The sequence below is a fragment of the Crinia signifera genome, chromosome 2 (genome assembly GCF_055691185.1).
Source record: "Crinia signifera chromosome 2, ASM5569118v1, whole genome shotgun sequence".
NCBI lineage: Eukaryota > Metazoa > Chordata > Amphibia > Anura > Myobatrachidae > Crinia > Crinia signifera.
This window is the reverse complement of record NC_139218.1, coordinates 190,282,954-190,427,132: the sequence shown is the minus strand read 5'-3', so window position 1 is coordinate 190,427,132 and position 144,179 is coordinate 190,282,954.

Sequence of the window (144,179 nt, the reverse complement as noted above, 5' to 3'; positions counted from 1 at the left end):
AAGAATCGTTTAGCATCCTTGCCGTTTGAAGGGTCCTTCTTGTTTGGACAGAAGCTGGACACCATGATACACAAGATATCAGGGGGCAAGTCTGTTTGTCTGCCTCAAGACAAGAGTAACAGATTCCCATTACCCATGTTCTCTAGACAACAGTTTAAGGAGGCCAGAAGTTACAGACCGGGGCGTCAGTATGGCAGGAGAGGGGCGTCAGGAGACGCAGGAGAGGTCAGGAGGCAAGTCCTTTCGCCAATCAGCCAGAGGTTACCCGAGACCATGACTATGCTGAAGGTGCTCCGGTGGGAGCAAGACTGTTGGCTATTGCGGAAGTGTGGCAAGAGTCAAGAGGACAGATGGGTGATGTCTATTGTAAGGAACAGTTAAAGACTTTCCATCAATGTCCTGGAAGAGACAGTTTTATGATATCTCTGAGAGAGAGGCCTTAAAAAACATTTTAGAACAGCTTCTTGCCTCAAAAGCAGTAGAGAAAGTGCCAAAATCCCAATGGAAAACAGAGTTTTACTCAAACCTGCTTTTGGTGCCAAAATATACAGGCGTTTTCAGATCAATTCTAGAGGTACTTGTGTAGTTTCACGGCGGCAGCTTACGCTATGTTTGAAGCTACGCTAATAGCGTAGCCCAACGGTTGCCTTACTTGTGTAGTTTCACGGCGGCAGCCTAAGCTACGTTATCAGCATAGAAACTACACAATTATCTACCGTACGGTTGTCAGGAACTGTCCCCGGCGTCTCTGGCAAGCCTAATCAGCGCCTCTCTCACACCGCCGGCGCCAGCATGATCCCCTCTCTTTGGCGGAGAGGGGATCATGGTGGCACCAGCGGAGAGGCTCTCCATCTTTTTGAGACGCAGGAGCATCACAGACGCATGGCGAGCGCAGCGTATTACATGTAAAGTAATCCACGTCCCCTTGCGGGGCTCGCTGGCTCACCGCGCTTGCCACACTTTGTAAAACCAACTCCTTGCCAACGTGGATAGTGGGGGTATGAAAAGGTCGGGAGGGCACGTAACACATCCCCTCGCGGGGCTCGTCATGCTACGGGCTGCCATGGATAGTGGCAGTGTTTCAGGAACACATTCACTCCTGCCATATCATACATCTGAGACAGTAATGACGACATGTGTTAACTTGTAACTGGATTTTAATTAATAATAAGAAGAAGACGAAGAATTAAAGCAACTTAACACATTACAGAACAATCAGTACTTCTGAATGACTATGCTTGATCTGACAGGGAAACTTAATCGGCCGCGGGAACACTACGCTACTTCTGACTGACTACACTAACTACGCTGGCCGTGGGAACACTATGCTACGCTACTTCTGACTGCATACACTACTTCTGACTGACTAAGCTAACCACGCTGTCCGCGGGAACTACGCTGATTCTGACAGGGACGCTACGCTGTCGGCGTAACTGCCGCCGTGAAACTACACAAGTACCATTCTAGATCTCAGAAGACTGAACTGGTTTCTGGAAAAGAAAAAGTTCAGGATGGAAACGCTAACATCGATACTGACAGGGATCAGGGCCAACGTTTTCCTGGCCGCACTGGATTTGAAGGATGTATATTATCACGTGCCAATATATCAGCAGGACAGGAGGTTCCTGAGATTCTGTCTATTCAAATAACACTTCCAGTGAACATGCCTACCTTTCGGGCTGACGTCATCGCCGAGAGTCTTTTCAAAGGTGCTGGTAACTTTGATATCAAGATTACGAGAGGAAGGTGTTCAGATATGGCCCTATCTGGACGATTTGTTGATTGCAGGCGACACAGAAGCAGAGACAAGATGGAGTCTGAAGATGGTAATGGATTACTTGAAAAGACATGGTTGGGTAATCAACAGAAAGAAAAGCAAGCTTCTACCGTCTCAAGTGATACAGTTTCTGGGTGTGTTGATAGACACTTCAAGATTCCAGGTGGCTTTGTAAAATAGAAAGATGTACGAAGATTCAGGATCTTGTATTAGCTGTTTGAAGTGTTGACACATGCCGTTAGAGATGGGAGTACAACGTGTCAGCTATCAACATTGTTTCCTGGGCACAATGGAGAATGAGGAGTCTACAGTGGGAACTCCTTCCATACGTAAGGTGCAAGAAACACAAGCTAACAAGAATTCAGTTGCATTCGAGATTGAGAGAGTCCCTGATGTGGTGGTCGCAGCAAGGGCTTCAGGAGAGTTTTACATTGTTGCATCTACCGCAGTTTGTGAGTTTGACTATGGATACAAGTCAGACATGATGTGGTGCCCATCTTCAAGCGCTGTCAGCTCAAGGCAACTGGATGCGGAAAGAGAGCTCTCTGTCCTCCAATATGAGGGAGATGATGGCCTTATGGTGAGCGATAAGTCACTTTCGGGACCGAGTGAGTCGTAGCCATTTAAGGGTTTTTTCGGACAACATGACGGTGGTGGCCCATCTGAATCACAAAGGGGGCATGAGAAGCAGATCTCTGATGGCTGTGGCCGGCGATATTCTGTCTTGGGCAGAGAAGAATTTACAGTCCCTATCAGCAGTGTATGTGCCAGGAAAAGAGAATGTTCTTGCAGATTACCTAAGCAGGAGAGACATCCAACAGGGAGATTGGGAGCTGAATCAGGCTGTCTTTCAGATGGTGACACAAAGGTTTGGGTCATGGCGACCCAAACCAATTGCAAGGTGAAAGCATTCTTTGCCAGATTTTAACATCCGGCAGCATTGGCAGTCTATGACTTGTCAGTCCCATGGAAGTGCCAGCTGGGGTATGTCTTTCCTCCTATTCAGCTCATAGGTCGGGTCTTGAAGAAGATTCATGAGGAACAAGTTACGATAATAGCCATACTTCCATTCTGGCCAAGAAGACCATGGTTTCCGATGATACTGAGACTGACGGTTTAAGATTCCATGATATTACCAACTGTACCAGATCTTCTGAGGCAAGTCCCAGTTTCCCACTCCAATCCAGGAATATTTTGTATCAGGGTCTGGAAATTGAGAGACGATCCTTGGAAGCCAGGAATTGTCAGATCAAGTGATTGAGGTTTTGCTACATGCAAGGAAACAGGTGTCATATTTGGCATATTATAGGATATGGAAGAGATTCCTGACCAGGTTGAGAGATCTAGTGGTCCTGGTGGAGGTTTCGGTGGCACAGGTGCTACAATTTTTATGTCAAGGATACCATCTGGGGTTAACCATTTCCACTTTGAAATGTCAGTTCTCAGCCTTAAGCGTCTTGCTGGATCGCAAGCTGGATAAGGATAATCTAATTGTCAGATTCTGTAGAGCAGTGAAGAGGCTAAGACCGCAAAGAAAATAACTGGTAGCGCCTTGGGATCTCAATTTGGTTCTGATTGCTTTGATCAAAGGGCAATTTGAGCCATTAGAAAAAGTTGAAATTTCTTACGTGGAAGGTCACCTTTTTTTTATTATTTTATTGTCTGTTTATTGTATTTTGAAAATCTATAATGTACAACATTTGGCATTGTAGACAGTAAATCAGAAAATTTGGAACAGATGTCGCAGAAGCAGATTATGAAGCATTGTACCTAACAGATCCGTAAATTCCATATAAACCTGTCAGAAACAGATCGTACATTTGAAAAATAAAAAGAACATAAAAACAGGCGAAAATCAACTAGCTAAAACTGACAAAAACATAAAAAACATACAGGGGAAGGGAAGGGGTAAGAGGAAAATGGGGGAAGGAAGTATAGGGAGGGAGTGTGTGGTGCCTCATCGAATTTGCGAACCTGTCATTTAATTGTTGTCTGAAAACAATCGGGAAGACTTAAATTCCAGCCACGGGTGCCACGTAGCTGTGAACTCCTGGATGCGCTCCAGAGCCACTCTCAAATCCTCCATTGACATATACATATCAATTCTGGCAAACCAGTCTTTTGTTGTGGGAGGGCAGGTAGATCGCCAGCGTACTGGGATCACCGCTTTAGCAGCTCTATTGAGGAATTTCAATAAAGATTTTTTTATAGGCCTGTACTGGGCCAGGGTACTGATTAAGGAGCCAGAACGAGGGAGTAGTAGGTACCCTGTTACCAACAAAAGACAGTAATAGATATCACTTGATCCCAGAAGGGGCGTAATAGCTGGCATTCCCACCAAATGTGTAAAGGGGAGCCAATCTCTTCATTACACCTCCAACAAGTGTCGGGTACTTCAGGGAACATCTTTGCTATGGTAAGTTGGCATCTATACCAATGTGAAAGTACCTTGAACTGAGTCTCAATCACAGAGTAACTGGAAGAACTGGCAAATGTGGTCTGGAATATTTTCGTCCAAGTCTCGTCTTCTATAACAATGGAAAGGTCATTTCCCCGGAAGGTCATCTTTTTAGTGGCTATCACTTCGGCCAGGAGGGTCAGGGCGATCCAGGCACTGTAGACTGAAGAACCTTATTTGTTACTGTTGCCGGACAAGGTGATACTTAGAACTCATCCTGATTTTCTACTTAAAGTGGTGTCCAGATTTCATGAGTCAAGAAATCATTCTCCCAGCCTTCTATGTGGAGCCTAGTAATGATGAGGAAAGAAGTTGGCATTTACTGGACCTTGTCAGAGCTATTACAATCTACCTGGATAGAGTTAAAGAGATTAGGAAGACTGGACACTTGTTCGTAGTCCCTGCAGGTCCCAGAAAGGGTTTGGCTCCTTCCAAGCAGACTTTGGCTAGATGGATCGTCCAATGAGCGTTCCAAAATGGCCAGCCTGCCTGCCTTCATCAATCAATTGTTCTAAATTTTTAATCAATCAATGAGCTGAGGTGGAGTCTTAGCCAGTGGTATCATCAGGGGTATGTAATGCAGTTTAGGCTAGACAGCCAATCGGCTGCCAGATTTAATCTGTCAATCAAACACAGCAGCCAATCAGACAGCTGGCCATTGATCAGCAGGCCCTTTATGACATCACAGACAGACTAATGGAACTCTCTGTGCTTGTCTGCTGCTCTCAGTTGGGTGGGTGAGCGGCAGAGGGGGAGGATGTACGTCTTGTTTCTCCCGAAAATTGTGGTTTTTCTGCGTTTCCGGAAAAAGTCGAGGTACGACGCGCAAAAGTGGGGTATCGTAGAAATCACCTTTTAAAGACGCACATTTCTCGCCCCACAAAAATGGGCATTTCAAATTATAAATTAATCAAATGAACAAAATAGTGTGAATAAGTAAGTATTTCAGGGGTGAGTTAGCAGGTTATTGGGGAAGTAAGTCCTGATACTTTTAGAGGTTGCAGGGGCCACTACGCCATTCAAAATAGGGAGTCTTTAGCATATGCAGTTAGGCCCGTAGGATGATTTTAGCTAAAAAGTGCCCCAAACAATCAAACGGGCTTGTATCTTGCACGGGAAAATATGGGAAACATGGTTTAGACACCAAATGATACACTGTATGCCATGTTTCCAAATTTTTATGCACAGTGGTTACAGCATGAGGCGAATGCATGTGAATATACAAAGGTGCCTTGCATTAAACAAGTCCAATGAGCATTCCAAAATGCCCGGCCTGCCTGCCTTCATCAATCAATTGTTCTAAATTTATAATCAATCAATGAGCTGAGGTGGAGTCTTAGCAAGTGGTACCATCAGGGGTATGTAATGCAGTTTAGGCTAGACAGCCAATCAGCTGCCAGATTCAATCTGTCAATCAAATACAGCAGCCAATCAGACAGCTGGCCATTGATCAGCAGGCCCTTTAAGACATCACCGACAGACCAATGGAACTCTCTGTGCATTTCTGCTGCTCTAAGTTGGGTGGCTGGGCGGCAGAGGGGTAGGATGTACGTCTTGTTTCTTCTGAGAATTGCATTTTTTCTGTTTCCGGAAAAAGTCGAGGTCCGACGCGCAAAAGTGGGGTATCGTAGAAATCACCATTTAAAGATGCACATTTCTCGCCCCACAAAAATGGGCTTTTCAAATTAGAAATGAATCAAATGAACAACATAGAGTGAATAAGTAAGTATTTCAGGGGTGAGTTAGCAGGTTTTTGGGAAAGTAAGTCCTGATATTTTTGGAGGTTGCAGGGGCCACTACACCATTCAAAATAGGCAGGCTTTAGCATATGCAGTTAGGCCCGTAGGATGATTTTAGCGAAAAGTGCCCCAAACAATCAAACGGGCTTGTATCTTGCAAGGGAAAATATGGGAAACATGACTTAGACATCAAATGATACACTGTATGCCATGTTTCCAAATATTTATGCACAGTGGTTACAGCATGAGGCGAATGCATGTGAATATACAAAGGTGCATTGCATTAAACAAGTCCAATGAGCATTCTAAAGTGGCCGGCCTGCCTGCCTTCATCAATCAATTGTTCTAAATTTATAATCAATCAATGAGCTGAGGTGGAGTCTTAGCAAGTGATACCATCAGGGGTATGTAATGCAGTTTAGGCTAGACAGCCAATCAGCTGCCAGATTCAATCTGTCAATCAAATACAGCAGCCAATCAGACAGCTTGCCATTGATCAGCAGGCCCTTTATGACATCACAGACCGACCAATGGAACTCTCTGTGCTTGTCTGCTTCTGTCAGTTGGGTGGGTGGGCGGCAGAGGGGGAGGATGTACGTTTTGTTTCTCCTGAAAATTGCATTTTTTCTGCGTTTCCGGAAAAAGTCGAGGTCCGACGCGCAAAAGTGGGGTATCGTAGAAATCACCATTTAAAGACGCACATTTCTCGCCCCACAAAAATGGGCTTTTCAAATTAGAAATGAATCAAATGAACAAAATAGCGTGAATAAGTAAGTATTTCAGGGGTGAGTTAACAGGTTATTGGGGAAGTAAGTCCTGATACTTTTAGAGGTTGCAGGGGCCACTACGCCATTCAAAATAGGGAGGCTTTAGCATATGCAGTTAGGCCCGTAGGATGATTTTAGCTAAAAAGTGCCCCAAACAATCAAACGGGCTTGTATCTTGCAAGGGAAAATATGGCAAATTGTTATGCACAGTGGTTACAGCATGAGGCGAATGCATGTGAAGTTACACAGATGCATTGCATTAAACAAGTCCAATCAGAGCCGGAATAACAATGGGCCTGATGGAGCTATAGCTTCAGGTCCACTCTCCAAATAGGCCCATTTTGTAGCTGAGGGTCAGGGCTTTCCAACGAGACCAGCCCTGTGTCGCTATACCCCCGGGAACCAGAGATACCACCAGGCAAACCTGCAACGTTTTCCCCTTAGGATAACATAGGACCCACTAATTCCGACCTCCACCCGGTTCCAATGGCTGCCAGTTCCCCCTACAGCATCACAGAAACTCGAGGTTGATCTCAGTCGAACCCAAATCGCTGGGCCTTCAATATGGCAATGAGCATGGAACCCATGGCAATGAACATGTAGGTAAGCAACACTTATGTAGCATAATTTTTAATAGGCATTATGGTGTTTGGCATAATACGTAATGGAGATTATGGTGTGAGGCTTAACATGTAATGGGCATTATGGTGTACTTTTTTAATGTGCGCCTTTGGCGCGCAATGCCCCTATTTATTAAGCATATTGTGCATTATTGCTCAATCTGTTTGGTATAGTACAGGCATGTCCAAACTATGGCCCTCCAGCTGTGAAACTACAAGTCCCATCATGCATTGCCACAGTTTTGCAATTAGGGAATGCTAAAACTATGTCAAGGCATGCTGGGACGTGTAGTTTCACAACAGCTGGAGGGCCACTGTTTGGACATGCCTGGTATTTTGGCTCAATCCATGTGGCAAAATGTGAATTTTGCCTTAATCTGTGTGGCATAACGTGAATTTTGACTCAATCTGTGTGCCATAGTGTGAATTTTTGCTCAATCGGTGTGAATTTTGTGTCAATCCATGTGGCATAATGTGTAAGAAGCAAGTATAGTATAAGGGGTTACTATTGTGTTGCATGATTTGTAGAAGGAGGATATGGTGTGGTAAACTTAGGTTACCACATAAAAGGTGCTGACATATTGTCTACCAAGTTTCGGCTTTCAGTATTTTTTTATGACTGGAGTGCCGCCTCACCCCGCAAGTATCTTAGGACACCTTTGGAGTGCACCAGCCAATATATCTCCCTGCATTTTTCGGTACTTATCTGGGTTCCCATGTTAAATGCACCCCATTTTTTCATACCCCTACTATCCAACTACGCATGGAGTTGATTTTATATAGTGTGGCGAGCGCAGCGAGCCACCGTGCTCGAAGCGTGGCGAGCGCAGCGAGCCCCGCAAGGGAACGCGGTCTGATAAGAAAAACGGGAGCCCAGATATTACATAAGTACCCATTTTTCTTATGCCAGCCCCCTGCCTTTTCCAGGCATATATAATTAGTTGAAAGTATTTACACAAATAGAGACACACCCATGAGCAGACCACCCAAACAGAACACTGGTCACGCTTCCCACATTATTAGGTGCTGGCCACAACCCCTATTATTGCGCATAATAGGCCCCATTTTCAGCTCCAGGCCCATTTAGACCTTAATCTGGCTCTGAGTCCAATGAGCGTTCCAAAATGGCCAGCCTGTCTGCCTTCATCAATCAATTGTTCTAAATTTTTAATCAATCAATGAGCTGAGTTGGAGTCTTAGCCAGTGGTATCATCAGGGGTATGTAATGCAGTTTAGGCTAGACAGCCAATCAGCTGCCAGATTCAATCTGTCAATCAAATACAGCAGCCAATCAGACAGCTGGCCATTGATCAGCAGGCCCTTTATGACATCACAGACAGACCAATGGAACTCTCTGTGCTTGTCTGCTGCTCTAAGTTGGGTGGGTGAGCGGCAGAGGGGGAGGATGTACGTCTTGTTTCTCCTGAAATATTTGGTTTTTCTGCGTTTCCGGAAAAAGTCTAGGTACGACGCGCAAAAATAGGGTATCGTAGAAATCACCTTTTAAAGACGCACATTTCTCGCCCCACAAAAATGGGCATTTCAAATTATAAATTAATCAAATGAACAAAATAGTGTGAATAAGTAAGTATTTCAAGGGTGAGTTAGCAGGTTATTGGGGAAGTAAGTCCTGATACTTTTAGAGGTTGCAGGGGCCACTTCCCCATTCAAAATAGGGAGGCTTTAGCATATGCAGATAGGATCGTAGGATGATTTTAGCTAAAAAGTGCCCCAAACAATCAAACAGGCTTGTATCTTGCAAGGGAAAATATGGGAAACATGACTTAGACACCAAATGATACACTGTATGCCATGTTTCCAAATTTTTATGCACAGTGGTTACAGCATGAGGCGAATGCATGTGAATATACAAAGGTGCATTGCATTAAACAAGTTCAATTAGCATTCCAAAGTGGCCGGCCTGCCTGCCTGCCTTCATCAATCAATTGTTCTAAATTTATAATCAATCAATGAGCTGAGTTGGAGTCTGAGCCAGTGGTACCATCAGGGGTATGTAATGCAGTTTAGGCTAGACAGCCAATCAGCTGCCAGATTCAATCTGTCAATCAAATACAGCAGCCAATCAGAAAGCTGGCCATTGATCAGCAGGCCCTTTATGACATCACAGACAGACCAATGGAACTCTCTGTGCTTGTCTGCTTCTGTCAGTTGGGTGGGTGGGCGGCAGAGGGGGAGGATGTACGTCTTGTTTCTCCTGAAAATTGCATTTTTTTCTGCATTTCCGGAAAAAGTCAAGGTCCGACATGCAAAAGTGGGGTATCGTAGAAATCACCATTTAAAGACGCACATTTCTCGCCCCACAAAAATGGGCTTTTCAAATTAGAAATGAATCAAATGAACAACATAGAGTGAATAAGTAAGTATTTCAGGGGTGAGTTAGCAGGTTATTGGGAAAGTAAGTCCTGATATTTCTGGAGGTTGCAGGGGCCACTACGCCATTCAAAATATGCAGGCTTTAGCATATGCAGTTAGGCCCGTAGGATGATTTTAGCGAAAAGTGCCCCAAACAATCAAACGGGCTTGTATCTTGCAAGGGAAAATATGGGAAACATGACTTAGACATCAAATGATACACTGTATGCCATGTTTCCAAATATTTATGCACAGTGGTTACAGCATGAGGCGAATGCATGTGAATATACAAAGGTGCATTGCATTAAACAAGTCCAATGAGCATTCTAAAGTGGCCGGCCTGCCTGCCTTCATCAATCAATTGTTCTAAATTTATAATCAATCAATGAGCTGAGGTGGAGTCTTAGCAAGTGGTACCATAAGGGGTATGTAATGCAGTTTAGGCTAGACAGCCAATCAGCTGCCAGATTCAATCTGTCAATCAAATACAGCAGCCAATCAGACAGCTGGCCATTGATCAGCAGGCCCTTTATGACATCACCGACAGACCAATGGAACTCTCTGTGCTTGTCTGCTTCTGTCAGTTGGGTGGGCAGCAGAGGGGGAGGATGTACGTTTTGTTTCTCCTGAAAATTGCATTTTTTCTGCGTTTCCGGAAAAAGTCGAGGACCGACGCGCAAAAGTGGGGTATCGTAGAAATCACCATTTAAAGACGCACATTTCTCGCCCCACAAAAACGGGCTTTTCAAATTAGAAATGAATCAAATGAACAAAATAGCCTGAATTAGTAAGTATTTCAGGGGTGAGCTAACAGGTTATTGGGGAAGTAAGTCCTGCTACTTTTAGAGGTTGCAGGGGCCACTACGCCATTCAAAATAGGGAGGCTTTAGCATATGCAGTTAGGCCCGTAGGATGATTTTAGCTAAAAAGTGCCCCAAACAATCAAACGGGCTTGTATCTTGCAAGGGAAAATATGGGAAACATGGCTTAGACAACAAATGATAGATACACTGTATGCCATGTTTCCAAATTGTTATGCACAGTGGTTACAGCATGAGGCGAATGCATGTGAAGTTACACAGATGCATTGCATTAAACAAGTACAATCAGAGCCGGAATAACAATGGGCCTGATGGAGCTATAGCTCCAGGCCCACTCTCCAAATAAGTCCATTTTGTAGCTGAGGGTCAGGGCTTTCCAACGAGACCAGCCCTGTGTCGCTATCCCCCCGGGAACCAGAGATACCGCCAGGCAAACCTGCAACGTTTTCCCCTTAGGATAACATAGGACCCGCTAATTCCGACCTCCACCCGGTTCCAACGGCTTCCAGTTCCCCCTACAGCATCACAGAAACTCAAGGTTGTTCTCAGTCGAACCCAAATCGCTGGGCCTTCAATATGGCAATGAGCATGGAACCCCTGGCAATGAACATGTAGGTAAGCAACACTTATGTAGCATAATTTTTAATAGGCATTATGGTGTTTGGCATAATACGTAATGGAGATTATGGTGTGAGGCTTAACATGTAATGGGCATTATGGTGTACTTTTTTAATGTGCGCCTTTGGCACGCAATGCCCCTATTTATTAAGCATATTGTGCATTATTGCTCAATCTGTTTGGTATAGTGCAGGCATGTCCAAACTATGGCCCTCCAGCTGTGAAACTACAAGTCCCATCATGCATTGCCACAGTTTTGCAATTAGGGAATGCTAAAACTATGTCAAGGCATGCTGGGACGTGTAGTTTCACAACAGCTGGAGGGCCACTGTTTGGACATGCCTGGTATTTTGGCTCAATCCATGTGGCAAAATGTGAATTTTGCCTTAATCTGTGTGGCATAACGTGAATTTTGACTCAATCTGTGTGCCATAGTGTGAATTTTTGCTCAATCGGTGTGAATTTTGTGTCAATCCATGTGGCATAATGTGTAAGAAGCAAGTATAGTATAAGGGGTTACTATTGTGTTGCATGATTTGTAGAAGGAGTTAATGGTGTGGTAAACTTAGGTTACCACATAAAAGGTGCTGACATATTGTCTACCAAGTTTCGGCTTTCAGTATTTTTTTATGACTGGAGTGCCGCCTCACCCCGCAAGTATCTTAGGACACCTTTGGAGTGCACCAGCCAATATATCTCCCTGCATTTTTCTTATGCCAGCCCCCTGCCTTTTCCAGGCATATATAATTAGTTGAAAGTATTTACACAAATAGAGACACACCCATGAGCAGACCACCCAAACAGAACACTGGTCACGCTTCCCACATTATTAGGTGCTGGCCACAACCCCTATTATTGCGCATAATAGGCCCCATTTTCAGTTCCAGGCCCATTTAGACCTTAATCTGTCTCTGAGTCCAATGAGAGTTCCAAAATGGCCAGCCTGCCTGCCTTCATCAATCAATTGTTCTACATTTTTAATCAATCAATGAGCTGAGTTGGAGTCTTAGCCAGTGGTATCATCAGGGGTATGTAATGCAGTTTAGGCTAGACAGCCAATCAGCTGCCAGATTTAATCTGTCAATCAAATACAGCAGCCAATCAGACAGCTGGCCATTGATCAGCAGGCCCTTTATGACATCACAGACAGACCAATGGAACTCTCTGTGCTTGTCTGCTGCTCTAAGTTGGGTGGGTGAGCGGCAGAGGGGGAGGATGTACGTCTTGTTTCTCCTGAAAATTTTGGTTTTTCTGCGTTTCCGGAAAAAGTCTAGGTACGACGCGCAAAAATAGGGTATCGTAGAAATCACCTTTTAAAGACGCACATTTCTCGCCCCACAAAAATGGGCATTTCAAATTATAAATTAATCAAATGAACAAAATAGTGTGAATAAGTAAGTATTTCAGGGGTGAGTTAGCAGGTTATTGGGGAAGTAAGTCCTGATACTTTTAGAGGTTGCAGGGGCCACTACCCCATTCAAAATAGGGAGGCTTTAGCATATGCAGATAGGATCGTAGGATGATTTTAGCTAAAAAGTGCCCCAAACAATCAAACAGGCTTGTATCTTGCAAGGGAAAATATGGGAAACATGACTTAGACATCAAATGATACACTGTATGCCATGTTTCCAAATATTTATGCACAGTGGTTACAGCATGAGGCGAATGCATGTGAATATACAAAGGTGCATTGCATTAAACAAGTCCAATGAGCATTCCAAAGTGGCCGGCCTGCCTGCCTTCATCAATCAATTGTTCTAAATTTATAATCAATCAATGAGCTGAGTTGGAGTCTTGTCTGCTTCTGTCAGTTGGGTGGGTGGGCAGCTGAGGGGTAGGATGTACGTTTTGTTTCTCCTGAAAATTGCATTTTTTCTGCGTTTCCGGAAAAAGTCGAGGTCCGACGCGCAAAAGTGGGGTATCGTAGAAATCACCATTTAAAGACGCACATTTCTCGCCCCACAAAAATGGGCTTTTCAAATTAGAAATGAATCAAATGAACAAAATAGCGTGAATAAGTAAGTATTTCAGGGGTGAGCTAACAGGTTATTGGGGAAGTAAGTCCTGATACTTTTAGAGGTTGCAGGGGCCACTACGCCATTCAAAATAGGGAGGCTTTAGCATATGCAGTTAGGCCCGTAGGATGATTTTAGCTAAAAAGTGCCCCAAACAATCAAACGGGCTTGTATCTTGCAAGGGAAAGTATTGCAAATTGTTATGCACAGTGGTTACAGCATGAGGCGAATGCATGTGAAGTTACACAGATGTATTGCATTAAACAAGTCCAATCAGAGCCGGAATAACAATGGGCCTGATGGAGCTATAGCTCCAGGCCCACTCTCCAAATAAGCCCATTTTGTAGCTGAGGGTCAGGGCTTTCCAACGAGACCAGCCCTGTGTCGCTATCCCCCTGGGAACCAGATATACCGCCAGGCAAACCTGCAACGTTTTCCCCTTAGGATAACATAGGACCCGCTAATTCCGACCTCCACCCGGTTCCAACGGCTTCCAGTTCCCCATACAGCATCACAGAAACTCGAGGTTGATCTCATTCGAACCCAAATCGCTGGGCCTTCAATATGGCAATGAGCATGGAACCCCTGGCAATGAACATGTAGGTAAGCAACACTTATGTAGCATAATTTTTAATAGGCATTATGGTGTTTGGCATAATACGTAATGGAGATTATGGTGTGAGGCTTAACATGTAATGGGCATTATGGTGTAAATTTTTAAACATAGAAACATAGAATTTGACGGCAGATAAGAACCACTTGGCCCATCTAGTCTGCCCCTTTTTTTAAACATGTTACCTCAAACCATATTTGATCCTTATTTTTATGTAAGGATATCAATATGCTTATCCCAAGCATGTTTAAATTGTACTACTGTATTTGCGTCTACCACCTCTGTTGGGAGGCTATTCCACTTATCTACCACTCTTTCTGTGAAAAAATTCTTCCTCACATTTCCCCTGAATCTTCCTCCCTCTAGTTTCAGTGCATGTCCTCGTGTTCTGTTGCTCCTCTTCCTGTGAAGAATGTCTCCCACCTGTACCTTGTTAAAGCCCTTGATATATTTGAAAGTTTCTATCATGTCCCCCCTTTCCCTTCTCTGCTCTAAAGTATACATATTAAGATCTTTTAGTCTTTCCTGGTACGTTTTGTGATGAAGGCCATGCACCGTTTTAGTTGCTCTTCTTTGTACAGTCTCTAATGTATTTATATCCTTCTGGAAATATGGCCTCCAGAACTGAACACAATACTCTAGGTGAGGTCGTACCAATGACCTATACAGTGGCATTATTACTTCTTTCTTTCTACTGCTGATACCTCTCCCTATGCAACCAAGCATCTGACTTGCCTTTTTCAGTGCTTTGTTACATTGCCTACCTGCTTTTAAGTCCCCTGAAATAGTGACACCTAGATCCCTCTCTTCCTCTGTAGTTTCCATTATAGTGCCATTTATACTATTTTGAGTCTTTGGATTTCTGAGACCCAAGTGCATGATTTTGCATTTTTTGGCATTAAACTGTAGTTGCCATTCTCTTGACCATTTCTCTAATCTGCCTAGATCCTCAATCATTTGTTTTACCCCTCCTGGTGTGTCTACCCTGTTGCATATCTTTGTGTCATCTGCAAAAAGGCACATTTTACCCTCAATTCCATTTGCAATATCACCAATAAAGATATTAAAAAGCACTGGTCCAAGTACAGATCCCTGGGGTACTCCACTTGTAACCTTTCCCTCCTTTGACTGTACTCCGTTTACTACAACTCTCTGTTTTCTGTCCTGCAACCACGCTCTTATCCATTCAACTATCTTAGAATCCAATCCCAAGCTTTCAAGTTTATTTAACAGTCTGCGATGTGGGACAGTGTCAAAAGCTTTACTAAAGTCTAGATAAGCTACATCTACAGCCCCACCTTGATCTATTACTTTAGTCACCCAGTCAAAAAAGTCAATAAGATTTGTTTGACATGATCTTCCCCCAGTAAACCCATGCTGTTTTGGATCCTGTAAATTGCTGGTTTTGAGATATTCTACAACTCTTTGTTTTAAGAGTGTTTCCATCAATTTCCCTACTACTGATGTAAGGCTTACTGGTCGATAGTTGCTTACCATTTCCTTGCTTCCACTTTTGTGCAGTGGGACTACATTCGCTGTTTTCCAGTCCTCTGGGATTACTCCAGTAGCTAGTGACTGGTTGAATAATTCTGTTATTGGTTTTACCAGCTCCCCTTTAAGCTCTTTTAGTATCCTTGGATGTATCCCATCTGGCCCCATTGATTTATCCACTTTCAGTTTCGAGAGTTCTGTGAGGACCTTCTCCTCTGTAAATGTATTTGTCTCTCCCTCAGTTTTCTGACTATACTTGCAACTTAACTGTGGCCCCTTCCCCTCTCTTTCAGCAGTGAATACTGAGCAGAAATAATTATTAATATTATCTGCTATTACATTGTCCCCCTCAAGAAAACTTCCACTCTCTGTCTTCAGTCTAATTATTCCACTTTTTGTTTTTCTCCTTTCACTTATATACCTAAAAAAAGTTTTCCCCCCTTTACCCACTGACTGGGCCATTTTCTCTTCAGCCTGTGCTTTTGCACATCTGATTACCTTCTTAGCCTCCTTCTGTTTAACAAGATACACCTCTTTGTCCTCATTCTTCTGCGTCTGCTTAAATTTCTTAAAGGCCAACTTTTTTGCTTTCACAATACTTGCTACTTCTTTTGCAAACCACAATGGCTTTCTTTTTCTTGTGTTTTTCCTAACTCTTTTGACACAAAGTTCTGTTGCTTTTAGAATTGCACTTTTTAATTTTTCCCACTTATCCTGCACTCCTTCCAAGTTCTTCCACTCTGCCAAAGAATCCCTTACAGAGTTTCCCATCTCTACAAAATCAGCCTTCCTAAAATCTAACACCTTTGTTTTTGTGTGCGATGAGTCAGTCTCTGTCTTTATTTTGAACCATACTGCTTGATGGTCACTGGATCCCAGATTTTCACCCACATTTATGTCAGATATTCTGTCACCATTTGTAAGTATTAAGTCTAATATTGCATCCTTACGAGTGGGCTCCCTCACCAATTGCTGGAGGGATGCTCCTTGCAAGGAATTCAGCATGTCCCTACTTCTGGTGGAACTTGCAACAGGCAGCTCCCAGTTTACATCAGGTAGATTAAAGTCTCCCATGATTATCACCTCTCCTTTTAATGCCATTTTATTGATGTCCTGCAATAGGCTCTTGTCTAGTTCCTCTTCCTGACCTGGTGGTCTGTAGATCACCCCTATACGAAGAATCGCCTTCTCCCCTGTTTCTATGGTCACCCAAAGGGCCTCCGTTTTTTCTTCAATACTTTGTATTAAGGTAGTCTTTATATATTTTTTCACATATATTGCAACCCCTCCTCCAATTTTTCCCATTCTGTCCTTCCTAAATAAAGTATATCCTGGTATAGCTATGTCCCAGTCATGCTTTTCATTGCACCATGTCTCTGTAATAGCCACAATATCCAGTTCATCCCTTGTCATTATTGCAATTAGTTCTGGGATTTTATTTCCTAAGCTCCTAGCATTTGCACACATAGCTCTTAAAGTTGTGTTTGTGCTTCTCCTGCTGCTAGCTATGTTCATCTTTCTGCCTATATCTATTCGGTTTTGATCGGCATTATCTTCTGTTGCAGTGGATAGGCTTTCTGTTCCATTTGCCTGCAGAGACAATACCTCTAGGTTGGGGGAGCAGATTTCTTCATTCTTATTTGGTTCACTGCCCCCCTCTGCTAGTTTAAATAGTTTCTTATGAAGCTTCCAAACTTCTCACTTAATATTCTCGTTCCCCTTGAAGATGGGTGCAGTCCATCACTTTTATATAAGGCTCTGTCTTGCCAGGTAGCTTGACTTTGCCCTAAATATCCAAATCTCTTCTTGTTGCACCAATTCCTTAGCCAAACATTGAAGTTTCTAATTCTCAGAGTTCTATCTTCCCCTTGGTGTACTGGCAATACTTCTGAAAAAGTTACAGTGGTTGCCACCTGTTTTAGAGCAGTTCCTAACTTTCTAAATTCATCTTTTACGGCCATGACTTCAGCATTAACCAGGTCATTTGTGCCTAGGTGGACGATGACATCCACCTCCCCATCTTTTCTTGCTGCCTTTACAATTCTTAGCATTCGTTCTTTATCTCTTGGAGCTGTGGCTCCAGGTAAGCACCTTACTTGTTTCTCTACTTTAGTAGCATTTCCCAGATTAACTCCTCTAATTATGGAATCTCCCAAAAGAAGTGCAGTCCTTTTTGGAGGTGAAATTTTCCTGGTCCTACAGTTAGAAGAGGTAGAAGTCCTCATATCTTCCTGTTCTTTATTGCCTATGTTGGTCATACTTTCCAACCCTGCAAGAGCAACATATGAGTTTTGCAGTGTGACCACTTGGGGAATGTGTCTGATGCCCTCTGTCAGTCTCTGCCTTTCAGAGCCCACAGCAGTCCAGGCAGAATGTCTTCTGGGGGCTCTCTGAGGCAGTGGTTGTTGCAAGGACACAGACATCCTACGTAGCTCAGCAATGCCCCTATTTATTAAGCATATTGTGCATTATTGCTCAATCTGTTTGGTATAGTGCAGGCATGTCCAAACTATGGCCCTCCAGCTGTGAAACTACAAGTCCCATCATGCATTGCCACAGTTTTGCAATTAGGGAATGCTAAAACTATGTCAAGGCATGCTGGGACGTGTAGTTTCACAACAGCTGGAGGGCCACTGTTTGGACATGCCTGGTATTTTGGCTCAATCCATGTGGCAAAATGTGAATTTTGCCTTAATCTGTGTGGCATAACGTGAATTTTGACTCAATCTGTGTGCCATAGTGTGAATTTTTGCTCAATCGGTGTGAATTTTGTGTCAATCCATGTGGCATAATGTGTAAGAAGCAAGTATAGTATAAGGGGTTACTATTGTGTTGCATGATTTGTAGAAGGAGTTAATGGTGTGGTAAACTTAGGTTACCACATAAAAGGTGCTGACATATTGTCTACCAAGTTTCGGCTTTCATTATTTATTTATGACTGGAGTGCCGCCTCACCCCGCAAGTATCTTAGGACACCTTTGGAGTGCACCAGCCAATATATCTCCCTGCATTTTTCTTATGCCAGCCCCCTGCCTTTTCCAGGCATATATAATTAGTTGAAAGTATTTACACAAATAGAGACACACCCATGAGCAGACCACCCAAACAGAACACTGGTCACGCTTCCCACATTATTAGGTGCTGGCCACAACCCCTATTATTGCGCATAATAGGCCCCATTTTCAGCTCCAGGCCCATTTAGACCTTAATCTGGCTCTGAGTCCAATGAGCGTTCCAAAATGGCCAGCCTGCCTGCCTTCATCAATCAATTGTTCTAAATTTTTAATCAATCAATGAGCTGAGTTGGAGTCTTAGCCAGTGGTATCATCAGGGGTATGTAATGCAGTTTAGGCTAGACAGCCAATCAGCTGCCAGATTTAATCTGTCAATCAAATACAGCAGCCAATCAGACAGCTAGCCATTGATCAGCAGGCCCTTTATGACATCACAGACAGACCAATGGAACTCTCTGTGCTTGTCTGCTGCTCTAAGTTGGGTGGGTGAGCGGCAGAGGGGGAGGATGTACGTCTTGTTTCTCCTGAAAATTTTGGTTTTTCTGCGTTTCCGGAAAAAGTCTAGGTACGACGCGCAAAAATAGGGTATCGTAGAAATCACCTTTTAAAGACGCACATTTCTCGCCCCACAAAAATGTGCATTTCAAATTATAAATTAATCAAATGAACAAAATAGTGTGAATAAGTAAGTTTTTCAGGGGTGAGTTAGCAGGTTATTGGGGAAGTAAGTCCTGATACTTTTAGAGGTTGCAGGGGCCACTACCCCATTCAAAATAGGGAGGCTTTAGCATATGCAGATAGGATCGTAGGATGATTTTAGCTAAAAAGTGCCCCAAACAATCAAACAGGCTTGTATCTTGCAAGGGAAAATATGGGAAACATGACTTAGACACCAAATGATACACTGTATGCCATGTTTCCAAATTTTTATGCACAGTGGTTACAGCATGAGGCGAATGCATGTGAATATACAAAGGTGCATTGCATTAAACAAGTCCAATGAGCATTCCAAAGTGGCCGGCCTGCCTGCCTGCCTTCATCAATCAATTGTTCTAAATTTATAATCAATCAATGAGCTGAGTTGGAGTCTTAGCCAGTGGTACCATCAGGGGTATGTAATGCAGTTTAGGCTAGACAGCCAATCAGCTGCCAGATTCAATCTGTCAATCAAATACAGCAGCCAATCAGAAAGCTGGCCATTGATCAGCAGGCCCTTTATGACATCACAGACAGACCAATGGAACTCTCTGTGCTTGTCTGCTTCTGTCAGTTGGGTGAGTGGGCGGCAGAGGGGGAGGATGAACGTCTTGTTTCTCCTGAAAATTGCATTTTTTCTGCATTTCCGGAAAAAGTCAAGGTCCGACGCACAAAAGTGGGGTATCGTAGAAATCACCATTTAACCCCTTCCTGATGCAGCATGTTTTTGCCTTCCTGACAGAGCCCTTTTTTTCAAATCTGACATGTATCACTTAAGTGGGGATAACTTTTTTTTTGCTTTTACTTATCCCAGTGATTTTGAGAATGTTTTCTCGTGACACATTGTACTTCAAGTTAGTGGTAAATTTAGGTCGATACAGTCTGTGTTTTTTTGTGAAAAATACCAAAATGTCGTAAAAAAATGGAAAATTTAGCAATTTTCAAAATGTTAAATTTTCTGCTTGTGAGACAAATAATCATACCACTCAAAATAGTTAATAACTAACATAGACCATATGTCTACTTTATGTTTCCATCATTATTTCAGCCTCCTTTTAATTTTTTTGGACACTAGGAGGCTTAAAATATGAATAGCAAATTCTCAAATTTTCAAGAAAATTTCAAACACTGATTTTTTTAGGGACCAGTTCAGTTCTGATGTGACTTTGAGGGACTTGTATGTGAGACACCCCCATAAATGATGCCATTTCAAAAACTGCACCCCTCACAGTATTCAAAACAGCATTTTGGAAGTTTGTTAACCCTTTAGGTGTTTCACAGGAATTAAAACAAAGTGTAGGTGAAATTTAAAAATTTCATTTTTTTTGCAGATTTGCAATATTAATACATTTTTCTAAGGAACACAGTAGATTTTACTAGAGAAATGTGACTAAAAATTGATTCCCCCAATTCTTTTGTTTTCATAAATATCCTATATGTGGCCCTAGTGTGCACGTTGACCAAACCACAGGCTTCATAATAGAAGAAGCACCTACTTGATTTTGGAGCCTCCTTTTTATGATATTATTTTTTAGGCACCATGTAGGTTTCTAGGCACCATAAGATGCTAAAAGTTAGGAACCCCCCCACAAGTGACCCCATTTTGCAAACTACACCCCTCAGGGAATTCATCTAGGGGTATAGTGTACATTTCAAACCCCCAGGGGTTTCACCAATTGTGGTACAACTGGGCAGTGAAAATGAAAAATTATTTTTTTTACACAAAAATGCAGTTCTGGCTCCAAATTTTTCATTTTCACAAGGAATGAAGGAGACAAAGCACCCCAAAATCTGTGCCCCAATTTCTCCCGAGTACAGCAATGCCTCACATGTGACCAAAAAATACCATTTGGGTGCATGGCAGGACTCAGAAGGGAAGGAGTGATTTTTGGATTTTGCAGCTCAGATTCTGGTGGAATGTTGGTGGGTGCTATGTCGCATTAGCAAGACCCCCGAAGCACTAATACAGTGGAACCCCCCCACAAGTGACCCCATTTTGCAAACTAAACCCCTCAGGGAATTCATCTAGGGGTATAGTGTACATTTCAAACCCCCAGGGGTTTCACCAATTTTGATACAACTGGGCTGTGCAAATGAAAAATTACATTTTTTACACAAAAATGCAGTTCTGGCTCAAAATTTTTCATTTTCACAAGGAATGAAGGAGACAAAGCACCCCAAAATCTGTGCCCCAATTTCTCCCGAGTACGGCAATGCCTCACATGTGACCATAAAATACCATTTGGGTGCATGGCAGGACTCAGAAGGGAAGGAGTGATTTTTGGATTTTGCAGCTCAGATTCTGGTGGAATGTTGGTGGGTGCTATGTCGCATTAGCAAGACCCCCGAAGCACTAATACAGTGGAACCCCCCCACAAGTGACCCCATTTTGCAAACTACACCCCTCAGGGAATTCATCTAGGGGTATAGTGTACATTTCAAACCCCCAGGGGTTTCACCAATTTTGATACAACTGGGCTGTGCAAATGAAAAATTACATTTTTTACACAAAAATGCAGTTCTGGCTCAAAATTTTTCATTTTCACAAGGAATGAAGGAGACAAAGCACCCCAAAATCTGTGCCCCCATTTCTCCCGAGTACGGCAATGCCTCACATGTGACCAAAAAATACCATTTGGGTGCATGGCAGGACTCAGAAGGGAAGGAGTGATTTTTGGATTTTGCAGCACAGATTCTGGTGGAATGTTGGTGGGTGCTATGTCGCATTAGCAAGACCCCCGAAGCACTAATACAGTGGAACCCCCCCACAAGTGACCCCATTTTGCAAACTACACCCCTCAGGGAATTCATCTAGGGGTATAGTGTACATTTCAAACCCCCAGGGGTTTCACCAATTTTGATACAACTGGGCTGTGCAAATGAAAAATTACATTTTTTACACAAAAATGCAGTTCTGGCTCAAAATTTTTCATTTTCACAAGGAATGAAGGAGACAAAGCACCCCAAAATCTGTGCCCCAATTTCTCCCGAGTACGACAATGCCTCATGTGTGACCAAAAAATGTCAGGACTCAGAAGGGAAGGAGTGATATTTGGATTTTGCAGCACAGATTCTATTGGAATGTTGGTGGGTGCTATGTCGCATAAGCAAGACCCCCAAAGCACCAATACAGTGGAACTCCCCCACAAGTGACCCCATTTTGCAAACTACACCCCTCAGGGAATTCATCTAGGGGTATAGTGTACATTTCAAACCCCCAGGGGTTTCACCAATTTTGATACAACTGGGCTGTGCAAATGAAAAATTACATTTTTTACACAAAAATGCAGTTCTGGCTCAAAATATTTCATTTTCACAAGGAATGAAGGAGACAAAGCACCCCAAAATCTGTGCCCCAATTTCTCCCGAGTATGGCAATGCCTCATATGTGACCAAAAAATACCAGTTGGGTGCATGGCAGGACTCAGAAGGGAAGGAGTGATTTTTGGATTTTGCAGCTCAGATTCTGGTGGAATGAATGGTGGGTGCTATGTGGCATTAGCAAGACCCCCGAAGCACGGTGAAATGATGAACCTAATAATCCATAGATGTGTGGTATATTTTAAAACACTCCTTTATACATAGGCCGGGTTTGTCGGGGCAAGTTTCACAGTGGAAAATAGTATCCTTTCTTATTCCCTTTTTATAGCAAACTTTGCACCTTTTTTGTGTCCTGCCCTTTCTTGCAGTGGAGGGGATTTCGTTAGGAAAATACTGCCCTGGTACAATACGGGGGCCAGTACTAGAAGTACTGGGGCCCTCTGCCTGCTGGTTCCCAAATATTAGGCCCTTTATGACTTCCTCTTGAAAGTGCATAAATGTCCCCCTCTGGCTGGTAGAACGGAATAGCACGTAAGCGTTATACAGTGCCATCTGGATGATATACACGGCCAGCTTCTTGTACCAGATTTTTGTTTTCCGCAGGGGACTGTACGGCTTCAGTACCTGATCTGAAAGATCCACTCCGCCCATGTACTTATTGTAATCTAGGATACAATTAGGTTTTGAGGTGTGGGTACTGGTACCTCGTACAGGGATGGAGGTGGTACTGTCTCCATGAATTGTTGTCAGTATAAGGACATCCCTCTTGTCCTTATATTTGACCAACAACATATTTTCGGTGGATTGTGCCCTGCTTTCACCCCTTCTCAGTACTTGGGCAATGTGCGTTTTTGGGAGGCCTCTTTGGTTCTTGCGCACAGTACCGCAAGCTGCTGTACCCCTTGAACCAAGGGCCTTAAACAGGGGGATGCTAGTGTAAAAGTGATCCACATAGAGGTGATAACCTTTATCCAGGAACGGGGTGCACTAAATCCCAGACAATTTTTCCACTAACACCTACGAGGGAGGGGGGGCATTCTGGCGGTTCAATTCTTGAATCCTTCCCTTCATATACCCTAAACCTGTGGGTGTACCCTGAGGTGCTTTCACACAGTTTATACGGGGGCGTCTTTGAGGGGGTCCCTCATCACTAGAGGAGGAAGAGGAGCTTAAGACGAATCCTTCAAATTCCCCCCTTGCATCACTGGCTGTGTCAGAGTCAGAGGCAAGCATGGCATATGCCTCCTCCGCTGAATACATTCTTCTGGATGACTGGGATGACATTTGGGATGACATTTGGGATGCCATTTTTATTTTTGTGTTTCTGTAAGTGTAATGTTTCAACACGTGTATAGTGTAGGGGGGTACAAACTTTATTTCAACACGGGGGGTATGTAGTGTGTAGTGTGTATGTAGTGCAGAAAAAAAATACTTTATACAGGAATTTGATCCCAATAAAAAAAAATTAAAAATGAAGGGGTTAAAAAAAAAAAAAAAGGTCCTGCGCCAAAAATTGAGCACAGATGTTGGTCAGTAACGTCCGTCACTGAACAGCGCTCAAAGGCAACAGGACACCCACAAAAGCAACGTGGGTGTAAAAACAATTTAAAAAAAAAAAAAATCACAGCACTCTCAAGAAAAAAAAACAATTTAAAAAAACTGCAGAAAAAAAACTATATCAACCCTGTGCCAAAAATGCTGTTCAGTGATGTACGTCACTGATCAGCGGCCACAGGACACCCACAAAAGCAACGTGGGTGTAATAAACCACAGCACTCTCCAAAAAAAAAAAAAATAAAAAAAAACTGCAGAAAAAAAATTATATCAACCCTGTGCCAAAAATGCTGTTCAGTGATGTACGTCACTGATCAGCGGCCACAGGACACCCACAAAAGCAACGTGGGTGTAATAAACCACAGCACTCTCCAAAAAAAAAAACTATTTAAAAAAACTGCAGAAAAAAAATGATATCAACCCTGTGCCAAAAATGCTGTTCAGTGATGTACGTCACTGATCAGCGGCCACAGGACACCCACAAAAGCAACGTGGGTGTAAAAACAAAACCCCACTGCACTCTCCAAAAAAAAAAAAAACTGCAGATCAGTGATGCAGTGAGGGGCAGCAGGCACACAGCTGTGGGTGCAACCTGACAGGGTATATATATAAAAAAAAAAACCTGGACCCCCAAAAAGTTGCTGATCAGTTAATTAATTTAAACTGATCAGCACAAAAGGGGGGGTAGCAGGGGGGGCAGCAGTCAGTTGCACAGGCAGCACAACCTTTGGTGCAACTGACAGGTATATATATAAAATAAAAAAAAAAAAAAAGTTGCTGATCAGCACAGATATACTGATCAGCACAAAAGGGGTGCAGCAGACACAAAATATAGCACTCTCTATCACTCTCTGTCACTCTTTGTCACTATCTGTCACTATCTCTCACGATCTGTGACTCTATGACACTGCAGTAGCAGCACACAGGAAGTCACAAGATCCAGGAAGCATCCAGCTGCTGGCAGCACGCTACTAGCGGTGATCAGGTAAGTATCAGGCAAGGATCAGGTATGTATATCACGACAGATTGGTCGGTGACCGCTCTGCACGCAATTCCAGACCGGAATGGCGTCTGCAGCGCAGTCACCGTTAGTTTAAATGACGCGCCTTGGCTGTGATTGGTCCGTCGGTCAGCTGAGTTGGAGTCTTAGCCAGTGGTACCATCAGGGGTATGTAATGCAGTTTAGGCTAGACAGCCAATCAGCTGCCAGATTCAATCTGTCAATCAAATACAGCAGCCAATCAGAAAGCTGGCCATTGATCAGCAGGCCCTTTATGACATCACAGACAGACCAATGGAACTCTCTGTGCTTGTCTGCTTCTGTCAGTTGGGTGGGTGGGCGGCAGAGGGGGAGGATGTACATCTTGTTTCTCCTGAAAATTGCATTTTTTCTGCATTTCCGGAAAAAGCCAAGGTCCGACGCGCAAAAGTGGGGTATCGTAGAAATCACCATTTAAAGACGCACATTTCTCGCCCCACAAAAATGGGCTTTTCAAATTAGAAATGAATCAAATGAACAACATAGAGTGAATAAGTAAGTATTTCAGGGGTGAGTTAGCAGGTTATTGGGAAAGTAAGTCCTGATATTTCTGGAGGTTGCAGGGGCCACTACGCCATTCAAAATATGCAGGCTTTAGCATATGCAGTTAGGCCCGTAGGATGATTTTAGCGAAAAGTGCCCCAAACAATCAAACGGGCTTGTATCTTGCAAGGGAAAATATGGGAAACATGACTTAGACATCAAATGATACACTGTATGCCATGTTTCCAAATATTTATGCACAGTGGTTACAGCATGAGGCGAATGCATGTGAATATACAAAGGTGCATTGCATTAAACAAGTCCAATGAGCATTCTAAAGTGGCCGGCCTGCCTGCCTTCATCAATCAATTGTTCTAAATTTATAATCAATCAATGAGCTGAGTTGGAGTCTTAGCCAGTGGTACCATCAGGGGTATGTAATGCAGTTTAGGCTAGACAGCCAATCAGCTGCCAGATTCAATCTGTCAATCAAATACAGCAGCCAATCAGAAAGCTGGCCATTGATCAGCAGGCCCTTTATGACATCACAGACAGACCAATGGAACTCTCTGTGCTTGTCTGCTTCTGTCAGTTGGGTGGGTGGGCGGCATAGGGGGAGGATGTACATCTTGTTTCTCCTGAAAATTGCATTTTTTCTGCATTTCTGGAAAAAGTCAAGGACCGACGCGCAAAAGTGGGGTATCGTAGAAATCACTATTTAAAGACGCACATTTCTCGCCCCACAAAAATGGGCTTTTCAAATTAGAAATGAATTAAATGAACAAAATAGAGTGAATAAGTAAGTATTTCAGGGGTGTGTTAGCAGGTTATTGGGGAAGTAAGTCCTGATATTTTTAGAGGTTGCAAGGGCCACTACGCCATTCAAAATAGGGAGGCTTTAGCATATGCAGTTAGGCCCGTAGGATGATTTTAGCTAAAAAGTGCCCCAAACAATCAAACGGGCTTGTATCTTGCAAGGGAAAATATGGGAAACATGGCTTAGACAACAAATGATAGATACACTGTATGCCATGTTTCCAAATTGTTATGCACAGTGGTTACAGCATGAGGCGAATGCATGTGAAGTTACACAGATGCATTGCATTAAACAAGTCCAATCAGAGCCGGAATAACAATGGGCCTGATGGAGCTATAGCTCCAGGCCCACTCTCCACATAGGCCCATTTTGTAGCTGAGGGTCAGGGCTTTCCAACGAGACCAGCCCTGTGTCGCTATCCCCCCGGGAACCAGAGATACCGCCAGGCAAACCTGCAACGTTTTCTCCTTAGGATAACATAGCACCCGCTAATTCCGACCTCCACCCGGTTCCAACGGCTGCCAGTTCCCCCTACAGCATCACAGAAACTCGAGGTTGATCTCAGTCGAACCCAAATCGCTGGGCCTTCAATATGGCAATGAGCATGGAACCCCTGGCAATGAACATGTAGGTAAGCAACACTTATGTAGCATAATTTTTAATAGGCATTATGGTGTTTGGCATAATACGTAATGGAGATTATGGTGTGAGGCTTAACATGTAATGGGCATTATGGTGTAAATTTTTAATGTGCGCCTTTGGCGCGCAATGCCCCTATTTATTAAGCATATTGTGCATTATTGCTCAATCTGTTTGGTATAGTGCAGGCATGTCCAAACTATGGCCCTCCAGCTGTGAAACTACAAGTCCCATCATGCATTGCCACAGTTTTGCAATTAGGGAATGCTAAAACTATGTCAAGGCATGCTGGGACGTGTAGTTTCACAACAGCTGGAGGGCCACTGTTTGGACATGCCTGGTATTTTGGCTCAATCCATGTGGCAAAATGTGAATTTTGCCTTAATCTGTGTGGCATAACGTGAATTTTGACTCAATCTGTGTGCCATAGTGTGAATTTTTGCTCAATCGGTGTGAATTTTGTGTCAATCCATGTGGCATAATGTGTAAGAAGCAAGTATAGTATAAGGGGTTACTATTGTGTTGCATGATTTGTAGAAGGAGTATATGGTGTGGTAAACTTAGGTTACCACATAAAAGGTGCTGACATATTGTCTACCAAGTTTCGGCTTTCAGTATTTTTTTATGACTGGAGTGCCGCCTCACCCCGCAAGTATCTTAGGACATCAGTGTCCTGCGGGTGCACCTTTGGAGTGCACCAGCCAATATATCTCCCTGCATTTTTCTTATGCCAGCCCCCTGCCTTTTCCAGGCATATATAATTAGTTGAAAGTATTTACACAAATAGAGACACACCCATGAGCAGACCACCCAAACAGAACAATTGTCACGCTTCCCACATTATTAGGTGCTGGCCACAACCCCTATTATTGCACATAATAGGCCCCATTTTCAGCTCCTGGCCCATTTAGAGCTTAATCTGGCTCTGAGTCCAATGACCGTTCCAAAATGGCCAGCCTGCCTGCCTTCATCAATCAATTGTTCTAAATTTTTAATCAATCAATGAGCTGAGTTGGAGTCTTAGCCAGTGGTATCATCAGGGGTATGTAATGCAGTTTAGGCTAAACAGCCAATCAGCTGCCAGATTTAATCTGTCAATCAAATACAGCAGCCAACCAGACAGCTGGCCATTGATTAGCAGGCCCTTTATGACATCACAGACAGACCAATGGAACTCTCTGTGCTTGTCTGCTGCTCTAAATTGGGTGGGTGAGCGGCAGAGGGGGAGGATGTACGTCTTGTTTCTCCTGAAAATTTTGTTTTTTCTGCGTTTCCGGAAAAAGTCTAGGTACGACGCGCAAAAATAGGGTATCGTAGAAATCACCTTTTAAAGACGCACATTTCTCGCCCCACAAAAATGGGCATTTCAAATTATAAATTAATCAAATGAACAAAATAGTGTGAATAAGTAAGTATTTCAGGGGTGAGTTAGCAGGTTATTGGGGAAGTAAGTCCTGATACTTTTAGAGGTTGCAGGGGCCACTACACCATTCAAAATAGGGAGGCTTTAGCATATGCAGATCGGACCGTAGGATGATTTTAGCTAAAAAGTGCACCAAACAATCAAACAGGCTTGTATCTTGCAAGGGAAAATATGTGAAACATGACTTAGACACCAAATGATACACTGTATGCCATGTTTCCAAATTTTTATGCACAGTGGTTACAGCATGAGGCGAATGCATGTGAATATTCAAAGGTGCATTGCATTAAACAAGTCCAATGAGCATTCTAAAGTGGCCGGCCTGCCTGCCTTCATCAATCAATTGTTCTAAATTTATAATCAATCAATGAGCTGAGTTGGAGTCTTAGCCAGTGGTACCATCAAGGGTATGTAATGCAGTTTAGGCTAGACAGCCAATCAGCTGCCAGATTCAATCTGTCAATCAAATACAGCAGCCAATCAGAAAGCTGGCCATTGATCAGCAGGCCCTTTTTGACATCACAGACAGACCAATGGAACTCTCTGTGCTTGTCTGCTTCTGTCAGTTGGGTGGGTGGGCGGCAGAGGGGGAGGATGTACGTCTTGTTTCTCCTGAAAATTGCATTTTTTCTGCATTTCTGGAAAAAGTCAAGGACCGACGCGCAAAAGTGGGGTATCGTAGAAATCACCATTTAAAGACGCACATTTCTCGCCCCACAAAAATGGGCTTTTCAAATTAGAAATGAATCAAATGAACAAAATAGCGTGAATAAGTAAGTATTTCAGGGGTGAGCTAACAGGTTATTGGGGAAGTAAGTCCTGATATTTTTAGAGGTTGCAAGGGCCACTACGCCATTCAAAATAGGGAGGCTTTAGCATATGCAGTTAGGCCCGTAGGATGATTTTAGCTAAAAAGTGCCCCAAACAATCAAACGGGCTTGTATCTTGCAAGGGAAAATATGGGAAACATGGCTTAGACAACAAATGATAGATACACTGTATGCCATGTTTCCAAATTGTTATGCACAGTGGTTACAGCATGAGGCGAATGCATGTGAAGTTACACAGATGCATTGCATTAAACAAGTCCAATCAGAGCCGGATTAACAATGGGCCTGATGGAGCTATAGCTCCAGGCCCACTCTCCAAATAGGCCCATTTTGTAGCTGAGGGTCAGGGCTTTCCAACGAGACCAGCCCTGTGTCGCTATCCTCCCGGGAACCAGAGATACCGCCAGGCAAACCTGGAACGTTTTCCCCATAGGATAACATAGGACCCGCTAATTCCGACCTCCACCCGGTTCCAGTGGCTGCCAGTTCCCCCTACAGCATCACAGAAACTCGAGGTTGATCTCAGTCGAACCCAAATCGCTGGGCCTTCAATATGACAATGAGCATGGAACCCCTGGCAATGAACATGGAACCCCTGGCAATGAACATGTAGGTAAGCAACACTTATGTAGCATAATTTTTAATAGGCATTATGGTGTTTGGCATAATACGTAATGGAGATTATGGTGTGAGGCTTAACATGTAATGGGCATTATGGTGTAAATTTTTAATGTGCGCCTTTGGCGTGCAATGCCACTATTTATTAAGCATATTGTGCATTATTGCTCAATCTGTTTGGTATAGTGCAGGCATGTCCAAACTATGGCCCTCCAGCTGTGAAACTACAAGTCCCATCATGCATTGCCACAGTTTTGCAATTAGGGAATGCTAAAACTATGTCAAGGCATGCTGGGACGTGTAGTTTCACAACAGCTGGAGGGCCACTGTTTGGACATGCCTGGTATTTTGGCTCAATCCATGTGGCAAAATGTGAATTTTGCCTTAATCTGTGTGGCATAACGTGAATTTTGACTCAATCTGTGTGCCATAGTGTGAATTTTTGCTCAATCGGTGTGAATTTTGTGTCATTCCATGTGACATAATGTGTAAGAAGCAAGTATAGTATAAGGGGTTACTATTGTGTTGCATGATTTGTAGAAGGAGTATATGGTGTGGTAAACTTAGGTTACCACATAAAAGGTGCTGACATATTGTCTACCAAGTTTCGGCTTTCAGTATTTTTTTATGACTGGAGTGCCGCCTCACCCCGCAAGTATCTTAGGACACCTTTGGTGTGCACCAGCCAATATATCTCCCTGCATTTTTCTTATGCCAGCCCCCTGCCCTTTCCAGGCATATATAATTAGTTGAAAGTATTTACACAAATAGAGACACACCCATGAGCAGACCACCCAAACAGAACACTGGTCACGCTTCCCACATTATTAGGTGCTGGCCACAACCCCTATTATTGTGCATAATAGGCCCCATTTTCAGCTCCAGGCCCATTTAGTTCAATGTCCAATGAGCGTTCCAAAATGGCCAGCCTGCCTGCCTTCATCAATCAATTGTTCTAAATTTTTAATCAATCAATGAGCTGAGTTGGAGTCTTAGCCAGTGGTATCATCAGGGGTATGTAATGCAGTTTAGGCTAGACAGCCAATCAACTGCCAGATTTAATCTGTCAATCAAATACAGCAGCCAATCAGACAGCTGGCCATTGATCAGCAGGCCCTTTATGACATCACAGACAGACCAATGGAACTCTCTGTGCTTGTCTGCTGCTCTCAGTTGGGTGGGTGAGCGGCAGAGGGGGAGGATGTACGTCTTTTTTTCCGGAAAAAGTCGAGGTCCGCTGCACCAAAGTGGGGTATCGTAGAAATCACCTTTTAAAGACACACATTTCTGGATCCACAAACATGGGCATTTAAAATGAGAAATGAGTCAAATTAACAAAATAGTGTGAATAAGTAAGTATTTCAGGGTTGAGTTAACAGGTTATTGGGGAAGTAAGTCCTGATATTTTTGTAGGTTGCACGGGCCACTACGACATTCAATATAGGCAGACTTTAGCATATGCAGTTAGACCCCGTAGGATGATTTTAGCTAAAAAGTGCCCCAAACACTCAAATGGGCTTGTATCTTGCAAGGGAAAATATGGGAAACATGACTTAGACACCAAATGATACACTGTATGCCATGTTTCCAAATTTTTATGCACAGTGGTTACAGCATGAGGTGAATGCATGTGAATATACAAAGGGGCATTGCATTAAACAAGTCCAATGAGCGTTTCAAAATGGCCAGCCTGCCTGTCTTCATCAATCAATTGTTCTAAATTTTTGAATAAGCAATGAGCTGAGGTGGAGTCTTAGCCAGTGGTACTATCAGGGGTATGTAATGCAGTTTAGGCTAGACATCCAATCAGCTGTCAGAGTCAATCTGTCAATCAAATACAGCAGCCAGTCAGACAGCTGGCCATTGATCAGCAGGCCCTTTATGTCATCACTGATAGACCAACGGAACTCTCTGTGCTTGTCTGCTGCTCTCAGTTGGGTGTATGGGCCGCAGAGGGGGAGGATGTACGTCTTGTTTCTTCTGAAAATTGCTATTTTTCTGTGTTTCCGGAAAAAGTCGAGGTCCGAGAGAGACCCAAACATAGGATTGGGAACCTGAGGCGAGACAGTCCCAAATGCAGGCTCGGGGACCAAAAGTGAGAGAGACCCAAATGCAGGCTTGGTATCCTGAGACAAAGAGACCCAAACACAGGCTTGGGTTCCTAAGACAAAGAGACCCAAAAACTGGCTTGGGAACCTGAGACAAAGATACCCAAGTGCAGGCTTGGGATCCTGAGACAAACAAAGGCTTGGGAAACTGACGCAAGAGAGACCCTTACTGAAGGTGTGGGAACCTGAGTTTAAAGAAACAAAGTCTTCGGAAACTAAGGCGTAAGAGACCCAAACATCGACTCAGGAACCTGAGGCATGAGTTTCCCAAATGCAGGCTTGGGATCCTGAGACAAAGAAACCCAAGCACTGGCTTGGGATCCTAAGACAAAGAAATCCAATCACAGGCTCGGGATCCTGAGACAAAGAGATCCAAACACAGGCTTGGGAACCTGAGGCAAAGAGACCCAAACACAGGCTTGGGATCCTGAGACAAAGAGACCCAAACACAGGCTTGGGAACCTGTGGCAAAGAGACCCAAACACAGGCTTGGGAACCTGAGGCAAAGAAACCCACACCACCCGTGGCTGTTATTGCATGGCTATTGGACATGAACCATTGGCAATGTGGTTACCAGTTCTTTAAGAATTGGCAGTTGCAAAGCCACCATGGACCAATGCAATATTTTTTAAGGAATCTGAGGCGAAAGAGAACCAAACATCGTCATGGAAACCTAAGGCGAGAGAGACCCAAAGGCAAATGTGGGAACCTGTGGCGAGAGACCCAAACAAAGGATTGGGAAACTGACGTAAGAGAGACCTAAATGAAGGTGTGGGAACCTGAGTTTAGAGAGACCCAAACGAAGGCTTGGGAAAGTAAGGCGTAAGAGACCCAAACATCGACTCGGGAACCTGAGGCGAGAGTTTCCCAAACGCAGGCTTGGGATCCTGAGACAAAGTGACCCAAACACAGGCTTGGGATCCTAAGACAAAGAAACCCAATCACAGGCTTGGGATCCTGAGACAAAGAGACCCAATCACAGGCTTGGGATCCTGAGACAAAGAGACCCAAACAAAGGCTTGGGAACCTGAGGCAAAGAAACCCACACCACCCGTGGCTGTTATTGCATGGCTATCGGACATGAACCATTGGCAATGTGGTTACCAGTTCTTTAAGAATTGGCAGTGGCAAAGCCACCATGGACCAAGGCAATATTTTTTTAAGAATCTGAGGCGAAAGAGACCCAAACATCAGCATGGAAACCTGAGGCGAGGGAGACCCACAGGCAGATGTGGAAATCTTTGGTAAGAGACCCAAACAAAGGATTGGGAAACTGGTCCAATGCAATATTTTTTTTAGGAATCTAAGGCGAAAGAGACCCAAACACAGGCTTGGGAACCTGAGGCAAAGAGACCCAAACACAGGCTTGGGAACCTGAGGCAAAGAAACCCACACACTTGTGGCTGTTATTGCATGGCTATCAGGCATGACCTCTCGGGAATGGGGTTACCAGTTCTTTATGAATTGGCAGTGGCAAAGCCACCATGGACCAAGGCAATATTTTTTTAGGAATCTGAGGCGAAAGAGACCCTAACATCAGCATGGAAACCTGAGGCGAGGGAGACCCACAGGCAGATGTGGGAATCTTTGGTAAGAGACCCAAATAAAGGATTGGGAAACTGACGCAAGAGAGACCCTTAATGAATGTGTGGGAACCTGAGTTTAGAGAGACCCAAATGAAGGCTTGGGAAACTAAGCTGTAAGAGACCCAAACATCGACTCGGGAACCTGAGGCGTGAGTTTCCCAAACACAGGCTTGGGATCCTAATACAAAGAAACCCAATCACAGGCTTGGGATCCTTAGACAAAGAGACCCAAACACAGGCTTGGGAACCTGAGGCAAAGAGACCCAAACACAGGCTTGGGAACCTAAGATAAAGAAACCCAATCACAGGCTTGGGATCCTGAGACAAAGAAACCCAAACACAGGCTTGGGATCCTGAGGCAAAGAGATCCAAACACAGGCTTGGGAACCTGAGGCAAAGAGACCCAAACACAGGCTTGGGAACCTGAGGCAAAGAGACCCAAACACAGGCTTGGGAACCTGAGTCAAAGAAACCCACACCACCCGTGGCTGTTATTGCATGGCTATCGGACATGAACCATTGGCAATGTGGTTACCACTTCTTTAAGAATTGGCAGTTGCAAAGCCACCATGGACCAATGCAATATTTTTTTAGGAATCAGAGGCGAAAGAGACACAAACATCAGCATGGAAACCTGAGGCAAGAGAGACCCATAGGCAGATGTGGGAATCTTTGGTAAGAGACCCAAATAAAGGATTGGGAAACTGACGCAAGAGAGACCCTTAATGAAGGTGTGGGAACCTGAGTTTAGAGAGACCCAAATGAAGGCTTGGGAAACTAAGCCGCAAGAGACCCAAACATCGACTCGGGAACCTGAGGCGTGAGTTTCCCAAACACAGGCTTGGGATCCTAATACAAAGAAACCCAATCACAGGCTTGGGATCCTTAGACAAAGAGACCCAAACACAGGCTTGGGAACCTGAGGCAAAGAGACCCAAACACAGGCTTGGGAACCTGAGTCAAAGAAACCCACACCACCCGTGGCTGTTATTGCATGGCTATCGGACATGAACCATTGGCAATGTGGTTACCAGTTCTTTAATAATTGGCAGTTGCAAATCCACCATGGACCAATGCAATATTTTTTTTAGGAATCTAAGGCGAAAGAGACCCAAACACAGGCTTGGGAACCTGAGGCAAAGAGACCCAAACACAGGCTTGGGAACCTGAGGCAAAGAAACCCACACACTTGTGGCTGTTATTGCATGGCTATCAGGCATGACCTCTCGGGAATGGGGTTACCAGTTCTTTATGAATTGGCAGTGGCAAAGCCACCATGGACCAAGGCAATATTTTTTTAGGAATCTGAGGCGAAAGAGACCCTAACATCAGCATGGAAACCTGAGGCGAGGGAGACCCACAGGCAGATGTGGGAATCTTTGGTAAGAGACCCAAACAAAGGATTGGGAAACTGACGCAAGAGAGACCCTTAATGAAGGTGTGGGAACCTGAGTTTAGAGAGACCCAAACGAAGGCTTGGGAAACTAAGGCGTAAGAGACCCAAACATCGACTCGGGAACCTGAGGCGTGAGTTTCCCAAATGGAGGCTTGGGATCCTGAGACAAAGAGACCCAAACACAGGCTTGGGATCCTAAGACAAAGAAACCCAAACACAGGCTTGGGAACCTGAGACAAAGAAACCCAAACACAGGCTTGGGAACCTAAGGCAAAGAGACCCAAACACAGGCTTGGGAACCTGAGGCAAAGAGACCCAAACACAGGCTTGGGAACCTGAGGCAAAGAGACCCAAACACAGGCTTGGGAACCTGAGTCAAAGAAACCCACACCACCCGTGGCTGTTATTGCATGGCTATCGTACATGAACCATTGGCAATGTGGTTACCAGTTCTTTAAGAATTGGCAGTTGCAAAGCCACCATGGACCAATGCAATATTTTTTTTAGGAATCTAAGGCGAAAGAGACCCAAACACAGGCTTGGGAACCTGAGGCAAAGAGACCCAAACACAGGCTTGGGAACCTGAGGCAAAGAAACCCACACCACCCGTGGCTGTTATTGCATGGCTATCGGACATGAACCATTGGCAATGTGGTTACCAGTTCTTTAAGAATTGGCAGTTGCAAAGCCACCATGGACCAATGCAATATTTTTTAGGAATCAGAGGCGAAAGAGACTCAAACATCAGCATGGAAACCTGAGGCGAGAGAGACCCATAGGCAGATGTGGGAATCTTTGGTAAGAGACCCAAATAAAGGATTGGGAAACTGACGCAAGAGAGACCCTTAATGAAGGTGTGGGAACCTGAGTTTAGAGAGACCCAAATGAAGGCTTGAGAAACTAAGCTGTAAGAGACCCAAACATCGACTCGGGAACCTGAGGCGTGAGTTTCCCAAACACAGGCTTGGGATCCTAATACAAAGAAACCCAATCACAGGCTTGGGATCCTTAGACAAAGAGACCCAAACACAGGCTTGGGAACCTGAGGCAAAGAGACCCAAACACAGGCTTGGGAACCTGAGTCAAAGAAACCCACACCACCCGTGGCTGTTATTGCATGGCTATCGGACATGAACCATTGGCAATGTGGTTACCAGTTCTTTAAGAATTGGCAGTTGCAAATCCACCATGGACCAATGCAATATTTTTTTTAGGAATCTAAGGCGAAAGAGACCCAAACACAGGCTTGGGAACCTGAGGCAAAGAGACCCAAACACAGGCTTGGGAACCTGATGCAAAGAAACCCACACACTTGTGGCTGTTATTGCATGGCTATCAGGCATGACCTCTCGGGAATGGGGTTACCAGTTCTTTATGAATTGGCAGTGGCAAAGCCACCATGGACCAAGGCAATATTTTTTTAGGAATCTGAGGCGAAAGAGACCCTAACATCAGCATGGAAACCTGAGGCGAGGGAGACCCACAGGCAGATGTGGGAATCTTTGGTAAGAGACCCAAACAAAGGATTGGGAAACTGACGCAAGAGAGACCCTTAATGAAGGTGTGGGAACCTGAGTTTAGAGAGACCCAAACGAAGGCTTGGGAAACTAAGGCGTAAGAGACCCAAACATCGACTCGGGAACCTGAGGTGTGAGTTTCCCAAATGGAGGCTTGGGATCCTGAGACAAAGAGACCCAAACACAGGCTTGGGATCCTAAGACAAAGAAACCCAAACACAGGCTTGGGAACCTGAGACAAAGAAACCCAAACACAGGCTTGGGAACCTGAGGCAAAGAGACCCAAACACAGGCTTGGGAACCTGAGGCAAAGAGACCCAAACACAGGCTTGGGAACCTGAGGCAAAGAGACCCAAACACAGGCTTGGGAACCTGAGTCAAAGAAACCCACACCACCCGTGGCTGTTATTGCATGGCTATCGGACATGAACCATTGGCAATGTGGTTACCAGTTCTTTAAGAATTGGCAGTTGCAAATCCACCATGGACCAATGCAATATTTTTTTTAGGAATCTAAGGCGAAAGAGACCCAAACACAGGCTTGGGAACCTGAGGCAAAGAGACCCAAACACAGGCTTGGGAACCTGAGGCAAAGAAACCCACACACTTGTGGCTGTTATTGCATGGCTATCAGGCATGACCTCTCGGGAATGGGGTTACCAGTTCTTTATGAATTGGCAGTGGCAAAGCCACCATGGACCAAGGCAATATTTTTTTAGGAATCTGAGGCGAAAGAGACCCTAACATCAGCATGGAAACCTGAGGCGAGGGAGACCCACAGGCAGATGTGGGAATCTTTGGTAAGAGACCCAAACAAAGGATTGGGAAACTGACGCAAGAGAGACCCTTAATGAAGGTGTGGGAACCTGAGTTTAGAGAGACCCAAACGAAGGCTTGGGAAACTAAGGCGTAAGAGACCCAAACATCGACTCGGGAACCTGAGGTGTGAGTTTCCCAAATGGAGGCTTGGGATCCTGAGACAAAGAGACCCAAACACAGGCTTGGGATCCTAAGACAAAGAAACCCAAACACAGGCTTGGGAACCTGAGACAAAGAAACCCAAACACAGGCTTGGGAACCTGAGGCAAAGAGACCCAAACACAGGCTTGGGAACCTGAGGCAAAGAGACCCAAACACAGGCTTGGGAACCTGAGGCAAAGAGACCCAAACACAGGCTTGGGAACCTGAGTCAAAGAAACCCACACCACCCGTGGCTGTTATTGCATGGCTATCGGACATGAACCATTGGCAATGTGGTTACCAGTTCTTTAAGAATTGGCAGTTGCAAAGCCACCATGGACCAATGCAATATTTTTTTTAGGAATCTAAGGCGAAAGAGACCCAAACACAGGCTTGGGAACCTGAGGCAAAGAGACCCAAACACAGGCTTGGGAACCTGAGGCAAAGAAACCCACACCACCCGTGGCTGTTATTGCATGGCTATCGGACATGAACCATTGGCAATGTGGTTACCAGTTCTTTAAGAATTGGCAGTTGCAAAGCCACCATGGACCAATGCAATATTTTTTAGGAATCAGAGGCGAAAGAGACCCAAACACAGGCTTGGGAACCTGAGGCAAAGAGACCCAAACACAGGCTTGGGAACCTAAGGCAAAGAAACCCACACACTTGTGGCTGTTATTGCATGGCTATCAGGCATGACCTCTCGGGAATGGGGTTACCAAATCTTTATGAATTGGCAGTGGCAAAGCCACCATGGACCAAGGCAATATTTTTTTTAGGAATCTGAGGCGAAAGAGACCCTAACATCAGCATGGAAACCTGAGGCGGGGGAGACCCACAGGCAGATGTGGGAATCTTTGGTAAGAGACCCAAACAAAGGATTGGGAAACTGATGCAAGAGAGACCCTTAATGAAGGTGTGGGAACCTGAGTTTAGAGAGACCCAAACGAAGGCTTGGGAAACTAAGGCGTAAGAGACCCAAACATCGACTCGGGAACCTGAGGCGTGAGTTTTCCAAATGGAGGCTTGGGATCCTGAGACAAAGAGACCCAAACACAGGCTTGGGATCCTAAGACAAAGAAACCCAAACACAGGCTTGGGAACCTGAGGCAAAGAGACCCAAACACAGGCTTGGGAACCTGAGGCAAAGAGACCCAAACACAGGCTTGGGAACCTGAGGCAAAGAGACCCAAACACAGGCTTGGGAACCTGAGTCAAAGAAACCCACACCACCCGTGGCTGTTATTGCATGGCTATCGGACATGAACCATTGGCAATGTGGTTACCAGTTCTTTAAGAATTGGCAGTTGCAAAGCCACCATGGACCAATGCAATATTTTTTTAGGAATCAGAGGCGAAAGAGACTCAAACATCAGCATGGAAACCTGAGGCGAGAGAGACCCATAGGCAGATGTGGGAATCTTTGGTAAGAGACCCAAATAAAGGATTGGGAAACTGACGCAAGAGAGACCCTTAATGAAGGTGTGGGAACCTGAGTTTAGAGAGACCCAAATGAAGGCTTGGGAAACTAAGCTGTAAGAGACCCAAACATCGACTCGGGAACCTGAGGCGTGAGTTTACCAAACACAGGCTTGGGATCCTAATACAAAGAAACCCAATCACAGGCTTGGGATCCTTAGACAAAGAGACCCAAACACAGGCTTGGGAACCTGAGGCAAAGAGACCCAAACACAGGCTTGGGAACCTGAGTCAAAGAAACCCACACCACCCGTGGCTGTTATTGCATGGCTATCGGACATGAACCATTGGCAATGTGGTTACCAGTTCTTTAATAATTGGCAGTTGCAAATCCACCATGGACCAATGCAATATTTTTTTTAGGAATCTAAGGCGAAAGAGACCCAAACACAGGCTTGGGAACCTGAGGCAAAGAGACCCAAACACAGGCTTGGGAACCTGAGGCAAAGAAACCCACACACTTGTGGCTGTTATTGCATGGCTATCAGGCATGACCTCTCGGGAATGGGGTTACCAGTTCTTTATGAATTGGCAGTGGCAAAGCCACCATGGACCAAGGCAATATTTTTTTAGGAATCTGAGGCGAAAGAGACCCTAACATCAGCATGGAAACCTGAGGCGAGGGAGACCCACAGGCAGATGTGGGAATCTTTGGTAAGAGACCCAAACAAAGGATTGGGAAACTGAAGCAAGAGAGACCCTTAATGAAGGTGTGGGAACCTGAGTTTAGAGAGACCCAAACGAAGGCTTGGGAAACTAAGGCGTAAGAGACCCAAACATCGACTCGGGAACCTGAGGCGTGAGTTTCCCAAATGGAGGCTTGGGATCCTGAGACAAAGAGACCCAAACACAGGCTTGGGATCCTAAGACAAAGAGACCCAAACACAGGCTTGGGATCCTAAGACAAAGAAACCCAAACACAGGCTTGGGAACCTGAGACAAAGAAACCCAAACACAGGCTTGGGAACCTGAGGCAAAGAGACCCAAACACAGGCTTGGGAACCTGAGGCAAAGAGACCCAAACACAGGCTTGGGAACCTGAGTCAAAGAAACCCACACCACCCGTGGCTGTTATTGCATGGCTATCGGACATGAACCATTGGCAATGTGGTTACCAGTTCTTTAAGAATTGGCAGTTGCAAAGCCACCATGGACCAATGCAATATTTTTTTTAGGAATCTAAGGCGAAAGAGACCCAAACACAGGCTTGGGAACCTGAGGCAAAGAGACCCAAACACAGGCTTGGGAACCTGAGGCAAAGAAACCCACACCACCCGTGGCTGTTATTGCATGGCTATCGGACATGAACCATTGGCAATGTGGTTACCAGTTCTTTAAGAATTGGCAGTTGCAAAGCCACCATGGACCAATGCAATATTTTTTAGGAATCAGAGGCGAAAGAGACCCAAACACAGGCTTGGGAACCTGAGGCAAAGAGACCCAAACACAGGCTTGGGAACCTAAGGCAAAGAAACCCACACACTTGTGGCTGTTATTGCATGGCTATCAGGCATGACCTCTCGGGAATGGGGTTACCAAATCTTTATGAATTGGCAGTGGCAAAGCCACCATGGACCAAGGCAATATTTTTTTTAGGAATCTGAGGCTAAAGAGACCCTAACATCAGCATGGAAACCTGAGGCGGGGGAGACCCACAGGCAGATGTGGGAATCTTTGGTAAGAGACCCAAACAAAGGATTGGGAAACTGACGCAAGAGAGACCCTTAATGAAGGTGTGGGAACCTGAGTTTAGAGAGACCCAAACGAAGGCTTGGGAAACTAAGGCGTAAGAGACCCAAACATCAACTCGGGAACCTGAGGCGTGAGTTTCCCAAATGCAGGCTTGGGGTCCTGAGACAAATAGACCCAAACACAGGCTTGGGATCCTAAGACAAAGAAACCCAAACACAGGCTTGGGAACCTGAGGCAAAGAGACCCAAACACAGGCTTGGGAACCTGAGGCAAAGAGACCCAAACACAGGCTTGGGAACCTGAGTCAAAGAAACCCACACCACCCGTGGCTGTTATTGCATGGCTATCAGACATGAACCATTGGCAATGTGGTTACCAGTTCTTTAAGAATTGGCAGTTGCAAAGCCACCATGGACCAATGCAATATTTTTTTAGGAATCAGAGGCGAAAGAGACTCAAACATCAGCATGGAAACCTGAGGCGAGAGAGACCCATAGGCAGATGTGGGAATCTTTGGTAAGAGACCCAAATAAAGGATTGGGAAACTGACGCAAGAGAGACCCTTAATGAAGGTGTGGGAACCTGAGTTTAGAGAGACCCAAATGAAGGCTTGGGAAACTAAGCTGTAAGAGACCCAAACATCGACTCGGGAACCTGAGGCGTGAGTTTACCAAACACAGGCTTGGGATCCTAATACAAAGAAAACCAATCACAGGCTTGGGATCCTTAGACAAAGAGACCCAAACACAGGCTTGGGAACCTGAGTCAAAGAAACCCACACCACCCGTGGCTGTTATTGCATGGCTATCGGACATGAACCATTGGCAATGTGGTTACCAGTTCTTTAAGAATTGGCAGTTGCAAATCCACCATGGACCAATGCAATATTTTTTTTAGGAATCTAAGGCGAAAGAGACCCAAACACAGGCTTGGGAACCTGAGGCAAAGAGACCCAAACACAGGCTTGGGAACCTGAGGCAAAGAAACTCACACACTTGTGGCTGTTATTGCATGGCTATCAGGCATGACCTCTCGGGAATGGGGTTACCAGTTCTTTATGAATTGGCAGTGGCAAAGCCACCATGGACCAAGGCAATATTTTTTTAGGAATCTGAGGCGAAAGAGACCCTAACATCAGCATGGAAACCTGAGGCGAGGGAGACCCACAGGCAGATGTGGGAATCTTTGGTAAGAGACCCAAACAAAGGATTGGGAAACTGACGCAAGAGAGACCCTTAATGAAGGTGTGGGAACCTGAGTTTAGAGAAACCCAAACGAAGGCTTGGGAAACTAAGGCGTAAGAGACCCAAACATCGACTCGGGAACCTGAGGCGTGAGTTTCCCAAATGCAGGCTTGGGATCCTGAGACAAAGAGACCCAAACACAGGCTTGGGATCCTAAGATAAAGAAACCCAATCACAGGCTTGGGATCCTGAGATAAAGAAACCCAAACACAGGCTTGGGAACCTGAGGCAAAGAGACCCAAACACAGGCTTGGGAACCTGAGGCAAAGAGACCCAAACACAGGCTTGGGAACCTGAGGCAAAGAGACCCAAACACAGGCTTGGGAACCTGAGTCAAAGAAACCCACACCACCCGTGGCTGTTATTGCATGGCTATCAGACATGAACCATTGGAAATGTGGTTACCAGTTCTTTAAGAATTGGCAGTTGCAAATCCACCATGGACCAATGCAATATTTTTTTTAGGAATCTAAGGTGAAAGAGACCCAAACACAGGCTTGGGAACCTGAGGCAAAGAGACCCAAACACAGGCTTGGGAACCTGAGGCAAAGAAACCCCCACACTTGTGGCTGTTATTGCTTGGCTATCAGGCATGACCTCTCGGGAATGGGGTTACCAGTTCTTTATGAATTGGCAGTGGCAAAGCCACCAGCCAACATGGACCAAGGCAATTTTTTCTTAGGAATCTGAGGCGAAAGAGACCCAAACATCAGCATGGAAACCTGAGGCGAGGGAGACCCACAGGCAGATGTGGAAATCTTTGGTAAGAGACCCAAACAAAGGATTGGGAAACTGACGCAAGAGAGACCCTTAATGAAGGTTTGGGAACCTGGATTTAGAGAGACCCAAACGAAGGCTTGGGAAACTAAGGCGTAAGAGACCCAAACATCGACTCGGGAACCTGAGGCGTGAGTTTCTTAAATGCAGGCTTGGGATCCTGAGACAAAGAGACCCAAACACAGGCTTGGGATCCTAAGACAAAGAAACCCAATCACAGGCTTGGGATCCTGAGACAAAGAAACCCAAACACAGGCTTGGGAACCTGAGGCAAAGAGACCCAAACACAGGCTTGGGAACCTGAGGCAAAGAGACCCAAACACAGGCTTGGGAACCTGAGTCAAAGAAACCCACACCATCCGTGGCTGTTATTGCATGGCTATCGGACATGAACCATTGGCAATGTGGTTACCAGTTCTTTAAGAATTGGCAGTTGCAAAGCCACCATGGACCAATGCAATATTTTTTTTAGGAATCTAAGGCGAAAGAGACCCAAACACAGGCTTGGGAACCTGAGACAAAGAGACCCAAACACAGGCTTGGGAACCTGAGGCAAAGAGACCCAAACAAAGCCTTGGGAACCTGAGGCAAAGAAACCCAAACACAGGCTTGGGAACCTGAGGCAAAGAGACCCAAACACAGGCTTGGGAACCTAAGATAAAGAAACCCAATCACAGGCTTGGGATCCTGAGACAAAGAAACCCAAACACAGGCTTGGGAACCTGAGGCAAAGAGACCCAAACACAGGCTTGGGAACCTGAGGCAAAGAGACCCAAACACAGGCTTGGGAACCTGAGGCAAAGAGACCCAAACACAGGCTTGGGAACCTGAGTCAAAGAAACCCACACCACCCGTGGCTGTTATTGCATGGCTATCGGACATGAACCATTGGCAATGTGGTTACCAGTTCTTTAAGAATTGGCAGTTGCAAAGCCACCATGGACCAATGCAATATTTTTTTAGGAATCAGAGGCGAAAGAGACCCTAACATCAGCATGGAAACCTGAGGCGAGGGAGACCCACAGGCAGATGTGGGAATCTTTGGTAAGAGACCCAAACAAAGGATTGGGAAACTGACGCAAGAGAGACCCTTAATGAAGGTGTGGGAACCTGAGTTTAGAGAAACCCAAACGAAGGCTTGGGAAACTAAGGCGTAAGAGACCCAAACATCGACTCGGGAACCTGAGGCGTGAGTTTCCCAAATGCAGGCTTGGGATCCTGAGACAAAGAGACCCAAACACAGGCTTGGGATCCTAAGATAAAGAAACCCAATCACAGGCTTGGGATCCTGAGATAAAGAAACCCAAACACAGGCTTGGGAACCTGAGGCAAAGAGACCCAAACACAGGCTTGGGAACCTGAGGCAAAGAGACCCAAACACAGGCTTGGGAACCTGAGGCAAAGAGACCCAAACACAGGCTTGGGATCCTAAGACAAAGAAACCCAATCACAGGCTTGGGATCCTGAGACAAAGAAACCCAAACACAGGCTTGGGAACCTGAGGCAAAGAGACCCAAACACAGGCTTGGGAACCTGAGGCAAAGAGACCCAAACACAGGCTTGGGAACCTGAGTCAAAGAAACCCACACCATCCGTGGCTGTTATTGCATGGCTATCGGACATGAACCATTGGCAATGTGGTTACCAGTTCTTTAAGAATTGGCAGTTGCAAAGCCACCATGGACCAATGCAATATTTTTTTTAGGAATCTAAGGCGAAAGAGACCCAAACACAGGCTTGGGAACCTGAGGCAAAGAGACCCAAACACAGGCTTGGGAACCTGAGGCAAAGAGACCCAAACAAAGCCTTGGGAACCTGAGGCAAAGAAACCCAAACACAGGCTTGGGAACCTGAGGCAAAGAGACCCAAACACAGGCTTGGGAACCTAAGATAAAGAAACCCAATCACAGGCTTGGGATCCTGAGACAAAGAAACCCAAACACAGGCTTGGGAACCTGAGGCAAAGAGACCCAAACACAGGCTTGGGAACCTGAGGCAAAGAGACCCAAACACAGGCTTGGGAACCTGAGTCAAAGAAACCCACACCACCCGTGGCTGTTATTGCATGGCTATCGGACATGAACCATTGGCAATGTGGTTACCAGTTCTTTAAGAATTGGCAGTTGCAAAGCCACCATGGACCAATGCAATATTTTTTTAGGAATCAGAGGCGAAAGAGACACAAACATCAGCATGGAAACCTGAGGCGAGAGAGACCCATAGGCAGATGTGGGAATCTTTGGTAAGAGACCCAAATAAAGGATTGGGAAACTGACGCAAGAGAGACCCTTACTGAAGGTGTGGGAACCTGAGTTTAGAGAGACCCAAATGAAGGCTTGGGAAACTAAGCCGCAAGAGACCCAAACATCGACTCGAGAACCTGAGGCGTGAGTTTCCCAAACACAGGCTTGGGATCCTAATACAAAGAAACCCAATCACAGGCTTGGGCTCCTTAGATAAAGAGACCCAAACACAGGCTTGGGAACCTGAGGCAAAGAGACCCAAACACAGGCTTGGGAACCTGAGTCAAAGAAACCCACACCACCCGTGGCTGTTATTGCATGGCTATCGGACATGAACCATTGGCAATGTGGTTACCAGTTCTTTAAGAATTGGCAGTTGCAAATCCACCATGGACCAATGCAATATTTTTTTTAGGAATCTAAAGCGAAAGAGACCCAAACACAGGCTTGGGAACCTGAGGCAAAGAGACCCAAACACAGGCTTGGGAACCTGAGGCAAAGAAACCCACACACTTGTGGCTGTTATTGCATGGCTATCAGGCATGACCTCTCGGGAAGGGGGTTACCAGTTCTTTATGAATTGGCAGTGGCAAAGCCACCATGGACCAAGGCAATATTTTTTTAGGAATATGAGGCGAAAGAGACCCTAACATCAGCATGGAAACCTGAGGCGAGGGAGACCCACAGGCAGATGTGGGAATCTTTGGTAAGAGACCCAAACAAAGGATTGGGAAACTGACGCAAGAGAGACCCTTAATGAAGGTTTGGGAACCTGAATTTAGAGAGACCCAAATGAAGGCTTGGGAAACTAAGGCGTAAGAGACCCAAACATCGACTCGGGAACCTGAGGCGTGAGTTTCCCAAATGCAGGCTTGGGATCCTGAGACAAAGAGACCCAAACACAGGCTTGGGATCCTAAGACAAAGAAACCCAATCACAGGCTTGGGATCCTGAGACAAAGAAACCCAAACACAGGCTTGGGAACCTGAGGCAAAGAGACCCAAACACAGGCTTGGGAACCTGAGGCAAAGAGACCCAAACACAGGCTTGGGAACCTGAGGCAAAGAAACCCACACCACCCGTGGCTGTTATTGCATGGCTATCGGACATGAACCATTGGCAATGTGGTTACCAGTTCTTTAAGAATTGGCAGTTGCAAAGCCACCATGGACCAATGCAATATTTTTTTAGGAATCAGAGGCGAAAGAGACTTAAACATCAGCATTGAAACCTCAGGCGAGAGAGACCCATAGGAAGATGTGGGAATCTTTGGTAAGAGACCCAAATAAAGGATTGGGAAACTGACGCAAGAGAGACCCTTAATGAAGGTGTGGGAACCTGAGTTTAGAGAGACCCAAATGAAGGCTTGGGAAACTAAGCTGTAAGAGACCCAAACATCGACTCGGGAACCTGAGGCGTGAGTTTCCCAAACACAGGCTTGGGATCCTAATACAAAGAGACCCAAACACAGGCTTGGGAACCTGAGGCAAAGAGACCCAAACACAGGCTTTGGATCCTGAGTCAAAGAAACCCACACCACCCGTGGCTGCTATTGCATGGCTATCGGACATGAACCATTGGCAATGTGGTTACCAGTTCTTTAAGAATTGGCAGTTGCAAATCCACCATGGACCAATGCAATATTTTTTTTAGGAATCTAAGGCGAAAGAGACCCAAACACAGGCTTGGGAACCTGAGGCAAAGAGACCCAAACACAGGCTTGGGAACCTGAGGCAAAGAAACCCACACACTTGTGGCTGTTATTGCATGGCTATCAGGCATGACCTCTCGGGAATGGAGTTACCAGTTCTTTATGAATTGGCATTGGCAAAGCCACCATGGACCAAGGCAATATTTTTTTTAGGAATCTGAGGCGAAAGAGACCCTAACATCAGCATGGAAACCTGAGGCGAGGGAGACCCACAGGCAGATGTGGGAATCTTTGGTAAGAGACCCAAACAAAGGATTGGGAAACTGACGCAAGAGAGACCCTTAATGAAGGTGTGGGAACCTGAGTTTAGAGAAACCCAAACGAAGGCTTGGGAAACTAAGGCGTAAGAGACCCAAACATCGACTCGGGAACCTGAGGCGTGAGTTTCCCAAATGCAGGCTTGGGATCCTGAGACAAAGAGACCCAAACACAGGCTTGGGATCCTAAGATAAAGAAACCCAATCACAGGCTTGGGATCCTGAGATAAAGAAACCCAAACACAGGCTTGGGAACCTGAGGCAAAGAGACCCAAACACAGGCTTGGGAACCTGAGGCAAAGAGACCCAAACACAGGCTTGGGAACCTGAGGCAAAGAGTCCCAAACACAGGCTTGGGAACCTGAGTCAAAGAAACCCACACCACCCGTGGCTGTTATTGCATGGCTATCAGACATGAACCATTGGAAATGTGGTTACCAGTTCTTTAAGAATTGGCAGTTGCAAATCCACCATGGACCAATGCAATATTTTTTTTAGGAATCTAAGGCGAAAGAGACCCAAACACAGGCTTGGGAACCTGAGGCAAAGAGACCCAAACACAGGCTTGGGAACCTGAGGCAAAGAAACCCCCACACTTGTGGCTGTTATTGCTTGGCTATCAGGCATGACCTCTCGGGAATGGGGTTACCAGTTCTTTATGAATTGGCAGTGGCAAAGCCACCAGCCAACATGGACCAAGGCAATTTTTTCTTAGGAATCTGAGGCGAAAGAGACCCAAACATCAGCATGGAAACCTGAGGCGAGGGAGACCCACAGGCAGATGTGGAAATCTTTGGTAAGAGACCCAAACAAAGGATTGGGAAACTGACGCAAGAGAGACCCTTAATGAAGGTGTGGGAACCTGAGTTTAGAGAAACCCAAACGAAGGCTTGGGAAACTAAGGCGTAAGAGACCCAAACATCGACTCGGGAACCTGAGGCGTGAGTTTCTTAAATGCAGGCTTGGGATCCTGAGACAAAGAGACCCAAACACAGGCTTGGGATCCTAAGACAAAGAAACCCAATCACAGGCTTGGGATCCTGAGACAAAGAAACCCAAACACAGGCTTGGGAACCTGAGGCAAAGAGACCCAAACACAGGCTTGGGAATCTGAGGCAAAGAGACCCAAACACAGGCTTGGGAACCTGAGTCAAAGAAACCCACACCATCCGTGGCTGTTATTGCATGGCTATCGGACATGAACCATTGGCAATGTGGTTACCAGTTCTTTAAGAATTGGCAGTTGCAAAGCCACCATGGACCAATGCAATATTTTTTTTAGGAATCTAAGGCGAAAGAGACCCAAACACAGGCTTGGGAACCTGAGGCAAAGAGACCCAAACACAGGCTTGGGAACCTGAGGCAAAGAGACCCAAACAAAGCCTTGGGAACCTGAGGCAAAGAAACCCAAACACAGGCTTGGGAACCTGAGGCAAAGAGACCCAAACACAGGCTTGGGAACCTAAGATAAAGAAACCCAATCACAGGCTTGGGATCCTGAGACAAAGAAACCCAAACACAGGCTTGGGAACCTGAGGCAAAGAGACCCAAACACAGGCTTGGGAACCTGAGGCAAAGAGACCCAAACACAGGCTTGGGAACCTGAGGCAAAGAGACCCAAACACAGGCTTGGGAACCTGAGTCAAAGAAACCCACACCACCCGTGGCTGTTATTGCATGGCTATCGGACATGAACCATTGGCAATGTGGTTACCAGTTCTTTAAGAATTGGCAGTTGCAAAGCCACCATGGACCAATGCAATATTTTTTTAGGAATCAGAGGCGAAAGAGACACAAACATCAGCATGGAAACCGGAGGCGAGAGAGACCCATAGGCAGATGTGGGAATCTTTGGTAAGAGACCCAAATAAAGGATTGGGAAACTGACGCAAGAGAGACCCTTACTGAAGGTGTGGGAACCTGAGTTTAGAGAGACCCAAATGAAGGTTTGGGAAACTAAGCCGCAAGAGACCCAAACATCGACTCGAGAACCTGAGGCGTGAGTTTCCCAAACACAGGCTTGGGATCCTAATACAAAGAAACCCAATCACAGGCTTGGGATCCTTAGACAAAGAGACCCAAACACAGGCTTGGGAACCTGAGGCAAAGAGACCCAAACACAGGCTTGGGAACCTGAGTCAAAGAAACCCACACCACCCGTGGCTGTTATTGCATGGCTATCGGACATGAACCATTGGCAATGTGGTTACCAGTTCTTTAAGAATTGGCAGTTGAAAATCCACCATGGACCAATGCAATTTTTTTTTAGGAATCTAAGGCGAAAGAGACCCAAACACAGGCTTGGGAACCTGAGGCAAAGAGACCCAAACACAGGCTTGGGAACCTGAGGCAAAGAAACCCACACACTTGTGGCTGTTATTGCATGGCTATCAGGCATGACCTCTCGGGAATGGGGTTACCAGTTCTTTATGAATTGGCAGTGGCAAAGCCACCATGGACCAAGGCAATATTTTTTTAGGAATATGAGGCGAAAGAGACCCTAACATCAGCATGGAAACCTGAGGCGAGGGAGACCCACAGGCAGATGTGGGAATCTTTGGTAAGAGACCCAAACAAAGGATTGGGAAACTGACGCAAGAGAGACCCTTAATGAAGGTTTGGGAACCTGAATTTAGAGAGACCCAAATGAAGGCTTGGGAAACTAAGGCGTAAGAGACCCAAACATCGACTCGGGAACCTGAGGCGTGAGTTTCCCAAATGCAGGCTTGGGATCCTGAGACAAAGAGACCCAAACACAGGCTTGGGATCCTAAGACAAAGAAACCCAATCACAGGCTTGGGATCCTGAGACAAAGAAACCCAAACACAGGCTTGGGAACCTGAGGCAAAGAGACCCAAACACAGGCTTGGGAACCTGAGGCAAAGAGACCCAAACACAGGCTTGGGAACCTGAGGCAAAGAGACCCAAACACAGGCTTGGGAACCTGAGTCAAAGAAACCCACACCACCCGTGGCTGTTATTGCATGGCTATCGGACATGAACCATTGGCAATGTGGTTACCAGTTCTTTAAGAATTGGCAGTTGCAAAGCCACCATGGACCAATGCAATATTTTTTTTAGGAATGTAAGGCGAAAGAGACCCAAACACAGGCTTGGGAACCTGAGGCAAAGAGACCCAAACACAGGCTTGGGAACCTGAGGCAAAGAAACCCACACCACCCGTGGCTGTTATTGCATGGCTATCGGACATGAACCATTGGCAATGTGGTTACCAGTTCTTTAAGAATTGGCAGTTGCAAAGCCACCATGGACCAATGCAATATTTTTTAGGAATCAGAGGCGAAAGAGACCCAAACACAGGCTTGGGAACCTGAGGCAAAGAGACCCAAACACAGGCTTGGGAACCTAAGGCAAAGAAACCCACACACTTGTGGCTGTTATTGCATGGCTATCAGGCATGACCTCTCGGGAATGGGGTTACCAAATCTTTATGAATTGGCAGTGGCAAAGCCACCATGGACCAAGGCAATATTTTTTTTAGGAATCTGAGGCGAAAGAGACCCTAACATCAGCATGGAAACCTGAGGCGGGGGAGACCCACAGGCAGATGTGGGAATCTTTGGTAAGAGACCCAAACAAAGGATTGGGAAACTGACGCAAGAGAGACCCTTAATGAAGGTGTGGGAACCTGAGTTTAGAGAGACCCAAACGAAGGCTTGGGAAACTAAGGCGTAAGAGACCCAAACATCAACTCGGGAACCTGAGGCGTGAGTTTCCCAAATGCAGGCTTGGGGTCCTGAGACAAAGAGACCCAAACACAGGCTTGGGATCCTAAGACAAAGAAACCCAAACACAGGCTTGGGAACCTGAGGCAAAGAGACCCAAACACAGGCTTGGGAACCTGAGGCAAAGAGACCCAAACACAGGCTTGGGAACCTGAGGCAAAGAGACCCAAACACAGGCTTGGGAACCTGAGTCAAAGAAACCCACACCACCCGTGGCTGTTATTGCATGGCTATCGGACATGAACCATTGGCAATGTGGTTACCAGTTCTTTAAGAATTGGCAGTTGCAAAGCCACCATGGACCAATGCAATATTTTTTTAGGAATCAGAGGCGAAAGAGACTCAAACATCAGCATGGAAACCTGAGGCGAGAGAGACCCATAGGCAGATGTGGGAATCTTTGGTAAGAGACCCAAATAAAGGATTGGGAAACTGACGCAAGAGAGACCCTTAATGAAGGTGTGGGAACCTGAGTTTAGAGAGACCCAAATGAAGGCTTGGGAAACTAAGCTGTAAGAGACCCAAACATCGACTCGGGAACCTGAGGCGTGAGTTTACCAAACACAGGCTTGGGATCCTAATACAAAGAAACCCAATCACAGGCTTGGGATCCTTAGACAAAGAGACCCAAACACAGGCTTGGGAACCTGAGGCAAAGAGACCCAAACACAGGCTTGGGAACCTGAGTCAAAGAAACCCACACCACCCGTGGCTGTTATTGCATGGCTATCGGACATGAACCATTGGCAATGTGGTTACCAGTTCTTTAATAATTGGCATTTGCAAATCCACCATGGACCAATGCAATATTTTTTTTAGGAATCTAAGGCGAAAGAGACCCAAACACAGGCTTGGGAACCTGAGGCAAAGAGACCCAAACACAGGCTTGGGAACCTGAGGCAAAGAAACCCACACACTTGTGGCTGTTATTGCATGGCTATCAGGCATGACCTCTCGGGAATGGGGTTACCAGTTCTTTATGAATTGGCAGTGGCAAAGCCACCATGGACCAAGGCAATATTTTTTTAGGAATCTGAGGCGAAAGAGACCCTAACATCAGCATGGAAACCTGAGGCGAGGGAGACCCACAGGCAGATGTGGGAATCTTTGGTAAGAGACCCAAACAAAGGATTGGGAAACTGACGCAAGAGAGACCCTTAATGAAGGTGTGGGAACCTGAGTTTAGAGAGACCCAAACGAAGGCTTGGGAAACTAAGGCGTAAGAGACCCAAACATCGACTCGGGAACCTGAGGCGTGAGTTTCCCAAATGGAGGCTTGGGATCCTGAGACAAAGAGACCCAAACACAGGCTTGGGATCCTAAGACAAAGAAACCCAAACACAGGCTTGGGAACCTGAGACAAAGAAACCCAAACACAGGCTTGGGAAACTAAGGCAAAGAGACCCAAACACAGGCTTGGGAACCTGAGGCAAAGAGACCCAAACACAGGCTTGGGAACCTGAGGCAAAGAGACCCAAACACAGGCTTGGGAACCTGAGTCAAAGAAACCCACACCACCCGTGGCTGTTATTGCATGGCTATCGGACATGAACCATTGGCAATGTGGTTACCAGTTCTTTAAGAATTGGCAGTTGCAAAGCCACCATGGACCAATGCAATATTTTTTTTAGGAATCTAAGGCGAAAGAGACCCAAACACAGGCTTGGGAACCTGAGGCAAAGAGACCCAAACACAGGCTTGGGAACCTGAGGCAAAGAAACCCACACCACCCGTGGCTGTTATTGCATGGCTATCGGACATGAACCATTGGCAATGTGGTTACCAGTTCTTTAAGAATTGGCAGTTGCAAAGCCACCATGGACCAATGCAATATTTTTTAGGAATCAGAGGCGAAAGAGACTCAAACATCAGCATGGAAACCTGAGGCGAGAGAGACCCATAGGCAGATGTGGGAATCTTTGGTAAGAGACCCAAATAAAGGATTGGGAAACTGACGCAAGAGAGACCCTTAATGAAGGTGTGGGAACCTGAGTTTAGAGAGACCCAAATGAAGGCTTGAGAAACTAAGCTGTAAGAGACCCAAACATCGACTCGGGAACCTGAGGCGTGAGTTTCCCAAACACAGGCTTGGGATCCTAATACAAAGAAACCCAATCACAGGCTTGGGATCCTTAGACAAAGAGACCCAAACACAGGCTTGGGAACCTGAGGCAAAGAGACCCAAACACAGGCTTGGGAACCTGAGTCAAAGAAACCCACACCACCCGTGGCTGTTATTGCATGGCTATCGGACATGAACCATTGGCAATGTGGTTACCAGTTCTTTAAGAATTGGCAGTTGCAAATCCACCATGGACCAATGCAATATTTTTTTTAGGAATCTAAGGCGAAAGAGACCCAAACACAGGCTTGGGAACCTGAGGCAAAGAGACCCAAACACAGGCTTGGGAACCTGAGGCAAAGAAACCCACACACTTGTGGCTGTTATTGCATGGCTATCAGGAATGACCTCTCGGGAATGGGGTTACCAGTTCTTTATGAATTGGCAGTGGCAAAGCCACCATGGACCAAGGCAATATTTTTTTAGGAATCTCAGGCGAAAGAGACACTAAGATCAGCATGGAAACCTGAGGCGAGGGAGACCCAATGGCAGATGTGGGAATCTTTGGTAAGAGACCCAAACAAAGGATTGGGAAACTGACGCAAGAGAGACCCTTAATGAAGGTGTGGGAACCTGAGTTTAGAGAGACCCAAACGAAGGCTTGGGAAACTAAGGCGTAAGAGACCCAAACATCGACTCGGGAACCTGAGGCGTGAGTTTCCCAAATGGAGGCTTGGGATCCTGAGACAAAGAGACCCAAACACAGGCTTGGGATCCTAAGACAAAGAAACCCAAACACAGGCTTGGGAACCTGAGACAAAGAAACCCAAACACAGGCTTGGGAACCTGAGGCAAAGAGACCCAAACACAGGCTTGGGAACCTGAGGCAAAGAGACCCAAACACAGGCTTGGGAACCTGAGGCAAAGAGACCCAAACACAGGCTTGGGAACCTGAGTCAAAGAAACCCACACCACCCGTGGCTGTTATTGCATGGCTATCGGACATGAACCATTGGCAATGTGGTTACCAGTTCTTTAAGAATTGGCAGTTGCAAAGCCACCATGGACCAATGCAATATTTTTTTTAGGAATCTAAGGCGAAAGAGACCCAAACACATTCTTGGGAACCTGAGGCAAAGAGACCCAAGCACAGGCTTGGGAACCTGAGGCAAAGAAACCCACACCACTCGTTGTTGTTATTGCATGGCTATCGCACATGAACCATTGGCAATGTGGTTACCAGTTCTTTAAGAATTGGCAGTTGCAAAGCCACCATGGACCAATGCAATATTTTTTAGGAATCAGAGGCGAAAGAGACCCAAACACAGGCTTGGGAACCTGAGGCAAAGAGACCCAAACACAGGCTTGGGAACCTAAGGCAAAGAAACCCACACACTTGTGGCTGTTATTGCATGGCTATCAGGCATGACCTCTCGGGAATGGGGTTACCAAATCTTTATGAATTGGCAGTGGCAAAGCCACCATGGACCAAGGCAATATTTTTTTTAGGAATCTGAGGCGAAAGAGACCCTAACATCAGCATGGAAACCTGAGGCGGGGGAGACCCACAGGCAGATGTGGGAATCTTTGGTAAGAGACCCAAACAAAGGATTGGGAAACTGACGCAAGAGAGACCCTTAATGAAGGTGTGGGAACCTGAGTTTAGAGAGACCCAAACGAAGGCTTGGGAAACTAAGGCGTAAGAGACCCAAACATCAACTCGGGAACCTGAGGCGTGAGTTTCCCAAATGCAGGCTTGGGGTCCTGAGACAAAGAGACCCAAACACAGGCTTGGGATCCTAAGACAAAGAAACCCAAACACAGGCTTGGGAACCTGAGGCAAAGAGACCCAAACACAGGCTTGGGAACCTGAGGCAAAGAGACCCAAACACAGGCTTGGGAACCTGAGTCAAAGAAACCCACACCACCCGTGGCTGTTATTGCATGGCTATCGGACATGAACCATTGGCAATGTGGTTACCAGTTCTTTAAGAATTGGCAGTTGCAAAGCCACCATGGACCAATGCAATATTTTTTTAGGAATCAGAGGCGAAAGAGACTCAAACATCAGCATGGAAACCTGAGGCGAGAGAGACCCATAGGCAGATGTGGGAATCTTTGGTAAGAGACCCAAATAAAGGATTGGGAAACTGACGCAAGAGAGACCCTTAATGAAGGTGTGGGAACCTGAGTTTAGAGAGACCCAAATGAAGGCTTGGGAAACTAAGCTGTAAGAGACCCAAACATCGACTCGGGAACCTGAGGCGTGAGTTTACCAAACACAGGCTTGGGATCCTAATACAAAGAAAACCAATCACAGGCTTGGGATCCTTAGACAAAGAGACCCAAACACAGGCTTGGGAACCTGAGTCAAAGAAACCCACACCACCCGTGGCTGTTATTGCATGGCTATCGGACATGAACCATTGGCAATGTGGTTACCAGTTCTTTAAGAATTGGCAGTTGCAAATCCACCATGGACCAATGCAATATTTTTTTTAGGAATCTAAGACGAAAGAGACCCAAACACAGGCTTGGGAACCTGAGGCAAAGAGACCCAAACACAGGCTTGGGAACCTGAGGCAAAGAAACTCACACACTTGTGGCTGTTATTGCATGGCTATCAGGCATGACCTCTCGGGAATGGGGTTACCAGTTCTTTATGAATTGGCAGTGGCAAAGCCACCATGGACCAAGGCAATATTTTTTTAGGAATCTGAGGCGAAAGAGACCCTAACATCAGCATGGAAACCTGAGGCGAGGGAGACCCACAGGCAGATGTGGGAATCTTTGGTAAGAGACCCAAACAAAGGATTGGGAAACTGACGCAAGAGAGACCCTTAATGAAGGTGTGGGAACCTGAGTTTAGAGAGACCCAAATGAAGGCTTGGGAAACTAAGCTGTAAGAGACCCAAACATCGACTCGGGAACCTGAGGCGTGAGTTTACCAAACACAGGCTTGGGATCCTAATACAAAGAAAACCAATCACAGGCTTGGGATCCTTAGACAAAGAGACCCAAACACAGGCTTGGGAACCTGAGTCAAAGAAACCCACACCACCCGTGGCTGTTATTGCATGGCTATCGGACATGAACCATTGGCAATGTGGTTACCAGTTCTTTAAGAATTGGCAGTTGCAAATCCACCATGGACCAATGCAATATTTTTTTTAGGAATCTAAGACGAAAGAGACCCAAACACAGGCTTGGGAACCTGAGGCAAAGAGACCCAAACACAGGCTTGGGAACCTGAGGCAAAGAAACTCACACACTTGTGGCTGTTATTGCATGGCTATCAGGCATGACCTCTCGGGAATGGGGTTACCAGTTCTTTATGAATTGGCAGTGGCAAAGCCACCATGGACCAAGGCAATATTTTTTTAGGAATCTGAGGCGAAAGAGACCCTAACATCAGCATGGAAACCTGAGGCGAGGGAGACCCACAGGCAGATGTGGGAATCTTTGGTAAGAGACCCAAACAAAGGATTGGGAAACTGACGCAAGAGAGACCCTTAATGAAGGTGTGGGAACCTGAGTTTAGAGAAACCCAAACGAAGGCTTGGGAAACTAAGGCGTAAGAGACCCAAACATCGACTCGGGAACCTGAGGCGTGAGTTTCCCAAATGCAGGCTTGGGATCCTGAGACAAAGAGACCCAAACACAGGCTTGGGATCCTAAGATAAAGAAACCCAATCACAGGCTTGGGATCCTGAGATAAAGAAACCCAAACACAGGCTTGGGAACCTGAGGCAAAGAGACCCAAACACAGGCTTGGGAACCTGAGGCAAAGAGACCCAAACACAGGCTTGGGAACCTGAGGCAAAGAGACCCAAACACAGGCTTGGGAACCTGAGTCAAAGAAACCCACACCACCCGTGGCTGTTATTGCATGGCTATCAGACATGAACCATTGGAAATGTGGTTACCAGTTCTTTAAGAATTGGCAGTTGCAAATCCACCATGGACCAATGCAATATTTTTTTTAGGAATCTAAGGTGAAAGAGACCCAAACACAGGCTTGGGAACCTGAGGCAAAGAGACCCAAACACAGGCTTGGGAACCTGAGGCAAAGAAACCCCCACACTTGTGGCTGTTATTGCTTGGCTATCAGGCATGACCTCTCGGGAATGGGGTTACCAGTTCTTTATGAATTGGCAGTGGCAAAGCCACCAGCCAACATGGACCAAGGCAATTTTTTCTTAGGAATCTGAGGCGAAAGAGATCCAAACATCAGCATGGAAACCTGAGGCGAGGGAGACCCACAGGCAGATGTGGAAATCTTTGGTAAGAGACCCAAACAAAGGATTGGGAAACTGACGCAAGAGAGACCCTTAATGAAGGTTTGGGAACCTGGATTTAGAGAGACCAAAACGAAGGCTTGGGAAACTAAGGCGTAAGAGACCCAAACATCGACTCGGGAACCTGAGGCGTGAGTTTCTTAAATGCAGGCTTGGGATCCTGAGACAAAGAGACCCAAACACAGGCTTGGGATCCTAAGACAAAGAAACCCAATCACAGGCTTGGGATCCTGAGACAAAGAAACCCAAACACAGGCTTGGGAACCTGAGGCAAAGAGACCCAAACACAGGCTTGGGAACCTGAGGCAAAGAGACCCAAACACAGGCTTGGGAACCTGAGTCAAAGAAACCCACACCATCCGTGGCTGTTATTGCATGGCTATCGGACATGAACCATTGGCAATGTGGTTACCAGTTCTTTAAGAATTGGCAGTTGCAAAGCCACCATGGACCAATGCAATATTTTTTTTAGGAATCTAAGGCGAAAGAGACCCAAACACAGGCTTGGGAACCTGAGGCAAAGAGACCCAAACACAGGCTTGGGAACCTGAGGCAAAGAGACCCAAACAAAGCCTTGGGAACCTGAGGCAAAGAAACCCAAACACAGGCTTGGGAACCTGAGGCAAAGAGACCCAAACACAGGCTTGGGAACCTAAGATAAAGAAACGCAATCACAGGCTTGGGATCCTGAGACAAAGAAACCCAAACACAGGCTTGGGAACCTGAGGCAAAGAGACCCAAACACAGGCTTGGGAACCTGAGGCAAAGAGACCCAAACACAGGCTTGGGAACCTGAGGCAAAGAGACCCAAACACAGGCTTGGGAACCTGAGTCAAAGAAACCCACACCACCCGTGGCTGTTATTGCATGGCTATCGGACATGAACCATTGGCAATGTGGTTACCAGTTCTTTAAGAATTGGCAGTTGCAAAGCCACCATGGACCAATGCAATATTTTTTTAGGAATCAGAGGCGAAAGAGACACAAACATCAGCATGGAAACCTGAGGCGAGAGAGACCCATAGGCAGATGTGGGAATCTTTGGTAAGAGACCCAAATAAAGGATTGGGAAACTGACGCAAGAGAGACCCTTACTGAAGGTGTGGGAACCTGAGTTTAGAGAGACCCAAATGAAGGCTTGGGAAACTAAGCCGCAAGAGACCTAAACATCGACTCGAGAACCTGAGGCGTGAGTTTCCCAAACACAGGCTTGGGATCCTAATACAAAGAAACCCAATCACAGGCTTGGGATCCTTAGACAAAGAGACCCAAACACAGGCTTGGGAACCTGAGGCAAAGAGACCCAAACACAGGCTTGGGAACCTGAGTCAAAGAAACCCACACCACCCGTGGCTGTTATTGCATGGCTATCGGACATGAACCATTGGCAATGTGGTTACCAGTTCTTTAAGAATTGGCAGTTGCAAATCCACCATGGACCAATGCAATATTTTTTTTAGGAATCTAAGGCGAAAGAGACCCAAACACAGGCTTGGGAACCTGAGGCAAAGAGACCCAAACACAGGCTTGGGAACCTGAGGCAAAGAAACCCACACACTTGTGGCTGTTATTGCATGGCTATCAGGCATGACCTCTCGGGAATGGGGTTACCAGTTCTTTATGAATTGGCAGTGGCAAAGCCACCATGGACCAAGGCAATATTTTTTTAGGAATATAAGGGCGAAAGAGACCCTAACATCAGCATGGAAACCTGAGGCGAGGGAGACCCACAGGCAGATGTGGGAATCTTTGGTAAGAGACCCAAACAAAGGATTGGGAAACTGACGCAAGAGAGACCCTTAATGAAGGTTTGGGAACCTGAATTTAGAGAGACCCAAATGAAGGCTTGGTAAACTAAGGCGTAAGAGACCCAAACATCGACTCGGGAACCTGAGGCGTGAGTTTCCCAAATGCAGGCTTGGGATCCTGAGACAAAGAGACCCAAACACAGGCTTGGGATCCTAAGACAAAGAAACCCAATCACAGGCTTGGGATCCTGAGACAAAGAAACCCAAACACAGGCTTGGGAACCTGAGGCAAAGAGACCCAAACACAGGCTTGGGAACCTGAGGCAAAGAGACCCAAACACAGGCTTGGGAACCTGAGGCAAAGAGACCCAAACACAGGCTTGGGAACCTGAGTCAAAGAAACCCACACCACCCGTGGCTGTTATTGCATGGCTATCGGACATGAACCATTGGCAATGTGGTTACCAGTTCTTTAAGAATTGGCAGTTGCAAAGCCACCATGGACCAATGCAATATTTTTTTTAGGAATCTAAGGCGAAAGAGACCCAAACACAGGCTTGGGAACCTGAGGCAAAGAGACCCAAACACAGGCTTGGGAACCTGAGGCAAAGAGACCCAAACACAGGCTTGGGAACCTGAGTCAAAGAAACCCACACCACCCGTGGCTGTTATTGCATGGCTATCGGACATGAACCATTGGCAATGTGGTTACCAGTTCTTTAAGAATTGGCAGTTGCAAAGCCACCATGGACCAATGCAATATTTTTTTAGGAATCAGAGGCGAAAGAGACTCAAACATCAGCATGGAAACCTGAGGCGAGAGAGACCCATAGGCAGATGTGGGAATCTTTGGTAAGAGACCCAAATAAAGGATTGGGAAACTGACGCAAGAGAGACCCTTAATGAAGGTGTGGGAACCTGAGTTTAGAGAGACCCAAATGAAGGCTTGGGAAACTAAGCTGTAAGAGACCCAAACATCGACTCGGGAACCTGAGGCGTGAGTTTACCAAACACAGGCTTGGGATCCTAATACAAAGAAAACCAATCACAGGCTTGGGATCCTTAGACAAAGAGACCCAAACACAGGCTTGGGAACCTGAGTCAAAGAAACCCACACCACCCGTGGCTGTTATTGCATGGCTATCGGACATGAACCATTGGCAATGTGGTTACCAGTTCTTTAAGAATTGGCAGTTGCAAATCCACCATGGACCAATGCAATATTTTTTTTAGGAATCTAAGGCGAAAGAGACCCAAACACAGGCTTGGGAACCTGAGGCAAAGAGACCCAAACACAGGCTTGGGAACCTGAGGCAAAGAAACTCACACACTTGTGGCTGTTATTGCATGGCTATCAGGCATGACCTCTCGGGAATGGGGTTACCAGTTCTTTATGAATTGGCAGTGGCAAAGCCACCATGGACCAAGGCAATATTTTTTTAGGAATCTGAGGCGAAAGAGACCCTAACATCAGCATGGAAACCTGAGGCGAGGGAGACCCACAGGCAGATGTGGGAATCTTTGGTAAGAGACCCAAAGAAAGGATTGGGAAACTGACGCAAGAGAGACCCTTAATGAAGGTGTGGGAACCTGAGTTTAGAGAAACCCAAACGAAGGCTTGGGAAACTAAGGCGTAAGAGACCCAAACATCGACTCGGGAACCTGAGGCGTGAGTTTCCCAAATGCAGGCTTGGGATCCTGAGACAAAGAGACCCAAACACAGGCTTGGGATCCTAAGATAAAGAAACCCAATCACAGGCTTGGGATCCTGAGATAAAGAAACCCAAACACAGGCTTGGGAACCTGAGGCAAAGAGACCCAAACACAGGCTTGGGAACCTGAGGCAAAGAGACCCAAACACAGGCTTGGGAACCTGAGGCAAAGAGACCCAAACACAGGCTTGGGAACCTGAGTCAAAGAAACCCACACCACCCGTGGCTGTTATTGCATGGCTATCAGACATGAACCATTGGAAATGTGGTTACCAGTTCTTTAAGAATTGGCAGTTGCAAATCCACCATGGACCAATGCAATATTTTTTTTAGGAATCTAAGGTGAAAGAGACCCAAACACAGGCTTGGGAACCTGAGGCAAAGAGACCCAAACACAGGCTTGGGAACCTGAGGCAAAGAAACCCCCACACTTGTGGCTGTTATTGCTTGGCTATCAGGCATGACCTCTCGGGAATGGGGTTACCTGTTCTTTATGAATTGGCAGTGGCAAAGCCACCAGCCAACATGGACCAAGGCAATTTTTTCTTAGGAATCTGAGGCGAAAGAGACCCAAACATCAGCATGGAAACCTGAGGCGAGGGAGACCCACAGGCAGATGTGGAAATCTTTGGTAAGAGACCCAAACAAAGGATTGGGAAACTGACGCAAGAGAGACCCTTAATGAAGGTTTGGGAACCTGGATTTAGAGAGACCCAAACGAAGGCTTGGGAAACTAAGGCGTAAGAGACCCAAACATCGACTCGGGAACCTGAGGCGTGAGTTTCTTAAATGCAGGCTTGGGATCCTGAGACAAAGAAACCCAAACACAGGCTTGGGAACCTGAGGCAAAGAGACCCAAACACAGGCTTGGGAACCTGAGGCAAAGAGACCCAAACACAGGCTTGGGAACCTGAGTCAAAGAAACCCACACCATCCGTGGCTGTTATTGCATGGCTATCGGACATGAACCATTGGCAATGTGGTTACCAGTTCTTTAAGAATTGGCAGTTGCAAAGCCACCATGGACCAATGCAATATTTTTTTTAGGAATCTAAGGCGAAAGAGACCCAAACACAGGCTTGGGAACCTGAGGCAAAGAGACCCAAACACAGGCTTGGGAACCTGAGGCAAAGAGACCCAAACAAAGCCTTGGGAACCTGAGGCAAAGAAACCCAAACACAGGCTTGGGAACCTGAGGCAAAGAGACCCAAACACAGGCTTGGGAACCTAAGATAAAGAAACCCAATCACAGGCTTGGGATCCTGAGACAAAGAAACCCAAACACAGGCTTGGGAACCTGAGGCAAAGAGACCCAAACACAGGCTTGGGAACCTGAGGCAAAGAGACCCAAACACAGGCTTGGGAACCTGAGGCAAAGAGACCCAAACACAGGCTTGGGAACCCACACCACCCGTGGCTGTTATTGCATGGCTATCGGACATGAACCATTGGCAATGTGGTTACCAGTTCTTTAAGAATTGGCAGTTGCAAAGCCACCATGGACCAATGCAATATTTTTTTAGGAATCAGAGGCGAAAGAGACCCTAACATCAGCATGGAAACCTGAGGCGAGGGAGACCCACAGGCAGATGTGGGAATCTTTGGTAAGAGACCCAAACAAAGGATTGGGAAACTGACGCAAGAGAGACCCTTAATGAAGGTGTGGGAACCTGAGTTTAGAGAAACCCAAACGAAGGCTTGGGAAACTAAGGCGTAAGAGACCCAAACATCGACTCGGGAACCTGAGGCGTGAGTTTCCCAAATGCAGGCTTGGGATCCTGAGACAAAGAGACCCAAACACAGGCTTGGGATCCTAAGATAAAGAAACCCAATCACAGGCTTGGGATCCTGAGATAAAGAAACCCAAACACAGGCTTGGGAACCTGAGGCAAAGAGACCCAAACACAGGCTTGGGAACCTGAGGCAAAGAGACCCAAACACAGGCTTGGGAACCTGAGGCAAAGAGACCCAAACACAGGCTTGGGATCCTAAGACAAAGAAACCCAATCACAGGCTTGGGATCCTGAGACAAAGAAACCCAAACACAGGCTTGGGAACCTGAGGCAAAGAGACCCAAACACAGGCTTGGGAACCTGAGGCAAAGAGACCCAAACACAGGCTTGGGAACCTGAGTCAAAGAAACCCACACCACCCGTGGCTGTTATTGCATGGCTATCGGACATGAACCATTGGCAATGTGGTTACCAGTTCTTTAAGAATTGGCAGTTGCAAATCCACCATGGACCAATGCAATTTTTTTTTAGGAATCTAAGGCGAAAGAGACCCAAACACAGGCTTGGGAACCTGAGGCAAAGAGACCCAAACACAGGCTTGGGAACCTGAGGCAAAGAAACCCACACACTTGTGGCTGTTATTGCATGGCTATCAGGCATGACCTCTCGGGAATGGGGTTACCAGTTCTTTATGAATTGGCAGTGGCAAAGCCACCATGGACCAAGGCAATATTTTTTTAGGAATATGAGGCGAAAGAGACCCTAACATCAGCATGGAAACCTGAGGCGAGGGAGACCCACAGGCAGATGTGGGAATCTTTGGTAAGAGACCCAAACAAAGGATTGGGAAACTGACGCAAGAGAGACCCTTAATGAAGGTTTGGGAACCTGAATTTAGAGAGACCCAAATGAAGGCTTGGGAAACTAAGGCGTAAGAGACCCAAACATCGACTCGGGAACCTGAGGCGTGAGTTTCCCAAATGCAGGCTTGGGATCCTGAGACAAAGAGACCCAAACACAGGCTTGGGATCCTAAGACAAAGAAACCCAATCACAGGCTTGGGATCCTGAGACAAAGAAACCCAAACACAGGCTTGGGAACCTGAGGCAAAGAGACCCAAACACAGGCTTGGGAACCTGAGGCAAAGAGACCCAAACACAGGCTTGGGAACCTGAGGCAAAGAAACCCACACCACCCGTGGCTGTTATTGCATGGCTATCGGACATGAACCATTGGCAATGTGGTTACCAGTTCTTTAAGAATTGGCAGTTGCAAAGCCACCATGGACCAATGCAATATTTTTTTAGGAATCAGAGGCGAAAGAGACTTAAACATCAGCATTGAAACCTCAGGCGAGAGAGACCCATAGGCAGATGTGGGAATCTTTGGTAAGAGACCCAAATAAAGGATTGGGAAACTGACGCAAGAGAGACCCTTAATGAAGGTTTGGGAACCTGAGTTTAGAGAGACCCAAATGAAGGCTTGGGAAACTAAGCTGTAAGAGACCCAAACATCGACTCGGGAACCTGAGGCGTGAGTTTCCCAAACACAGGCTTGGGATCCTAATACAAAGAAACCCAATCACAGGCTTGGGATCCTTAGACAAAGAGACCCAAACACAGGCTTGGGAACCTGAGGCAAAGAGACCCAAACACAGGCTTTGGATCCTGAGTCAAAGAAACCCACACCACCCGTGGCTGCTATTGCATGGCTATCGGACATGAACCATTGGCAATGTGGTTACCAGTTCTTTAAGAATTGGCAGTTGCAAATCCACCATGGACCAATGCAATATTTTTTTTAGGAATCTAAGGCGAAAGAGACCCAAACACAGGCTTGGGAACCTGAGGCAAAGAGACCCAAACACAGGCTTGGGAACCTGAGGCAAAGAAACCCACACACTTGTGGCTGTTATTGCATGGCTATCAGGCATGACCTCTCGGGAATGGAGTTACCAGTTCTTTATGAATTGGCAATGGCAAAGCCACCATGGACCAAGGCAATATTTTTTTTAGGAATCTGAGGCGAAAGAGACCCTAACATCAGCATGGAAACCTGAGGCGAGGGAGACCCACAGGCAGATGTGGGAATCTTTGGTAAGAGACCCAAACAAAGGACTGGGAAACTGACGCAAGAGAGACCCTTAATGAAGGTGTGGGAACCTGAGTTTAGAGAGACCCAAATGAAGGCTTGGGAAACTAAGGCGTAAGAGACCCAAACATCGACTCGGGAACCTGAGGCGTGAGTTTCCCAAATGCAGGCTTGGGATCCTAAGACAAAGAGACCCAAACACAGGCTTGGGATCCTAAGACAAAGAAACCCAATCACAGGCTTGGGATCCTGAGACAAAGAAACCCAAACACAGGCTTGGGAACCTGAGGCAAAGAGACCCAAACACAGGCTTGGGAACCTGAGGCAAAGAGACCCAAACACAGGCTTTGGATCCTGAGTCAAAGAAACCCACACCACCCGTGGCTGCTATTGCATGGCTATCGGACATGAACCATTGGCAATGTGGTTACCAGTTCTTTAAGAATTGGCAGTTGCAAAGCCACCATGGACCAATGCAATATTTTTTTAGGAATCAGAGGCGAAAGAGACTTAAACATCAGCATTGAAACCTCAGGCGAGAGAGACCCATAGGCAGATGTGGGAATCTTTGGTAAGAGACCAAAATAAAGGATTGGGAAACTGACGCAAGAGAGACCCTTAATGAAGGTGTGGGAACCTGAGTTTAGAGAGACCCAAATGAAGGCTTGGGAAACTAAGCTGTAAGAGACCCAAACATCGACTCAGGAACCTGAGGCGTGAGTTTCCCAAACACAGGCTTGGGATCCTAATACAAAGAAACCCAATCACACGCTTGGGATCCTTAGACAAAGAGACCCAAACACAGGCTTGGGAACCTGAGGCAAAGAGACCCAAACACAGGCTTGGGAACCTGAGGCAAAGAGACCCAAACACAGGCTTGGGAACCTGAGGCAAAGAAACCCACACACTTGTGGCTGTTATTGCATGGCTATCAGGCATGACCTCTCGGGAATGGGGTTACCAGTTCTTTATGAATTGGCAGTGGCAAAGCCACCATGGACCAAGGCAATATTTTTTTTAGGAATCTGAGGCGAAAGAGACCCTAACATCAGCATGGAAACCTGAGGCGAGGGAGACCCACAGGCAGATGTGGGAATCTTTGGTAAGAGACCCAAACAAAGGATTGGGAAACTGACGCAAGAGAGACCCTTAATGAAGGTGTGGGAACCTGAGTTTAGAGAGACCCAAACGAAGGCTTGGGAAACTAAGGCGTAAGAGACCCAAACATCGACTCGGGAACCTGAGGCGTGAGTTTCCCAAATGCAGGCTTGGGATCCTGAGACAAAGAGACCCAAACACAGGCTTGGGATCCTAAGACATAGAAACCCAAACACAGGCTTGGGAACCTGAGGCAAAGAGACCCAAACACAGGCTTGGGAACCTGAGGCAAAGAGACCTAAACACAGGCTTGGGAACCTGAGGCAAAGAGACCCAAACACAGGCTTTGGATCCTGAGTCAAAGAAACCCACACCACCCGTGGCTGCTATTGCATGGCTATCGGACATGAACCATTGGCAATGTGGTTACCAGTTCTTTAAGAATTGGCAGTTGCAAATCCACCATGGACCAATGCAATATTTTTTTTAGGAATCTAAGGCGAAAGAGACCCAAACACAGGCTTGGGAACCTGAGGCAAAGAAACCCACACACTTGTGGCTGTTATTGCATGGCTATCAGGCATGACCTCTCGGGAATGGGGTTACCAGTTCTTTATGAATTGGCAGTGGCAAAGCCACCATGGACCAAGGCAATATTTTTTTTTAGGAATCTGAGGCGAAAGAGACCCTAACATCAGCATGGAAACCTGAGGCGAGGGAGACCCACAAGCAGATGTGGGAATCTTTGGTAAGAGACCCAAACAAAGGATTGGGAAACTGACGCAAGAGAGACCCTTAATGAAGATGTGGGAACCTGAGTTTAGAGAGACCCAAATGAAGGCTTGGGAAACTAAGGCGTAAGAGACCCAAACATCGACTCGGGAACCTGAGGCGTGAGTTTCCCAAATGCAGGCTTGGGATCCTGAGACAAAGAGACCCAAACACAGGCTTGGGATCCTAAGACAAAGAAACCCAAACACAGGCTTGGGAACCTGAGGCAAAGAGACCCAAACACAGGCTTGGGAACCTGAGGCAAAGAGACCCAAACACAGGCTTGGGAACCTGAGGCAAAGAGACCCAAACACAGGCTTGGGAACCTGAGTCAAAGAAACCCACACCACCCGTGGCTGTTATTGCATGGCAATCGGACATGAACCATTGGCAATGTGGTTACCAGTTCTTTAAGAATTGGCAGTTGCAAAGCCACCATGGACCAATGCAATATTTTTTTAGGAATCAGAGGCGAAAGAGACTCAAACATCAGCATGGAAACCTGAGGCGAGAGAGACCCATAGGCAGATGTGGGAATCTTTGGTAAGAGACCCAAATAAAGGATTGGGAAACTGACGCAAGAGAGACCCTTAATGAAGGTGTGGGAACCTGAGTTTAGAGAGACCCAAATGAAGGCTTGGGAAACTAAGCTGTAAGAGACCCAAACATCGACTCGGGAACCTGAGGCGTGAGTTTACCAAACACAGGCTTGGGATCCTAATACAAAGAAACCCAATCACAGGCTTGGGATCCTTAGACAAAGAGACCCAAACACAGGCTTGGGAACCTGAGGCAAAGAGACCCAAACACAGGCTTGGGAACCTGAGTCAAAGAAACCCACACCACCCGTGGCTGTTATTGCATGGCTATCGGACATGAACCATTGGCAATGTGGTTACCAGTTCTTTAATAATTGGCAGTTGCAAATCCACCATGGACCAATGCAATATTTTTTTTAGGAATCTAAGGCGAAAGAGACCCAAACACAGGCTTGGGAACCTGAGGCAAAGAGACCCAAACACAGGCTTGGGAACCTGAGGCAAAGAAACCCACACACTTGTGGCTGTTATTGCATGGCTATCAGGCATGACCTCTCGGGAATGGGGTTACCAGTTCTTTATGAATTGGCAGTGGCAAAGCCACCATGGACCAAGGCAATATTTTTTTAGGAATCTGAGGCGAAAGAGACCCTAACATCAGCATGGAAACCTGAGGCGAGGGAGACCCACAGGCAGATGTGGGAATCTTTGGTAAGAGACCCAAACAAAGGATTGGGAAACTGACACAAGAGAGACCCTTAATGAAGGTGTGGGAACCTGAGTTTAGAGAGACCCAAACGAAGGCTTGGGAAACTAAGGCGTAAGAGACCCAAACATCGACTCGGGAACCTGAGGCGTGAGTTTCCCAAATGGAGGCTTGGGATCCTGAGACAAAGAGACCCAAACACAGGCTTGGGATCCTAAGACAAAGAAACCCAAACACAGGCTTGGGAACCTGAGACAAAGAAACCCAAACACAGGCTTGGGAACCTAAGGCAAAGAGACCCAAACACAGGCTTGGGAACCTGAGGCAAAGAGACCCAAACACAGGCTTGGGAACCTGAGGCAAAGAGACCCAAACACAGGCTTGGGAACCTGAGTCAAAGAAACCCACACCACCCGTGGCTGTTATTGCATGGCTATCAGACATGAACCATTGGCAATGTGGTTACCAGTTCTTTAAGAATTGGCAGTTGCAAAGCCACCATGGACCAATGCAATATTTTTTTTAGGAATCTAAGGCGAAAGAGACCCAAACACAGGCTTGGGAACCTGAGGCAAAGAGACCCAAACACAGGCTTGGGAACCTGAGGCAAAGAAACCCACACCACCCGTGGCTGTTATTGCATGGCTATCGGACATGAACCATTGGCAATGTGGTTACCAGTTCTTTAAGAATTGGCAGTTGCAAAGCCACCATGGACCAATGCAATATTTTTTAGGAATCAGAGGCGAAAGAGACTCAAACATCAGCATGGAAACCTGAGGCGAGAGAGACCCATAGGCAGATGTGGGAATCTTTGGTAAGAGACCCAAATAAAGGATTGGGAAACTGACGCAAGAGAGACCCTTAATGAAGGTGTGGGAACCTGAGTTTAGAGAGACCCAAATGAAGGCTTGAGAAACTAAGCTGTAAGAGACCCAAACATCGACTCGGGAACCTGAGGCGTGAGTTTCCCAAACACAGGCTTGGGATCCTAATACAAAGAAACCCAATCACAGGCTTGGGATCCTTAGACAAAGAGACCCAAACACAGGCTTGGGAACCTGAGGCAAAGAGACCCAAACACAGGCTTGGGAACCTGAGTCAAAGAAACCCACACCACCCGTGGCTGTTATTGCATGGCTATCGGACATGAACCATTGGCAATGTGGTTACCAGTTCTTTAAGAATTGGCAGTTGCAAATCCACCATGGACCAATGCAATATTTTTTTTAGGAATCTAAGGCGAAGGAGACCCAAACACAGGCTTGGGAACCTGAGGCAAAGAGACCCAAACACAGGCTTGGGAACCTGAGGCAAAGAAACCCACACACTTGTGGCTGTTATTGCATGGCTATCAGGCATGACCTCTCGGGAATGGGGTTACCAGTTCTTTATTAATTGGCAGTGGCAAAGCCACCATGGATCGAGGCAATATTTTTTTAGGAATCTGAGGCGAAAGAGACCCTAACATCAGCATGGAAACCTGAGGCGAGGGAGACCCACAGGAAGATGTGGGAATCTTTGGTAAGAGACCCAAACAAAGGATTGGGAAACTGACGCAAGAGAGACCCTTAATGAAGGTGTGGGAACCTGAGTTTAGAGAGACCCAAACGAAGGCTTGGGAAACTAAGGCGTAAGAGACCCAAACATCGACTCGGGAACCTGAGGCGTGAGTTTCCCAAATGGAGGCTTGGGATCCTGAGACAAAGAGACCCAAACACAGGCTTGGGATCCTAAGACAAAGAAACCCAAACACAGGCTTGGGAACCTGAGACAAAGAAACCCAAACACAGGCTTGGGAACCTGAGGCAAAGAGACCCAAACACAGGCTTGGGAACCTGAGGCAAAGAGACCCAAACACAGGCTTGGGAACCTGAGGCATAGAGACCCAAACACAGGCTTGGGAACCTGAGGCAAAGAAACCCACACCACCCGTGGCTGTTATTGCATGGCTATCGGACATGAACCATTGGCAATGTGGTTACCAGTTCTTTAAGAATTGGCAGTTGCAAAGCCACCATGGACCAATGCAATATTTTTTTTAGGAATCTAAGGCGAAAGAGACCCAAACACAGGCTTGGGAACCTGAGGCAAAGAGACCCAAACACAGGCTTGGGAACCTGAGGCAAAGAAACCCACACCACCCGTGGCTGTTATTGCATGGCTATCGGACATGAACCATTGGCAATGTGGTTACCAGTTCTTTAAGAATTGGCAGTTGCAAAGCCACCATGGACCAATGCAATATTTTTTAGGAATCAGAGGCGAAAGAGACCCAAACACAGGCTTGGGAACCTGAGGCAAAGAGACCCAAACACAGGCTTGGGAACCTAAGGCAAAGAAACCCACACACTTGTGGCTGTTATTGCATGGCTATCAGGCATGACCTCTCGGGAATGGGGTTACCAAATCTTTATGAATTGGCAGTGGCAAAGCCACCATGGACCAAGGCAATATTTTTTTTAGGAATCTGAGGCGAAAGAGACCCTAACATCAGCATGGAAACCTGAGGCGGGGGAGACCCACAGGCAGATGTGGGAATCTTTGGTAAGAGACCCAAACAAAGGATTGGGAAACTGACGCAAGAGAGACCCTTAATGAAGGTGTGGGAACCTGAGTTTAGAGAGACCCAAACGAAGGCTTGGGAAACTAAGGCGTAAGAGACCCAAACATCGACTCGGGAACCTGAGGCGTGAGTTTCCCAAATGCAGGCTTGGGGTCCTGAGGCAAAGAGACCCAAACATAGGCTTGGGAACCTGAGGCAAAGAGACCCAAACACAGGCTTGGGAACCTGAGGCAAAGAGACCCAAACACAGGCTTGGGAACCTGAGTCAAAGAAACCCACACCACCCGTGGCTGTTATTGCATGGCTATCGGACATGAACCATTGGCAATGTGGTTACCAGTTCTTTAAGAATTGGCAGTTGCAAAGCCACCATGGACCAATGCAATATTTTTTTAGGAATCAGAGGCGAAAGAGACTCAAACATCAGCATGGAAACCTGAGGCGAGAGAGACCAATAGGCAGATGTGGGAATCTTTGGTAAGAGACCCAAATAAAGGATTTGGAAACTGACGCAAGAGAGACCCTTAATGAAGGTGTGGGAACCTGAGTTTAGAGAGACCCAAATGAAGGCTTGGGAAACTAAGCTGTAAGAGACCCAAACATCGACTCGGGAACCTGAGGCGTGAGTTTACCAAACACAGGCTTGGGATCCTAATACAAAGAAACCCAATCACAGGCTTGGGATCCTTAGACAAAGAGACCCAAACACAGGCTTGGGAACCTGAGGCAAAGAGACCCAAACACAGGCTTGGGAACCTGAGTCAAAGAAACCCACACCACCCGTGGCTGTTATTGCATGGCTATCGGACATGAACCATTGGCAATGTGGTTACCAGTTCTTTAAGAATTGGCAGTTGCAAATCCACCATGGACCAATGCAATATTTTTTTTAGGAATCTAAGGCGAAAGAGACCCAAACACAGGCTTGGGAACCTGAGGCAAAGAGACCCAAACACAGGCTTGGGAACCTGAGGCAAAGAAACTCACACACTTGTGGCTGTTATTGCATGGCTATCAGGCATGACCTCTCGGGAATGGGGTTACCAAATCTTTATGAATTGGCAGTGGCAAAGCCACCATGGACCAAGGCCATATTTTTTTTAGGAATCTGAGGCGAAAGAGACCCTAACATCAGCATGGAAACCTGAGGCGAGGGAGACCCACAGGCAGATGTGGGAATCTTTGGTAAGAGACCCAAACAAAGGATTGGGAAACTGACGCAAGAGAGATCCTTAATGAAGGTGTGGGAACCTGAGTTTAGAGAGACCCAAACGAAGGCTTGGGAAACTAAGGCGTAAGAGACCCAAACATCGACTCGGGAACCTGAGGCGTGAGTTTCCCAAATGCAGGCTTGGGGTCCTGAGACAAAGAGAGCCAAACACAGGCTTGGGATCCTAAGACAAAGAAACCCAAACACAGGCTTGGGAACCTGAGGCAAAGAGACCCAAACACAGGCTTGGGAACCTGAGGCAAAGAGACCCAAACACAGGCTTGGGAACCTGAGGCAAAGAGACCCAAACACAGGCTTGGGAACCTGAGTCAAAGAAACCCACACCACCCGTGGCTGTTATTGCATGGCTATCGGACATGAACCATTGGCAATGTGGTTACCAGTTCTTTAAGAATTGGCAGTTGCAAAGCCACCATGGAGCAATTCAATATTTTTTTAGGAATCAGAGGCGAAAGAGACTCAAACATCAGCATGGAAACCTGAGGCGAGAGAGACCCATAGGCAGATGTGGGAATCTTTGGTAAGAGACCCAAATAAAGGATTGGGAAACTGACGCAAGAGAGACCCTTAATGAAGGTGTGGGAACCTGAGTTTAGAGAGACCCAAATGAAGGCTTGGGAAACTAAGCTGAAAGAGACCCAAACATCGACTCGGGAACCTGAGGCGTGAGTTTACCAAACACAGGCTTGGGATCCTAATACAAAGAAACCCAATCACAGGCTTGGGATCCTTAGACAAAGAGACCCAAACACAGGCTTGGGAACCTGAGGCAAAGAGACCCAAACACAGGCTTGGGAACCTGAGTCAAAGAAACCCACACCACCCGTGGCTGTTATTGCATGGCTATCGGACATGAACCATTGGCAATGTGGTTACCAGTTCTTTAAGAATTGGCAGTTGCAAAGCCACCATGGACCAATGCAATATTTTTTTAGGAATCAGAGGCGAAAGAGACTCAAACATCAGCATGGAAACCTGAGGCGAGAGAGACCCATAGGCAGATGTGGGAATCTTTGGTAAGAGACCCAAATAAAGGATTGGGAAACTGACGCAAGAGAGACCCTTAATGAAGGTGTGGGAACCTGAGTTTAGAGAGACCCAAATGAAGGCTTGGGAAACTAAGCTGTAAGAGACCCAAACATCGACTCGGGAACCTGAGGCGTGAGTTTACCAAACACAGGCTTGGGATCCTAATACAAAGAAACCCAATCACAGGCTTGGGATCCTTAGACAAAGAGACCCAAACACAGGCTTGGGAACCTGAGTCAAAGAAACCCACACCACCCGTGGCTGTTATTGCATGGCTATCGGACATGAACCATTGGCAATGTGGTTACCAGTTCTTTAAGAATTGGCAGTTGCAAATCCACCATGGACCAATGCAATATTTTTTTTAGGAATCTAAGGCGAAAGAGACCCAAACACAGGCTTGGGAACCTGAGGCAAAGAGACCCAAACACAGGCTTGGGAACCTGAGGCAAAGAAACTCACACACTTGTGGCTGTTATTGCATGGCTATCAGGCATGACCTCTCGGGAATGGGGTTACCAGTTCTTTATGAATTGGCAGTGGCAAAGCCACCATGGACCAAGGCAATATTTTTTTAGGAATCTGAGGCGAAAGAGACCCTAACATCAGCATGGAAACGTGAGGCGAGGGAGACCCACAGGCAGATGTGGGAATCTTTGGTAAGAGACCCAAACAAAGGATTGGGAAACTGACGCAAGAGAGACCCTTAATGAAGGTGTGGGAACCTGAGTTTAGAGAAACCCAAACGAAGGCTTGGGAAACTAAGGCGTAAGAGACCCAAACATCGACTCGGGAACCTGAGGCGTGAGTTTCCCAAATGCAGGCTTGGGATCCTGAGACAAAGAGAGCCAAACACAGGCTTGGGATCCTAAGATAAAGAAACCCAATCACAGGCTTGGGATCCTGAGATAAAGAAACCCAAACACAGGCTTGGGAACCTGAGGCAAAGAGACCCAAACACAGGCTTGGGAACCTGAGGCAAAGAGACCCAAACACAGGCTTGGGAACCTGAGGCAAAGAGACCCAAACACAGGCTTGGGAACCTGAGTCAAAGAAACCCACACCACCCGTGGCTGTTATTGCATGGCTATCAGACATGAACCATTGGAAATGTGGTTACCAGTTCTTTAAGAATTGGCAGTTGCAAATCCACCATGGACCAATGCAATATTTTTTTTAGGAATCTAAGGTGAAAGAGACCCAAACACAGGCTTGGGAACCTGAGGCAAAGAGACCCAAACACAGGCTTGGGAACCTGAGGCAAAGAAACCCCCACACTTGTGGCTGTTATTGCTTGGCTATCAGGCATGACCTCTCGGGAATGGGGTTACCAGTTCTTTATGAATTGGCAGTGGCAAAGCCACCAGCAGACATGGACCAAGGCAATTTTTTCTTAGGAATCTGAGGCGAAAGAGACCCAAACATCAGCATGGAAACCTGAGGCGAGGGAGACCCACAGGCAGATGTGAAAATCTTTGGTAAGAGACCCAAACAAAGGATTGGGAAACTGACGCAAGAGAGACCCTTAATGAAGGTTTGGGAACCTGGATTTAGAGAGACCCAAACGAAGGCTTGGGAAACTAAGGCGTAAGAGACCCAAACATCGACTCGGGAACCTGAGGCGTGAGTTTCTTAAATGCAGGCTTGGGATCCTGAGACAAAGAGACCCAAACACAGGCTTGGGATCCTAAGACAAAGAAACCCAATCACAGGCTTGGGATCCTGAGACAAAGAAACCCAAACACAGGCTTGGGAACCTGAGGCAAAGAGACCCAAACACAGGCTTGGGAACCTGAGGCAAAGAGACCCAAACACAGGCTTGGGAACCTGAGTCAAAGAAACCCACACCATCCGTGGCTTTTATTGCATGGCTATCGGACATGAACCATTGGCAATGTGGTTACCAGTTCTTTAAGAATTGGCAGTTGCAAAGCCACCATGGACCAATGCAATATTTTTTTTAGGAATCTAAGGCGAAAGAGACCCAAACACAGGCTTGGGAACCTGAGGCAAAGAGACCCAAACACAGGCTTGGGAACCTGAGGCAAAGAGACCCAAACAAAGCCTTGGGAACCTGAGGCAAAGAAACCCAAACACAGGCTTGGGAACCTGAGGCAAAGAGACCCAAACACAGGCTTGGGAACCTAAGATAAAGAAACCCAATCACAGGCTTGGGATCCTGAGACAAAGAAACCCAAACACAGGCTTGGGAACCTGAGGCAAAGAGACCCAAACACAGGCTTGGGAACCTGAGGCAAAGAGACCCAAACACAGGCTTGGGAACCTGAGGCAAAGAGACCCAAACACAGGCTTGGGAACCTGAGTCAAAGAAACCCACACCACCCGTGGCTGTTATTGCATGGCTATCGGACATGAACCATTGGCAATGTGGTTACCAGTTCTTTAAGAAGTGGCAGTTGCAAAGCCACCATGGACCAATGCAATATTTTTTTAGGAATCAGAGGCGAAAGAGACACAAACATCAGCATGGAAACCTGAGGCGAGAGAGACCCATAGGCAGATGTGGGAATCTTTGGTAAGAGACCCAAATAAAGGATTGGGAAACTGACGCAAGAGAGACCCTTACTGAAGGTGTGGGAACCTGAGTTTAGAGAGACCCAAATGAAGGCTTGGGAAACTAAGCCGCAAGAGACCCAAACATCGACTCGAGAACCTGAGGCGTGAGTTTCCCAAACACAGGCTTGGGATCCTAATACAAAGAAACCCAATCACAGGCTTGGGATCCTTAGACAAAGAGACCCAAACACAGGCTTGGGAACCTGAGGCAAAGAGACCCAAACACAGGCTTGGGAACCTGAGTCAAAGAAACCCACACCACCCGTGGCTGTTATTGCATGGCTATCGGACATGAACCATTGGCAATGTGGTTACCAGTTCTTTAAGAATTGGCAGTTGCAAATCCACCATGGACCAATGCAATATTTTTTTTAGGAATCTAAGGCGAAAGAGACCCAAACACAGGCTTGGGAACCTGAGGCAAAGAGACCCAAACACAGGCTTGGGAACCTGAGGCAAAGAAACCCACACACTTGTGGCTGTTATTGCATGGCTATCAGGCATGACCTCTCGGGAATGGGGTTACCAGTTCTTTATGAATTGGCAGTGGCAAAGCCACCATGGACCAAGGCAATATTTTTTTAGGAATATGAGGCGAAAGAGACCCTAACATCAGCATGGAAACCTGAGGCGAGGGAGACCCACAGGCAGATGTGGGAATCTTTGGTAAGAGACCCAAACAAAGGATTGGGAAACTGACGCAAGAGAGACCCTTAATGAAGGTTTGGGAACCTGAATTTAGAGAGACCCAAATGAAGGCTTGGGAAACTAAGGCGTAAGAGACCCAAACATTGACTCGGGAACCTGAGGCGTGAGTTTCCCAAATGCAGGCTTGGGATCCTGAGACAAAGAGACCCAAACACAGGCTTGGGATCCTAAGACAAAGAAACCCAATCACAGGCTTGGGATCCTGAGACAAAGAAACCCAAACACAGGCTTGGGAACCTGAGGCAAAGAGACCCAAACACAGGCTTGGGAACCTGAGGCAAAGAGACCCAAACACAGGCTTGGGAACCTGAGGCAAAGAAACCCACACCACCCGTGGCTGTTATTGCATGGCTATCGGACATGAACCATTGGCAATGTGGTTACCAGTTCTTTAAGAATTGGCAGTTGCAAAGCCACCATGGACCAATGCAATATTTTTTTAGGAATCAGAGGCGAAAGAGACTTAAACATCAGCATTGAAACATCAGGCGAGAGAGACCCATAGGCAGATGTGGGAATCTTTGGTAAGAGACCCAAATAAAGGATTGGGAAACTGACGCAAGAGAGACCCTTAATGAAGGTGTGGGAACCTGAGTTTAGAGAGACCCAAATGAAGGCTTGGGAAACTAAGCTGTAAGAGACCCAAACATCGACTCGGGAACCTGAGGCGTGAGTTTCCCAAACACAGGCTTGGGATCCTAATACAAAGAAACCCAATCACAGGCTTGGGATCCTTAGACAAAGAGACCCAAACACAGGCTTGGGAACCTGAGGCAAAGAGACCCAAACACAGGCTTTGGATCCTGAGTCAAAGAAACCCACACCACCCGTGGCTGCTATTGCATGGCTATCGGACATGAACCATTGGCAATGTGGTTACCAGTTCTTTAAGAATTGGCAGTTGCAAATCCACCATGGACCAATGCAATATTTTTTTTAGGAATCTAAGGCGAAAGAGACCCAAACACAGGCTTGGGAACCTGAGGCAAAGAGACAAAAACATAGGCTTGGGAACCTGAGGCAAAGAAACCCACACACTTGTGGCTGTTATTGCATGGCTATCAGGCATGACCTCTCGGGAATGGAGTTACCAGTTCTTTATGAATTGGCAATGGCAAAGCCACCATGGACCAAGGCAATATTTTTTTTAGGAATCTGAGGCGAAAGAGACCCTAACATCAGCATGGAAACCTGAGGCGAGGGAGACCCACAGGCAGATGTGGGAATCTTTGGTAAGAGACCCAAACAAAGGACTGGGAAACTGACGCAAGAGAGACCCTTAATGAAGGTGTGGGAACCTGAGTTTAGAGAGACCCAAACGAAGGCTTGGGAAACTAAGGCGTAAGAGACCCAAACATCGACTCGGGAACCTGAGGCGTGAGTTTCCCAAATGCAGGCTTGGGATCCTGAGACAAAGAGACCCAAACACAGGCTTGGGATCCTAAGACAAAGAAACCCAAACACAGGCTTGGGAACCTGAGGCAAAGAGACCCAAACACAGGCTTGGGAACCTGAGGCAAAGAGACCCAAACACAGGCTTGGGAACCTGAGGCAAAGAGACCCAAACACAGGCTTGGGAACCTGAGGCAAAGAAACCCACACCACCCGTGGCTGTTATTGCATGGCTATCGGACATGAACCATTGGCAATGTGGTTACCAGTTCTTTAAGAATTGGCAGTTGCAAAGCCACCATGGACCAATGCAATATTTTTTTAGGAATCAGAGGCGAAAGAGACTTAAACATCAGCATTGAAACCTCAGGCGAGAGAGACCCATAGGCAGATGTGGGAATCTTTGGTAAGAGACCCAAATAAAGGATTGGGAAACTGACGCAAGAGAGACCCTTAATGAAGGTGTGGGAACCTGAGTTTAGAGAGACCCAAACGAAGGCTTGGGAAACTAAGGCGTAAGAGACCCAAACATCGACTCGGGAACCTGAGGCGTGAGTTTCCCAAATGCAGGCTTGGGATCCTGAGACAAAGAGACCCAAACACAGGCTTGGGATCCTAAGACAAAGAAACCCAATCACAGGCTTGGGATCCTGAGACAAAGAAACCCAAACACAGGCTTGGGAACCTGAGGCAAAGAGACCCAAACACAGGCTTGGGAACCTGAGGCAAAGAGACCCAAACACAGGCTTGGGAACCTGAGGCAAAGAAACCCACACCACCCGTGGCTGTTATTGCATGGCTATCGGACATGAACCATTGGCAATGTGGTTACCAGTTCTTTAAGAATTGGCAGTTGCAAAGCCACCATGGACCAATGCAATATTTTTTTAGGAATCAGAGGCGAAAGAGACTTAAACATCAGCATTGAAACCTCAGGCGAGAGAGACCCATAGGCAGATGTGGGAATCTTTGGTAAGAGACCCAAATAAAGGATTGGGAAACTGACGCAAGAGAGACCCTTAATGAAGGTGTGGGAACCTGAGTTTAGAGAGACCCAAATGAAGGTTTGGGAAACTAAGCTGTAAGAGACCCAAACATCGACTCGGGAACCTGAGGCGTGAGTTTCCCAAACACAGGCTTGGGATCCTAATACAAAGAAACCCAATCACAGGCTTGGGATCCTTAGACAAAGAGACCCAAACACAGGCTTGGGAACCTGAGGCAAAGAGACCCAAACACAGGCTTTGGATCCTGAGTCAAAGAAACCCACACCACCCGTGGCTGCTATTGCATGGCTATCGGACATGAACCATTGGCAATGTGGTTACCAGTTCTTTAAGAATTGGCAGTTGCAAATCCACCATGGACCAATGCAATATTTTTTTTAGGAATCTAAGGCGAAAGAGACCCAAACACAGGCTTGGGAACCTGAGGCAAAGAGACCCAAACACAGGCTTGGGAACCTGAGGCAAAGAAACCCACACACTTGTGGCTGTTATTGCATGGCTATCAGGCATGACCTCTCGGGAATGGAGTTACCAGTTCTTTATGAATTGGCAATGGCAAAGCCACCATGGACCAAGGCAATATTTTTTTTATGAATCTGAGGCGAAAGAGACCCTAACATCAGCATGGAAACCTGAGGCGAGGGAGACCCACAGGCAGATGTGGGAATCTTTGGTAAGAGACCCAAACAAAGGACTGGGAAACTGACGCAAGAGAGACCCTTAATGAAGGTGTGGGAACCTGAGTTTAGAGAGACCCAAACGAAGGCTTGGGAAACTAAGGCGTAAGAGACCCAAACATCGACTCGGGAACCTGAGGCGTGAGTTTCCCAAATGCAGGCTTGGGATCCTGAGACAAAGAGACCCAAACACAGGCTTGGGATCCTAAGACAAAGAAACCCAAACACAGGCTTGGGAACCTGAGGCAAAGAGACCCAAACACAGGCTTGGGAACCTGAGGCAAAGAGACCCAAACACAGGCTTGGGAACCTGAGGCAAAGAAACCCACACCACCCGTGGCTGTTATTGCATGGCTATCGGACATGAACCATTGGCAATGTGGTTACCAGTTCTTTAAGAATTGGCAGTTGCAAAGCCACCATGGACCAATGCAATATTTTTTTAGGAATCAGAGGCGAAAGAGACTTAAACATCAGCATTGAAACCTCAGGCGAGAGAGACCCATAGGCAGATGTGGGAATCTTTGGTAAGAGACCCAAATAAAGGATTGGGAAACTGACGCAAGAGAGACCCTTACTGAAGGTGTGGGAACCTGAGTTTAGAGAGACCCAAATGAAGGCTTGGGAAACTAAGCCGCAAGAGACCCAAACATCGACTCGAGAACCTGAGGCGTGAGTTTCCCAAATGCAGGCTTGGGATCCTGAGACAAAGAGACCCAAACACAGGCTTGGGATCCTAAGACAAAGAAACCCAATCACAGGCTTGGGATCCTGAGACAAAGAAACCCAAACACAGGCTTGGGAACCTGAGGCAAAGAGACCCAAACACAGGCTTGGGAACCTGAGGCAAAGAGACCCAAACACAGGCTTGGGAACCTGAGGCAAAGAAACCCACACCACCCGTGGCTGTTATTGCATGGCTATCGGACATGAACCATTGGCAATGTGGTTACCAGTTCTTTAAGAATTGGCAGTTGCAAAGCCACCATGGACCAATGCAATATTTTTTTAGGAATCAGAGGCGAAAGAGACACAAACATCAGCATGGAAACCTGAGGCGAGAGAGACCCATAGGCAGATGTGGGAATCTTTGGTAAGAGACCCAAATAAAGGATTGGGAAACTGACGCAAGAGAGACCCTTACTGAAGGTGTGGGAACCTGAGTTTAGAGAGACCCAAATGAAGGCTTGGGAAACTAAGCCGCAAGAGACCCAAACATCGACTCGAGAACCTGAGGCGTGAGTTTCCCAAACACAGGCTTGGGATCCTAATACAAAGAAACCCAATCACAGGCTTGGGATCCTTAGACAAAGAGACCCAAACACAGGCTTGGGAACCTGAGGCAAAGAGACCCAAACACAGGCTTGGGAACCTGAGTCAAAGAAACCCACACCACCCGTGGCTGTTATTGCATGCTATCGGACATGAACCATTGGCAATGTGGTTACCAGTTCTTTAAGAATTGGCAGTTGCAAATCCACCATGGACCAATGCAATATTTTTTTTAGGAATCTAAGGCGAAAGAGACCCAAACACAGGCTTGGGAACCTGAGGCAAAGAGACCCAAACACAGGTTTGGGAACCTGAGGCAAAGAAACCCACACACTTGTGGCTGTTATTGCATGGCTATCAGGCATGACCTCTCGGGAATGGTGTTACCAGTTCTTTATGAATTGGCAGTGGCAAAGCCACCATGGACCAAGGCAATATTTTTTTAGGAATATGAGGCGAAAGAGACCCTAACATCAGCATGGAAACCTGAGGCGAGGGAGACCCACAGGCAGATGTGGGAATCTTTGGTAAGAGACCCAAACAAAGGATTGGGAAACTGACGCAAGAGAGACCCTTAATGAAGGTTTGGGAACCTGAATTTAGAGAGACCCAAATGAAGGCTTGGGAAACTAAGGCGTAAGAGACCCAAACATTGACTCGGGAACCTGAGGCGTGAGTTTCCCAAATGCAGGCTTGGGATCCTGAGACAAAGAGACCCAAACACAGGCTTGGGATCCTAAGACAAAGAAACCCAATCACAGGCTTGGGATCCTGAGACAAAGAAACCCAAACACAGGCTTGGGAACCTGAGGCAAAGAGACCCAAACACAGGCTTGGGAACCTGAGGCAAAGAGACCCAAACACAGGCTTGGGAACCTGAGGCAAAGAAACCCACACCACCCGTGGCTGTTATTGCATGGCTATCGGACATGAACCATTGGCAATGTGGTTACCAGTTCTTTAAGAATTGGCAGTTGCAAAGCCACCATGGACCAATGCAATATTTTTTTAGGAATCAGAGGCGAAAGAGACTTAAACATCAGCATTGAAACCTCAGGCGAGAGAGACCCATAGGCAGATGTGGGAATCTTTGGTAAGAGACCCAAATAAAGGATTGGGAAACTGACGCAAGAGAGACCCTTATTGAAGGTGTGGGAACCGGAGTTTAGAGAGACCAAAATGAAGGCTTGGGAAACTAAGCTGTAAGAGACCCAAACATCGACTCGGGAACCTGAGGCGTGAGTTTCCCAAACACAGGCTTGGGATCCTAATACAAAGAAACCCAATCACAGGCTTGGGATCCTTAGACAAAGAGACCCAAACACAGGCTTGGGAACCTGAGGCAAAGAGACCCAAACACAGGCTTTGGATCCTGAGTCAAAGAAACCCACACCACCCGTGGCTGCTATTGCATGGCTATCGGACATGAACCATTGGCAATGTGGTTACCAGTTCTTTAAGAATTGGCAGTTGCAAATCCACCATGGACCAATGCAATATTTTTTTTAGGAATCTAAGGCGAAAGAGACCCAAACACAGGCTTGGGAACCTGAGGCAAAGAGACCCAAACACAGGCTTGGGAACCTGAGGCAAAGAAACCCACACACTTGTGGCTGTTATTGCATGGCTATCAGGCATGACCTCTCGGGAATGGAGTTACCAGTTCTTTATGAATTGGCAATGGCAAAGCCACCATGGACCAAGGCAATATTTTTTTTAGGAATCTGAGGCGAAAGAGACCCTAACATCAGCATGGAAACCTGAGGCGAGGGAGACCCACAGGCAGATGTGGGAATCTTTGGTAAGAGACCCAAACAAAGGACTGGGAAACTGACGCAAGAGAGACCCTTAATGAAGGTGTGGGAACCTGAGTTTAGAGAGACCCAAACGAAGGCTTGGGAAACTAAGGCGTAAGAGACCCAAACATCGACTCGGGAACCTGAGGCGTGAGTTTCCCAAATGCAGGCTTGGGATCCTGAGACAAAGAGACCCAAACACAGGCTTGGGATCCTAAGACAAAGAAACCCAAACACAGGCTTGGGAACCTGAGGCAAAGAGACCCAAACACAGGCTTGGGAACCTGAGGCAAAGAGACCCAAACACAGGCTTGGGAACCTGAGGCAAAGAGACCCAAACACAGGCTTTGGATCCTGAGTCAAAGAAACCCACACCACCCGTGGCTGCTATTGCATGGCTATCGGACATGAACCATTGGCAATGTGGTTACCAGTTCTTTAAGAATTGGCAGTTGCAAAGCCACCATGGACCAATGCAATATTTTTTTAGGAATCAGAGGCGAAAGAGACTTAAACATCAGCATTGAAACCTCAGGCGAGAGAGACCCATAGGCAGATGTGGGGATCTTTGGTAAGAGACCAAAATAAAGGATTGGGAAACTGACGCAAGAGAGACCCTTAATGAAGGTGTGGGAACCTGAGTTTAGAGAGACCCAAATGAAGGCTTGGGAAACTAAGCTGTAAGAGACCCAAACATCGACTCAGGAACCTGAGGCGTGAGTTTCCCAAACACAGGCTTGGGATCCTAATACAAAGAAACCCAATCACACGCTTGGGATCCTTAGACAAAGAGACCCAAACACAGGCTTGGGAACCTGAGGCAAAGAGACCCAAACACAGGCTTTGGATCCTGAGTCAAAGAAACCCACACCACCCGTGGCTGCTATTGCATGGCTATCGGACATGAACCATTGGCAATGTGGTTACCAGTTCTTTAAGAATTGGCAGTTGCAAATCCACCATGGACCAATGCAATATTTTTTTTAGGAATCTAAGGCGAAAGAGACCCAAACACAGGCTTGGGAACCTGAGGCAAAGAGACCCAAACACAGGCTTGGGAACCTGAGGCAAAGAAACCCACACACTTGTGGCTGTTATTGCATGGCTATCAGGCATGAATTCTCGGGAATGGGGTTACCAGTTCTTTATGAATTGGCAGTGGCAAAGCCACCATGGACCAAGGCAATATTTTTTTTAGGAATCTGAGGCGAAAGAGACCCTAACATCAGCATGGAAACCTGAGGCGAGGGAGACCCACAGGCAGATGTGGGAATCTTTGGTAAGAGACCCAAACAAAGGATTGGGAAACTGATGCAAGAGAGACCCTTAATGAAGGTTTGGGAACCTGAATTTAGAGAGACCCAAATGAAGGCTTGGGAAACTAAGGCGTAAGAGACCCAAACATTGACTCGGGAACCTGAGGCGTGAGTTTCCCAAATGCAGGCTTGGGATCCTGAGACAAAGAGACCCAAACACAGGCTTGGGATCCTAAGACAAAGAAACCCAATCACAGGCTTGGGATCCTGAGACAAAGAAACCCAAACACAGGCTTGGGAACCTGAGGCAAAGAGACCCAAACACAGGCTTGGGAACCTGAGGCAAAGAAACCCACACCACCCGTGGCTGTTATTGCATGGCTATCGGACATGAACCATTGGCAATGTGGTTACCAGTTCTTTAAGAATTGGCAGTTGCAAAGCCACCATGGACCAATGCAATATTTTTTTAGGAATCAGAGGCGAAAGAGACTTAAACATCAGCATTGAAACCTCAGGCGAGAGAGACCCATAGGCAGATGTGGTAATCTTTGGTAAGAGACCCAAATAAAGGATTGGGAAACTGACGCAAGAGAGACCCTTATTGAAGGTGTGGGAACCTGAGTTTAGAGAGACCAAAATGAAGGCTTGGGAAACTAAGCTGTAAGAGACCCAAACATCGACTCGGGAACCTGAGGCGTGAGTTTCCCAAACACAGGCTTGGGATCCTAATACAAAGAAACCCAATCACAGGCTTGGGATCCTTAGACAAAGAGACCCAAACACAGGCTTGGGAACCTGAGGCAAAGAGACCCAAACACAGGCTTTGGATCCTGAGTCAAAGAAACCCACACCACCCGTGGCTGCTATTGCATGGCTATCGGACATGAACCATTGGCAATGTGGTTACCAGTTCTTTAAGAATTGGCAGTTGCAAATCCACCATGGACCAATGCAATATTTTTTTTAGGAATCTAAGGCGAAAGAGACCCAAACACAGGCTTGGGAACCTGAGGCAAAGAGACCCAAACACAGGCTTGGGAACCTGAGGCAAAGAAACCCACACACTTGTGGCTGTTATTGCATGGCTATCAGGCATGACCTCTCGGGAATGGAGTTACCAGTTCTTTATGAATTGGCAATGGCAAAGCCACCATGGACCAAGGCAATATTTTTTTTAGGAATCTGAGGCGAAAGAGACCCTAACATCAGCATGGAAACCTGAGGCGAGGGAGACCCACAGGCAGATGTGGGAATCTTTGGTAAGAGACCCAAACAAAGGACTGGGAAACTGACGCAAGAGAGACCCTTAATGAAGGTGTGGGAACCTGAGTTTAGAGAGACCCAAACGAAGGCTTGGGAAACTAAGGCGTAAGAGACCCAAACATCGACTCGGGAACCTGAGGCGTGAGTTTCCCAAATGCAGGCTTGGGATCCTGAGACAAAGAGACCCAAACACAGGCTTGGGATCCTAAGACAAAGAAACCCAAACACAGGCTTGGGAACCTGAGGCAAAGAGACCCAAACACAGGCTTGGGAACCTGAGGCAAAGAGACCCAAACACAGGCTTGGGAACCTGAGGCAAAGAGACCCAAACACAGGCTTTGGATCCTGAGTCAAAGAAACCCACACCACCCGTGGCTGCTATTGCATGGCTATCGGACATGAACCATTGGCAATGTGGTTACCAGTTCTTTAAGAATTGGCAGTTGCAAAGCCACCATGGACCAATGCAATATTTTTTTAGGAATCAGAGGCGAAAGAGACTTAAACATCAGCATTGAAACCTCAGGCGAGAGAGACCCATAGGCAGATGTGGGGATCTTTGGTAAGAGACCAAAATAAAGGATTGGGAAACTGACGCAAGAGAGACCCTTAATGAAGGTGTGGGAACCTGAGTTTAGAGAGACCCAAATGAAGGCTTGGGAAACTAAGCTGTAAGAGACCCAAACATCGACTCAGGAACCTGAGGCGTGAGTTTCCCAAACACAGGCTTGGGATCCTAATACAAAGAAACCCAATCACACGCTTGGGATCCTTAGACAAAGAGACCCAAACACAGGCTTGGGAACCTGAGGCAAAGAGACCCAAACACAGGCTTTGGATCCTGAGTCAAAGAAACCCACACCACCCGTGGCTGCTATTGCATGGCTATCGGACATGAACCATTGGCAATGTGGTTACCAGTTCTTTAAGAATTGGCAGTTGCAAATCCACCATGGACCAATGCAATATTTTTTTTAGGAATCTAAGGCGAAAGAGACCCAAACACAGGCTTGGGAACCTGAGGCAAAGAGACCCAAACACAGGCTTGGGAACCTGAGGCAAAGAAACCCACACACTTGTGGCTGTTATTGCATGGCTATCAGGCATGAATTCTCGGGAATGGGGTTACCAGTTCTTTATGAATTGGCAGTGGCAAAGCCACCATGGACCAAGGCAATATTTTTTTTAGGAATCTGAGGCGAAAGAGACCCTTACATCAGCATGGAAACCTGAGGCGAGGGAGACCCACAGGCAGATGTGGGAATCTTTGGTAAGAGACCCAAACAAAGGATTGGGAAACTGACGCAAGAGAGACCCTTAATGAAGGTGTGGGAACCTGAGTTTAGAGAGACCCAAACGAAGGCTTGGGAAACTAAGGCGTAAGAGACCCAAACATCGACTCGGGAACCTGAGGCGTGAGTTTCCCAAATGCAGGCTTGGGATCCTGAGACAAAGAGACCCAAACACAGGCTTGGGATCCTAAGACAAAGAAACCCAAACACAGGCTTGGGAACCTGAGGCAAAGAGACCCAAACACAGGCTTGGGAACCTGAGGCAAAGAGACCCAAACACAGGCTTGGGAACCTGAGGCAAAGAGACCCAAACACAGGCTTTGGATCCTGAGTCAAAGAAACCCACACCACCCGTGGCTGCTATTGCATGGCTATCGGACATGAACCATTGGCAATGTGGTTACCAGTTCTTTAAGAATTGGCAGTTGCAAATCCACCATGGACCAATGCAATATTTTTTTTAGGAATCTAAGGCGAAAGAGACCCAAACACAGGCTTGGGAACCTGAGGCAAAGAGACCCAAACACAGGCTTGGGAACCTGAGGCAAAGAAACCCACACACTTGTGGCTGTTATTGCATGGCTATCAGGCATGACCTCTCGGGAATGGGGTTACCAGTTCTTTATGAATTGGCAGTGGCAAAGCCACCATGGACCAAGGCAATATTTTTTTTAGGAATCTGAGGCGAAAGAGACCCTAACATCAGCATGGAAACCTGAGGCGAGGGAGACCCACAGGCAGATGTGGGAATCTTTGGTAAGAGACCCAAACAAAGGATTGGGAAACTGACGCAAGAGAGACCCTTAATGAAGATGTGGGAACCTGAGTTTAGAGAGACCCAAATGAAGGCTTGGGAAACTAAGGCGTAAGAGACCCAAACATCGACTCGGGAACCTGAGGCGTGAGTTTCCCAAATGCAGGCTTGGGATCCTGAGACAAAGAGACCCAAACACAGGCTTGGGATCCTAAGACAAAGAAACCCAAACACAGGCTTGGGAACCTGAGGCAAAGAGACCCAAACACAGGCTTGGGAACCTGAGGCAAAGAGACCCAAACACAGGCTTGGGAACCTGAGGCAAAGAGACCCAAACACAGGCTTGGGAACCTGAGTCAAAGAAACCCACACCACCCGTGGCTGTTATTGCATGGCTATCGGACATGAACCATTGGCAATGTGGTTACCAGTTCTTTAAGAATTGGCAGTTGCAAAGCCACCATGGACCAATGCAATATTTTTTTAGGAATCAGAGGCGAAAGAGACTTAAACATCAGCATTGAAACCTCAGGCGAGAGAGACCCATAGGCAGATGTGGGAATCTTTGGTAAGAGACCCAAATAAAGGATTGGGAAACTGACGCAAGAGAGACCCTTATTGAAGGTGTGGGAACCTGAGTTTAGAGAGACCAAAATGAAGGCTTGGGAAACTAAGCTGTAAGAGACCCAAACATCGACTCGGGAACCTGAGGCGTGAGTTTCCCAAACACAGGCTTGGGATCCTAATACAAAGAAACCCAATCACAGGCTTGGGATCCTTAGACAAAGAGACCCAAACACAGGCTTGGGAACCTGAGGCAAAGAGACCCAAACACAGGCTTTGGATCCTGAGTCAAAGAAACCCACACCACCCGTGGCTGCTATTGCATGGCTATCGGACATGAACCATTGGCAATGTGGTTACCAGTTCTTTAAGAATTGGCAGTTGCAAATCCACCATGGACCAATGCAATATTTTTTTTAGGAATCTAAGGCGAAAGAGACCCAAACACAGGCTTGGGAACCTGAGGCAAAGAGACCCAAACACAGGCTTGGGAACCTGAGGCAAAGAAACCCACACACTTGTGGCTGTTATTGCATGGCTATCAGGCATGACCTCTCGGGAATGGAGTTACCAGTTCTTTATGAATTGGCAATGGCAAAGCCACCATGGACCAAGGCAATATTTTTTTTAGGAATCTGAGGCGAAAGAGACCCTAACATCAGCATGGAAACCTGAGGCGAGGGAGACCCACAGGCAGATGTGGGAATCTTTGGTAAGAGACCCAAACAAAGGACTGGGAAACTGACGCAAGAGAGACCCTTAATGAAGGTGTGGAAACCTGAGTTTAGAGAGACCCAAACGAAGGCTTGGGAAACTAAGGCGTAAGAGACCCAAACATCGACTCGGGAACCTGAGGTGTGAGTTTCCCAAATGCAGGCTTGGGATCCTGAGACAAAGAGACCCAAACACAGGCTTGGGATCCTAAGACAAAGAAACCCAAACACAGGCTTGGGAACCTGAGGCAAAGAGACCCAAACACAGGCTTGGGAACCTGAGGCAAAGAGACCCAAACACAGGCTTGGGAACCTGAGGCAAAGAGACCCAAACACAGGCTTTGGATCCTGAGTCAAAGAAACCCACACCACCCGTGGCTGCTATTGCATGGCTATCGGACATGAACCATTGGCAATGTGGTTACCAGTTCTTTAAGAATTGGCAGTTGCAAAGCCACCATGGACCAATGCAATATTTTTTTAGGAATCAGAGGCGAAAGAGACTTAAACATCAGCATTGAAACCTCAGGCGAGAGAGACCCATAGGCAGATGTGGGGATCTTTGGTAAGAGACCAAAATAAAGGATTGGGAAACTGACGCAAGAGAGACCCTTAATGAAGGTGTGGGAACCTGAGTTTAGAGAGACCCAAATGAAGGCTTGGGAAACTAAGCTGTAAGAGACCCAAACATCGACTCAGGAACCTGAGGCGTGAGTTTCCCAAACACAGGCTTGGGATCCTAATACAAAGAAACCCAATCACACGCTTGGGATCCTTAGACAAAGAGACCCAAACACAGGCTTGGGAACCTGAGGCAAAGAGACCCAAACACAGGCTTTGGATCCTGAGTCAAAGAAACCCACACCACCCGTGGCTGCTATTGCATGGCTATCGGACATGAACCATTGGCAATGTGGTTACCAGTTCTTTAAGAATTGGCAGTTGCAAATCCACCATGGACCAATGCAATATTTTTTTTAGGAATCTAAGGCGAAAGAGACCCAAACACAGGCTTGGGAACCTGAGGCAAAGAGACCCAAACACAGGCTTGGGAACCTGAGGCAAAGAAACCCACACACTTGTGGCTGTTATTGCATGGCTATCAGGCATGAATTCTCGGGAATGGGGTTACCAGTTCTTTATGAATTGGCAGTGGCAAAGCCACCATGGACCAAGGCAATATTTTTTTTAGGAATCTGAGGCGAAAGAGACCCTAACATCAGCATGGAAACCTGAGGCGAGGGAGACCCACAGGCAGATGTGGGAATCTTTGGTAAGAGACCCAAACAAAGGATTGGGAAACTGACGCAAGAGAGACCCTTAATGAAGGTGTGGGAACCTGAGTTTAGAGAGACCCAAACGAAGGCTTGGGAAACTAAGGCGTAAGAGACCCAAACATCGACTCGGGAACCTGAGGCGTGAGTTTCCCAAATGCAGGCTTGGGATCCTGAGACAAAGAGACCCAAACACAGGCTTGGGATCCTAAGACAAAGAAACCCAAACACAGGCTTGGGAACCTGAGGCAAAGAGACCCAAACACAGGCTTGGGAACCTGAGGCAAAGAGACCCAAACACAGGCTTGGGAACCTGAGGCAAAGAGACCCAAACACAGGCTTTGGATCCTGAGTCAAAGAAACCCACACCACCCGTGGCTGCTATTGCATGGCTATCGGACATGAACCATTGGCAATGTGGTTACCAGTTCTTTAAGAATTGGCAGTTGCAAATCCACCATGGACCAATGCAATATTTTTTTTAGGAATCTAAGGCGAAAGAGACCCAAACACAGGCTTGGGAACCTGAGGCAAAGAAACCCACACACTTGTGGCTGTTATTGCATGGCTATCAGGCATGACCTCTCGGGAATGGGGTTACCAGTTCTTTATGAATTGGCAGTGGCAAAGCCACCATGGACCAAGGCAATATTTTTTTTAGGAATCTGAGGCGAAAGAGACCCTAACATCAGCATGGAAACCTGAGGCGAGGGAGACCCACAGGCAGATGTGGGAATCTTTGGTAAGAGACCCAAACAAAGGATTGGGAAACTGACGCAAGAGAGACCCTTAATGAAGATTTGGGAACCTGAGTTTAGAGAGACCCAAATGAAGGCTTGGGAAACTAAGGCGTAAGAGACCCAAACATCGACTCGGGAACCTGAGGCGTGAGTTTCCCAAATGCAGGCTTGGGATCCTGAGACAAAGAGACCCAAACACAGGCTTGGGATCCTAAGACAAAGAAACCCAAACACAGGCTTTGGAACCTGAGGCAAAGAGACCCAAACACAGGCTTGGGAACCTGAGGCAAAGAGACCCAAACACAGGCTTGGGAACCTGAGGCAAAGAGACCCAAACACAGGCTTGGGAACCTGAGTCAAAGAAACCCACACCACCCGTGGCTGTTATTGCATGGCTATCGGACATGAACCATTGGCAATGTGGTTACCAGTTCTTTAAGAATTGGCAGTTGCAAAGCCACCATGGACCAATGCAATATTTTTTTAGGAATCAGAGGCGAAAGAGACTCAAACATCAGCATGGAAACCTGAGGCGAGAGAGACCCATAGGCAGATGTGGGAATCTTTGGTAAGAGACCCAAATAAAGGATTGGGAAACTGATGCAAGAGAGACCCTTAATGAAGGTGTGGGAACCTGAGTTTAGAGAGACCCAAATGAAGGCTTGGGAAACTAAGCTGTAAGAGACCCAAACATCGACTCGGGAACCTGAGGCGTGAGTTTACCAAACACAGGCTTGGGATCCTAATACAAAGAAACCCAATCACAGGCTTGGGATCCTTAGACAAAGAGACCCAAACACAGGCTTGGGAACCTGAGGCAAAGAGACCCAAACACAGGCTTGGGAACCTGAGTCAAAGAAACCCACACCACCCGTGGCTGTTATTGCATTGCTATCGGACATGAACCATTGGCAATGTGGTTACCAGTTCTTTAAGAATTGGTAGTTGCAAATCCACCATGGACCAATGCAATATTTTTTTTAGGAATCTAAGGTGAAAGAGACCCAAACACAGGCTTGGGAACCTGAGGCAAAGAGACCCAAACACAGGCTTGGGAACCTGAGGCAAAGAAACCCACACTCTTGTGGCTGTTATTGCTTGGCTATCAGGCATGACCTCTCGGGAATGGGGTTACCAGTTCTTTATGAATTGGCAGTGGCAAAGCCACCATGGACCAAGGCAATATTTTCTTAGGAATCTGAGGCGAAAGAGACCCAAACATCAGCATGGAAACCTGAGGCGAGGGAGACCCACAGGCAGATGTGGAAATCTTTGGTAAGAGACCCAAACAAAGGATTGGGAAACTGACGCAAGAGAGACCCTTAATGAAGGTTTGGGAACCTGGATTTAGAGAGACGCAAATGAAGGCTTGGGAAACTAAGGCGTAAGAGACCCAAACATCGACTCGGGAACCTGAGGCATGAGTTTCCCAAATGCAGGCTTGGGATCCTGAGACAAAGAGACCCAAACACAGGCTTGGGATCCTAAGACAAAGAAACCCAATCACAGGCTTGGGATCCTGAGACAAAGAAACCCAAACACAGGCTTGGGAACCTGAGGCAAAGAGACCCAAACACAGGCTTGGGAACCTGAGGCAAAGAGACCCAAACACAGGCTTGGGAACCTGAGTCAAAGAAACCCACACCACCCGTGGCTGTTATTGCATGGCTATCGGACATGAACCATTGGCAATGTGGTTACCAGTTCTTTAAGAATTGGCAGTTGCAAAGCCACCATGGACCAATGCAATATTTTTTTTAGGAATCTAAGGTGAAAGAGACCCAAACACAGGCTTGGGAACCTGAGGCAAAGAGACCCAAACACAGGCTGGGGAACCTGAGGCAAAGAAACCCACACATTTGTGGCTGTTATTGCTTGGCTATCAGGCATGACCTCTCGGGAATGGGGTTACCAGTTCTTTAAGAATTGGCAGTTGCAAATCCACCATGGACCAATGCAAGATTTTTTTTAGGAATCTAAGGCGAAAGAGACCCAAACGCAGGCTTGGGAACCTGAGGCAAAGAGACCCAAACACAGGCTTGGGAACCTGAGGCAAAGAAACCCACACACTTGTGGCTGTTATTGCATGGCTATCAGGCATGACCTTTCGGGAATGGGGTTACCAGTTCTTTATGAATTGGCAGTGGCAAAGCCACCATGGACCAAGGCAATATTTTCTTAGGAATCTGAGGCGAAAGAGACCCAAACATCAGCATGGAAACCTGAGGCGAGGGAGACCCACAGGCAGATGTGGGAATCTTTGGTAAGAGACCCAAACAAAGGATTGGGAAACTGACGCAAGAGAGACCCTTAATGAAGGTTTGGGAACCTGAGTTTAGAGAGACCCAAACGAAGGCTTGGGAAACTAAGGTGGAAGAGACCAAAACATCGACTCGGGAACCTGAGGCGTGAGTTTCCCAAACGCAGGCTTGGGATCCTGAAACAAAGAGACCCAATCACAGGCTTGGGATCCTGAGACAAAGAGACCCAATCACAGGCTTGGGATCCTTAGACAAAGAGACCCAAACACAGGCTTGGGAACCTGAGGCAAAGAGACCCAAACACAGGCTTGGGAACCTGAGTCAAAGAAACCCACACCACCCGTGGCTGTTATTGCATGGCTATCGGACATGAACCATTGGCAATGTGGTTACCAGTTCTTTAAGAATTGGCAGTTGCGAAGCCACCATGGCCCAATGCAATATATTTTTTAGGGATCTAAGGTGAAAGAGACCCAAACACAGGCTTGGGAACTTGAGGCAAAGAGACCCAAACACAGGCTTGGGAACCTGAGGCAAAGAAACCCACACACTTGTGGCTGTTATTGCTTGGCTATCAGGCATGACCTCTCGGGAATGGGGTTACCAGTTCTTTATGAATTGGCAGTGGCAAAGCCACCATGGACCAAGGCAATATTTTTTTAGGAATCTGAGGCGAAAGAGACCCAAACATCAGCATGGAAACCTGAGGCGAGGGAGACCCACAGGCAGATGTGAAAATCTTTGGTAAGAGACCTAAACAATGGATTGGGAAACTGACGCAAGAGAGGCCCTTAATGAAGGTTTGGGAACCTGAGTTTAGAGAGACCCAAACGAAGGCTTGGGAAACTAAGGCGTAAGAGACCCAAACATCGACTCGGGAACCTGAGGCGTGAGTTTCCCAAATGCAGGCTTGGGATCCTGAGACAAAGAGACCCAGACACAGGCTTGGGATCCTAAGACAAAGAAACCCAATCACAGGCTTGGGATCCTTAGACAAAGAGACCCAAACACAGGCTTGGGAACCTGAGGCAAAGAGACCCAAACACAGGCTTGGGAACCTGAGGCAAAGAGACCCAAACACAGGCTTGGGAACCTGAGGCAAAGAGACCCAAACACAGGCTTGGGAACCTGAGTCAAAGAAACCCACACCACCCATGGCTGTTATTGCATGGCTATCGGACATGAACCATTGGCAATGTGGTTACCAGTTCTTTAAGAATTGGCAGTTGCAAATCCACCATGGACCAATGCAATATTTTTTTTAGGAATCTAAGGCGAAAGAGACCCAAACACAGGCTTGGGAACCTGAGGCAAAGAGACCCAAACACAGGCTTGGGAACCTGAGTCAAAGAAACCCACACCACCCGTGGCTGTTTTTGCATGCTATCGGACATGAACCATTGGCAATGTGGTTACCAGTTCTTTAAGAATTGGCAGTTGCAAATCCACCATGGACCAATGCAATATTTTTTTTAGGAATCTAAGGCGAAAGAGACCCAAACACAGGCTTGGGAACCTGAGGCAAAGAGACCCAAACACAGGCTTGGGAACCTGAGGCAAAGAAACCCACACACTTGTGGCTGTTATTGCATGGCTATCAGGCATGACCTCTCGGGAATGGTGTTACCAGTTCTTTATGAATTGGCAGTGGCAAAGCCACCATGGACCAAGGCAATATTTTTTTAGGAATATGAGGCGAAAGAGACCCTAACATCAGCAGGGAAACCTGAGGCGAGGGAGACCCACAGGCAGATGTGGGAATCTTTGGTAAGAGACCCAAACAAAGGATTGGGAAACTGACGCAAGAGAGACCCTTAATGAAGGTTTGGGAACCTGAATTTAGAGAGACCCAAATGAAGGCTTGGGAAACTAAGGCGTAAGAGACCCAAACATTGACTCGGGAACCTGAGGCGTGAGTTTCCCAAATGCAGGCTTGGGATCCTGAGACAAAGAGACCCAAACACAGGCTTGGGATCCTAAGACAAAGAAACCCAATCACAGGCTTGGGATCCTGAGACAAAGAAACCCAAACACAGGCTTGGGAACCTGAGGCAAAGAGACCCAAACACAGGCTTGGGAACCTGAGGCAAAGAGACCCAAACACAGGCTTGGGAACCTGAGGCAAAGAAACCCACACCACCCGTGGCTGTTATTGCATGGCTATCGGACATGAACCATTGGCAATGTGGTTACCAGTTCTTTAAGAATTGGCAGTTGCAAAGCCACCATGGACCAATGCAATATTTTTTTAGGAATCAGAGGCGAAAGAGACTTAAACATCAGCATGGAAACCTGAGGCGAGAGAGACCCATAGGCAGATGTGGGAATCTTTGGTAAGAGACCCAAATAAAGGATTGGGAAACTGACGCAAGAGAGACCCTTATTGAAGGTGTGGGAACCTGAGTTTAGAGAGACCAAAATGAAGGCTTGGGAAACTAAGCTGTAAGAGACCCAAACATCGACTCGGGAACCTGAGGCGTGAGTTTCCCAAACACAGGCTTGGGATCCTAATACAAAGAAACCCAATCACAGGCTTGGGATCCTTAGACAAAGAGACCCAAACACAGGCTTGGGAACCTGAGGCAAAGAGACCCAAACACAGGCTTTGGATCCTGAGTCAAAGAAACCCACACCACCCGTGGCTGCTATTGCATGGCTATCGGACATGAACCATTGGCAATGTGGTTACCAGTTCTTTAAGAATTGGCAGTTGCAAATCCACCATGGACCAATGCAATATTTTTTTTAAGGAATCTAAGGCGAAAGAGACCCAAACACAGGCTTGGGAACCTGAGGCAAAGAGACCCAAACACAGGCTTGGGAACCTGAGGCAAAGAAACCCACACACTTGTGGCTGTTATTGCATGGCTATCAGGCATGACCTCTCGGGAATGGAGTTACCAGTTCTTTATGAATTGGCAATGGCAAAGCCACCATGGACCAAGGCAATATTTTTTTTAGGAATCTGAGGCGAAAGAGACCCTAACATCAGCATGGAAACCTGAGGCGAGGGAGACCCACAGGCAGATGTGGGAATCTTTGGTAAGAGACCCAAACAAAGGACTGGGAAACTGACGCAAGAGAGACCCTTAATGAAGGTGTGGGAACCTGAGTTTAGAGAGACCCAAACGAAGGCTTGGGAAACTAAGGCGTAAGAGACCCAAACATCGACTCGGGAACCTGAGGCGTGAGTTTCCCAAATGCAGGCTTGGGATCCTGAGACAAAGAGACCCAAACACAGGCTTGGGATCCTAAGACAAAGAAACCCAAACACAGGCTTGGGAACCTGAGGCAAAGAGACCCAAACACAGGCTTGGGAACCTGAGGCAAAGAGACCCAAACACAGGCTTGGGAACCTGAGGCAAAGAGACCCAAACACAGGCTTTGGATCCTGAGTCAAAGAAACCCACACCACCCGTGGCTGCTATTGCATGGCTATCGGACATGAACCATTGGCAATGTGGTTACCAGTTCTTTAAGAATTGGCAGTTGCAAAGCCACCATGGACCAATGCAATATTTTTTTAGGAATCAGAGGCGGAAGAGACTTAAACATCAGCATTGAAACCTCAGGCGAGAGAGACCCATAGGCAGATGTGGGGATCTTTGGTAAGAGACCAAAATAAAGGATTGGGAAACTGACGCAAGAGAGACCCTTAATGAAGGTGTGGGAACCTGAGTTTAGAGAGACCCAAATGAAGGCTTGGGAAACTAAGCTGTAAGAGACCCAAACATCGACTCAGGAACCTGAGGCGTGAGTTTCCCAAACACAGGCTTGGGATCCTAATACAAAGAAACCCAATCACACGCTTGGGATCCTTAGACAAAGAGACCCAAACACAGGCTTGGGAACCTGAGGCAAAGAGACCCAAACACAGGCTTTGGATCCTGAGTCAAAGAAACCCACACCACCCGTGGCTGCTATTGCATGGCTATCGGACATGAACCATTGGTAATGTGGTTACCAGTTTTTTAAGAATTGGCAGTTGCAAATCCACCATGGACCAATGCAATATTTTTTTTAGGAATCTAAGGCGAAAGAGACCCAAACACAGGCTTGGGAACCTGAGGCAAAGAGACCCAAACACAGGCTTGGGAACCTGAGGCAAAGAAACCCACACACTTGTGGCTGTTATTGCATGGCTATCAGGCATGACCTCTCGGGAATGGGGTTACCAGTTCTTTATGAATTGGCAGTGGCAAAGCCACCATGGACCAAGGCAATATTTTTTTTAGGAATCTGAGGCGAAAGAGACCCTAACATCAGCATGGAAACCTGAGGCGAGGGAGACCCACAGGCAGATGTGGGAATCTTTGGTAAGAGACCCAAACAAAGGATTGGGAAACTGACGCAAGAGAGACCCTTAATGAAGATGTGGGAACCTGAGTTTAGAGAGACCCAAATGAAGGCTTGGGAAACTAAGGCGTAAGAGACCCAAACATCGACTCGGGAACCTGAGGCGTGAGTTTCCCAAATGCAGGCTTGGGATCCTGAGACAAAGAGACCCAAACACAGGCTTGGGATCCTAAGACAAAGAAACCCAAACACAGGCTTGGGAACCTGAGGCAAAGAGACCCAAACACAGGCTTGGGAACCTGAGGCAAAGAGACCCAAACACAGGCTTGGGAACCTGAGGCAAAGAGACCCAAACACAGGCTTGGGAACCTGAGTCAAAGAAACCCACACCACCCGTGGCTGTTATTGCATGGCTATCGGACATGAACCATTGGCAATGTGGTTACCAGTTCTTTAAGAATTGGCAGTTGCAAAGCCACCATGGACCAATGCAATATTTTTTTAGGAATCAGAGGCGAAAGAGACTCAAACATCAGCATGGAAACCTGAGGAGAGAGAGACCCATAGGCAGATGTGGGAATCTTTGGTAAGAGACCCAAATAAAGGATTGGGAAACTGATGCAAGAGAGACCCTTAATGAAGGTGTGGGAACCTGAGTTTAGAGAGACCCAAATGAAGGCTTGGGAAACTAAGCTGTAAGAGACCCAAACATCGACTCGGGAACCTGAGGCGTGAGTTTACCAAACACAGGCTTGGGATCCTAATACAAAGAAACCCAATCACAGGCTTGGGATCCTTAGACAAAGAGACCCAAACACAGGCTTGGGAACCTGAGGCAAAGAGACCCAAACACAGGCTTGGGAACCTGAGTCAAAGAAACCCACACCACCCGTGGCTGTTATTGCATGGCTATCGGACATGAACCATTGGCAATGTGGTTACCAGTTCTTTAAGAATTGGTAGTTGCAAATCCACCATGGACCAATGCAATATTTTTTTTAGGAATCTAAGGTGAAAGAGACCCAAACACAGGCTTGGGAACCTGAGGCAAAGAGACCCAAACACAGGCTTGGGAACCTGAGGCAAAGAAACCCACACTCTTGTGGCTGTTATTGCTTGGCTATCAGGCATGACCTCTCGGGAATGGGGTTACCAGTTCTTTATGAATTGGCAGTGGCAAAGCCACCATGGACCAAGGCAATATTTTCTTAGGAATCTGAGGCGAAAGAGACCCAAACATCAGCATGGAAACCTGAGGCGAGGGAGACCCACAGGCAGATGTGGAAATCTTTGGTAAGAGACCCAAACAAAGGATTGGGAAACTGACGCAAGAGAGACCCTTAATGAAGGTTTGGGAACCTGGATTTAGAGAGACGCAAATGAAGGCTTGGGAAACTAAGGCGTAAGAGACCCAAACATCGACTCGGGAACCTGAGGCGTGAGTTTCCCAAATGCAGGCTTGGGATCCTGAGACAAAGAGACCCAAACACAGGCTTGGGATCCTAAGACAAAGAAACCCAATCACAGGCTTGGGATCCTGAGACAAAGAAACCCAAACACAGGCTTGGGAACCTGAGGCAAAGAGACCCAAACACAGGCTTGGGAACCTGAGGCAAACAGACCCAAACACAGGCTTGGGAACCTGAGTCAAAGAAACCCACACCACCCGTGGCTGTTATTGCATGGCTATCGGACATGAACCATTGGCAATGTGGTTACCAGTTCTTTAAGAATTGGCAGTTGCAAAGCCACCATGGACCAATGCAATATTTTTTTTAGGAATCTAAGGTGAAAGAGACCCAAACACAGGCTTGGGAACCTGAGGCAAAGAGACCCAAACACAGGCTTGGGAACCTGAGGCAAAGAGACCCAAACAAAGGCTTGGGAACCTGAGGCAAAGAAACCCACACCACCCATGGCTGTTATTGCATGGCTATCGGACATGAACCATTGGCAATGTGGTTACCAGTTCTTTAAGAATTGGCAGTTGCAAAGCCACCATGGACCATGGCAATATTTTTTTAGGAATCTGAGGCGAAAGAGACCCTAACATCAGCATGGAAACCTGAGGCGAGGGAGACTCACAGGCAGATGTGGGAATCTTTGGTAAGAGACCCAAACAAAGGATTGGGAAACTGACGCAAGAGAGACCCTTAATGAAGGTTTGGGAACCTGAGTTTAGAGAGACCCAAACGAAGGCTTGGGAAACTAAGGCGTAAGAGACCAAAACATCGACTCGGGAACCTGAGGCGTGAGTTTCCCAAACGCAGGCTTGGGATCCTGAAACAAAGAGACCCAATCACAGGCTTGGGATCCTAAGACAAAGAAACCCAATCACAGGCTTGGGATCCTGAGACAAAGAAACCCAAACACAGGCTTGGGAACCTGAGGCAAAGAGACCCAAACACAGGCTTGGGAACCTAAAGCAAAGAGACCCAAACACAGGCTTGGGAACCTGAGGCAAAGAGACCCAAACACAGGCTTGGGAACCTGAGTCAAAGAAACCCACACCACCCGTGGCTGTTATTGCATGGCTATCGGACATGAACCATTGGCAATGTGGTTACCAGTTCTTTAAGAATTGGCAGTTGCAAAGCCACCATGGACCAATGCAATATTTTTTTTAGGAATCTAAGGCGAAAGAGACCCAAACACAGGCTTGGGAACCTGAGGCAAAGAGACCCAAACACAGGCTTGGGAACCTGAGGCAAAGAGACCCAAACAAAGGCTTGGGAACCTGAGGCAAAGAAACCCACACCACCCGTGGCTGTTATTGCATGGCTATCGGACATGAACAATTGGCAATGTGGTTACCAGTTCTTTAAGAATTGGCAGTTGCAAAGCCACCATGGATCAATGCAATATTTTTTTAGGAATCAGAGGCGAAAGAGACTCAAACATCAGCATGGAAACCTGAGGCGAGGGAGACCCACAGGCAGATGTGGGAATCTTTGTAAGAGGCCCAAACAAAGGATTGGGAAACTGACGCAAGAGAGACCCTTAATGAAGGTTTGGGAACCTGAGTTTAGAGAGACCCAAACGAAGGCTTGGGAAACTAAGGCGTAAGAGACCAAAACATTGACTCGGGAACCTGAGGCGTGAGTTTCCTAAACGCAGGCTTGGGATCCTGAAACAAAGAGACCCAATCACAGGCTTGGGATCCTGAGACAAAGAGACCCAATCACAGGCTTGGGATCCTTAGACAAAGAGACCCAAACACAGACTTGGGAACCTGAGGCAAAGAGACCAAAACACAGGCTTGGGAACCTGAGTCAAAGAAACCCACACCACCCGTGGCTGTTATTGCATGGCTATCGGACATGAACCATTGGCAATGTGGTTACCAGTTCTTTAAGAATTGGCAGTTGCAAATCCACCATGGACCAATGCAATATTTTTTTTAGGAATCTAAGGCGAAAGAGACCCAAACACAGGCTTGGGAACCTGAGGCAAAGAGACCCAAACACAGGCTTGGGAACCTGAGGCAAAGAAACCCACACACTTGTGGCTGTTATTGCATGGCTATCAGGCATGACCTCTCGGGAATGGGGTTACCAGTTCTTTATGAATTGGCAGTGGCAAAGCCACCATGGACCAAGGCAATATTTTTTTAGGAATCTGAGGCGAAAGAGACCCTAACATCAGCATGGAAACCTGAGGCGAGGGAGACTCACAGGCAGATGTGGGAATCTTTGGTAAGAGACCCAAACAAAGGATTGGGAAACTGACGCAAGAGAGACCCTTAATGAAGGTTTGGGAACCTGAGTTTAGAGAGACCCAAACGAAGGCTTGGGAAACTAAGGCGTAAGAGACCAAAACATCGACTCGGGAACCTGAGGCGTGAGTTTCCCAAACGCAGGCTTGGGATCCTGAAACAAAGAGACCCAATCACAGGCTTGGGATCCTGAGACAAAGAGACCCAATCACAGACTTGGGATCCTTAGACAAAGAGACCCAAACACAGGCTTGGGAACCTGAGGCAAAGAGACCCAAACACAGGCTTGGGAACCTGAGTCAAAGAAACCCACACCACCCGTGGCTGTTATTGCATGGCTATCGGACATGAACCATTGGCAATGTGGTTACCAGTTCTTTAAGAATTGGCAGTTGCGAAGCCACCATGGCCCAATGCAATATATTTTTTAGGAATCTAAGGTGAAAGAGACCCAAACACAGGCTTGGGAACCTGAGGCAAAGAGACCCAAACACAGGCTTGGGAACCTGAGGCAAAGAAACCCACACACTTGTGGCTGTTATTGCTTGGCTATCAGGCATGACCTCTCGGGAATGGGGTTACCAGTTCTTTATGAATTGGCAGTGGCAAAGCCACCATGGACCAAGGCAATATTTTCTTAGGAATCTGAGGCGAAAGAGACCCAAACATCAGCATGGAAACCTGAGGCGAGGGAGACCCACAGGCAGATGTGGAAATCTTTGGTAAGAGACCCAAACAATGGATTGGGAAACTGACGCAAGAGAGACCCTTAATGAAGGTTTGGGAACCTGAGTTTAGAGAGACCCAAACGAAGGCTTGTGAAACTAAGGCGTAAGAGACCCAAACATCGACTCGGGAACCTGAGGCGTGAGTTTCCCAAATGCAGGCTTGGGATCCTGAGACAAAGAGACCCAAACACAGGCTTGGGATCCTAAGACAAAGAAACCCAATCACAGGCTTGGGATCCTGAGACAAAGAAACCCAAACACAGGCTTGGGAACCTGAGGCAAAGAGACCCAAACACAGGCTTGGGAACCTGAGGCAAAGAGACCCAAACACAGGCTTGGGAACCTGAGGCAAAGAAACCCACACCACCCGTGGCTGTTATTGCATGGCTATCGGACATGAACCATTGGCAATGTGGTTACCAGTTCTTTAAGAATTGGCAGTTGCAAAGCCACCATGGAGCAATGCAATATTTTTTTAGGAATCAGAGGCGAAAGAGACTCAAACATCAGCATGGAAACCTGAGGGGAGGGAGACCCACAGGCAGATGTGGGAATCTTTGGTAAGAGGCCCAAACAAAGGATTGGGAAACTGACGCAAGAGAGACCCTTAATGAAGGTTTGGGAACCTGAGTTTAGAGAGACCCAAACGAAGGCTTGGGAAACTAAGGCGTAAGAGACCAAAACATCGACTCGGGAACCTGAGGCGTGAGTTTCCCAAACGCAGGCTTGGGATCCTGAAACAAAGAGACCCGATCACAGGCTTGGGATCCTGAGACAAAGAGACCCAATCACAGGCTTGGGATCCTTAGACAAAGAGACTCAAACACAGGCTTGGGAACCTGAGGCAAAGAGACCCAAACACAGGCTTGGGAACCTGAGTCAAAGAAACCCACACCACCCGTGGCTGTTATTGCATGGCTATCGGACATGAACCATTGGCAATGTGGTTACCAGTTCTTTAAGAATTGGCAGTTGCGAAGCCACCATGGCCCAATGCAATATTTTTTTTAGGAATCTAAGGTGAAAGAGACCCAAACACATGCTTGGGAACCTGAGGCAAAGAGACACAAACACAGGCTTGGGAACCTGAGGCAAAGAAAGCCACACACTTGTGGCTGTTATTGCTTGGCTATCAGGCATGACCTCTCGGGAATGGGGTTACCAGTTCTTTATGAATTGGCAGTGGCAAAGCCACCATGGACCAAGGCAATATTTTCTTAGGAATCTGAGGCGAAAGAGACCCAAACATCAGCATGGAAACCTGAGGCGAGGGAGACCCACAGGCAGATGTGGAAATCTTTGGTAAGAGACCCAAACAATGGATTGGGAAACTGACGCAAGAAAGACCCTTAATGAAGGTTTGGGAACCTGAGTTTAGAGAGACCCAAACAAAGGCTTGGGAAACTAAGGCGTAAGAGACCCAAACATCGACTCGGGAACCTGAGGCGTGAGTTTCCCAAATGCAGGCTTGGAATCCTGAGACAAAGAGACCCAAACACAGGCTTGGGATCCTAAGACAAAGAAACCCAATCACAGGCTTGGGATCCTGAGACAAAGAAACCCAAACACAGGCTTGGGAACCTGAGGCAAAGAGACCCAAACACAGGCTTGGGAACCCGAGGCAAAGAGACCCAAACACAGGCTTGGGAACCTGAGTCAAAGAAACCCACACCACCCGTGGCTGTTATTGCATGGCTATCGGACATGAACCATTGGCAATGTGGTTACCAGTTCTTTAAGAATTGGCAGTTGCAAAGCCACCATGGACCAATGCAATATTTTTTTTAGGAATCTAAGGCGAAAGAGACCCAAACACAGGCTTGGGAACCTGAGGCAAAGAGACCCAAACACAGGCTTGGGAACCTGAGGCAAAGAGACCCAAACAAAGGCTTGGGAACCTGAGGCAAAGAAACCCACACCACCCGTGGCTGTTATTGCATGGCTATCGGACATGAACCACTGGCAATGTGGTTACCAGTTCTTTAAGAATTGGCAGTTGCAAAGCCACCATGGACCAATGCAATATTTTTTTAGGAATCAGAGGCGAAAGAGACTCAAACATCAGCATGGAAACCTGAGGCGAGAGAGACCCATAGGCAGATGTGGGAATCTTTGGTAAGAGACCCAAATAAAGGATTGGGAAACTGACGCAAGAGAGACCCTTAATGAAGGTGTGGGAACCTGAGTTTAGAGAGACCCAAATGAAGGCTTGGGAAACTAAGCTGAAAGAGACCCAAACATCGACTCGGGAACCTGAGGCGTGAGTTTCCCAAACACAGGCTTGGGATCCTGAGACAAAGAAACCCAATCACAGGCTTGGGATCCTTAGACAAAGAGACCCAAACACAGGCTTGGGAACCTGAGGCAAAGAGACCCAAACACAGGCTTGGGAACCTGAGTCAAAGAAACCCACACCACCCGTGGTTGTTATTCCATGGCTATCGGACATGAACCATTGGCAATGTGGTTACCAGTTCTTTAAGAATTGGCAGTTGCAAATCCACCATGGACCAATGCAATATTTTTTTTAGGAATCTAAGGCGAAAGAGACCCAAACACAGGCTTGGGAACCTGAGGCAAAGAGACCCACACCACCCGTGGCTGTTATTGCATGGCTATCGGACATGAACCATTGGCAATGTGGTTACCAGTTCTTTAAGAATTGGCAGTTGCAAATCCACCATGGACCAATGCAATATTTTTTTTAGGAATCTAAGGCGAAAGAGACCCAAACACAGGCTTGGGAACCTGAGGCAAAGAGACCCAAACACAGGCTTGGGAACCTGAGGCAAAGAAACCCACACACTTGTGGCTGTTATTGCATGGCTATCAGGCATGACCTCTCGGGAATGGGGTTACCAGTTCTTTATGAATTGGCAGTGGCAAAGCCACCATGGACCAAGGCAATATTTTTTTAGGAATCTGAGGCGAAAGAGACCCTAACATCAGCATGGAAACCTGAGGCGAGGGAGACTCACAGGCAGATGTGGGAATCTTTGGTAAGAGACCCAAACAAAGGATTGGGAAACTGACGCAAGAGAGACCCTTAATGAAGGTTTGGGAACCTGAGTTTAGAGAGACCCAAACGAAGGCTTGGGAAACTAAGGCGTAAGAGACCAAAACATCGACTCGGGAACCTGAGGCGTGAGTTTCCCAAACGCAGGCTTGGGATCCTGAAACAAAGAGACCCAATCACAGGCTTGGGATCCTGAGACAAAGAGACCCAATCACAGGCTTGGGATCCTTAGACAAAGAGACCCAAACACAGGCTTGGGAACCTGAGGCAAAGAGACCCAAACACAGGCTTGGGAACCTGAGTCAAAGAAACCCACACCACCCGTGGCTGTTATTGCATGGCTATCGGACATGAACCATTGGCAATGTGGTTACCAGTTCTTTAAGAATTGGCAGTTGCGAAGCCACCATGGCCCAATGCAATATATTTTTTAGGAATCTAAGGTGAAAGAGACCCAAACACAGGCTTGGGAACCTGAGGCAAAGAGACCCAAACACAGGCTTGGGAACCTGAGGCAAAGAAACCCACACACTTGTGGCTGTTATTGCTTGGCTATCAGGCATGACCTCTCGGGAATGGGGTTACCAGTTCTTTATGAATTGGCAGTGGCAAAGCCACCATGGACCAAGGCAATATTTTCTTAGGAATCTGAGGCGAAAGAGACCCAAACATCAGCATGGAAACCTGAGGCGAGGGAAACCCACAGGCAGATGTTGAAATCTTTGGTAAGAGACCCAAACAATGGGTTGGGAAACTGACGCAAGAGAGACCCTTAATGAAGGTTTGGGAACCTGAGTTTAGAGAGACCCAAACGAAGGCTTGGGAAACTAAGGCGTAAGAGACCCAAACATCGACTCGGGAACCTGAGGCGTGAGTTTCCCAAATGCAGGCTTGGGATCCTGAGACAAAGAGACCCAAACACAGGCTTGGGATCCTAAGACAAAGAAACCCAATCACAGGCTTGGGATCCTGAGACAAAGAAACCCAAACACAGGCTTGGGAACCTGAGGCAAAGAGACCCAAACACAGGCTTGGGAACCTGAGGCAAAGAGACCCAAACACAGGCTTGGGAACCTGAGGCAAAGAAACCCACACCACCCGTGGCTGTTATTGCATGGCTATCGGACATGAACCATTGGCAATGTGGTTACCAGTTCTTTAAGAATTGGCAGTTGCAAAGCCACCATGGAGCAATGCAATATTTTTTTAGGAATCAGAGGCGAAAGAGACTCAAACATCAGCATGGAAACCTGAGTGGAGGGAGACCCACAGGCAGATGTGGGAATCTTTGGTAAGAGGCCCAAACAAAGGATTGGGAAACTGACGCAAGAGAGACCCTTAATGAAGGTTTGGGAACCTGAGTTTAGAGAGACCCAAACGAAGGCTTGGGAAACTAAGGCGTAAGAGACCAAAACATCGACTCGGGAACCTGAGGCGTGAGTTTCCCAAACGCAGGCTTGGGATCCTGAAACAAAGAGACCCGATCACAGGCTTGGGATCCTGAGACAAAGAGACCCAATCACAGGCTTGGGATCCTTAGACAAAGAGACTCAAACACAGGCTTGGGAACCTGAGGCAAAGAGACCCAAACACAGGCTTGGGAACCTGAGTCAATGAAACCCACACCACCCGTGGCTGTTATTGCATGGCTATCGGACATGAACCATTGGCAATGTGGTTACCAGTTCTTTAAGAATTGGCAGTTGCGAAGCCACCATGGCCCAATGCAATATTTTTTTTAGGAATCTAAGGTGAAAGAGACCCAAACACATGCTTGGGAACCTGAGGCAAAGAGACACAAACACAGGCTTGGGAACCTGAGGCAAAGAAAGCCACACACTTGTGGCTGTTATTGCTTGGCTATCAGGCATGACCTCTCGGGAATGGGGTTACCAGTTCTTTATGAATTGGCAGTGGCAAAGCCACCATGGACCAAGGCAATATTTTCTTATGAATCTGAGGCGAAAGAGACCCAAACATCAGCATGGAAACCTGAGGCGAGGGAGACCCACAGGCAGATGTGGAAATCTTTGGTAAGAGACCCAAACAATGGATTGGGAAACTGACGCAAGAAAGACCCTTAATGAAGGTTTGGGAACCTGAGTTTAGAGAGACCCAAACAAAGGCTTGGGAAACTAAGGCGTAAGAGACCCAAACATCGACTCGGGAACCTGAGGCGTGAGTTTCCCAAATGCAGGCTTGGAATCCTGAGACAAAGAGACCCAAACACAGGCTTGGGATCCTAAGACAAAGAAACCCAATCACAGGCTTGGGATCCTGAGACAAAGAAACCCAAACACAGGCTTGGGAACCTGAGGCAAAGAGACCCAAACACAGGCTTGGGAACCCGAGGCAAAGAGACCCAAACACAGGCTTGGGAACCTGAGTCAAAGAAACCCACACCACCCGTGGCTGTTATTGCATGGCTATCGGACATGAACCATTGGCAATGTGGTTACCAGTTCTTTAAGAATTGGCAGTTGCAAAGCCACCATGGACCAATGCAATATTTTTTTTAGGAATCTAAGGCGAAAGAGACCCAAACACAGGCTTGGGAACCTAAAGCAAAGAAACTCACACACTTGTGGCTGTTATTGCATGGCTATCAGGCATGACCTCTCGGGAATGGGGTTACCAGTTCTTTATGAATTGGCAGTGGCAAAGCCACCATGGACCAAGGCAATATTTTTTTAGGAATCTGATGCGAAAGAGACCCAAACATCAGCATGGAAACCTGAGGCGAGGGAGACCCACAGGCCGATGTGGGAATCTTTGGTAAGAGGCCCAAACAAAGGATTGGGAAACTGACGCAAGAGAGACCCTTAATGAAGGTTTGGGAACCTGAGTTTAGAGAGACCCAAACGAAGGCTTGGGAAACTAAGGCGTAAGAGACCAAAACATCGACTCGGGAACCTGAGGCGTGAGTTTCCCAAACGCAGGCTTGGGATCCTGAAACAAAGAGACCCAATCACAGGCTTGGGATCCTGAAACAAAGAGACCCAATCACAGGCTTGGGATCCTTAGACAAAGAGACCCAAACACAGGCTTGGGAACCTGAGGCAAAGAGACCAAAACACAGGCTTGGGAACCTGAGTCAAAGAAACCCACACCACCCGTGGCTGTTATTGCATGGCTATCGGACATGAACCATTGGCAATGTGGTTACCAGTTCTTTAAGAATTGGCAGTTGCAAATCCACCATGGACCAATGCAATATTTTTTTTAGGAATCTAAGGTGAAAGAGACCCAAACACAGGCTTGGGAACCTGAGGCAAAGAGACCCAAACACAGGCTTGGGAACCTTAAGCAAAGAAACCCACACACTTGTGGCTGTTATTGCTTGGCTATCAGGCATGACCTCTCGGGAATGGGGTTACCAGTTCTTTATGAATTGGCAGTGGCAAAGCCACCATGGACCAAGGCAATATTTTCTTAGGAATCTGAGGCGAAAGAGACCCAAACATCAGCATGGAAACCTGAGGCGAGGGAGACCCACAGGCAGATGTGGAAATCTTTGGTAAGAGACCCAAACAATGGATTGGGAAACTGACGCAAGAGAGACCCTTAATGAAGGTTTGGGAACCTGAGTTTAGAGAGACCCAAACGAAGGCTTGGGAAACTAAGGCGTAAGAGACCCAAACATCGACTCGGGAACCTGAGGCGTGAGTTTCCCAAATGCAGGCTTGGGATCCTGAGACAAAGAGACCCAAACACAGGCTTGGGATCCTAAGACAAAGAAACCCAATCACAGGCTTGGGATCCTGAGACAAAGAAACCCAAACACAGGCTTGGGAACCTGAGGCAAAGAGACCCAAACACAGGCTTGGGAACCTGAGGCAAAGAGACCCAAACACAGGCTTGGGAACCTGAGTCAAAGAAACCCACACCACCCGTGGCTGTTATTGCATGGCTATCGGACATGAACCATTGGCAATGTGCTTACCAGTTCTTTAAGAATTGGCAGTTGCAAAGCCACCATGGACCAATGCAATATTTTTTTTAGGAATCTAAGACGAAAGAGACCCAAACACAGGCTTGGGAACCTGAGGCAAAGAGACCCAAACACAGGCTTGGGAACCTGAGGCAAAGAGACCCAAACAAAGGCTTGGGAACCTGAGGCAAAGAAACCCACACCACCCGTTGCTTTTATTGCATGGCTATCGGACATGAACCATTGGCAATGTGGTTACCAGTTCTTTAAGAATTGGCAGTTGCAAAGCCACCATGGAGCAATGCAATATTTTTTTAGGAATCAGAGGCGAAAGAGACTCAAACATCAGCATGGAAACCTGAGGCGAGGGAGACCCACAGGCAGATGTGGGAATCTTTGGTAAGAGGCCCAAACAAAGGATTGGGAAACTGACGCAAGAGAGACCCTTAATGAAGGTTTGGGAACCTGAGTTTAGAGAGACCCAAACGAAGGCTTGGGAAACTAAGGCGTAAGAGACCAAAACATCGACTCAGGAACCTGAGGCGTGAGTTTCCCAAACGCAGGCTTGGGATCCTGAAACAAAGAGACCCGATCACAGGCTTGGGATCCTGAGACAAAGAGACCCAATCACAGGCTTGGGATCCTTAGACAAAGAGACTCAAACACAGGCTTGGGAACCTGAGGCAAAGAGACCCAAACACAGGCTTGGGAACCTGAGTCAAAGAAACCCACACCACCCGTGGCTGTTATTGCATGGCTATCAGTCATGAACCATTGGCAATGTGGTTACCAGTTCTTTAAGAATTGGCAGTTGCGAAGCCACCATGGCCCAATGCAATATTTTTTTTAGGAATCTAAGGTGAAAGAGACCCAAACACAGGCTTGGGAACCTGAGGCAAAGAGACCCAAACACAGGCTTGGGAACCTGAGGCAAAGAAACCCACACACTTGTGGCTGTTATTGCTTGGCTATCAGGCATGACCTCTCTGGAATGGGGTTACCAGTTCTTTATGAATTGGCAGTGGCAAAGCCACCATGGACCAAGGCAATATTTTCTTAGGAATCTGAGGCGAAAGAGACCCAAACATCAGCATGGAAACCTGAGGCGAGGGAGACCCACAGGCAGATGTGGAAATCTTTGGTAAGAGACCCAAACAATGGATTGGGAAACTGACGCAAGAAAGACCCTTAATGAAGGTTTGGGAACCTGAGTTTAGAGAGACCCAAACAAAGGCTTGGGAAACTAAGGCGTAAGAGACCCAAACATCGACTCGGGAACCTGAGGCGTGAGCTTCCCAAATGCAGGCTTGGAATCCTGAGACAAAGAGACCCAAACACAGGCTTGGGATCCTAAGACAAAGAAACCCAATCACAGGCTTGGGATCCTGAGACAAAGAAACCCAAACACAGGCTTGGGAACCTGAGGCAAAGAGACCCAAACACAGGCTTGGGAACCCGAGGCAAAGAGACCCAAACACAGGCTTGGGAACCTGAGTCAAAGAAACCCACACCACCCGTGGCTGTTATTGCATGGCTATCAGACATGAACCATTGGCAATGTGGTTACCAGTTCTTTAAGAATTGGCAGTTGCGAAGCCACCATGGCCCAATGCAATATTTTTTTTAGGAATCTAAGGTGAAAGAGACCCAAACACAGGCTTGGGAACCTGAGGCAAAGAGACCCAAACACAGGCTTGGGAACCTGAGGCAAAGAAACCCACACACTTGTGGCTGTTATTGCTTTGCTATCAGGCATGACCTCTCGGGAATGGGGTTACCAGTTCTTTAAGAATTGGCAGTTGCAAAGCCACCATGGACCAATGCAATATTTTTTTAGGAATCAGAGGCGAAAGAGACTCAAACATCAGCATGGAAACCTGAGGCGAGAGAGACCCATAGGCAGATGTGGGAATCTTTGGTAAGAGACCCAAATAAAGGATTGGGAAACTGACGCAAGAGAGACCCTTAATGAAGGTGTGGGAACCTGAGTTTAGAGAGACCCAAATGAAGGCTTGGGAAACTAAGCTGTAAGAGACCCAAATATCGACTCGGGAACCTGAGGCGTGAGTTTCCCAAACACAGGCTTGGGATCCTAATACAAAGAAACCCAATCACAGGCTTGGGATCCTTAGACAAAGAGACCCAAACACAGGCTTGGGAACCTGAGGCAAAGAGACCCAAACACAGGCTTGGGAACCTGAGTCAAAGAAACCCACACCACCCGTGGTTGTTATTCCATGGCTATCGGACATGAACCATTGGCAATGTGGTTACCAGTTCTTTAAGAATTGGCAGTTGCAACTCCACCATGGACCAATGCAATATTTTTTTTAGGAATCTAAGGCGAAAGAGACCCAAACACAGGCTTGGGAACCTGAGGCAAAGAGACCCAAACACAGGCTTGGGAACCTAAAGGAAAGAAACTGACACACTTGTGGCTGTTATTGCATGGCTATCAGGCATGACCTCTCGGGAATGGGGTTACCAGTTCTTTATGAATTGGCAGTGGCAAAGCCACCATGGACCAAGGCAATATTTTTTTAGGAATCTGAGGCGAAAGAGACCCTAACATCAGCATGGAAACCTGAGGCGAGGGAGACCCACAGGCAGATGTGGGAATCTTTGGTAAGAGACCCAAACAAAGAATTGGGAAACTGACGCATGAGAGACCCTTAATGAAGGTGTGGGAACCTGAGTTTAGAGAGACCCAAACGAAGGCTTGGGAAACTAAGGCATAAGAGACCCAAACATCGACTCGGGAACCTGAGGCGTGAGTTTCCCAAATGCAGGCTTGGGATCCTGAGACAAAGAGACCCAAACACAGGCTTGGGATCCTAAGACAAAGAAACCCAATCACAGGCTTGGGATCCTGAGACAAAGAAACCCAAAAACAGGCTTGGGAACCTGAGGCAAAGAGACCCAAACACAGGCTTGGGAACCTGAGGCAAAGAGACCCAAACACAGGCTTGGGAACCTAAGGCAAAGAGACCCAAACACAGGCTTGGGAACCTGAGTCAAAGAAACCCACACCACCCGTGGCTGTTATTGCATGGCTATCGGACATGAACCATTGGCAATGTGGTTACCAGTTCTTTAAGAATTGGCAGTTGCAAAGCCACCATGGACTAATGCAATATTTTTTTTAGGAATCTAAGGCGAAAGAGACCCAAACACAGGCTTGGGAACCTGAGGCAAAGAGACCCAAACACAGGCTTGGGAACCTGAGGCAAAGAGACCCAAACAAAGGCTTGGGAACCTGAGGCAAAGAAACCCACACCACCCGTGGCTGTTATTGCATGGCTATCGGACATGAACCATTGGCAATATGGTTACCAGTTCTTTAAGAATTGGCAGTTGCAAAGCCACCATGGAGCAATGCAATATTTTTTTAGGAATCAGAGGCGAAAGAGACTCAAACATCAGCATGGAAACCTGAGGCGAGGGAGACCAACAGGCAGATGTGGGAATCTTTGGTAAGAGGCCCAAACAAAGGATTGGGAAACTGACTCAAGAGAGACCCTTAATGAAGGTATGGGAACCTGAGTTTAGAGAGACCCAAACGAAGGCTTGGGAAACTAAGGCGTAAGAGACCAAAACATCGACTCGGGAACCTGAGGCGTGAGTTTCCCAAACGCAGGTTTGGGATCCTGAAACAAAAAGACCCAATCACAGGCTTGGGATCCTGAGACAACGAGACCCAATCACAGGCTTGGGATCTTTAGACAAAGAGACCCAAACACAGGCTTGGGAACCTGAGGCAAAGAGACCCAAACACAGGCTTGGGAACCTGAGTCAAAGAAACCCACACCACCCGTGGCTGTTATTGCTTGGCTATCAGGCATGACCTCTCGGGAATGGGGTTACCAGTTCTTTATGAATTGGCAGTGGCAAAGCCACCATGGACCAAGGCAATATTTTCTTAGGAATCTGAGGCGAAAGAGACCCAAACATCAGCATGGAAACCTGAGACGACGGAGACCCACAGGCAGATGTGGGAATCTTTGGTAAAAGACCCAAACAAAGGATTGGGAAACTGATGCAAGAGAGACCCTTAATGAAGGTGTGGGAACCTGAGTTTAGAGAGACCCAAACGAAGGATTGGGAAACTAAGGCGTAAGAGACCCAAACATCGACTCGGGAACCTGAGGCGTGAGTTTCCCAAATGCAGGCTTGGGATCCTGAGACAAAGAGACCCAAACACAGGCTTGGGATCCTAAGACAAAGAAACCCAATCACAGGCTTGGGATCCTGAGACAAAGAAACCCAAACACAGGCTTGGGAACCTGAGGCAAAGAGACCCAAACACAGGCTAGGGAACCTGAGGCAAAGAGACCCAAACACAGGCTTGGGAACCTGAGGCAAAGAGACCCAAACACAGGCTTGGGAACCTGAGTCAAAGAAACCCACACCACCCGTGGCTGTTATTGCATGGCTATCGGACATGAACCATTGGCAATGTGGTTACCAGTTCTTTAAGAATTGGCAGTTGCAAAGCCACCATGGACCAATGCAATATTTTTTTTAGGAATCTAAGGCGAAAGAGACCCAAACACAGGCTTGGGAACCTGAGGCAAAGAGACCCAAACACAGGCTTGGGAACCTGAGGCAAAGAGACCCAAACAAAGGCTTGGGAACCTGAGGCAAAGAAACCCACACCACCCGTGGCTGTTATTGCATGGCTATCGGACATGAACCATTGGCAATATGGTTACCAGTTCTTTAAGAATTGGCAGTTGCAAAGCCACCATGGAGCAATGCAATATTTTTTTAGGAATCAGAGGCGAAAGAGACTCAAACATCAGCATGGAAACCTGAGGCGAGGGAGACCAACAGGCAGATGTGGGAATCTTTGGTAAGAGGCCCAAACAAAGGATTGGGAAACTGACGCAAGAGAGACCCTTAATGAAGGTTTGGGAACCTGAGTTTAGAGAGACCCAAACGAAGGCTTGGGAAACAAAGGCGTAAGAGACCAAAACATCGACTCGGGAACCTGAGGCGTGAGTTTCCCAAACGCAGGCTTGGGATCCTGAAACAAAGAGACCCAATCACAGGCTTGGGATCCTGAGACAAAGAGACCCAATCACAGGCTTGGGATCTTTAGACAAAGAGACCCAAACACAGGCTTGGGAACCTGAGGCAAAGAGACCCAAACACAGGCTTGGGAACCTGAGTCAAAGAAACCCACACCACCCATGGCTGTTATTGCTATCGGACATGAACCATTGACAATGTGGTTACCAGTTCTTTAAGAATTGGCAGTTGCGAAGCCACCATGGCCCAATGCAATATTTTTTTTAGGAATCTAAGGTGAAAGAGACCCAAACACAGGCTTGGGAACCTGAGGCAAAGAGACACAAACACAGGCTTGGGAACCTGAGGCAAAGAAACCCACACACTTGTGGCTGTTATTGCTTGGCTATCAGGCATGACCTCTCGGGAATGGGGTTACCAGTTCTTTATGAATTGGCAGTGGCAAAGCCACCATGGACCAAGGCAATATTTTCTTAGGAATCTGAGGCGAAAGAGACCCAAACATCAGCATGGAAACCTGAGACGAGGGAGACCCACAGGCAGATGTGGGAATCTTTGGTAAGAGACCCAAACAAAGGATTGGGAAACTGATGTAAGAGAGACCCTTAATGAAGGTGTGGGAACCTGAGTTTAGAGAGACCCAAACGAAGGCTTGGTAAACTAAGGCGTAAGAGACCCAAACATCGACTCTGGAACCTGAGGCGTGAGTTTCCCAAATGCAGGCTTGGGATCCTGAGACAAAGAGACCCAAACACAGGCTTGGGATCCTAAGACAAAGAAACCCAATCACAGGCTTGGGATCCTGAGACAAAGAAACCCAAACACAGGCTTGGGAACCTGAGGCAAAGAGACCCAAACACAGGCTTGGGAACCTGAGGCAAAGAGACCCAAACACAGGCTTGGGAACCTGAGGCAAAGAGACCCAAACACAGGCTTGGGAACCTGAGTCAAAGAAACCCACACCACCCGTGGCTGTTATTGCATGGCTATCGGACATGAACCATTGGCAATGTGGTTACCAGTTCTTTAAGAATTGGCAGTTGCAAAGCCACCATGGACCAATGCAATATTTTTTTTAGGAATCTAAGGCGAAAGAGACCCAAACACAGGCTTGGGAACCTGAGGCAAAGAGACCCAAACACAGGCTTGGGAACCTGAGGCAAAGATACCCAAACAAAGGCTTGGGAACCTGAGGCAAAGAAACCCACACCACCCGTGGCTGTTATTGCATGGCTATCGGACATGAACCATTGGCAATATGGTTACCAGTTCTTTAAGAATTGGCAGTTGCAAAGCCACCATGGAGCAATGCAATATTTTTTTAGGAATCAGAGGCGAAAGAGACTCAAACATCAGCATGGAAACCTGAGGCGAGGGAGACCCACAGGCAGATGTGGGAATCTTTGGTAAGAGGCCCAAACAAAGGATTGGGAAACTGACGCAAGAGAGACCCTTAATGAAGGTTTGGGAACCTGAGTTTAGAGAGACCCAAACGAAGGCTTGGGAAACTAAGGCGTAAGAGACCAAAACATCGACTCGGGAACCTGAGGCGTGAGTTTCCCAAACGCAGGCTTGGGATCCTGAAACAAAGAGACCCAATCACAGGCTTGGGATCCTGAGACAAAGAGACCCAATCACAGGCTTGGGATCTTTAGACAAAGAGACCCAAACACAGGCTTGGGAACCTGAGGCAAAGAGACCCAAACACAGGCTTGGGAACCTGAGTCAAAGAAACCCACACCACCCGTGGCTGTTATTGCATGGCTATCGGACATGAACCATTGGCAATGTGGTTACCAGTTCTTTAAGAATTGGCAGTTGCAAAGCCACCATGGACAAATGCAATATTTTTTTTAGGAATCTAAGGTGAAAGAGACCCAAACACAGGCTTGGGAACCTGAGGCAAAGAGACCCAAACACAGGCTTGGGAACCTGAGTCAAAGAAACCCACACCACCCGTGGCTGTTATTGCATGGCTATCGGACATGAACCATTGGCAATGTGGTTACCAGTTCTTTAAGAATTGGCAGTTGCGAAGCCACCATGGCCCAATGCAATATTTTTTTTAGGAATCTAAGGTGAAAGAGACCCAAACACAGGCTTGGGAACCTGAGGCAAAGAGACACAAACACAGGCTTGGGAACCTGAGGCAAAGAAACCCACACACTTGTGGCTGTTATTGCTTGGCTATCAGGCATGACCTCTCGGGAATGGGGTTACCAGTTCTTTATGAATTGGCAGTGGCAAAGCCACCATGGACCAAGGCAATATTTTCTTAGGAATCTGAGGCGAAAGAGACCCAAACATCAGCATGGAAACCTGAGACGAGGGAGACCCACAGGCAGATGTGGGAATCTTTGGTAAGAGACCCAAACAAAGGATTGGGAAACTGACGCAAGAGAGACCCTTAATAAAGGTGTGGGAACCTGAGTTTAGAGAGACCCAAACGAAGGCTTGGGAAACTAAGGCGTAAGAGACCCAAACATCGACTCGGGAACCTGAGGCGTGAGTTTCCCAAATGCAGGCTTGGGATCCTGAGACAAAGAGACCCAAACACAGGCTTGGGATCCTAAGACAAAGAAACCCAATCACAGGCTTGGGATCCTGAGACAAAGAAACCCAAACACAGGCTTGGGAACCTGAGGCAAAGAGACCCAAACACAGGCTTGGGAACCTGAGGCAAAAAGACCCAAACACAGGCTTGGGAACCTGAGTCAAAGAAACCCACACCACCCGTGGCTGTTATTGCATGGCTATCGGACATAAACCATTGGCAATGTGGTTACCAGTTCTTTAAAAATTGGCAGTTGCAAATCCACCATGGACCAATGCAATATTTTTTTTAGGAATCTAAGGCGAAAGAGACCCAATCACAGGCTTGGGATCCTTAGACAAAGAGACCCAAACACAGGCTTGGGAACCTGAGGCAAAGAGACCCAAACACAGGCTTGGGAACCTGAGTCAAAGAAACCCACACCACCCGTGGCTGTTATTGCATGGCTATCGGACATGAACCATTGGCAATGTGGTTACCACTTCTTTAAGAATTGGCAGTTGCAAATCCACCATGGACCAATGCAATATTTTTTTTAGGAATCTAAGGTGAAAGAGACCCAAACACAGGCTTGGAAACCTAAGGCAATGAGACCCAAACACAGGCTTGGGAACCTGAGGCAAAGAAACCCACACACTTGTGGCTGTTATTGCTTGGCTATCAGGCATGACCTCTCGGGAATGGGGTTACCAGTTCTTTATGAATTGGCAGTGGCAAAGCCACCATGGACCAAGGCAATATTTTCTTAGGAATCTGAGGCCAAAGAGACCCAAACATCAGCATGTAAACCTGAGGCGAGGGAGACCCACAGGCAGATGTGGGAATCTTTGGTAAGAGACCCAAACAAAGGATTGGGAAACTGACGCAAGAGAGACCCTTAATGAAGGTTTGGGAACCTGAATTTAGAGAGACCCAAACAAAGGCTTGGGAATCTAAGGCATAAGAGACCCAAACATCGACTCGGGAACCTGAGGCGTGAGTTTCCCAAATGCAGGCTTGGGATCCTGAGACAAAGAGACCCAAACACAGGCTTGGGATCCTAAGACAAAGAAACCCAATCACAGGCTTTGGATCCTGAGACAAAGAAACCCAAACACAGGCTTGGGAACCTGAGGCAAAGAAACCCACACCACCCGTGGCTGTTATTGCATGGCTATCGGACATGAACCATTGGCAATGTGGTTACCAGTTCTTTAAGAATTGGCAGTTGCAAAGCCACCATGGACCAATGCAATATTTTTTTAGGAATCAGAGGCGAAAGAGACTCAAACATCAGCATGGAAAGCTGAGGCGAGAGAGACCCATAGGCAGATGTGGGAATCTTTGGTATAGACCCAAATAAAGGATTGGGAAACTGACGCAAGAGAGACCCTTAATGAAGGTGTGGGAACCTGAGTTTAGAGAGACCCAAATGAAGGCTTGGGAAACTAAGCCGTAAGAGACCCAAACATCGACTCGGGAACCTGAGGCGTGAGTTTCCCAAACGCAGGCTTGGGATCCTAAAACAAAGAGACCCAATCACAGGCTTGGGATCCTGAGACAAAGAGACCCAATCACAGGCTTGGGATCCTTAGACAAAGAGACCCAAACACAGGCTTGGGAACCTGAGGCAAAGAGACCCAAACACAGGCTTGGGAACCTGAGTCAAAGAAACCCACACCACCCGTGGCTGTTATTGCATGGCTATCGGACATGAACCATTGGCAATGTGGTTACCACTTCTTTAAGAATTGGCAGTTGCAAATCCACCATGGACCAATGCAATATTTTTTTTAGGAATCTAAGGTGAAAGAGACCCAAACACAGGCTTGGGAACCTGAGGCAAAGAGGCCCAAACACAGGCTTGGGAACCTGAGGCAAAGAAACCCACACACTTGTGGCTGTTATTGCTTGGCTATCAGGCATGACCTCTCGGGAATGGGGTTACCAGTTCTTTATGAATTGGCAGTGGCAAAGCCACCATGGACCAAGGCAATATTTTCTTAGGAATCTGAGGCGAAAGAGACCCAAACATCAGCATGGAAACCTGAGGCGAGGGAGACCCACAGGCAGATGTGGGAATCTTTGGTAAGAGACCCAAACAAAGGATTGGGAAACTGACGCAAGAGAGACCCTTAATGAAGGTTTGGGAACCTGAATTTAGAGAGACCCAAACAAAGGCTTGGGAATCTAAGGCATAAGAGACCCAAACATCGACTCGGGAACCTGAGGCGTGAGTTTCCCAAATGCAGGCTTGGGATCCTGAGACAAAGAGACCCAAACACAGACTTGGGATCCTAAGACAAAGAAACCCAATCACAGGCTTGGGATCCTGAGACAAAGAAACCCAAACACAGGCTTGGGAACCTGAGGCAAAGAGACCCACACCACCCGTGGCTGTTATTGCATGGCTATCGGACATGAACCATTGGCAATGTGGTTACCAGTTCTTTAAGAATTGGCAGTTGCAAAGCCACCATGGACCAATGCAATATTTTTTTAGGAATCAGAGGCGAAAGAGACTCAAACATCAGCATGGAAACCTGAGGCGAGAGAGACCCATAGGCAGATGTGGGAATCTTTGGTATAGACCCAAATAAAGGATTGGGAAACTGACGCAAGAGAGACCCTTAATGAAGGTGTGGGAACCTGAGTTTAGAGAGACCCAAATGAAGGCTTGGGAAACTAAGCCGTAAGAGACCCAAACATCGACTCGGGAACCAGAGGCGTGAGTTTCCCAAACGCAGGCTTGGGATCCTAAAACAAAGAGACCCAATCACAGGCTTGGGATCCTGAGACAAAGAGACCCAATCACAGGCTTGGGATCCTTAGACAAAGAGACCCAAACACAGGCTTGGGAACCTGAGGCAAAGAGACCCAAACACAGGCTTGGGAACCTGAGTCAAAGAAACCCACACCACCCGTGGCTGTTATTGCATGGCTATCGGACATGAACCATTGGCAATGTGGTTACCACTTCTTTAAGAATTGGCAGTTGCAAATCCACCATGGACCAATGCAATATTTTTTTTAGGAATCTAAGGTGAAAGAGACCCAAACACAGGCTTGGGAACCTGAGGCAAAGAGACCCAAACACAGGCTTGGGAACCTGAGGCAAAGAAACCCACACACTTGTGGCTGTTATTGCTTGGCTATCAGGCATGACCTCTCGGGAATGGGGTTACCAGTTCTTTATGAATTGGCAGTGGCAAAGCCACCATGGACCAAGGCAATATTTTCTTAGGAATCTGAGGCGAAAGAGACCCAAACATCAGCATGGAAACCTGAGGCGAGGGAGACCCACAGGCAGATGTGGGAATCTTTGGTAAGAGACCCAAACAAAGGATTGGGAAACTGACGCAAGAGAGACCCTTAATGAAGGTTTGGGAACCTGAATTTAGAGAGACCCAAACAAAGGCTTGGGAATCTAAGGCATAAGAGACCCAAACATCGACTCGGGAACCTGAGGCGTGAGTTTCCCAAATGCAGGCTTGGGATCCTGAGACAAAGAGACCCAAACACAGGCTTGGGATCCTAAGACAAAGAAACCCAATCACAGGCTTGGGATCCTGAGACAAAGAAACCCAAACACAGGCTTGGGAACCTGAGGGAAAGAGACCCAAACACAGGCTTGGGAACCTGAGGCAAAGAGACCCAAACACAGGCTTGGGAACCTGAGTCAAAGAAACCCACACCACCCGTGGCTGTTATTGCATGGCTATCGGACATGAACCATTGGCAATGTGGTTACCAGTTCTTTAAGAATTGGCAGTTGCAAAGCCACCATGGACCAATGCAATATTTTTTTTAGGAATCTAAGGCGAAAGAGACCCAAACACAGGCTTGGGAACCTGAGGCAAAGAGACCCAAACACAGGCTTGGGAAACTGAGGCAAAGAGGCCCAAACAAAGGCTTGGGAACCTGAGGCAAAGAAACCCACACCACCCGTGGCTGTTATTGCATGGCTATCGGACGTGAACCATTGGCAATGTGGTTACCAGTTCTTTAAGAATTGGCAGTTGCAAAGCCACCATGGACCAATGCAATATTTTTTTAGGAATCAGAGGCGAAAGAGACACAAACATCAGCATGGAAACAGGAGGTGAGAGAGACCCATAGGCAGATGTGGGAATCTTTGGTAAGAGACCCAAATAAAGGATTGGGAAACTGACGCAAGAGAGATCCTTAATGACGGTGTGGGAACCTGAGTTTAGAGAGACCCAAATGAAGGCTTGGAAAACTAAGCCGCAAAGAGACCCAAACATCGACTCGGGAACCTGAGGCGTGAGTTTCCCAAACACAGGCTTGGGATCCTAATACAAAGAAACCCAATCACAGGCTTGGAATCCTTAGACAAAGAGACCCAAACACAGGCTTGGGAACCTGAGGCAAAGAGACCCAAACACAGGCTTGGGAACCTGAGTCAAAGAAACCCACACCACCCGTGGCTGTTATTGCATGGCTATCGGACATGAACCATTGGCAATGTGGTTACCAGTTCTTTAAGAATTGGCAGTTGCAAATCCACCATGGACCAATGCAAATTTTTTTTTAGGAATCTAAGGCGAAAGAGACCCAAACACAGGCTTGGGAACCTGAGGCAAAGAGACCCAAACACAGGCTTGGGAACCTAAGGCAAAGAAACCCACACACTTGTGGCTGTTATTGCATGGCTATCAGGCATGACCTCTCGGGAATGGGGTTACTAGTTCTTTATGAATTGGCAGTGGCAAAGCCACCATGGACCAAGGCAATATTTTTTTAGGAATCTGAGGCGAAAGAGACCCTAACATCAGCATGGAAACCTGAGGCGAGGGAGACCCACAGGCAGATGTGGGAATCTTTGGTAAGAGACCCAAACAAAGGATTGGGAAACTGACGCAAGAGAGACCCTTAATTAAGGTGTGGGAACCTGAGTTTAGAGAGACCCAAACGAAAGCTTGGGAAACTAAAGCGTAAAAAACCCAAACATCGACTCGGGAACCTGAGGCGTGAGTTTCCCAAATGCAGGCTTGGGATCCTGAGACAAAGAGACCCAAACACAGGCTTGGGATCCTAAGACAAAGAAACCCAATCACAGGCTTGGGATCCTGAGACAAAGAAACCCAAACACAGGCTTGGGAACCTGAGGGAAAGAGACCCAAACACAGGCTTGGGAACCTGAGGCAAAGAGACCCAAACACAGGCTTGGGAACCTGAGTCAAAGAAACCCACACCACCCGTGGCTGTTATTGCATGGCTATCGGACATGAACCATTGGCAATGTGGTTACCAGTTCTTTAAGAATTGGCAGTTGCAAATCCACCATGGACCAATGCAATATTTTTTTTAGGAATCTAAGGCGAAAGAGACCCAAACACAGGCTTGGGAACCTGAGGCAAAGAGACCCAAACACAGGCTTGGGAAACTGAGGCAAAGAGGCCCAAACAAAGGCTTGGGAACCTGAGGCAAAGAAACCCACACCACCCGTGGCTGTTATTGCATGGCTATCGGACGTGAACCATTGGCAATGTGGTTACCAGTTCTTTAAGAATTGGCAGTTGCAAAGCCACCATGGACCAATGCAATATTTTTTTAGGAATCAGAGGCGAAAGAGACACAAACATCAGCATGGAAACAGGAGGCGAGAGAGACCCATAGGCAGATGTGGGAATCTTTGGTAAGAGACCCAAATAAAGGATTGGGAAACTGACGCAAGAGAGATCCTTAATGACGGTGTGGGAACCTGAGTTTAGAGAGACCCAAATGAAGGCTTGGGAAACAGAGACCCAAACATCGACTCGGGAACCTGAGGCGTGAGTTTCCCAAACACAGGCTTGGGATCCTAATACAAAGAAACCCAATCACAGGCTTGGAATCCTTAGACAAAGAGACCCAAATACAGGCTTGGGAACCTGAGGCAAAGAGACCCAAACACAGGCTTGGGAACCTGAGTCAAAGAAACCCACACCACCCGTGGCTGTTATTGCATGGCTATCGGACATGAACCATTGGCAATGTGGTTACCAGTTCTTTAAGAATTGGCAGTTGCAAATCCACCATGGACCAATGCAATATTTTTTTTAGGAATCTAAGGCGAAAGAGACCCAAACACAGGCTTGGGAACCTGAGGCAAAGAGACCCAAACACAGGCTTGGGAACCTGAGGCAAAGAAGCCCACACACTTGTGGCTGTTATTGCATGGCTATCAGGCATGACCTCTCGGGAATGGGGTTACTAGTTCTTTATGAATTGGCAGTGGCAAAGCCACCATGGACCAAGGCAATAATTTTTTAGGAATCTGAGGCGAAAGAGACCCTAACATCAGCATGGAAACCTGAGGCGAGGGAGACCCACAGGCAGATGTGGGAATCTTTGGTAAGAGACCCAAACAAAGGATTGGGAAACTGACGCAAGAGAGACCCTTAATTAAGGTGTGGGAACCTGAGTTTAGAGAGACCCAAACAAAAGCTTGGGAAACTAAAGCGTAAAAGACCCAAACATCGACTCGGGAACCTGAGGAGTGAGTTTCCCAAATGCAGGCTTGGGATCCTGAGACAAAGAGACCCAAACACAGGCTTGGGATCCTAAGACAAAGAAACCCAATCACAGGCTTGGGATCCTGAGACAAAGAAACCCAAACACAGGCTTGGGAACCTGAGGCAAAGAGACCCAAACACAGGCTTGGGAACCTGAGGCAAAGAGACCCAAACACAGGCTTGGGAACCTGAGTCAAAGAAACCCACACCAACCGTGGCTGTTATTGCATGGCTATCGGACATGAACCATTGGCAATGTGGTTACCAGTTCTTTAAGAATTGGCAGTTGCAAATCCACCATGGACCAATGCAATATTTTTTTTAGGAATCTAAGGCGAAAGAGACCCAAACACAGGCTTGGGAACCTGAGGCAAAGAGACCCAAACACAGGCTTGGGAACCTGAGGCAAATAGACCAAAACACAGGCTTGGGAACCTGAGGCAAAGAAACCCACACCACCCGTGGCTGTTATTGCATGGCTATCAGACATGAACCATTGGCAATGTGGTTACCAGTTCTTTAAGAATTGGCAGTTGCAAAGCAACCATGGACCAATGCAATATTTTTTTAGGAATCAGAGGCGAAAGAGACTCAAACATCAGCATGGAAACCTGAGGCGAGAGAGACCCATAGGCAGATGTGGGAATCTTTGGTAAGAGACCCAAATAAAGGATTGGGAAACTGACGCAAGAGAGACCCTTAATGAAGGTGTGGGAACCTGAGTTTAGAGAGACCCAAATGAAGGCTTGGGAAACTAAGCCGTAAGAGACCCAAACATCGACTCGGGAACCTGAGGCGTGAGTTTCCCAAACGCAGGCTTGGGATCCTAAAACAAAGAGACCCAATCACAGGCTTGGGATCCTGAGACAAAGAGACCCAATCACAGGCTTGGGATCCTTAGACAAAGAGACCCAAACACAGGCTTGGGAACCTGAGGCAAAGAGACCCAAACACAGGCTTGGGAACCTGAGGCAAAGAAACCCACACACTTGTGGCTGTTATTGCTTGGCTATCAGGCATGACCTCTCGGGAATGGGGTTACCAGTTCTTTATGAATTGGCAGTGGCAAAGCCACCATGGACCAAGGCAATATTTTCTTAGGAATCTGAGGCGAAAGAGACCCAAACATCAGCATGGAAACCTGAGGCGAGGGAGACCCACAGGCAGATGTGGAAATCTTTGGTAAGAGACCCAAACAAAGGATTGGGAAACTGACGCAAGAGAGACCCTTAATGAAGGTTTGGGAACCTGAATTTAGAGAGACCCAAACGAAGGCTTGGGAATCTAAGGCATAAGAGACCCAAACATCGACTCGGGAACCTGAGGCGTGAGTTTCCCAAATGTAGGCTTGGGATCCTGAGACAAAGAGACCCAAACACATGCTTGGGATCCTAAGACAAAGAAACCCAATCACATGCTTGGGATCCTGAGACAAAGAAACCCAAACACAGGCTTGGGATCCTTAGACAAAGAGACCCAAACACAGGCTTGGGAAGCTGAGGCAAAGAGACCCAAACACAGGCTTGGGAACCTAAGATAAAGAAATTCAATCACAGGCTAGGGATCCTGAGTCAAAGAAACCCAAACACAGGCTTGGGAACCTGAGGCAAAGAGACCCAAACACAGGCTTGGGAACCTGAGGCAAAGAAACCCACACCACCCGTGGCTGTTATTGCATGGCTATCGGACATGAACCATTGGCAATGTGGTTACCAGTTCTTTAAGAATTGGCAGTTGCAAAGCCACCATGGACCAATGCAATATTTTTTTAGGAATCAGAGCCGAAAGAGACACAAACATCAGCATGGAAACCTGAGGCGAGAGAGACCCATAGGCAGATGTGGGAATCTTTGGTAAGAGACCCAAATAAAGGATTGGGAAACTGACGCAAGAGAGACCCAAATGAAGGTGTGGGAACCTTAGTTTAGAGAGACCCAAATGAAGGCTTGGGAAACTAAGCCGCAAGAGACCCAAACATCGACTCGGGAACCTGAGGCGTGAGTTTCCAAAACACAGGCTTGGGATCCTAATTCAAAGAAACCCAATCACAGGCTTGGGATCCTTATACAAAGAGACCCAAACACAGGCTTGGGAACCTGAGGCAAAGAGACCCAAACACAGGCTTGGGAACCTGAGTCAAAGAAACCCACACCACCCGTGGCTGTTATTGCATGGCTATCGGACATGAACCATTGGCAATGTGGTTACCAGTTCTTTACGAATTGGCAGTTGCAAATCCACCATGGACCAATGCAATATTTTTATTAGGAATCTAAGGCGAAAAAGACCCAAACACAGGCTTGGGAACCTGAGGCAAAGAGACCCAAACACAGGCTTGGGAACCTGAGGCAAAGAAACCCACACACCTGTGGCTGTTATTGCATGGCTATCAGGCATGACCTCTTGGGAATGGGGTTACCAGTTCTTTAAGAATTGGCAGTTGCAAAGCCACCATGGACCAATGCAATATTTTTTTAGGAATCAGAGCCGAAAGAGACACAAACATCAGCATGGAAACCTGAGGCGAGAGAGACCCATAGGCAGATGTGGGAATCTTTGGTAAGAGACCCAAATAAAGGATTGGGAAACTGACGCAAGAGAGACCCAAATGAAGGTGTGGGAACCTTAGTTTAGAGAGACCCAAATGAAGGCTTGGGAAACTAAGCCGCAAGAGACCCAAACATCGACTCGGGAACCTGAGGCGTGAGTTTCCAAAACACAGGCTTGGGATCCTAATTCAAAGAAACCCAATCACAGGCTTGGGATCCTTATACAAAGAGACCCAAACACAGGCTTGGGAACCTGAGGCAAAGAGACCCAAACACAGGCTTGGGAACCTGAGTCAAAGAAACCCACACCACCCGTGGCTGTTATTGCATGGCTATCGGACATGAACCATTGGCAATGTGGTTACCAGTTCTTTACGAATTGGCAGTTGCAAATCCACCATGGACCAATGCAATATTTTTATTAGGAATCTAAGGCGAAAAAGACCCAAACACAGGCTTGGGAACCTGAGGCAAAGAGACCCAAACACAGGCTTGGGAACCTGAGGCAAAGAAACCCACACACCTGTGGCTGTTATTGCATGGCTATCAGGCATGACCTCTTGGGAATGGGGTTACCAGTTCTTTATGAATTGGCAGTGGCAAAGCCACCATGGACCAAGGCAATATTTTTTTAGGAATCTGAGGCGAAAGAGACCCTAACATCAGCATGGAAACCTGAGGCGAGGGAGACACACAGGCAGATGTGGAAATCTTTGGTAAGAGACCCAAACAAAGGTTTGGGAAACTGACGCAAGAGAGACCCTTAATAAAGGTGTGGGAACCTGAGTTTAGAGAGACCTAAACGAAGGCTTGGAAAACTAAGGCGTAAGATACCCAAACATCGACTCGGGAACCTCAGGCGTGAGTTTCCCAAATGCAGGCTTGGGATCTTGAGACAAAGAGACCCAAACACAGGCTTGGGATCCTAAGACAAAGAAACCCAATCACAGGCTTGGGATCCTGAGACAAAGAAACCCAAACACAGGCTTGGGAACCTGAGGCAAAGAGACCCAAACACAGGCTTGGGAACCTGAGGCAAAGAGACCCAAACACAGGCTTGGGAACCTGAGGCAAAGAAACCCAAACACAGGCTTGGGAACCTGAGTCAAAGAAACCCACACCACCCGTGGCTGTTATTGCATGGCTATCGGACTTGAACCATTGGCAATGTGGTTACCAGTTCTTTAAGAATTGGCAGTTGCAAAGCCACCATGGACCAATGAAATATTTTTTTTAGGAATCTAAGGCGAAAGAGACCCAAACACAGGCTTGGGAACCTGAGGCAAAGAGACCCAAACACAGGCTTGGGAACCTGATGCAAAGAAACCCACACCACCCGTGGCTGTTATTGCATGGCTATCGGACATGAACCATTGGCAATGTGGTTACCAGTTTTTTAAGAATTGGCAGTTGCAAAGCCACCATGGACCAATGCAATATTTTTTTAGGAATCAGAGGCGAAAGAGACTCAAACATCAGCATGGAAACCTGAGGCGAGAGAGACCCATAGGCAGATGTGGGAATCTTTGGTAAGAGACCCAAATAAAGGATTGGGAAACTGACGCAAGAGAGACCCTTAATGAAGGTGTGGGAACCTGAGTTTAGAGAGACCCAAACGAAGGCTTGGGAAACTAAGGCATAAGAGACCCAAACATCGACTCGGGAACCTGAGGCGTGAGTTTCCCAAATGCAGGCTTGGGATCCTGAGACAAAGAGACCCAAACACAGGCTTGGGATCCTAAGACAAAGAAACCCAATCACAGGCTTGGGATCCTGAGACAAAGAAACCCAAAAACAGGCTTGGGAACCTGAGGCAAAGAGACCCAAACACAGGCTTGGGAACCTGAGGCAAAGAGACCCAAACACAGGCTTGGGAACCTAAGGCAAAGAGACCCAAACACAGGCTTGGGAACCTGAGTCAAAGAAACCCACACCACCCGTGGCTGTTATTGCATGGCTATCGGACATGAACCATTGGCAATGTGGTTACCAGTTCTTTAAGAATTGGCAGTTGCAAAGCCACCATGGACTAATGCAATATTTTTTTTAGGAATCTAAGGCGAAAGAGACCCAAACACAGGCTTGGGAACCTGAGGCAAAGAGACCCAAACACAGGCTTGGGAACCTGAGGCAAAGAGACCCAAACAAAGGCTTGGGAACCTGAGGCAAAGAAACCCACACCACCCGTGGCTGTTATTGCATGGCTATCGGACATGAACCATTGGCAATATGGTTACCAGTTCTTTAAGAATTGGCAGTTGCAAAGCCACCATGGAGCAATGCAATATTTTTTTAGGAATCAGAGGCGAAAGAGACTCAAACATCAGCATGGAAACCTGAGGCGAGGGAGACCAACAGGCAGATGTGGGAATCTTTGGTAAGAGGCCCAAACAAAGGATTGGGAAACTGACGCAAGAGAGACCCTTAATGAAGGTATGGGAACCTGAGTTTAGAGAGACCCAAACGAAGGCTTGGGAAACTAAGGCGTAAGAGACCAAAACATCGACTCGGGAACCTGAGGCGTGAGTTTCCCAAACGCAGGTTTGGGATCCTGAAACAAAAAGACCCAATCACAGGCTTGGGATCCTGAGACAACGAGACCCAATCACAGGCTTGGGATCTTTAGACAAAGAGACCCAAACACAGGCTTGGGAACCTGAGGCAAAGAGACCCAAACACAGGCTTGGGAACCTGAGTCAAAGAAACCCACACCACCCGTGGCTGTTATTGCTTGGCTATCAGGCATGACCTCTCGGGAATGGGGTTACCAGTTCTTTATGAATTGGCAGTGGCAAAGCCACCATGGACCAAGGCAATATTTTCTTAGGAATCTGAGGCGAAAGAGACCCAAACATCAGCATGGAAACCTGAGACGACGGAGACCCACAGGCAGATGTGGGAATCTTTGGTAAGAGACCCAAACAAAGGATTGGGAAACTGATGCAAGAGAGACCCTTAATGAAGGTGTGGGAACCTGAGTTTAGAGAGACCCAAACGAAGGATTGGGAAACTAAGGCGTAAGAGACCCAAACATCGACTCGGGAACCTGAGGCGTGAGTTTCCCAAATGCAGGCTTGGGATCCTGAGACAAAGAGACCCAAACACAGGCTTGGGATCCTAAGACAAAGAAACCCAATCACAGGCTTGGGATCCTGAGACAAAGAAACCCAAACACAGGCTTGGGAACCTGAGGCAAAGAGACCCAAACACAGGCTTGGGAACCTGAGGCAAAGAGACCCAAACACAGGCTTGGGAACCTGAGGCAAAGAGACCCAAACACAGGCTTGGGAACCTGAGTCAAAGAAACCCACACCACCCGTGGCTGTTATTGCATGGCTATCGGACATGAACCATTGGCAATGTGGTTACCAGTTCTTTAAGAATTGGCAGTTGCAAAGCCACCATGGACCAATGCAATATTTTTTTTAGGAATCTAAGGCGAAAGAGACCCAAACACAGGCTTGGGAACCTGAGGCAAAGAGACCCAAACACAGGCTTGGGAACCTGAGGCAAAGAGACCCAAACAAAGGCTTGGGAACCTGAGGCAAAGAAACCCACACCACCCGTGGCTGTTATTGCATGGCTATCGGACATGAACCATTGGCAATATGGTTACCAGTTCTTTAAGAATTGGCAGTTGCAAAGCCACCATGGAGCAATGCAATATTTTTTTAGGAATCAGAGGCGAAAGAGACTCAAACATCAGCATGGAAACCTGAGGCGAGGGAGACCAACAGGCAGATGTGGGAATCTTTGGTAAGAGGCCCAAACAAAGGATTGGGAAACTGACGCAAGAGAGACCCTTAATGAAGGTTTGGGAACCTGAGTTTAGAGAGACCCAAACGAAGGCTTGGGAAACAAAGGCGTAAGAGACCAAAACATCGACTCGGGAACCTGAGGCGTGAGTTTCCCAAACGCAGGCTTGGGATCCTGAAACAAAGAGACCCAATCACAGGCTTGGGATCCTGAGACAAAGAGACCCAATCACAGGCTTGGGATCTTTAGACAAAGAGACCCAAACACAGGCTTGGGAACCTGAGGCAAAGAGACCCAAACACAGGCTTGGGAACCTGAGTCAAAGAAACCCACACCACCCATGGCTGTTATTGCTATCGGACATGAACCATTGACAATGTGGTTACCAGTTCTTTAAGAATTGGCAGTTGCGAAGCCACCATGGCCCAATGCAATATTTTTTTTAGGAATCTAAGGTGAAAGAGACCCAAACACAGGCTTGGGAACCTGAGGCAAAGAGACACAAACACAGGCTTGGGAACCTGAGGCAAAGAAACCCACACACTTGTGGCTGTTATTGCTTGGCTATCAGGCATGACCTCTCGGGAATGGGGTTACCAGTTCTTTATGAATTGGCAGTGGCAAAGCCACCATGGACCAAGGCAATATTTTCTTAGGAATCTGAGGCGAAAGAGACCCAAACATCAGCATGGAAACCTGAGACGAGGGAGACCCACAGGCAGATGTGGGAATCTTTGGTAAGAGACCCAAACAAAGGATTGGGAAACTGATGCAAGAGAGACCCTTAATGAAGGTGTGGGAACCTGAGTTTAGAGAGACCCAAACGAAGGCTTGGTAAACTAAGGCGTAAGAGACCCAAACATCGACTCTGGAACCTGAGGCGTGAGTTTCCCAAATGCAGGCTTGGGATCCTGAGACAAAGAGACCCAAACACAGGCTTGGGATCCTAAGACAAAGAAACCCAATCACAGGCTTGGGATCCTGAGACAAAGAAACCCAAACACAGGCTTGGGAACCTGAGGCAAAGAGACCCAAACACAGGCTTGGGAACCTGAGGCAAAGAGACCCAAACACAGGCTTGGGAACCTGAGGCAAAGAGACCCAAACACAGGCTTGGGAACCTGAGTCAAAGAAACCCACACCACCCGTGGCTGTTATTGCATGGCTATCGGACATGAACCATTGGCAATGTGGTTACCAGTTCTTTAAGAATTGGCAGTTGCAAAGCCACCATGGACCAATGCAATATTTTTTTTAGGAATCTAAGGCGAAAGAGACCCAAACACAGGCTTGGGAACCTGAGGCAAAGAGACCCAAACACAGGCTTGGGAACCTGAGGCAAAGATACCCAAACAAAGGCTTGGGAACCTGAGGCAAAGAAACCCACACCACCCGTGGCTGTTATTGCATGGCTATCGGACATGAACCATTGGCAATATGGTTACCAGTTCTTTAAGAATTGGCAGTTGCAAAGCCACCATGGAGCAATGCAATATTTTTTTAGGAATCAGAGGCGAAAGAGACTCAAACATCAGCATGGAAACCTGAGGCGAGGGAGACCCACAGGCAGATGTGGGAATCTTTGGTAAGAGGCCCAAACAAAGGATTGGGAAACTGACGCAAGAGAGACCCTTAATGAAGGTTTGGGAACCTGAGTTTAGAGAGACCCAAACGAAGGCTTGGGAAACTAAGGCGTAAGAGACCAAAACATCGACTCGGGAACCTGAGGCGTGAGTTTCCCAAACGCAGGCTTGGGATCCTGAAACAAAGAGACCCAATCACAGGCTTGGGATCCTGAGACAAAGAGACCCAATCACAGGCTTGGGATCTTTAGACAAAGAGACCCAAACACAGGCTTGGGAACCTGAGGCAAAGAGACCCAAACACAGGCTTGGGAACCTGAGTCAAAGAAACCCACACCACCCGTGGCTGTTATTGCATGGCTATCGGACATGAACCATTGGCAATGTGGTTACCAGTTCTTTAAGAATTGGCAGTTGCAAAGCCACCATGGACAAATGCAATATTTTTTTTAGGAATCTAAGGTGAAAGAGACCCAAACACAGGCTTGGGAACCTGAGGCAAAGAGACCCAAACACAGGCTTGGGAACCTGAGTCAAAGAAACCCACACCACCCGTGGCTGTTATTGCATGGCTATCGGACATGAACCATTGGCAATGTGGTTACCAGTTCTTTAAGAATTGGCAGTTGCGAAGCCACCATGGCCCAATGCAATATTTTTTTTAGGAATCTAAGGTGAAAGAGACCCAAACACAGGCTTGGGAACCTGAGGCAAAGAGACACAAACACAGGCTTGGGAACCTGAGGCAAAGAAACCCACACACTTGTGGCTGTTATTGCTTGGCTATCAGGCATGACCTCTCGGGAATGGGGTTACCAGTTCTTTATGAATTGGCAGTGGCAAAGCCACCATGGACCAAGGCAATATTTTCTTAGGAATCTGAGGCGAAAGAGACCCAAACATCAGCATGGAAACCTGAGACGAGGGAGACCCACAGGCAGATGTGGGAATCTTTGGTAAGAGACCCAAACAAAGGATTGGGAAACTGACGCAAGAGAGACCCTTAATAAAGGTGTGGGAACCTGAGTTTAGAGAGACCCAAACGAAGGCTTGGGAAACTAAGGCGTAAGAGACCCAAACATCGACTCGGGAACCTGAGGCGTGAGTTTCCCAAATGCAGGCTTGGGATCCTGAGACAAAGAGACCCAAACACAGGCTTGGGATCCTAAGACAAAGAAACCCAATCACAGGCTTGGGATCCTGAGACAAAGAAACCCAAACACAGGCTTGGGAACCTGAGGCAAAGAGACCCAAACACAGGCTTGGGAACCTGAGGCAAAAAGACCCAAACACAGGCTTGGGAACCTGAGTCAAAGAAACCCACACCACCCGTGGCTGTTATTGCATGGCTATCGGACATAAACCATTTGCAATGTGGTTACCAGTTCTTTAAGAATTGGCAGTTGCAAATCCACCATGGACCAATGCAATATTTTTTTTAGGAATCTAAGGCGAAAGAGACCCAATCACAGGCTTGGGATCCTTAGACAAAGAGACCCAAACACAGGCTTGGGAACCTGAGGCAAAGAGACCCAAACACAGGCTTGGGAACCTGAGTCAAAGAAACCCACACCACCCGTGGCTGTTATTGCATGGCTATCGGACATGAACCATTGGCAATGTGGTTACCACTTCTTTAAGAATTGGCAGTTGCAAATCCACCATGGACCAATGCAATATTTTTTTTAGGAATCTAAGGTGAAAGAGACCCAAACACAGGCTTGGGAACCTGAGGCAATGAGACCCAAACACAGGCTTGGGAACCTGAGGCAAAGAAACCCACACACTTGTGGCTGTTATTGCTTGGCTATCAGGCATGACCTCTCGGGAATGGGGTTACCAGTTCTTTATGAATTGGCAGTGGCAAAGCCACCATGGACCAAGGCAATATTTTCTTAGGAATCTGAGGCCAAAGAGACCCAAACATCAGCATGTAAACCTGAGGCGAGGGAGACCCACAGGCAGATGTGGGAATCTTTGGTAAGAGACCCAAACAAAGGATTGGGAAACTGACGCAAGAGAGACCCTTAATGAAGGTTTGGGAACCTGAATTTAGAGAGACCCAAACAAAGGCTTGGGAATCTAAGGCATAAGAGACCCAAACATCGACTCGGGAACCTGAGGCGTGAGTTTCCCAAATGCAGGCTTGGGATCCTGAGACAAAGAGACCCAAACACAGGCTTGGGATCCTAAGACAAAGAAACCCAATCACAGGCTTTGGATCCTGAGACAAAGAAACCCAAACACAGGCTTGGGAACCTGAGGCAAAGAAACCCACACCACCCGTGGCTGTTATTGCATGGCTATCGGACATGAACCATTGGCAATGTGGTTACCAGTTCTTTAAGAATTGGCAGTTGCAAAGCCACCATGGACCAATGCAATATTTTTTTAGGAATCAGAGGCGAAAGAGACTCAAACATCAGCATGGAAAGCTGAGGCGAGAGAGACCCATAGGCAGATGTGGGAATCTTTGGTATAGACCCAAATAAAGGATTGGGAAACTGACGCAAGAGAGACCCTTAATGAAGGTGTGGGAACCTGAGTTTAGAGAGACCCAAATGAAGGCTTGGGAAACTAAGCCGTAAGAGACCCAAACATCGACTCGGGAACCTGAGGCGTGAGTTTCCCAAACGCAGGCTTGGGATCCTAAAACAAAAAGACCCAATCACAGGCTTGGGATCCTGAGACAAAGAGACCCAATCACAGGCTTGGGATCCTTAGACAAAGAGACCCAAACACAGGCTTGGGAACCTGAGGCAAAGAGACCCAAACACAGGCTTGGGAACCTGAGTCAAAGAAACCCACACCACCCGTGGCTGTTATTGCATGGCTATCGGACATGAACCATTGGCAATGTGGTTACCACTTCTTTAAGAATTGGCAGTTGCAAATCCACCATGGACCAATGCAATATTTTTTTTAGGAATCTAAGGTGAAAGAGACCCAAACACAGGCTTGGGAACCTGAGGCAAAGAGACCCAAACACAGGCTTGGGAACCTGAGGCAAAGAAACCCACACACTTGTGGCTGTTATTGCTTGGCTATCAGGCATGACCTCTCGGGAATGGGGTTACCAGTTCTTTATGAATTGGCAGTGGCAAAGCCACCATGGACCAAGGCAATATTTTCTTAGGAATCTGAGGCGAAAGAGACCCAAACATCAGCATGGAAACCTGAGGCGAGGGAGACCCACAGGCAGATGTGGGAATCTTTGGTAAGAGACCCAAACAAAGGATTGGGAAACTGACGCAAGAGAGACCCTTAATGAAGGTTTGGGAACCTGAATTTAGAGAGACCCAAACAAAGGCTTGGGAATCTAAGGCATAAGAGACCCAAACATCGACTCGGGAACCTGAGGCGTGAGTTTCCCAAATGCAGGCTTGGGATCCTGAGACAAAGAGACCCAAACACAGGCTTGGGATCCTAAGACAAAGAAACCCAATCACAGGCTTGGGATCCTGAGACAAAGAAACCCAAACACAGGCTTGGGAACCTGAGGCAAAGAAACCCACACCACCCGTGGCTGTTATTGCATGGCTATCGGACATGAACCATTGGCAATGTGGTTACCAGTTCTTTAAGAATTGGCAGTTGCAAAGCCACCATGGACCAATGCAATATTTTTTTAGGAATCAGAGGCGAAAGAGACTCAAACATCAGCATGGAAACCTGAGGCGAGAGAGACCCATAGGCAGATGTGGGAATCTTTGGTATAGACCCAAATAAAGGATTGGGAAACTGACGCAAGAGAGACCCTTAATGAAGGTGTGGGAACCTGAGTTTAGAGAGACCCAAATGAAGGCTTGGGAAACTAAGCCGTAAGAGACCCAAACATCGACTCGGGAACCTGAGGCGTGAGTTTCCCAAACGCAGGCTTGGGATCCTAAAACAAAGAGACCCAATCACAGGCTTGGGATCCTGAGACAAAGAGACCCAATCACAGGCTTGGGATCCTTAGACAAAGAGACCCAAACACAGGCTTGGGAACCTGAGGCAAAGAGATCCAAACACAGGCTTGGGAACCTGAGTCAAAGAAACCCACACCACCCGTGGCTGTTATTGCATGGCTATCGGACATGAACCATTGGCAATGTGGTTACCACTTCTTTAAGAATTGGCAGTTGCAAATCCACCATGGACCAATGCAATATTTTTTTTAGGAATCTAAGGTGAAAGAGACCCAAACACAGGCTTGGGAACCTGAGGCAAAGAGACCCAAACACAGGCTTGGGAACCTGAGGCAAAGAAACCCACACACTTGTGGCTGTTATTGCTTGGCTATCAGGCATGACCTCTCGGGAATGGGGTTACCAGTTCTTTATGAATTGGCAGTGGCAAAGCCACCATGGACCAAGGCAATATTTTCTTAGGAATCTGAGGCGAAAGAGACCCAAACATCAGCATGGAAACCTGAGGCGAGGGAGACCCACAGGCAGATGTGGGAATCTTTGGTAAGAGACCCAAACAAAGGATTGGGAAACTGACGCAAGAGAGACCCTTAATGAAGGTTTGGGAACCTGAATTTAGAGAGACCCAAACAAAGGCTTGGGAATCTAAGGCATAAGAGACCCAAACATCGACTCGGGAACCTGAGGCGTGAGTTTCCCAAATGCAGGCTTGGGATCCTGAGACAAAGAGACCCAAACACAGGCTTGGGATCCTAAGACAAAGAAACCCAATCACAGGCTTGGGATCCTGAGACAAAGAAACCCAAACACAGGCTTGGGAACCTGAGGGAAAGAGACCCAAACACAGGCTTGGGAACCTGAGGCAAAGAGACCCAAACACAGGCTTGGGAACCTGAGTCAAAGAAACCCACACCACCCGTGGCTGTTATTGCATGGCTATCGGACATGAACCATTGGCAATGTGGTTACCAGTTCTTTAAGAATTGGCAGTTGCAAAGCCACCATGGACCAATGCAATATTTTTTTTAGGAATCTAAGGCGAAAGAGACCCAAACACAGGCTTGGGAACCTGAGGCAAAGAGACCCAAACACAGGCTTGGGAAACTGAGGCAAAGAGGCCCAAACAAAGGCTTGGGAACCTGAGGCAAAGAAACCCACACCACCCGTGGCTGTTATTGCATGGCTATCGGACGTGAACCATTGGCAATGTGGTTACCAGTTCTTTAAGAATTGGCAGTTGCAAAGCCACCATTGACCAATGCAATATTTTTTTAGGAATCAGAGGCGAAAGAGACACAAACATCAGCATGGAAACAGGAGGTGAGAGAGACCCATAGGCAGATGTGGGAATCTTTGGTAAGAGACCCAAATAAAGGATTGGGAAACTGACGCAAGAGAGATCCTTAATGACGGTGTGGGAACCTGAGTTTAGAGAGACCCAAATGAAGGCTTGGAAAACTAAGCCGCAAAGAGACCCAAACATCGACTCGGGAACCTGAGGCTTGAGTTTCCCAAACACAGGCTTGGGATCCTAATACAAAGAAACCCAATCACAGGCTTGGAATCCTTAGACAAAGAGACCCAAACACAGGCTTGGGAACCTGAGGCAAAGAGACCCAAACACAGGCTTGGGAACCTGAGTCAAAGAAACCCACACCACCCGTGGCTGTTATTGCATGGCTATCGGACATGAACCATTGGCAATGTGGTTACCAGTTCTTTAAGAATTGGCAGTTGCAAATCCACCATGGACCAATGCAAATTTTTTTTTAGGAATCTAAGGTGAAAGAGACCCAAACACAGGCTTGGGAACCTGAGGCAAAGAGACCCAAACACAGGCTTGGGAACCTAAGGCAAAGAAACCCACACACTTGTGGCTGTTATTGCATGGCTATCAGGCATGACCTCTCGGGAATGGGGTTACTAGTTCTTTATGAATTGGCAGTGGCAAAGCCACCATGGACCAAGGCAATATTTTTTTAGGAATCTGAGGCGAAAGAGACCCTAACATCAGCATGGAAACCTGAGGCGAGGGAGACCCACAGGCAGATGTGGGAATCTTTGGTAAGAGACCCAAACAAAGGATTGGGAAACTGACGCAAGAGAGACCCTTAATTAAGGTGTGGGAACCTGAGTTTAGAGAGACCCAAACGAAAGCTTGGGAAACTAAAGCGTAAAAAACCCAAACATCGACTCGGGAACCTGAGGCGTGAGTTTCCCAAATGCAGGCTTGGGATCCTGAGACAAAGAGACCCAAACACAGGCTTGGGATCCTAAGACAAAGAAACCCAATCACAGGCTTGGGATCCTGAGACAAAGAAACCCAAACACAGGCTTGGGAACCTGAGGGAAAGAGACCCAAACACAGGCTTGGGAACCTGAGGCAAAGAGACCCAAACACAGGCTTGGGAACCTGAGTCAAAGAAACCCACACCACCCGTGGCTGTTATTGCATGGCTATCGGACATGAACCATTGGCAATGTGGTTACCAGTTCTTTAAGAATTGGCAGTTGCAAATCCACCATGGACCAATGCAATATTTTTTTTAGGAATCTAAGGCGAAAGAGACCCAAACACAGGCTTGGGAACCTGAGGCAAAGAGACCCAAACACAGGCTTGGGAAACTGAGGCAAAGAGGCCCAAACAAAGGCTTGGGAACCTGAGGCAAAGAAACCCACACCACCCGTGGCTGTTATTGCATGGCTATCGGACGTGAACCATTGGCAATGTGGTTACCAGTTCCTTAAGAATTGGCAGTTGCAAAGCCACCATGGACCAATGCAATATTTTTTTAGGAATCAGAGGCGAAAGAGACACAAACATCAGCATGGAAACAGGAGGCGAGAGAGACCCATAGGCAGATGTGGGAATCTTTGGTAAGAGACCCAAATAAAGGATTGGGAAACTGACGCAAGAGAGATCCTTAATGACGGTGTGGGAACCTGAGTTTAGAGAGACCCAAATGAAGGCTTGGGAAACAGAGACCCAAACATCGACTCGGGAACCTGAGGCGTGAGTTTCCCAAACACAGGCTTGGGATCCTAATACAAAGAAACCCAATCACAGGCTTGGAATCCTTAGACAAAGAGACCCAAATACAGGCTTGGGAACCTGAGGCAAAGAGACCCAAACACAGGCTTGGGAACCTGAGTCAAAGAAACCCACACCACCCGTGGCTGTTATTGCATGGCTATCGGACATGAACCATTGGCAATGTGGTTACCAGTTCTTTAAGAATTGGCAGTTGCAAATCCACCATGGACCAATGCAATATTTTTTTTAGGAATCTAAGGCGAAAGAGACCCAAACACAGGCTTGGGAACCTGAGGCAAAGAGACCCAAACACAGGCTTGGGAACCTGAGGCAAAGAAGCCCACACACTTGTGGCTGTTATTGCATGGCTATCAGGCATGACCTCTCGGGAATGGGGTTACTAGTTCTTTATGAATTGGCAGTGGCAAAGCCACCATGGACCAAGGCAATAATTTTTTAGGAATCTGAGGCGAAAGAGACCCTAACATCAGCATGGAAACCTGAGGCGAGGGAGACCCACAGGCAGATGTGGGAATCTTTGGTAAGAGACCCAAACAAAGGATTGGGAAACTGACGCAAGAGAGACCCTTAATTAAGGTGTGGGAACCTGAGTTTAGAGAGACCCAAACGAAAGCTTGGGAAACTAAAGCGTAAAAGACCCAAACATCGACTCGGGAACCTGAGGAGTGAGTTTCCCAAATGCAGGCTTGGGATCCTGAGACAAAGAGACCCAAACACAGGCTTGGGATCCTAAGACAAAGAAACCCAATCACAGGCTTGGGATCCTGAGACAAAGAAACCCAAACACAGGCTTGGGAACCTGAGGCAAAGAGACCCAAACACAGGCTTGGGAACCTGAGTCAAAGAAACCCACACCAACCGTGGCTGTTATTGCATGGCTATCGGACATGAACCATTGGCAATGTGGTTACCAGTTCTTTAAGAATTGGCAGTTGCAAATCCACCATGGACCAATGCAATATTTTTTTTAGGAATCTAAGGCGAAAGAGACCCAAACATCAGCATGGAAACCTGAGGCGAGAGAGACCCATAGGCAGATGTGGGAATCTTTGGTAAGAGACCCAAATAAAGGATTGGGAAACTGACGCAAGAGAGACCCTTAATGAAGGTGTGGGAACCTGAGTTTAGAGAGACCCAAATGAAGGCTTGGGAAACTAAGCCGTAAGAGACCCAAACATCGACTCGGGAACCTGAGGCGTGAGTTTCCCAAACGCAGGCTTGGGATCCTAAAACAAAGAGACCCAATCACAGGCTTGGGATCCTGAGACAAAGAGACCCAATCACAGGCTTGGGATCCTTAGACAAAGAGACCCAAACACAGGCTTGGGAACCTGAGGCAAAGAGACCCAAACACAGGCTTGGGAACCTGAGGCAAAGAAACCCACACACTTGTGGCTGTTATTGCTTGGCTATCAGGCATGACCTCTCGGGAATGGGGTTACCAGTTCTTTATGAATTGGCAGTGGCAAAGCCACCATGGACCAAGGCAAAATTTTCTTAGGAATCTGAGGCGAAAGAGACCCAAACATCAGCATGGAAACCTGAGGCGAGGGAGACCCACAGGCAGATGTGGAAATCTTTGGTAAGAGACCCAAACAAAGGATTGGGAAACTGACGCAAGAGAGACCCTTAATGAAGGTTTGGGAACCTGAATTTAGAGAGACCCAAACGAAGGCTTGGGAATCTAAGGCATAAGAGACCCAAACATCGACTCGGGAACCTGAGGCGTGAGTTTCCCAAATGTAGGCTTGGGATCCTGAGACAAAGAGACCCAAACACATGCTTGGGATCCTAAGACAAAGAAACCCAATCACATGCTTGGGATCCTGAGACAAAGAAACCCAAACACAGGCTTGGGATCCTTAGACAAAGAGACCCAAACACAGGCTTGGGAAGCTGAGGCAAAGAGACCCAAACACAGGCTTGGGAACCTAAGATAAAGAAATTCAATCACAGGCTAGGGATCCTGAGTCAAAGAAACCCAAACACAGGCTTGGGAACCTGAGGCAAAGAGACCCAAACACAGGCTTGGGAACCTGAGGCAAAGAGACACAAACACAGGCTTGGGAACCTGAGTCAAAGAAACCCACACCACCTGTGGCTGTTATTGCATGGCTATCGGACATGAACAATGTGGTTACCAGTTCTTTAAGAATTGGCAGTTGCAAAGCCACCATGGACCAATGCAATATTTTTTTAGGAATCAGAGCCGAAAGAGACACAAACATCAGCATGGAAACCTGAGGCGAGAGAGACCCATAGGCAGATGTGGGAATCTTTGGTAAGAGACCCAAATAAAGGATTGGGAAACTGACGCAAGAGAGACCCAAATGAAGGTGTGGGAACCTTAGTTTAGAGAGACCCAAATGAAGGCTTGGGAAACTAAGCCGCAAGAGACCCAAACATCGACTCGGGAACCTGAGGCGTGAGTTTCCAAAACACAGGCTTGGGATCCTAATTCAAAGAAACCCAATCACAGGCTTGGGATCCTTATACAAAGAGACCCAAACACAGGCTTGGGAACCTGAGGCAAAGAGACCCAAACACAGGCTTGGGAACCTGAGTCAAAGAAACCCACACCACCCGTGGCTGTTATTGCATGGCTATCGGACATGAACCATTGGCAATGTGGTTACCAGTTCTTTACGAATTGGCAGTTGCAAATCCACCATGGACCAATGCAATATTTTTATTAGGAATCTAAGGCGAAAAAGACCCAAACACAGGCTTGGGAACCTGAGGCAAAGAGACCCAAACACAGGCTTGGGAACCTGAGGCAAAGAAACCCACACACCTGTGGCTGTTATTGCATGGCTATCAGGCATGACCTCTTGGGAATGGGGTTACCAGTTCTTTATGAATTGGCAGTGGCAAAGCCACCATGGACCAAGGCAATATTTTTTTAGGAATCTGAGGCGAAAGAGACCCTAACATCAGCATGGAAACCTGAGGCGAGGGAGACACACAGGCAGATGTGGAAATCTTTGGTAAGAGACCCAAACAAAGGTTTGGGAAACTGACGCAAGAGAGACCCTTAATAAAGGTGTGGGAACCTGAGTTTAGAGAGACCTAAACGAAGGCTTGGAAAACTAAGGCGTAAGATACCCAAACATCGACTCGGGAACCTCAGGCGTGAGTTTCCCAAATGCAGGCTTGGGATCTTGAGACAAAGAGACCCAAACACAGGCTTGGGATCCTAAGACAAAGAAACCCAATCACAGGCTTGGGATCCTGAGACAAAGAAACCCAAACACAGGCTTGGGAACCTGAGGCAAAGAGACCCAAACACAGGCTTGGGAACCTGAGGCAAAGAGACCCAAACACAGGCTTGGGAACCTGAGGCAAAGAAACCCAAACACAGGCTTGGGAACCTGAGTCAAAGAAACCCACACCACCCGTGGCTGTTATTGCATGGCTATCGGACTTGAACCATTGGCAATGTGGTTACCAGTTCTTTAAGAATTGGCAGTTGCAAAGCCACCATGGACCAATGAAATATTTTTTTTAGGAATCTAAGGCGAAAGAGACCCAAACACAGGCTTGGGAACCTGAGGCAAAGAGACCCAAACACAGGCTTGGGAACCTGATGCAAAGAAACCCACACCACCCGTGGCTGTTATTGCATGGCTATCGGACATGAACCATTGGCAATGTGGTTACCAGTTTTTTAAGAATTGGCAGTTGCAAAGCCACCATGGACCAATGCAATATTTTTTTAGGAATCAGAGGCGAAAGAGACTCAAACATCAGCATGGAAACCTGAGGCGAGAGAGACCCATAGGCAGATGTGGGAATCTTTGGTAAGAGACCCAAATAAAGGATTGGGAAACTGACGCAAGAGAGACCCTTAATGAAGGTGTGGGAACCTGAGTTTAGAGAGACCCAAATGAAGGCTTGGGAAACTAAGCTGTAAGAGACCCAAACATCGACTCGGGAACCTGAGGCGTGAGTTTTCCAAACACAGGCTTGGGATCCTAATACAAAGAAACCCAATCACAGGCTTGGGATCCTTAGACAAAGAGACCCAAACACAGGCTTGGGAACCTGAGGCAAAGAGACCCAAACACAGGCTTGGGAACCTGAGGCAAAGAGACCCAAACACAGGCTTGGGAACCTGAGTCAAAGAAACCCACACCACCCGTGGCTGTTATTGCATGGCTATCGGACATGAACCATTGGCAATGTGGTTACCAGTTCTTTAAGAATTGGCAGTTGCAAATCCACCATGGACCAATGCAATATTTTTTTTAGGAATCTAAGGCGAAAGAGACCCAAACACAGGCTTGGGAACCTGAGGCAAAGAGACCCAAACACAGGCTTGGGAACCTGAGGCAAAGAAACCCACACACTTGTGGCTGTTATTGCATGGCTATCAGGCATGACCTCTCGGGAATAGGGTTACCAGTTCTTTATGAATTGGCAGTGGCAAAGCCACCATGGACCAAGGCAATATTTTCTTAGGAATCTGAGGCGAAAGAGACCCAAACATCAGCATGGAAACCTGAGACGAGGGAGACCCACAGGCAGATGTGGGAATCTTTGGTAAGAGACCCAAACAAAGGATTGGGAAACTGATGCAAGAGAGACCCTTAATGAAGGTGTGGGAACCTGAGTTTAGAGAGACCCAAACGAAGGCTTGGTAAACTAAGGCGTAAGAGACCCAAACATCGACTCTGGAACCTGAGGCGTGAGTTTCCCAAATGCAGGCTTGGGATCCTGAGACAAAGAGACCCAAACACAGGCTTGGGATCCTAAGACAAAGAAACCCAATCACAGGCTTGGGATCCTGAGACAAAGAAACCCAAACACAGGCTTGGGAACCTGAGGCAAAGAGACCCAAACACAGGCTTGGGAACCTGAGGCAAAGAGACCCAAACACAGGCTTGGGAACCTGAGGCAAAGAGACCCAAACACAGGCTTGGGAACCTGAGTCAAAGAAACCCACACCACCCGTGGCTGTTATTGCATGGCTATCGGACATGAACCATTGGCAATGTGGTTACCAGTTCTTTAAGAATTGGCAGTTGCAAAGCCACCATGGACCAATGCAATATTTTTTTTAGGAATCTAAGGCGAAAGAGACCCAAACACAGGCTTGGGAACCTGAGGCAAAGAGACCCAAACACAGGCTTGGGAACCTGAGGCAAAGATACCCAAACAAAGGCTTGGGAACCTGAGGCAAAGAAACCCACACCACCCGTGGCTGTTATTGCATGGCTATCGGACATGAACCATTGGCAATATGGTTACCAGTTCTTTAAGAATTGGCAGTTGCAAAGCCACCATGGAGCAATGCAATATTTTTTTAGGAATCAGAGGCGAAAGAGACTCAAACATCAGCATGGAAACCTGAGGCGAGGGAGACCCACAGGCAGATGTGGGAATCTTTGGTAAGAGGCCCAAACAAAGGATTGGGAAACTGACGCAAGAGAGACCCTTAATGAAGGTTTGGGAACCTGAGTTTAGAGAGACCCAAACGAAGGCTTGGGAAACTAAGGCGTAAGAGACCAAAACATCGACTCGGGAACCTGAGGCGTGAGTTTCCCAAACGCAGGCTTGGGATCCTGAAACAAAGAGACCCAATCACAGGCTTGGGATCCTGAGACAAAGAGACCCAATCACAGGCTTGGGATCTTTAGACAAAGAGACCCAAACACAGGCTTGGGAACCTGAGGCAAAGAGACCCAAACACAGGCTTGGGAACCTGAGTCAAAGAAACCCACACCACCCGTGGCTGTTATTGCATGGCTATCGGACATGAACCATTGGCAATGTGGTTACCAGTTCTTTAAGAATTGGCAGTTGCAAAGCCACCATGGACAAATGCAATATTTTTTTTAGGAATCTAAGGTGAAAGAGACCCAAACACAGGCTTGGGAACCTGAGGCAAAGAGACCCAAACACAGGCTTGGGAACCTGAGTCAAAGAAACCCACACCACCCGTGGCTGTTATTGCATGGCTATCGGACATGAACCATTGGCAATGTGGTTACCAGTTCTTTAAGAATTGGCAGTTGCGAAGCCACCATGGCCCAATGCAATATTTTTTTTAGGAATCTAAGGTGAAAGAGACCCAAACACAGGCTTGGGAACCTGAGGCAAAGAGACACAAACACAGGCTTGGGAACCTGAGGCAAAGAAACCCACACACTTGTGGCTGTTATTGCTTGGCTATCAGGCATGACCTCTCGGGAATGGGGTTACCAGTTCTTTATGAATTGGCAGTGGCAAAGCCACCATGGACCAAGGCAATATTTTCTTAGGAATCTGAGGCGAAAGAGACCCAAACATCAGCATGGAAACCTGAGACGAGGGAGACCCACAGGCAGATGTGGGAATCTTTGGTAAGAGACCCAAACAAAGGATTGGGAAACTGACGCAAGAGAGACCCTTAATAAAGGTGTGGGAACCTGAGTTTAGAGAGACCCAAACGAAGGCTTGGGAAACTAAGGCGTAAGAGACCCAAACATCGACTCGGGAACCTGAGGCGTGAGTTTCCCAAATGCAGGCTTGGGATCCTGAGACAAAGAGACCCAAACACAGGCTTGGGATCCTAAGACAAAGAAACCCAATCACAGGCTTGGGATCCTGAGACAAAGAAACCCAAACACAGGCTTGGGAACCTGAGGCAAAGAGACCCAAACACAGGCTTGGGAACCTGAGGCAAAAAGACCCAAACACAGGCTTGGGAACCTGAGTCAAAGAAACCCACACCACCCGTGGCTGTTATTGCATGGCTATCGGACATAAACCATTTGCAATGTGGTTACCAGTTCTTTAAGAATTGGCAGTTGCAAATCCACCATGGACCAATGCAATATTTTTTTTAGGAATCTAAGGCGAAAGAGACCCAATCACAGGCTTGGGATCCTTAGACAAAGAGACCCAAACACAGGCTTGGGAACCTGAGGCAAAGAGACCCAAACACAGGCTTGGGAACCTGAGTCAAAGAAACCCACACCACCCGTGGCTGTTATTGCATGGCTATCGGACATGAACCATTGGCAATGTGGTTACCACTTCTTTAAGAATTGGCAGTTGCAAATCCACCATGGACCAATGCAATATTTTTTTTAGGAATCTAAGGTGAAAGAGACCCAAACACAGGCTTGGGAACCTGAGGCAATGAGACCCAAACACAGGCTTGGGAACCTGAGGCAAAGAAACCCACACACTTGTGGCTGTTATTGCTTGGCTATCAGGCATGACCTCTCGGGAATGGGGTTACCAGTTCTTTATGAATTGGCAGTGGCAAAGCCACCATGGACCAAGGCAATATTTTCTTAGGAATCTGAGGCCAAAGAGACCCAAACATCAGCATGTAAACCTGAGGCGAGGGAGACCCACAGGCAGATGTGGGAATCTTTGGTAAGAGACCCAAACAAAGGATTGGGAAACTGACGCAAGAGAGACCCTTAATGAAGGTTTGGGAACCTGAATTTAGAGAGACCCAAACAAAGGCTTGGGAATCTAAGGCATAAGAGACCCAAACATCGACTCGGGAACCTGAGGCGTGAGTTTCCCAAATGCAGGCTTGGGATCCTGAGACAAAGAGACCCAAACACAGGCTTGGGATCCTAAGACAAAGAAACCCAATCACAGGCTTTGGATCCTGAGACAAAGAAACCCAAACACAGGCTTGGGAACCTGAGGCAAAGAAACCCACACCACCCGTGGCTGTTATTGCATGGCTATCGGACATGAACCATTGGCAATGTGGTTACCAGTTCTTTAAGAATTGGCAGTTGCAAAGCCACCATGGACCAATGCAATATTTTTTTAGGAATCAGAGGCGAAAGAGACTCAAACATCAGCATGGAAAGCTGAGGCGAGAGAGACCCATAGGCAGATGTGGGAATCTTTGGTATAGACCCAAATAAAGGATTGGGAAACTGACGCAAGAGAGACCCTTAATGAAGGTGTGGGAACCTGAGTTTAGAGAGACCCAAATGAAGGCTTGGGAAACTAAGCCGTAAGAG